We start from the raw sequence: 131809 nt of genomic DNA, 5'->3' as shown, positions 1-131809 counted from the left end.
TCCTTGTCATCACCCTCTCCTCTTTTCTATTTCTCCCACTAGACCAGGGGTGGGCAAACTTTTTGACCTGCGGGCCACATTCGGTTCTAAAATGTGACAGAGGGGCCGGGCCAGGAGCATTTGGACACGCAATGTAATTTATTAAACCTGGAGATTGCGTCTGTTTTTTATACATTTCAATTTAAGGTGCAAAGTTAAAGTAATCAACATTTACTGGAAAGAGATCAATGGAATCACTTTCAACATTCAAAACAAATTATTACCCAACGAAATACTCAAGCTCAATAATTTCTAATGGTTTTAAACCCCGCAAAATAATGGACAGATTGTCCTGAGAGATAGACTGTATTAAATATCCTGCCTGCAGCAGAAACTAGAAAGGGGTCTTTAAAGTGAGGGCGATGTGCGGCGTCATCTGGTCAGCATGTGTATGAGCCCGTCACAAACAGACTGACAGCGCTTTACTCGATAAAATATGACCCTAAAGCTCACAATTGAAGTTTGATTTAAAAAAAGTATTCATATCTCTTCTGAAAACACATCTTTACTCATGTGGATGAACTGTTTTGGTGTTTGAAATTGGTTTACCAAAGGTCATAGGTTCACAAAAGCAGTGAAATATCTGAATACAATGCTAGATACATGTAATGGCACCTGTCCATCCTGGAGAGGGATCCTCCTCTGTTGTTCCTGATCCGATGTGAGGTCAAAGGTCAGGGATGTCTATATGCACAGATTGTAAAGCACTCCGAGACAAATTTGTAATTTGTGAAATTGGGCTCTACAAATAAACTGAATTGAGGAAAACCAAATTTTGTATTAACATTTTTTTAGTAAAAATGATGTGGTCTGTCACACATTCACCAAAATGATAAAGATGGGACTGAGAAATGACTTCATGTTGCAGATAAAGTTTCATGGGGTGTGTGCAAATAAAAAATGACCATTACATTTTTTTATTTTATAAATATGTATTGTACATTAAAAAAACAACTACATTATATACATGTTGTGAAATAGAAAACAGAACACAACTATTGACAGACTATTTACAATATGGCTTCACTATAATAACATCATGTCATCGTGTCACGAGACCTCTCTGCTGGCCGGGCAGGCTGCGCTGCAGCCTGCTGCGCTGCAGCCTGCTGCGCTGCAGCCTGCTGCGCTGCAGCCTGCTGCGCTGCAGCCTGCTGCGCTGCAGGTGCTGGTGAATCCTCTCTGTAAAATACAAGACTAGTCAGCACCGCGCACAAGTTACGGACACCGTGACACGTAACGTGTAGTAAAGACTCTTACCCGGTCCAAGTGGCTTTCTTCTGGCTGCGTGTTCCTCCTCGTGGCTCTGCAGCCCCTCCAGGCTCCGCGCTGCTGCCAAAATCACTGCGGCTGTTTCTAAATGAGCCTCACCTGTGTGGTGGGCGGGTCCCTTGTGATTTACTGAGTGTTCATTGGTTGTTTTTTTTCCGCAAAATGTTGACAGACAAACGGATTGACAAATCATGGTGAAGGGTTTTGTGTGACGAGTACTTTCCACGCCAACGCACACCGGAAGTAAACAAAGTCGCGATTTGGACAAGTTCGGCGGGCCGGATTAAAAAGCCTAACGGGCCGGATGTGGCCCGCGGGCCGTAGTTTGCCCATGTCTGCACTAGACCCCCTCAAAGCACCTAAAAAGCTTAACTATATTTAATATTTTTGCTCAGACTAATTTATTGTCTATGCAGGCCCCAAAAAGGCCTACATTAACCTAATTAGGGTAATAATTCATTAAAAAAAGGCCTTGACGTTCACCGCTTTTTGGTTTTGACGTCATTTTCTTCAGCGCGCGCAGCTCGGACGCACTTGTTTTTAATTAGCCAAATGACATCGCTCCACCCCGTCCCTGGTGAAGACACCGTGGACTACTCGGGTAGGTGATGCCGTGAAGTTCACGGCAGACACGCTAACATATCAAAGGTTTAAATAATGAAGTTAATGTTGAACAAGAGCTCGCGCCACGTTGTCTCTAAAGTCTAATTGGAAAAGAGGCCCGTCGCAGCCTGCAGGGACGCGTCATGATGTGCACTGTGAAAAGTAAAAATGCATTCGGTTAAAAATACATAAATTAACTATATCAACGTTGAAATATTTATATAATAAGTAAGTATAATAAGTAGCCTGATGTGGTGATGCATGTGATGAACTAGTTAATTTTTTTAATGACGTGTCTGTAAACTGGCGGCTATACACTTTCCAAAGTGTGCAGTCTCTCGTGCAATGCATGCTGGGATATTTGCAGTAGGATCCTCCCCCTGCGACCTGGTGCAGTGATTGTAACAGTATCACAGCGTCATGTACTTCTCAGGCTCAATGTATGAAGAACGTTGTCCTCAAATGTAAAACTTTTCCAAAATGTAGTATTTAAACATGCATATATGTGTAAAGCTCTACTTTTGATTATTTTGTATATACATGTTTGATGTTAAAAAAAAAGCAAGTAATATTAAGATCATTTATTTCATATTTTTTGTTTGAAGGATGCTGTTGCAGGTCGAGAAGACTTCATGTATCACCCGACAAGATGAGGGTGAGATTAATGCATAATCAATGAGATTATTACCTAATCAATCCCAGTTGTGGTACTTCTACTGATTACTGACACATCGGCTACACTCTCTCCATAACTACCCACCTCAACTGTGCATAACATATCATTTATTAATTTGTTCAAACTTTAAAAAAAGACTGAAAAAGTCAGTATGTCCTGTAGTTTATATGAATTTAAACTGACGCCACAAAAAGCCCAAATAAAATGTCCATCTTCATTGCGTGACAACGACCTCACAGTAAGCGACATTTCATTTGATGTGGTGAGACGCAGCCGGTGTCTCTGCGGTGCGTTTCAACAGGCCCTCTGTGCAAGGCGTCGTGTTTTGCATAATGTGCCGTGAATCAGCGCCCCGTGACACTCGTACAAAAGCGAGGTTCATGCTAGAGCGGCCGCTGTTCACAGCCGCTCGGCACAAAGGTCTTTATTGGGGTCACGTTCGGCTCGGCGGACCACCCAGCTGTGCCGTTTGGAGACGCATTCATGGCCGCGTACCCCGAGCTACTTGCCCTCATGACAAATGAGGAAAAAAATAGTCATAATTCTCTCTTGGACATGAATGACCTTGTGGCACCTTTCGGTGAAAGAGGCTTCAGTTCCCCCCCCGCGGGCCGACCTCCGGGGCGGCATCTTCGCGGGGTGAATTATGCCAAACATGAAAGGCACACAATCCCATTTCAAAAACGTCTTTTCAAGCTCCTCGTGTGAAACATTAATCTTTGAGTTGGAAGCATGACCAACACAACACTGTCTGCCTTTATGCACAATTAAAAAGTTGTTCCCACGCGCTGATGTGTACCGTCTCTGCCCTGCAGGTGGCAGTGTGGAGTAGAGAATGGCTGCTGCGCATGGAAAGTCCTCTTGGAAATGATCCTGGGAGCTCAGTGTGTGTATCCATGACTGAAAACCACAGAGGTGGTCCATAATCACCATGTCGTAGGCTTTGGCACAGCTCGTCCTCCTAATTATGAATGACATCACGCTAATTATTGTAAATTGTTGCTGCGAAGGCGTCCAGAGTCAGTCCAACACAGCGGTTTGTCTTGAATATGGGAATTTGATTCGCCACCAAGTCTCATCCATCTCTATTATCATTAAGGAGGGCAAGGACCCAATTGGTTCATTATGTTGTTTGGGAAGCTGAGTTTCATTAAAAACCTGACATTCAATGTAAATCACACAATATGTGTGAAGACCGAGGAGAAAAACAGTTTTTGTTCCTCGTTTGAGGACAATGAGAGAGCTGAAGGACCCAGTGTGGGGTCCCGAGGAGCAGTAATGATATTATTCACGCCTGATTCGCCTAAGCTTTCCTCCGCTGTAATACTCGAGTTCAAAACCAAGCTGGGAAACAAGGTGTTAGTTTAGCAAAGAATATTACCCCAAACCTTTATTCTAGTATTTTGGCCTCCACTGATCCACGGCAGCACTTCAGTGTGGCCGCGGCCTTTAGAGGCGCCTGATTGGCTGAGCCGGCCCGGGCACAAAGCTAATTGGATGAGCTTCTAATCTCCACGCCGGCGTTGTTGTGCTGGACGGCCACGGGGCGACACCGTGTGCCGAATGCCGTTAAACATCCTGCTGGATTTCTCACGGGGGAAACGCACGCTGTCCGATGTGCAGGTGGCTTTTTATATTTATTTCTAGTGCTGCTCCATTTCGTGAAAAATTGTCGAAAAAAGAAGACGGGACGTCTCAAAATGTGTGTTTTGAGCCTCTACCTGTTGTCGTGTTCCCCTCTCGAGGTGTTTCATTTGACTGTGACGGGACACGAAGCACACGCACACTGTTGTGTCGACCACTCCGGTTTGCACTCGGTTCACATGTTTACGAAGAATTCCACGTGAAGTCGAGGCAGCGCTCGGATGTGTTGCTGCAGAAATGAGATTCCCTGCCTGCAGCTCGTCGGCTCTCCGGTGAACGTTCACCGGGACGAAGCCCAGACGTGTTTACGCAGTGAAACACACGCGTGTGGAGCGGTGTAATCCATAACTGTGATTACGTCGTGCTCTCGGAGAGGCTCTTGTTATGGTTACACGCTTCATGATCTCAGCCCTACAAACATTATATCAGTCAAAACTACACGTGTGTTTTTAGGTTGAAGCGCCGCAGTAACTTAAAAAGGTTTAAGGGCCAGGAAAACCGCCTGTACCAGGATATCCTTGGGTGGTGGCTCCTACTCCATGTCACCCCTGTGTGTGAGAGAGTGTGTGTGTATGTGTGTGTGTGGATATTATGTATGTGTGTTTAATATGTGTATCTGTCTGTGTATTACTTGTGTGTGTGTATATTATGTGTGTGTGTGCATGTATGTGTGTGTGTCTGTATGTGTATATTATGTGCGTGCATCTGTATGTGTATATTATGTGTGTGTGTGTGTATATTATGTATGTGTGTCCAATATGTGTATCTGTCTGTGTATTACTTGTGAGCGTGTGTGTGTATATTATGTGTGTGTGCATGTATGTGTGTGTCAATGTGTATATTATGTGTGTGTGTATGTATGTGTGCGTGCATCTGTATGTGTATATTATGTGTGTGTATGTATGTGTGCGTGCGTCTGTATGTGTATATTATGTGTGTGTGTGTGTATATTATGTATGTGTGTCTAATATGTGTATCTGTCTGTGTTTTACTTGTGAGCGTGTGTGTGTATATTATGTGTGTGTGTGCATGTATGTGTGTGTCTGTACGTGTATATTATGTGTGTGTGTGTGTGGATATTATGTATGTGTGTCTAATATGTGTGTCTGTGTATTACTTGTGAGCGTGTGTGTGTATATTATGTATGTGTGCGTGCGTCTGTATGTGTATATATCGTGTGTGTGTGTGTGTGTGGGGTGTGTGTGTGTGTGTGTGTAGGAAGTCTACCTGAAGCAAGTCCAAGTCGTGGTCGTTAAGGCAGAGGCCATAAATTCTCTCCCCGCCCTGTGATCGCCGGTTATTGTCTGGCATGGTCACTTCCCAAAGTGACGGCACGGTGTTACACGGCAACAGTGGAGCCCAAAACATGTCACAAGCATTTCCCAGACATAAATGGAGAAACAACGCTGCAACTTCCAAAAAACGTCCCCAGTAAAGCACGAGCGTCTGGTGCTTTACTCGTGGTAACGGTTCTCTACACGGTGTTCACGACATTAATGGAGCGAGCAAACTAAAGGGGCGGAGCCCCGTCATCAGGTCAACATTTGAAGTCAAAGTTTGGTTTAAGAAGACGTCGTAAACATTCAAGATGCTGAACTCCGGCGTGTTAGCGGTGCCGACGTCAGCGCCTTTAAGTTAGCATGTAGCATGTCACAGCCTCGTAGCCTCGTAGCCTCGAGCAGTCGTTTTGAAAACACGTGTGAGGATCTCGACGAGCCGACGACATAAAAAGTTCTTTGCGGCGTGTTTTCATGAGCGTGTTTACGCTGCGGAGGTCTTTGAGGTGTTTTCCAGGAACACGTTGTAAACTCGTCATTAACGGCGACTGCGGCTTTTTAAGTTTATCCAAAAGAATCCACGACCGCAGCTCCAAGTTCAGCGGCTCCTCGGCCGCTTTCCTTCCTCGCCGTCCTCCCGGGCCCCGACCACAAGCTGCTATCTCGCTAAGTGGGGCTCTGCGCGGCGGCGACGACGTGATAAGTGCGTTCCCGCTCCTCCGGGCCCGGTGAACGGGGGACGATGACAGCCGGGGGCGGCTGGAGATTGTTCCTCGGTGCCTTCTAAACTTGACACCTGCACCACAGAGGAGACGCTTCCTGCGTGAGCGCGAGCAGCGTCACAGAAGTCCGTCTGCATGCCGTCAATAGTTAATTTAACTTGCTGCGTTTTTTGGGAACAATGGCTAAATCTTTGAGAGACAAATTGTGTCGTGGGGGGGAGAGACGAGAGGTTATCTTTGCTGTATAACATCTGATGCAACACAGATAGTATCCTGTTTTCTTAGTTTACTTTTTACAGATTGCTGCAATAATATGCACGAAGCATAAGACGCAGTTCTGCATCGGATGATAAACGGCTGAGAGATAACTCTTTAAACAAACCTGCAGACATTCTAGAAATTGAGCCACATAGTTCGCCCTTGGTACGCCGTCTCTTTAAGAAAAAACCCACGCTCTTTATAATCTCTCTTTACTCCATATTTCGTATCTCCTGTCCATTTAAAATGGAGCCTGTTGTGGAACCTAAACGAAATACCTTAAAAGCTAAAAAAAAAAAAAAAAACGAAGACCCCCGTCCACGCCAGAATCCCCTGTCCCTAACACCTGTGGTAATATTAAAGGGAACTTTGCACTCCATTAAAACGCGAGGCCCCGGTAGAGGAAGCGGCGGGTTCTGTCATCGGAGTAAATCCTTGGAGGTGCGGGGAAGGCCCTCAACCAGAGAAAAGGCCTGCGCTGGGATCTGTCAGGCGGTGAGTTACTGGCACTCTCCTCTGGGCTGCAGGTGCTGGTTTGTGTAGCGGAGAGCTGTGGGGGGGTCATCGAGGAGGGGGAGTGAGTGATGCTCGATCTAAACGGCAATGTGCAAAAGAAGTCGGAGGGAAATAGTTTTGGCCCGAGCGGTGAAGGAAAAGAGGCGGTTAAGGAAAGAGGCCGTTAACGGAGCGCTCGGACAATATTTCCATTAACGACTTCTCATTAAAATCACCTGCGCTTCCAGCTGTGAGCTCCCTGCATTACGCGCATTAATAAAACAATCGTACATAACCTTCTCTATCAAGTGTTTTCTTTCTTCCTCCTAACTGGCGCCGTCCTGCTGAAGGGGTTGAGATGTCTTTACAGTGTCAGTGCGGCGAGGTATTCAATCCCAGGCGAGATTTGCTCTTGTTATCTTTAAACTCCAGAGGTTGCGTTGATCCATAAATCACGCGTCCCGCTGTGTCTAAACGTTCCGGCTCAACCTGCCCGCCCGGTGCTGGATTTATGGTTCTCGAGCACCGGCAGCGTTCTCTCCTCCGGGGCCCGGCGGCGCTCTCCTGTGCACTTGTGTCCACATTTAGAAAGAAAAAAAGTGTGAGTGTGGGGCGACCGAGTGCTGTTCTGTTGTGATGCCGGCGCCGCCACCGCTTAACCCTCCTGTGACCTTTAGGGTCAATTTGACCCCATTCAATGTTTAATGTCGGTGTTCCTTGGTGTCAATTTGACCCCAGGCTGTTTTTCACTGTGTCAAACACATAAGAAATATCAACTTTTTTATATATTTAAAGGGCTATTTAGGTAGTCAACAAACAAACATAAAGTACCTCACACTTAAACTTGGGAAACAATATTAATTCTAGTAATTTTCTGGAGGTTTTAATTGCTGGGGTCAAATTGACCCCGAGGGTAAAATATGTTAGTAAATGTGAAGGTAACAGTAATGACATTCATGCTAAAAGCCCCCCCCCCCCACACACACACACACACACACACCTCTGCAGGAATCCTTTTATAGCTGGGAAGAATCAACTGTTAAGTAGAAGCATAAAAAGCAGAAACCTGAGGGCTGATAGTCAGAGCTGTGCGGTCGTGGCGTTTTTCTTTTTTTCAGATCCACATTCATTTTGTGAAACTATGTGCCTTCAACAAAGCTTGGCAAAGAGGTAAATAGCAATAAAAGGGGATTGGAGTGTACATCTTTCTCTTGCCAAGTGTTGGAGAAGGAGAAAAAAGAAGGATATTCCCCACATTGAGCGTCTGGCAACGGAGCTTTGGCTGGTGATGTCATCTCCAGGTCCACGGTTTCTGTTTGTTTCACCTCCATTATCGTATGCGAAGGTTCAACAGACCTCCATCTCGTGTGCTTTCGACCCTCGAGACACATGTTGCCTTGTTTGGTGTCCAGGCCTTACAAGGCTTTAAAAGAAAGAGGCATATACAAGCCTCATGCCTCTCTGCGACACGTCTCTGTAATTCGATTAGCGGTAATGCCTCCTCTCTATTGCCAATCATGCCTCGGGAAATTAGGATCCGACATTGTTTATTGGCCTGGCAGAGGAAATGAGAACTTTTCTCTCCACTGACAAAGATGGCTGCCACGGAGCGCAGCGATGGCCCATTTCTTTTTGTCGGCCGACCCCCAGAGGTCGGCCTCGCACGGGTTCCCCTCCATAAAAAGCCAAATGGGATTTTTCCGTTGGAATTTGGAGTTATGCAGAAAATAAGCAATCTGAAGAAGTAAAAAGAAGAGATGAGGTTATCGGCACCGATGGCGTGAAGACGTTCAGTTGTCTCCTTTAGCCACTTGAAAAACAACCGCATAAAAGCTTCAGGATTCACAAGAGGGGGTATTTATTATCATATACTGTGACTGCTACAGTCTACAGGGCATGGCCACTGTAAGGGGTCCCCCCCCCCCCCCCCCCCCTGATCTCTCTATGCAATGTGTACAGGTTTGCTATCTGGCCCCAGGTTTGATGGTCAAGCTGAAGGTCTTGAAACTAGTTTTTTGACACAGAGGCACCCTGTAAGGAAGGATTGAGATCAGATTATAGACCAGGACCCCGCTGAGAGGGGTTCCTGTGGAGGTTATGTCGTAGAACAAAACCTTAAGGAGGTACCTTGAGCTTGTGTTGAGCACAGATCGCTTTGACCCATCGACTTTGAGACGACTTGTTTACGGGCTTACGGACTGGTTCCTCTGGCACTCTACGGCAGATTGAGTGGAGAGCAATGATTTGGGGGGGGGAAGTGGTGTATGAACGGCAAGAGATCAAGTGATCAGGCCCACAATGGTGATGCGTCACTAAGAAGGTAAAGATTAAGTTTCGTCCTCTCGCACCAGGCCTGTCTCCATTCTTACCTGATGGACTTACGCTACGCTTGAAGTGTTGTGTTTGTTTGAAAAAGGACGTCGGCAACATTTTGGCCAACGAGCCGGAACAAACGGCCTTTTTCCTCCTCAACTTCACACCAGCATGGAAAGAAAACAGCGGAGGCTTGCGTGATGAATGTCTCTGGTTGGTCGATCGGCACACGCATGCAGACGTGTAAAGCTTTCAACAGCCGACCGTGACACGGGATTCCTCCAGTGGAAGTCACAGCACACACACAGACAGGTTTTCCTTCGCCGCGCCTGGGAAACGTGTGAGTTTAAAGAGGATGTGTGTTTCCTGTCAAGCGTCTTCTTATTTCCTGCGTCGCGTCAACATGTTCTCCTCTGAACGTTTTCATTGGCCCCGGAGCCGAGTTTCTCCGCGAGGCGCCCGGCGGCGTCCGGGCGACAGCTGGTGGGTAACCTCCACCGCTCACGCGGCTCTCCCTCTGCCATCAATTTCCTCCTCTTCTGCCTCGTCTGTCGGCAGGCAACATGACGGACTGGAGGCAGCGCGGTCTTCGCTGTGAGCTCAAGTCAGACGGGAAAGTAGAGGCACACCGTGAGCTGAAGACGTGGCGCCAAACTAGCGTTTTACGTTGGGCGCATCCAAAAACGGGCGGACGAACTGAAACAATCAACAGCGCTTTTCATTTTGAATTAGCGTTATGTTTTAGGGTTGGGACGTAGCTCACGGAGGGGTACAGGACACGCAACTTATTTATTTTCACTACCAGAAGAATATTCGGCTGAGAGCCAATCAGAGGCCGAGTAAGGGTGCGGGGGGGGAAACGAATTACGCTTTACAACAACACACACAGAGATGCAATCACTAAAACCCCAGTAAACCACTCCAGTGAGCCAGCATGCACAACACGAGGCCGTCACCGGAGTGGAATGCGGCCATTATTATTACGTCCTCCTGTCGACACTTAGCAACCGTCGCTAGGCACGACAAGCTCGTTGAGCTTTGACGTCGAAGAGGCGTGAACGGGATGTCACGGAAAGACAGACAAGCTATGCGTTACCCAGCAATGTTGAACATTAAAACACAAAGGAGGATGACGGCGGAGCAGCCAAACAGGGTTATGGTAGAATAATCTCACTTTGTTCCTTTTCTTGCTATCGAGCACGAACTAGCTTTACGCTGCAATTTAAGGATATCGCTGGATTCCATGTTTTTTACGTGTCGCTGCATTAACACAAAATCACACATGACGCCTCTTGTTCTGTCCGTCCTCCAGAGGGATCCTCCTCTGTTCTCTCCTGAAGGGTTCTTCCCTGTGAACGTTTTTTTCTATTTCTTGGGAGTTTTTCCTGATCCAATGTGAGGTCAAAGGTCAGGGATGTCTATGTGTACAGATTATAAAGCCCTCTGAGATACATTCATAATGTGTGATATTGGCTATATAAAATAAACTGAGTTGAAAACTGAATATCTTGAAGCTAGATTGATTGTTTAAAATTTCAAAGGTTCCCAATAAAATACAAAAATTCTGATATGAAGGACTTTGGAGCAACAGACACAAAAGGAGGAGGGTCGTGGGGAATGATTGGTGTGTCTATCTTTTAGAGTAATAGTTCAACATTTTGGGAAAGACTTGCGGACCATTCCTTCCTCTCACATCAAAGCCCACCTAGACGCCCACCTCCTCCGTGACCCCGCCCCGCGGTCGCCTCTCTCCGGCGATGCGGCCGAGGCTCCGCCGGCGCGGCGGGTTGGAGACGTGGAAGTCGAGAGGGTGAGAGCGCCGACCTGTGTGGGATACTTTGAAGAGCTTGGCAGAGCTCTGGAAAACGGCGAGGAATCACCTGCCATAAAGATAGAGAGTGTGCGTAAGCGCTGAGCTATTTGTTCTGGTGCCTGGGTGGTTACGGGGCCCCCGGAGGTGGAACTAATGTGCCCATGTGTTCGCAGACACTTCTGAGAGCCAGATGCCGAGAAGAGAGAGAGAGACGTCCATCGAGTTTTTCACAACGCCTCCCCTGGAGAGAAGTGCGGGGGGGGGGGGGTCGAGCTTCACACGCACGTAGAAATCAGAAGACACACAATTTCACACGCCGTGCTCATTTTGTTTTCTACAGTCTGGAATGCTCTCTATAACACACACACACACACACACATACCTTTAGAATAGAATAGATTTTTTTTTCCCCAAGGGGAAATTAGAATTTGCATTTAACCCCATCCTTTTTTTATAGAGCAGTGGCAGTGAAGTGAGAAGCAACTGGGGGGGGGGGGGGGTCAGCTTGCTCAAGGACTTGCTGACTTGCAAATGGGGGGAGCGGGAGAAACCACACCAACCCGGGGTTGGGGACCCCCCTCTCCCCCCACTGAGCTAAAGCCGCCCCAAAGTGTGTTGAGTCTACATGGTGACTGTTTCCACTCCCCCCCCCCCCCCCCCTCGTTGTTGCAGCACAAGGTGAAGACGTCTAACAAAAGGGAGCGGGGGTCCCATCTATCTGCCCGCCCCAGTAAAAGTCACGTAAAGCCGACTCGGTCTCCTGCGGTTTCGCCGTATTATTGATGCGGCCCCGACCTCTCCGATCTGACGTCTTATTCAAGGTGGTTAATGATTACCATCTCTCAATGTGTTTCAGCTGTCGCACCGGTAATCCCCCCCCCTCTCCCCCTCTCTACTCCATCAGAAGCATTGTTCCTGTGGGTGTCAGGGTCCAGACGTTGTTTTGACCTCGTCTCTTCCTCCCAGAGTCGACGCAGAAGGTGTCCGCCATGAACTCGTCTGTCGGATCACAGATTAGAGTCTCGGCCTGATGAGAAGTGAACGATCTCAAACTCGCCTCGCTCAATAACTCCACGCGAGTCGACGCTGTCGGAGGGTTACAGACTCAAATAAAAGACGAGCGATAACGTTTTCATAAAACAAGATGGCGCAAAATGGCCGGCCAATGAAACTTGTATTCCTTGTATGCCTTCTATGAAGCCTTCATGCTCGAGTGGGTCACGCATTTAAACTTTGGAGCTGCTGTAGCTGACGTGACTGTAATTGGTCAACACTTGCCTCTGTGTTTTTCAATTCAATTCAATTCAGTTTATTTGTATAGCCCAATTTCACAAATTACAAATTTGTCTCAGAGTGCTTTACAATCTGTAATCAGTTTGATTATTTAAAAAGATTGCGCAATATTTCGCAACTGTCCCCCACCCACGCTTTAAGTGGCGATGTTGTGAGAAATGAAAGTAGAAATTAGTCCGTCGTCGTGACTCCCCGCGCTGCCCCCCCCTCCCCCCCCCCAAACCCAATCCAGTCCAAACCGGAAGACCGGCGCAGTCCAGAGAGAACAGATAACTCAACGTCACCCTCTGTCTTCCTCGCTCGTGTGTAACATCCTCGAGTGGATCAAAGCGGCGGAGGCGTTCGACGGGGAGGAAAAACAAGCACAGGCAGAGGAAGAGGTCAGCGAGGCTTCCGCGATGATTACTTAATAACATCGACAGAGGTGAGAATGAGTCAGAAGGAGAAAAAGATTAAATCCAGAGCCATTGTTTGCAATACCAGCTCTACAACTTCCAGGTGTGGCTTTTACACGTTTCATTGGGAACGGGACGGAGTGCACCTTCATCAGACTATTAAAGATACGATTGATCTACAGCTCCATTAATAATCGTTTATCGCCGTGTTGCGTCTCTTTCTAGTTGTGGTTGTTTGCGTTTCTTTGTGGTCATTTTATTAGTTTTGTGGTTTTGCATATCTTTATGGCCGCTGAGAGTCTCAGGTGCGTCATGAGCTTTTTACCTTCGCATTGAAAATGCGGAAGGTTATGTTTTGATCGCCGTGTATTTGTATGCGTGCGTGCGTGTTATTTGCATAAGTCAAAAAGTATAAAACCGAATCGCATGAAATTTGGTGGGATGATTGGTTATTATCCGGGGGCCATTTGATTACGTTTTGGGATCGATTGGGTCAAAGGTCAAGGTCATGAAAAGGTCAAAATCTTATTTTTACCATAGCACGGGACATTTTAATCCAATTGGCATGCAACTAATGCCAACATTTTCATAATCTTGTGATATGCGAAGGTATGCGCTCTCCCGAGTGCCCGTTCTAGTTTGAATGTGTGTTTGGTGACTATCATTGTGTGTAAAAATTATTTAAAAACGTTTACATTCCCGAGATGGAAAGATCAAAACGCATGTTATTTCAAATATATCTACATTACATACATTTTAAACGAAAGGTTTAAAAAAATGTATATTTACAGAGTATTAATTGATTATTTGTGGCTTAATTAGCAGGACGTGGGTGGAGACACTGCTTATTAACGGGCTCAAAGATTCATCCTCGACTCCCTCCGTGAGATGCATGCGCATTGAGATGCACCGACACACTCCGGTAATGACTTCGTGTCATTAGAAGCATTTGGTTTATCAACGTTCCCCCTCAGTCGCATGGGGACGGCGGGGCAGTTAAATTGGTCTGGACGTGGAGTGCTTGTTTTCCCAAGCAAAACCAATTTGGTACCTGTTGGTTCGCAGCCACGGCGGGTTATCTTGTGCGTGCGTGACTCAGCGCGCGGGGCATGTCTTGAATTACCGCCCGTTGCTCAACCGTTTCACAGTCCTGGTAGCTTTATCGGTTACAAAGAAAAAAAAGCAGAAATGCAGGTTTACCACAGTCTTTCATCATGGAAAAAGAAGCTGTTGTCCAGATGGGAGCAGACGGCACACATCACTCAGGAATCTTAAACGTGATTGGATGAGCAGAGCGAGTGGAGGGCGCTGAGCTGTTTTCCTTTCCTGGTCGACGAGGTCTGCCCGGTCCGTGTCTCTGGTCGGTCACCGGCGGCGGGGATCACAGGCTGTCCCCCTCGATGGGCCCGGAGGGACGTGTTTGATACAATTTTTGATATGTTTTGAGCCCCTTTTGTTCATTTCATTCCACATTCTGGACTGAAATCAAAGGGTCTGCCCCATAACGGCAAAGTGCTGTTGTTGTTTACTGCTAGAAAACAACTGAATAGACTGAATGTTAGTTTTTTTGTTTAAATGTAAAGTAGCGTGCTAGTATTTCAACAGCTACTGGATGAATAAACATGAAACTTCAGTGATAACATCAGTGATAACATCAGTGATAACATCAGTATCTCAGCAATGTCACTGCGAACATGTTAGCATGCAGGCGTTAGTATTTAGCTTAAAACATCCCTGTAGCCTATTTAGCATCTAGCTCAAAACATCGTTGTTTCAGGGCTCTCAAGTTTTGAAGACAGGCAAGAGTGACATATCCATCATCATCACCCCCCCCCCCCCCCCCCCCCGCAGAACGAAACTTTCGGATATCAGTCGCACGCAATTCCAGGATGCTTTATTTTCATTGGTTGCTGGATTACATCTTACCCAGATACAACAGATACGTTTTTTTTCCTGATTGGCTATTGTGTAGCCCAGGGGTGCTCACACTTTTTCAGCACGCGAGCTACTTACAAAATGACCAAGTCAAAATGATCTACTTACGGGGGGGGGGGGGGAGTGCAAGTGTCCGAGACGGAGAGCCGAGAGGTGTTAACGCGACACGTAGAGACAGAAATGACATGCTGGTGTGGAGATACGATCAACAACAGACGGCTGTTTAGTTTAATAAAAGAACAAAGACGTGCTATAGAGAACATTTCAGGGGGGCGGGCCAATTTTTTTAATGTCATGCGATCTACCGACACTACGCCGCGATCGACTGGTAGATCGCGGTCGACGTATTGAGCACCCCTGGTGTAGCCCATTTCTTTGTTTTGATTGGCTGATGAGTGGCTCCTCACAGCAGAACTCCAGGGGAGCGCTTGATTCCTCCACGGTGAGGGCAGCGCGGCCAGCTCATGTTGAGGCTGCGCACATTAAAACATGAAATAGCCGAGAGTTTTTTTCAGCGTGAGAAATACGATGTGTGGCAGGAGTGCGTGACTTAAGACCGAAATGCGTGACTGTCACGCTCAATGCGTGACACTTGAGAGCCCTGGTTGTATTTCGCATTTAGCTCAAAGCATCACTTTATTTTGTATTTACTGTCGCTTAAAACATCCATTTATTTAGCATTTAGCTTAAAACATCCCTGTATTTAACATTTAGCGCAACACATTACTGTATTTAGCATTTAGCTCAAAGCCTCACTATATTTAGCATTTAGCCTAAAACATGACTGTATTTAGTATTTATCTTAAAACATCAATGTATTTAATATTTACTAGTAAATACATATATACTGTATGTGTATACAGGGATGTTTTGAGCTAAATACAGTAATGCTTTGAGCTCATATTTAGCATTAGCATTTAGCTCAAAGCCCCACTGTGTTGAATATTTAGTATTTAGTATTACTGTATTGAGTATTTAGCTCAAAGCCTCACTTTTAGTATTTAGCTCAAGGATCTCGGGTCTTATACGAGCTTATAGAACTTGAGGTTGTGGTCGAATCGTCTTTCTTTCTTCGGAAGCTCCTCCATGCTGAGGAACGTGCTTCAATGTTTCTGTTCTCTCCTCCAGCACCGGGTCCACTGGACTATCCTCATTTTAGAATTTTTTTCACAGAATACAACAATTGGTGTGCAGTGAGCAGAAGCCCAAGGTCGCCATCCTGAAGGTGAATGGCGTCTCTGCGTAAATGGATTTCCTCCCGGCTGGCCACCTGACCCCTGGTCCTCCGCCGGTGACCCGGTGGATGATTGCTCTGACTGAGACACGTTTGATCCCCGATGCTGATGCTGGGCTTTTGATGGCCGCCTCACTTTGAAGCCGCGACAAGATTGAATCCAACCGCCCTCTGTGGCACACACACACACACACACACACACACACACACACACCAACGGCACCATCAGACCTCGTATCTAAACGAGAGGCGCTGCATCCCTCTCCTCTCTTTGATCCGGTGCATTGACATTTGTCATATCTTTTGACATTCTGCCTCCGCTATTTAATACCAGGTGAGGAGGGATTTGGGCTTTTAAAGAGACATTACATTTGTATTTCCGAGCGCTGTATTCGTTTCATTCCTGTGGACACAGATCTGTCGTCCCCGGAGATGTTTCGCTCACAGGACACATGGGGAAGTCACAGCCTCTCCATGAAGTAGAAGTCCTCTCCTGCAGCTCTCCTCTTTGTGAGCAGCCCTTCTGTTTCCCGACCGTTTGATGTCTTCCTGTATTAATCCGAGCGAGCGAGCAGCCTGAGTTACTAGCAGCTCAGGAGCGCTTTGCTCCATCTCTGCTCAACTTCTGTCGGGTGGAACAACACACGGACTAATGGCCAAAGCAGACCCGGAGCTTTAAAAAGCGTTCGGCTCGTTGATAAAGACACGCAACCGTTTCTGGTCGTATAATCGGAGCGTATGAAGACATTTTAATTGAATAAGATTCATCGTTAAAAGCAAAAGCGCTCCAGAGGTGCTTGAAGGTTTTCACCTGAGCGCCCGCCTCTTGTTTCCAGGCCGTTGTGCTAAGCTAAGCTAAGCCTCGTATTAAATGGACAGACGTTCAGATGTGGAAACATATTTAACTTTGGGAATATTTCAAAGTGCCAAAGTGCCCTGATGTTGTACCCAGCAGTTGGTACGCACCAGGTTGAAAAGAAGGAATCTTTTGAGACTTGTTGACAAAGTTCGCAGGCTCTCCGGGAGCTAAAGTGAGACATCCAGAAAGTTATTTGTCTGCCTCGTCAACACAAAACACTAAATCTGGACATAGGTCAGCGCTCTGTTTCCCTACATCTCTGTCTCACACTCGACCCAGAACTGTCAAGGAGCTTCTCAGAGCTCCGTGGATGGACGAGGGGGGGGAGCGAGGAGTGTTTGGCACGGCTCGTCTTGTTTGCTCAGTAAACCCCGAGGCCTGTGTGTGTTTTCGCCGAGGGAAATGCCCGAATTGTTGGGCCCGGAGGCCGTGGTTACGGACCAGGCCGGGGCCGAGCCGGGCAGGTTGGGACAAACAACAAGATGAAGGTCAGCTAATATAGCAGTTAATTCCACTTCCTGGTCCCCATGGCACCCAGGGAGGGTTTATTTGAAGATCCCAGACCCTGAAGTCACTCTGCACTTTGTTCAGCCCATGAGTATTTTAGGTCCGAGCCAACACTTTCAGATATTAATGTATTCGGATGAGGAGGAAGGAAGGGAGGGAGGGTGGCGGAGAGAAAGGAAAGGGGGATGCAGCCGAGCGCCGAGGAGGAACATTCCAGATTTCCGCTCCCCTTATCCTATTTACGATCAGATTTCTTCTGAAAAACGCACATCCATTTACAATAACCATGTGTACATCCTTCATATGTTCTCACATAAATAAAGACGGCTCAGTGTTATTGGTCTTATAGCCCGACCTGGAGCCGCTTCCTGTGACTGCTTCACAATAAAAGTCCTGCGGATGATTTTATTGTGAACCGGCGGCGTGAGGAAATGTTGGATTAGCACGAGCAGCAGCTGAAGAGAGGGAGCAGGAGCCAGTGGGGCTCAGACCGATGAGATGGAACGACACCCGGGAACACGTGGCGCCTTGGTCACGACAGAAAGGCAGCGCGGAAACGGCAAATCAAGAATAAGATAATCGTGTAAATCCACTGCGGGGCCACAGTGTTTCACTTAATGAACATCTTAAGGGCCGACACTCATTGAAGACCGCACATGAAATGTGGCCCTGCTTTTAGTGGCCCGTTAAACTTTGTTTGGTGTCCTCTTGTCCCCGTTAAAAGCCCGGAGGGTGAAAACGGGGTGCTCCTCTGAAGGACTCCCCTCGGGGGGCCGCCGACTCCGGAACGAGATCCATCCACTCCGGCATCCTCCGGGGGCCCCCGTCAGTGTGTGTGAATGGCCATTTAAAAGAGCCGGTTTATGAGCTGATGGTCCTCCTGATCGTTTAACTTGGCCCTTGAGAAGGCAGTTGGGAGAGGGGAGAGAGGAGGCATCTGGGATGGGTGAAAAATATAGTCCACACCATCCAAACGCTAAGTGGCTAAATCCTGTATGGAAATGCTAATTAGGAGAGAGAGAGGGATAAAAAGAGAAAAAGAGGACTAACTGTGTGTGTGTGTGTGTGTGTGCTCTCCTATCCAGGATGGGATGGAGCCCTCTCCAGTGGGGCTTCTTCATGAGAAGAGCCTTTGTGCGCCAATCTAGGAAGCCAGAAATACAGCTTTTGAACCATGCGCGCTGCAAGGAAGCGAGACATGGAGAGGCAGTTTGGGACAGAGTGAATGAGGAAGTGAAGAGCTGGCGGCTGAAGTTTGTGTGTGTGTGTGTGTGCACATGTATGTTTTATTTGCTGTGTGTGTGTGTTATCACGCAGTGGGCTGATATCAAGTACCTCTTTGAGCTCTCCTTCCTTTCCTCCAAAGGTGCTTCAGTCTTTGTCCTCCCGCAGCCGAATGGAGGCTGGGAAGCAGCCGAGTGGCCTCGGCGGCGGAGAGAGGACGACGTGTGAAAAACACGCAGCCGGGGAAGCGCGCCGGCGTCTCGCATTATGTCCGCCGAAAGCCAAATTCCTGAGGTTTACTTTCGACGGCATTGATTAGTTTATTCCCCGCCCCCCCCCCCCTCCTCCGCGCCTCACGTGAAGCAAAGCAAACAGGGCCTGGAAATACATTTAGTCAGCTGAGAAAACATCGTGTTGTATTGTTCCCTGTTTAGTCGGGGTGCTTAGGAGCAAACAAAACGGCATCTGTGGTGTGGCTCCGGTTTTTAGAGGGTTCGGGCGCAGGAGCAGGGGGCCAAGTGGGTTTCAGAAAGAAACACAAAGGGCCTCGATGGCGTCTGGTTTCCCAGCTGAAGTGGCGGCAGAAGAGATCTCATGCATAGAATCCGACTCCAACTGGAACGTTGGTTTAAATGGTCGAACCGGCCCCAATAAAGTGAAATGTGGTGGCACTCGGATGGCAGCCGCTCCCCCTCCCCCCTCCCCACCCTGGGGTGCCGCGCTCACCCGTGACTTGAGACTAGAGACGGTGGCGCTCAAGCTGGGTAATGCAAATCAGTCCCTCCTGTGATCCCCTCTGGTGTTCCTTCTTCTTCCCGAACAACTAATCCACTTAAGTATCACAGGCCTCTGAGCTCTCGCTCAAAAAAACAAAACAAAAACCTAATTTGTGTCTAGCTCTCAATAATTAGTTTAGTCTCCCTGGTAATAAAACACCAATCATAGTCATTAAAATATCACTCGGTTACACTGCAGTCAATGGCTGCCTCGTTAATACACTAATGACCTGCTAATTGGATTGTTATGGGACTATTTGACCCCCCCCCCCCCCATGTCCCTCTCTTCCTCTCCACCTCTATCTGCTTGTGACGCTTCCTGCTCTCCGAGGTGGTCATGTCTCTCGATGTGTTTTAAGGAGCCGAGATGTGTCCATAGATTTATGGATTTTGGCAAATGTCGTGCTGTAAGAACTCATTTTTTTCCCCCGCCATTCCAGACTTTCTCCAAAATCGTCCAGAAAGTTTTTTGGTAAAGTATGGACACGCGGGGCCGCTCTAAAGGCCCCCGCGGGGTTATTAAACTGAAGGAAGTTGCATATTCCCCGATGTGATGTTGTGTAAACTATGCAAACAGCCGCAGTGGTCTCGTAACACTTAACTCTTACCTTAGTGGGGGTGAGCAACAATAAGGAAAAGGCAATAAATTCATTTTTGTTCTCCTCTTTTTTTTCTTCTTTTTTTACAGGCTCAATCTGACAAAGGAATCAGGCTCTCTTTCCACCGGCAGACGGTAAGAATATATGATGTCGTGGGAGTTTCACTGAATGCTTCCGGTTTAGAGGCTGAGGGCCGGCCGGCCGCTACAGCACGACCTCAGACACCACTTTCCCCCATTGTCTCGCACGGGGAGACAATGGAGGGAGGGAGGGAGGGAGGGTGGGAGCGGAAAGTTCCACGTTGCTGCCGCTGGTGGAGACCTGACCCCCCCCCCCCCCACACACACACACACATTCGGTCTCACTTTTAAGAGCGTACGGAGGCCAAAAGCTTCGGGTCGTATCATGTCTCTGTGTTTGTTGTTCCAGCTTCATCCCTTTACACACACACACACACACACACCACAGAGGTCTTGCACAATAGTTTTAACAAGCTGAGGTGCAATTGTTCCTGTCTTGCTGGCTCTGAGTGACACGGGGATCTCACTGTCAGAGAGGAGAGGGGGGGGGGGGAGGAGACCTGAACAGGCACGTCCCACCACCGTTCTCCGGCCTCGACCATCCACCCGAACAGTTGGAGAGTTTTTTGGTTTTGTTTACGGCCAGTAATCCATCGTTGTCTTTTCTATTAATGGAGAACACAGCCTAAACGTCCAGCAGTGACTGTATGATGCCCCCCCTTCCCTTCCTCCTCCTCCCCCTCCCCCCCCCATGGTACAATCTGCACTGGGTACATCAATCCCGTGTCCTCGAGCCCAGACAGATGGAGGCTCGTTTGGAGCAGGTTCCCGGGCCGTGTGTGTGTGTGTGTGTGTTTTCGGTGTAAAGCTCCCCCAGGAATAAGTGGAGGGGTTTCCACTGACGCCCAAAAGCTCCCAGCTACAACAATAACATCTGCGCTTTGGATCATATTCGTCGGTGATATATATATATATTTTTCTAGCAACATGCCTACATCGCATCGCTCAGCGCTTATTGTCTGTGACGTGTGCGCGGAGGGCGCGGGATCCACCGCACGTGGCGGCGTGCAGGTCGCCGCTCTTTGGCATGAAGCAGATATTTTAATTTAATTATACGGTGTTGGCGTCACTCTTTTTTTTCAATTCTTTTTTTATGTCTCGCTGACAACTTTTCCCCCTTTGGAGAATTCACAAATTTTTCCTGAAGTTGAAATAAAATAAATACCAACATTCAAAAAGGCATCTGTTAAAAGTGCTTTTTTTCTTCTTTTTTCTTTTCCTCAGCGTTCACAATAAATCATATTTTAGTGATGAACGTTTTCATAAAGATTTCCACAATTATTGTTGCGTCGCGCTCCTCCAGCTGAGCGGAGCTGTCCGTCACTTCAGCAAATGAAAAATATTGTAACTTTACATCCAGGCTCACACCACAGAGCAATTCATCATTATTTTAATAAAATATTTAGGTATGGAAAGCAAAGTAGAAAATAACAAATCAGTGTTAATTTATGTCCTCTCACATGAGCTCCTGTTTGTCATAATGTTAAAGTTTACCTGTCACCAAACTTTATGCTTCATTGCTGCCTTTCTGACACCAGTTTAAATTGTTGGATCTTAACTTGAACCTCAAAACTACACATTACTGTTCCTCATTATTTTAGAAACATAAATGTATCCATTTAACGGATATTCCTTAATAATACTTTATACAAATATATATATATATATTTTTAATATATATTTTTATATATATATATATTTTTAAACTGTATAAATAATGGACTACTTTATATTTAAAAAAAATAATTTAAATACAAAAAAGTTGTATGGTTTAAAGGAAATTATGTAATTAATTACAATAATTTGTTTTGCCAATTTTTTGTGCCCATTAAAAATATGACTGCCCCCTGTAATTATTAAATAGGTTATCAGTAATTAAAAAGGTATTAAAGTGTAATGTATTCCTCTTAGTTACCCTCTTATCCACTAACCCTTCTTTTAGGTTCATTTATATTTTTATGTTTTTACTATTTCTTATGCTGTTACAATCACAAACCATCATAACTGATAAAACACTTTATTTCAGCACATTGTTTAAGTAAATGTAAAATTGCAGTAGTTTAAATGTCTGCTTGTGATATGTGAAAATATGAAACTTTTTGACTTAAAAATGAGGGGAAGAATTTTAAAAAAGTAACTTCACCTGGGATCATCCTCAGTGTTTTGTTTTGTTTTTTGTTTACACAGCTTTATTTCAGATGAATTAATTTCAGTTCTATTAGGCTGTTCAATAGCCAAACACGTATCAATACTTTTCAACACATCTACAATTCAATGCAAAAAGTAAAAAATAAAAACGTAAAAACCACAAAAGCCACATTGTTCTCATGTGTCATTAAATATATTCATTTGTGATAAACATAATATATTAGTATTACAAGACATTACACAACCATTTGCAATGGACACCGCTAAACAACATTTACAAGCCGATGTATAAACATGAGCAGATAATTATTTAGGTATAATATTCATGGAGTCTGGTGGTTACCTTCCTGGAAAACAATAATAATAATAAACAGTCGGTACAGGTGTGTTGGCAGAGACTATAAGTGCGTTGTAGTTTTCAAATACATACAGTATGATGCACAGAGTACTGAGGGTGTACCCGTGTGTGTGTGTGTGTGTGTGTGTGTGTTAACCGAGTCATGTGATCCTCTGTGCGCTCGCGTAAACGTGAGACATTCCTCCGACATTCATTTAATAAGCCTCTAGTATTTTTAAAAAAAACTCTGGTTAAGTTTACATAGAGATAGATCGAGTTAATGTTTAACAAAACAACAACAAAAATAATACAAAAAAAGTAATACTATACAGCAATATAACACGCAGACAATCGGTCTTGCCTTTATGTCGAGTACCAAGTCCTGACCGGGGAAGTCCTCAGGGGGAACGGTGACGTCATAACGGTGACATCATAACGGTGAAATCATAACGGTGACGTCACATGACTCCACAGGTCGTCCTCCCACAGCTCAGGTGTGGACACGCTTCCCGTCGTTGTGAGCTGCCGTCGGCAGATGATGAGCGCTGAGTCAGCGTTGCTCGATAGGTCGGGAAATTATCTTTTTAATTTTTTTAAACAAAGTGAGACGCTTCACTTCCGTTCTCTCACTTGCAAATGTGTTGGGATGTCCAAATTCCATTTAGGCGTTTTATCAGAGAACAAATCCTATTGTTTAACTGTACACACAGAAAAATAAAGGTTCTTAAATGGTTCCATAAAAGGCTTTGTGGTTCTACGAGGAACCATCGCCGACTGAAGAAGCATTTTTTCATTTGAGGCACCATTATTGGTTCTTTGAAGTACTATTTAAGGATATGGTTCCTTAAAGAACCCGGTTTTGAAAGGTTCTTTGAAGAACCTTTCAAAACAGGGTTATTTAAAGAACGCTGGTTTTATAGGTTCTTTGTGGAACCAGAAATGGCACCTTAAATAAAAAAAGAGTGAAGGTTCTTTAATGCACCTTTATAGGTTTTTTGAAGAACTATTTGAGAAAATGGTTCATTAGAGAACAGTGATTTGAAAGGTTTCTTTGTGGAACCAGAAATGGTGCCTTGAAGAACCTTTTTTTGAAGGTTCTTTGAAACACCTTTATAGGTTCTTTGAAGAACTCTTTTTTTTGTTTTTTTTTTGTTTTATTTCATTTTCAATGTGATTTTTCTTTTACCCTTTATATTTACTTTTTATTTTTTACCTTTTTTTTAATTTTTATTAAAAGCATAAAAAATTAAAAAAAAATTTAAATTTTATTTTTTTTTCCAAGTTTTTGTGTGTTGTTTGTTTGTTGTTTGTTTGTTGTTTGAAGAACAACATTGAATGGGGATTAATTAATCCTAAGGCGGGGAGGGTGGAGGATGATGATTTTGGTCAAAAATCAAAAAACAAACACACCTAAAAAAAAGAATCTTTTTAGAGAACCGTGATTTGAAAGGTTCTTTGTGGAACCACAAATGGTGCCTTGAAGAACCATGTTTTGAAGGTTCTTTGAGACACCTTTATAGGTTCTTTAAAGAACTATTTAAAGACATGGTTCTTTAAAGAACCTTAGTTTGAAAGGTTCTTTGTGGAACCAGAAACGGTTCTTCCGTGGCATCACTCTCATTTTCGGTTCCAGATGGCTCCTTCATCTTTCTGTGTGTAGCGAGGCCAGCAGAGTTTGACCTGTCCAGCTTTTCTTCCCGTGGTCCTCACGGTGCGGGGGGATTCTTCTTCGTGAACGTATCTCAAACGTTCCAACACTAGTGAGAATAAGTGCATGGTGGACACGTCTACTCTACATGGAGCCGATGCTACGGCTTCCTCTACTAAGAATACTGTCTACGTACGCACCTACGGTTACGATACATGCATCCAGATACTGTTGAGATACATATATACATACATCTATATAGATGTATGTATATATATATCGATAAGCGCCGAGCAGAGATGGGATCATTACTGCAGAGTGAGCAGAGGGTCGTCATGGCGATCACACCCACGTTGTCTCTGAGGCGGGGAGATGGAGCCCGTCACGTTTCCACAATTTAGTTTCTCTCACTTTTAGCCGTTGACGGAGAGTTTATCCAAAGTTTGGCGGTTACAGAAGAAAACTTCCAAACACACGAGTGGAGGCCCTCAATGCCACGGGGGGGGGGGGGGGGGGGGTCAAGAGTCAGGGTGACGTATCTGCAACATGAGGTGCAAACTCTGCAATTACACAAACCTTGAAAGACGAACAGAAACGGAACGACTGTAGAACGAGCTCCTTCACAAAACGTCTGAAAAACAACAACAACAACAACACTAATCTCTTCGCTCCAACGCAGAGCAGCAGCACTCGGCCGTTCCCCCATCTCCTCTACTTTGCACCTGTGTCTTTCTATCTTGACATTCTTCCAGTTTATTTTTTTACTTCTTTCCATTCATCCTCCTCTCCTCCTTCGCATCCATCCCAGCGGAGAGACGCCGTTTTTCTCCTCCTCCTCCTCCTCCTCCTCCTCCTTTTCCCTCTCTCTGCCGCTCGCCACCGGCAGAACTCTTAGCACTTCCCCCTCTTGTCGCGCTGCTGGAACTTCCTCAGCCGGCGGCCCCACAGGTCCTTCCAGGGGATGAGCAGGCTCCCCTTGTCCGCCACCACGCCGCTCTGCCCGGGGGAGTCGTCGTCGGCCCCCAGGAGCAGGTACTTCCTGCCCGGCTTGATCTTGGGGCATTTGCACGCCACGTCCTTGGCGCGCACCCACAGCAGCTGGTCGCCGCGGCGGATGCGGTGCTCGCCCTGTTTGTAGACGGAGATGATGTTGACGGTGAACTTCCACCACTCGCCCGCCTTGTCTCCTTTCAGCACGTGCACTTGGACAGCTGCCGGGGGGGGGGGGGGGAGAGGGGGAGAGAAGCCGGGGTTAGACCACCTACACGGACACGTCATCGTCTAGCGATACCCAATCAGAGACACTTGAACCGCGGGGTCGATCCCGGGGCCCCATCTGCTATCGGGCTGATGATGGACGGGCCTTTGGGGGATTGAGGCTATATTTCTAATAAAAAGCCACATTTAAGGATAGCTGGTGGGTTCCCATAATGCATTTCTGTCAAACATGCTCCGCCTCTTTTTCTCCCCACACGGACCGTTTACCTGCATTCAACCGAAGCCTCCTCACGCGTGATTGGTCAATGCAACAAACAGCAAGGCAGAACTCTTCTGATACCAACATGTTTCCTCCAGAGTCTCTACATGCATGCAGAATGTGTTTATAGAGATTACCCCGGGGTGTAAAGGCACGTGTTGAATCACTTCACCACATGTTGCCATTGAGAGATCTGAAGTCAATAGTAACGCATCGTTACTTCTATCATGCCAAGTGGCAGCAGTGCAAATGCAAACTAAATGGGTTCTAAGAAAATGACAGATTTGTCATAAAATCTAATTTTATGAAGGTATTAATGTTAAATATGTTAAATATCTGGCGTAAACTATGACGACTTTCATACAGCCTTGAGTAAAAGGTCCAGCAAAACCTCCCGTAGCAACGGGACACGGAACTCGCCGCCGCCCCCCCCCCCTCATCGCTGACCTTCGACCTTTCCTTGTGGTCCTGAGACATGCTCCCTATTGCGGCGACTGTTGCCATAGCGATGCCCGCTGCAAACACAAAGGTTCACGGCGGAGGACATCGGAGAGCACACTTTGATGTGAGGGCGGGGAGAGACTCGTCACTTCAGGCAGCCGCAGTTTGAGGAGGAAGACGTTGATAATGGGCTCTTTGTGGATAAGAGGAGGAAGTTTATACAAACGGGAACATCTTTTTTTGTTAAAGAGAAATTGCCACATCTGCTCAAACTATTACCTCTGAAACAAATCCTCTCCAATCGGTCCGTTAGGTGTGAAACTGGACTCTGAGCATCAGACCGCTGACAACCGGAGGCAAAAGCAGCCCTCAGATTACGCACTCCGCTTCCTCCCCGGAGTCTTTGGGACTTCACGTCTCATTGGACCTGGCCGTGTCTGATGCCTGCTGCCATGCCCCCCTCCCCCCCTCCTCCATCCTCTCTACCTCCATCTGTCTCTTGGATTGTGGAGGTCTGGATCTAGTACTATTCATACACTCTGTCATACTCGATGTGTTGTAACTCTGTAATGATTCCTTCTGGTCACATGACATCTATTGCTCCTGGAGAGGGATCCTCCACTCTTGCTCTCCGGAAGGGTTCTTCACTTTTTCCCCCCTGAAAGGTTTGTTTTCTATTTCTCGGGAGTTTTTCCTGATCCGATGTGAGGTCAAAGGTCAGCGATGTCGTATGTGTACAGATTGTAAAGCCCTCTGAGGCAAATTAGTAATCTGTGATAACGGGCTATATAAAATAAACTCTGGTAACTATTGGAACGCCACTTGTTAGAGATATCTTCATGCCGGGAAATGAGTAAAGCCTCTTTCGCGGAGCGGCCATTACCTCATCGCTGTGACTGTAACGAGCTTGGCAGCGATGGAGCTAATCTGCGCTCGAGTTGAAGTGCTTCACCCCGTGGGTTTAGCTAGGAATGTGCCATTAACGCTTAAGTGTGTGTGTGTGTGTGGGGGGTTCGCCCACGACTTAGAGAATGAATCGAATCTGAAGATTGGATTAGCTGATGGGAAAGACTCAAGTGACAATCAGTTGGACGCGCAGCACATCTTTCATTTATCTATTTATCTGTTCCTCGCACACAAGGATCCAACATGAGAACATACTTCCTTCTCACTTCCTTCCTTCCAAGGTTAAGTTGGCCTTTTCTCTGCCTCTCTGGACCGAACGCGATCACTTTCAGTGCTCACGTTCGGTCGTCGCCCGTCACTGCCAAGACCCCGTAGGAGTGGGGTGTTTGAGTGTGTGTGTGTGAGCACATTGCACACAATTTCAGAAGAAAGAAGGTTTGTTGGGCTTGAGTAGAGCGAGCTCTCACAGCCCCGCCATTCAGCGCAGCGCTCTCCATCCAGACACATAAAGGGTGTGCGGGGGGGGGGGGGCGTTATTTGTCTTCCCAGCACACATAAGAAGTTCCAGGAGAATTCGGGATGTGCTTCCGACCTCACGAGCGATCCGGGGCTCTGCTCCCATGAGCTGCGTCCAACTTCGCAGCGTGAGAATCCGGTCGGAGATGGCGCTCTCCTCTCCGGGGCCGAGGAGACTCGGGTTCCGGCGTCCGGACTCTCCGTCCGCGCCCGTCCTCTTTCTCTCCGTCGAGTGCCTTCTCGGCGTCATCGAAACACGCGAATCAACACCACTACGGGGTTTTTCAGCCAAATGGACACCGGAGAGACACGGAGAGCAATCTATTACGGATGGGTAATGACACTGTTTGGTGAGACGGGTGAAAGAGAGAGAGAGATGATCCTGCACCCGCACAATGTCCGCCGGCCGTGGGGCCTCCCCTCTCGCCGCCAAACCTCCAGCTGGGTTTATCTTCTTTGGGTGGTGTGCTGCAGCTTGACACCGCATGCCACCAACAAGCAAAGGGGCTAATGAAATTAGGGCTCGCTTAATTACCGCGCTGAGGCCCCCCGTCCCCCGTGGTTATCAGCTGAGTGAATGATCTGGGACCTGTTACCCTTGGGTGAGCACAGAGAAGGGGGGCAAACACGCGGCGCTTTTGATTCATTGTGCTCCCGGTGGCGGAGGGAGGGAGCGAGAGGGTGCGTGTGTGCAGAAGGAGGGTGTCGGGCGAGAATATAATCCCTTTGTGTCCCTCCATCTCCTTAGCTACGGCGGCAGCGGAAAACAAAAAAAATTGAATAAACACAACATATTTCTTTCTCTCTCAGGGGCGTCAATCCGTCACCGTCCGCCTAATTTACCACCTGTTTGTGCCCCGAGGAATGCTTGGTTGCCGGCGCAGCGCACAACTGTGTTTAAACAGAGGGCCCCTTCCCGTGACCCCCAGGGGGGGGGGCCCCCCGCAGCACCGCGCACACATGGGGGGTGAGGGGGGGGGGGTTGTGGCCCCCCAAAAGAACAGAGACGAGACCCCCGATGCTTCCACAAAGGCCAGGCGACAGGCCTGAGAAATGAATGAGGGCGGAGGCAGCGCATGCGAAGCAATGATGTCTGCCACGCCGGCTCAGCGGCGGCTCGGGACCAATCGGCTGCTTTCTTACACAAACTTCAGAGGAAAGCAACAGGATCTGCCCGCCTGACTCGGCCTGACTGATTTATAGATGCAGAGTCAGTCTCGGCTCCGATGATTAAGATTTAAAGTCAGTCGAAATATGAATAATGGCTGCGCTCGGCTTCTTAGAAACACAACAAATGGCCTGAATTACTGTCTACTCAGCTGTCTACGAACATGCGTTTGGCACATGTTCAGCTGGATGCTGTTTTTTAAGTCCATGAAGATGAAGTTTCAGCAGTGATGCTCTTGAAGGAGGGGCAACCAGTTAGTCATGTCTGAAAGAAATCAACATGAGCTGGAAGTGTTCGAGGGAAGAACCTTTTCAACAAAGAAAAATGCAGTTTTTATTTACAGAAGCACTCTGTGTTCTGAGAGGATGCAATACTTTTAGAAACCTGGCTCAGGCGAGATGTGTGACATTTCATTGAACAGAGGGTTTTTTTCTTCCTGTGGTTAACAGATGTTGAACCACCGGGAACAGATAAGCTATTTATTGCCGCCATGATTGATGGTGCGGGAAATCCAAAGAGCGCAGTGGACCATTTGTCGTGTCAGTGGGGCAGTGTAATGAAAACAAGTATTCTACTCCTGCCTCAGTTCATCCCTCAATGTGTTCAGATTACAGGTTTGAAGTGTAAAGTATCATCAAACTGGTTCCAACCCTTTGTAAAGAATATCACGCGATACCCTGAGATATCACGTCTCTTTACCTGGCACTTCACTGTTGGATGTATTTCAGCTGCGCCGCTGGTTCTGTGGATTCGTCGACAGCATAAAGTGATTGCTGTGTGTTTTGACTTCTCTTATCTGTTTGGGATTTTCTCCTAAAAAGTCGAGCGCTGTTTGCTTGAAAGGCTGACCGCGTCCACCGTGCTTGTGTGGTCTGTAGCTCTGAAGGTTGACCCTCGTCCAGACCGTCACACTTTTATCACTGATCAGAGATGAGGTGCGCAGACTTTTACCCAACACAATACATGTAGGCATCTCAGGTAGTCCTCGGAGGAGACATTTACACATTGTAATCCTCCATCCTGTCCTCAGTTAAAGGAATAGTTCAACCATAGAGATAACAGCAGTAGCACGGACGTGGGACTGTTTTCCGTGGTCACTTGGCTGTTGTTGTTATGGTGACGACAAACGTCAGTGCGGCCGTAAAGTGTAGTCGTGGCTACAGACGAATGGCGGGCTAGTTAGCGAGACAACTTGTCCATCTCCAGAGCGGCATGGTGACCCGGCGCTGCTGACCAGTGTGTAGCATTCAGCATGGTGAAATGTACCCGCTAGCTAAGTTCAGCTGTAGTTAGCTAGCTAGTTTGCTAATCCCGCCATGCTTTAATCAGGGCTCTCAAGTTTTGAAGACAGGCAAGAGTGACATTTCCATCCCCCCCCCCCCCCCCGCAGAACGAAATTTTCAGATGTCAGTCGCGCGCAATTCCAGGATGCTTTATTTTCATTGGTTGCTGGATTCAATCTTACCCAGATACAACAGATACGGGTTTTTTTCTGATTGGCTATTGTGAAGCCCATTTCTTTATTTTGATTGGCTGATAAGTGGCTCCTCACAGCAGAACTCCAGAGGAGCGCTTGATTCCTCCATGGTGACGGCTCATGTTTGGGCGCTGCGGCACATTAAAACATTAAATAGACGAGAGTTTTTTTCAGCGTGAGAAATACGATGTGTGGCGGGAGTGCGTGACTTAAGACCGAAATGCGTGAGTCTCACGCTCAATGCGTGACACTTGAGAGCCATGCTTTAATGCTACTCTAGTAACAGAAAATGAGCCGAACGAAGTTGTCACACACTCTTGCCCGATGGCAACGGGCAAGAGTGTGTGGTTGAAGGGTCAAGTTATTTAATTTTAATCATTTAACGTGACTCTGGTTCTCCGCGCTCCGTAACGTCAAGAATCTACAGCCGCTTTTCATCTTTTAAAGCTCACCTCAGTTGTTGCCGTGAGTTTGTTTTGTTCATACGGAAGTTAGATATGACGATTGACTCTCAAATCTCCGTACAGAAAATATGTAGCAGGAGCTAGCTGTCAATTAGCTTAGCTTAGCACAAAGACTGGACACGGGGAACCAGCAAGCCCGGCTCTGAACGACAGTCCTTCTCTTTCATCTGCGTTTCAAACTTTACAGGTTTCTGGAATGGCCTGTCAATAAAGTATAGTTATTCTCATACAGTGTAAATATTTAATGATGATTTTATTGAGTGTAAATGCCACCGTTGACCTGATATCTGACACCAGAGAAGGAGCGAGATGTAAACACCTGCACTGTGTGATCAGATCAGCTGCATCAACATACGAAATGAAGGGATCGTTGGCCGGCTGTTGGATGCCGGTAACGGAGAGAAAAGACTTGTTTCCAGATGAATCTGAATTAGCAGGGTGTAGATCGGCTTCGCTCTGGGTTTGATTAATTGAGATGTCTGACCCCTTGACTGCCGGCTGATATCTGGCCGCGCACATTCCCACATATTGGACTCACTCACCGTAGTCTTTTTTACAGTACTTCTTCATCGTGATCTTCATCTTTCCCTTGGACGCTTTGCAGTGGGTCTCGCAGTCTACGGGAGACGAGGTGAAAAGGAAAGAGGCAAAGTTAGATGGCACATTTTTGCCCTTGCGATTCATAAAATGATTCCACGTGCGGGTCATATGGTCCCTTTGCGTCACACTATTTGTGACCCCCGGGGTCTCGAAGATGCCTTCGAAGTGGTTGTGGCTCCTACAGATCCTCCTGTGTCTGTCAACACACTCTTTACTCTGCTCCTCCCAACTTTTACACTCCAGCCTGCTCCCATCGTCCGTGTCCTGGCATGCATTGTGTGAGCTCCGAGGGCTACAGAGGACACCCCGGCACAAAAGAAGGTCACTGGGGGGATATTGGCGAGCGACCTAACCAAAATGACCAGGGACTCTTCGCGGCATCTGAACGAATGTTCTGCGGCCCCCTCGAGAAAGAAGCTCTCGGACTTCTGAGTAATGTCTCCGCCGTGTACCTGGACCTGCCAGACGGCTTTATCGATGGCCGCCGCTGTCGCTCGGTCACTGCGCCAGGTGCCTTTTTGCAACGAGGCCTCCGGTGGTGGGGGCCACAGGGCCGACTGAAAAATTGAAATAATTTGTTCCCTCCACTCTCTCCACTGACTGACACAAATTGGAACCAGATCATCTCTGAGTGTTGCTCCCCCCCCCCCCCCCCCTCTCTCCCATTCCGCCTCTCCCAGAGCAATAAGCCTTGTGCTCTTTTCAGGTGGGGGTGGGGGGGGGTGGGAAAGCTGGGCTGGGCAGTCTGAAGAGAAAGGAGGGGGCAGTTGAGAGAGAGAGAGAGAGAGAGAGAGGGGAGCTTTCAGCTCGCCTGAATATGGACAAACTTCATTATTTCTTCCAGCCCTCTGTCCAGTCTTTCCCTTTCTTCCCCATTATGCTCCGTGTGAATGAGGTTGCCTGGGTAATGATAGAGGAAGAAAAAAACGCCCCTCTCAACAAAAACAAAAAAACAGAGCGGTACGGGACGTGGGATGAGGATCGAATTCACGTATGTAGAGAAAAGCATTTCTGGTGGAATGCCTGGCCGCCTTCTGGGGTGGCGGGAAAAATAAGAAAAGAGGAAATCCCAAAGTAAATGAATTTGACAAGTCCATATCGAGCATGCCTGATTTCCATGTAAATGAAGTGCTGAGGGCGGGAGAGGGGGGGTTAGGGGGGCTTTATCTGCCGCTGGCCCCCTGGGGGCCTTTATCATACCTCCCTTTGATAGCTGACGTTGCCCATTAGCCCCTTTAGCGCAATCGCTGCGCCGGGCCATCACACCCCGCGGCTCTCATTAAGGGCCGATCTCCCGCTGCGAGGACAAACGCCCCCTTTGTGTGGCCCTGCAGCAGCGCCCACGTCCATAATGCGGGGTCCCCGGGGGACCCGCACGGCTCCTAATTTGGAGGGTGGTGTCTGTGTGGAGTCTCTTGACGGGAATCCAAAACTCCGCACAGTCACTGTCGTAGGATGTGGGACTCGCAACAAAGCTGAATGAAGTCGGTGGCGCCACTCGGACACTGATCGATGGTCAGAGGTGACGAAGTCCGTTCAACCGAAGCTGGGTCATGGTCAAGGAGAACACTGGCCTTTAATTAATGCGTATTACCAGCTGGAGGTTTACTACCCATTAGCTGGTGATTTACTTCTATGAAAAGCCCTCCTCATCGTCCCGCTAAAGGACTGAAGCTGCAGGTGGATATTTGTGTTGCACGTGGTCGGATGTCAGCAGTCCGGCAGCATGAGCCGCGTCGCTGTCGGGCTTTGATTGAAATACAAACTGGTGCAAATGAGGCGTGTAATCAGATTAGGGCCGAGGCCCTGGGGAGGCCGCCGGGCTACGAGGCCGCGGGGACCGCCGGCCAAATATCTGGTGCGACTGTGGGTCAGTGGTCAGCAGGTCCGTCTTTCAATCAGGGGGTCGGAGGTTCAATCCCCGCCCGAGTCGATGTGTCCGTGAGCAAGACACTTGACCCTGAGTTGCTCCCTGTAGCTGCGTCTACAGTGTATGAATGTAACAGGATTGTAAGTCGCTTTGGATAAAAGCGTCAGCTAAATGACATGTAATGCAATATAATGTAATGTAATATCTGGAGATAACATGAGCGGCACTCAGTCTGACGTGTGTTTTAGTTGAGGAACACGACGGGACGGGTGGAAAAGAAAACCTGCTCAAAATGTTGCTCGAGTGTAGTTGTGCGGTTGATGAAGCGGAGGACGTCGTGTTGCTCACCTGACGGCTCCTCGTAGGCGGTGTGAGTTGCTGTCGGAGATGCGACCGGGATCTCTGTGACAGAGGAGGGAACAGACGTTAACGTTGTGATCATAACGCAACACAGAGTAGAAACGTACGTGTCGCGGGGAACACGCGTAGCTCAATTTCCTGGTTATTCTCCACAGAGCAGAATGTGAAAGCGCAGATTTAAATGGGATGTCTTTTTAATGACGGGCTGATTTTGACACACAGATGTGCTGAATGAGTGAGTTTTTTCCATTAATGTTCCTCTCCCTCCGGATTGCGGCGTGTTGTAGAGCCAACGTCGCCGGTCTTGTTAAAGCTGGACCTGGCAGGGAGTTAAATATCACAAGAATGTAATATCGCCTTATTAAAAAAAAAAAGCCAAAAGGCTATTATCTCAATAAATATACGTGTAACCAAATATGCTCTTCGAGAACCCCATTTCCTCCACCTTTTACACCACATTTGTGACCTTCCCAACGCCATGAGTGAAACAAGCTATTCCAGCTGGTTCACAGGTTCAAACAAGACCACAGACACCATGTCCATCGCAGGCCGTTAGCCGTGATGTCAACGCCGGTAACATCGGGAACGATCGGCGTTCTCTTATCTGACCGCGCCAGCCGGCCACTGGATGCTTCTGGCTACAGCGGCTCTGTTTCTGCGAGGCGTCGGCGTTTTATAGCCGATCGGCCCGAGATCTGCAGGCAGCAGATACGGCCAATAAACACATCAGCCGTCATTCCCGTGGACTCGTTCCGAGGATGTACTGCGACAGAGACGCGAGCGGGCGGCGAAGGCACCAGAGGTTATAGGTGACCTCTCACGAAATGAGTGTGAGCCACGAATTCCTGCATAACAAGCGCGAGATTCTCTGAGGGGTTTCCTATCGCAGAGCAACGGGGGACGTCGGGGTGACCGCGTCCAGTCCGTCAGGGAATGGAATGGAAGCTATTTGAAAGTGAAACATCGGAAAGTAACGCGGCATATTTAAAATTTGACGCGTCCATTTCATGTTGCGTTTGGGGGGGGGGGGGGATGCCTTAGATCAGGGGTGTCGAACTCATGTTCACCGTGGGCCACATCGGCATCATGGCCGCCCTCAAAGGGTTGTCACTGAAACATATAAACGTATAAACTACTGCCCAACATATTGTTAAATAACTCTCTTCGCATTTGATTATTGTTTATTCGAGTGTAGAAATATTGTACATGAGAACATTTCTCTTAAAAGTGTAACTTAAATCCATTTAATTTGAAACCTTCAAAATAAAAGCACACAATAATTTTCTTAAGCTTCTTGAAGAAAAGGTGATCACGTGTCTTTTCAAGCCGTGGGGGGGGGCACATCAAATGACGTGGGACACCTGTGCCTTAGATGTTTATGAGTGGCTGCCATTGGCCGCACTTTGAGCCGCTATACTCCGCGTGAACAAGCTACCGGAACCAAGTTTTTCTAATTAGGTTGAAGCACTTTCTGGGAGTGAGTTTACAGCTTTGTAGCTCGATTTTATTATTTATGAAGACTTTTTTTGCGTTCAGGTTGCAAGACATTTTATGTATTCACTAAAATAGTATATCAAGTTATACTATTTTAGTGAATACATTCAATTTCTTATGCTTTATGGATCATTTACCACAATGAGCTAGTCATAAATCCACTTGGCTGCATATGTAGCGCTGCTTTTTTTTAGTTCCCCCTAATTAATCTTGATGACAAATTAGAAAAGTGAGGAAATGCCCTGATGCCTTGTTACACGGCGATCAAGTCACTAATGAGGTGTTTATTGTGATTTAAATGTGTGTACATCCATCGTGATGCCCGATGAGGCAAAGTGTGTTAATACGGATTGATATCGTGAGTATTCATGTCAGGAGGAGGGGCTTCAGCGAGGCCTTACTGATGCAGGGCGCGATGGGGGAGCGGCTCTGCTGGTAGCCCTTGGCACAGCGGTTACAGGTGATTCCCGTCACGCCGTCCTTGCAGGGGCATTGGCCCGTCGTCTGGTTGCACGTCTTCCCCGCTGCTCCGACCGGATGGCAGTCGCATGCTGTGGAAGAATGGCACGAGAACATCAAGCTGGGATTGAACCCGAATTTACAAAACCAGCGCCCTCGAAAAATCGTCGATCAAATGTCTACAGCGTGTCTGTGCCCCGCCCCTCTGCCGACTCTGCACATATTCCATTCAATAATAAGTCAACACACAGAAACTGCTCACATTACAGCAGGGGTGTCGAACTCATAAAGGCCTCTTAAAGGGCCGGTGTAACTGAAACATATAAACGTCTAAATTACTCAAACATATTGTTAAATAACTCACTTTACATTTGATTATTGTTTATTTGAGTGTAGAAATATTGTACATTAGAACATTTCTCTAATTTTATAATATGAATCCATTTAATTAGAAACTTTCGAAATAAAAGCGTGGGATATTTTTCTTACATTTCTTTAAGAAAAGGTGATCATACGTCTTTCAAGCTGCCAGGGGGCCACATAAAATGATGTAGGAGGGCCAGATTCGGCCCGCGGGCCTTGTGTTTGACACTTGTGCATTAGAGCTTTCCTTCCAGACCGTCACCGATGGGGAACCGGGCCCCGCACCAGCACAAAATCCTCAATACAATTACACTGCCTCCCCTCCAGCCATCATGACCACGGGATTCCCCGGTAGGTCTCTGCTCTGGAACAGCAAACAGCTTGATTAATCGTCTTATTTCACCCTCGCCGTATCGCTCTACCCATCGGGGGTGCGTGTGTGTTTGAGCTTTTCTTGAGAGCGGGCTTTGTGTCCTCGGCACCGCCGTGATCACGCCGTGTGTGTGCTCTTCAGATCGAGTTTCCAATGTGGACCTTTTTTTTGGCAAAGGGCTCCTTGCAAATACGATGTGAATAATGTTTCCCAATAGTGAAGCAGAGGGAACGCACTTCAAAGTCTGTTTGAGCTGCTGGTTGGGAGGATCGCACGTTTAAATGTGAGAAATTAGTTCTGTGCGGGTGTGCGCGCTGCCAAACATTTACCATAAAGCCCGTGTTTGAAGTGGAGGCCCAGCCTCCGTATTAGCTTGCATGTGTTCTATGTACCAGCAGAGTCATTTCAAATCTGCTTGAAGTGGTCCAGCAGAGGAGTTTCTAGTTGCTTTTAGTTGGAATTAATAGAGCTGCTTATTCAATCTTTTTTTATTTTTTTTAAGCTCTAACATCTTTGTTTTTCTACTTGATTTACAGCGTCTTCCAAGTGTATTTGTTGAATAAAAATAAGTGACTTTTTATTATTATATTTTTTTACGCATCCAGTCAATTTCCTGTGAGACTCCGACACAAGCGTGTTTCTTGCATAAAATGAGGAAGGGCTTTTTAATGGAAAGCAATGAAATAGCCATCGGCTAACAATAAACCAATGAGCGATGACATCACAGAGACGGAGACGGTTTCTACCATCAAAGATTTCTTTTGGCTCGTTATCTCCCAAAAATCAGTGGAATAAAAATCTGAAAAATAAACTCTTGTTTGCCTGGGCATGTTCATCCACATTCAGCTTTTACAAATAATACATCAGCGTGGATGACGAACAATTTAATCCTAAAATCAAACTTTGTCGTGTTTTCTTAAAGCATTAGTAGAAATGTGTGTAAACATTGAGCCCACTCACGGGACACTCTTCTCATCTGACTCACCGAGTGAGCGCGTTGAGATGGAAACGTCCTGTTCCAGATGTGAGAACGCGTCACTCAGAATCACATCGACATCAGTGACTCAGTTTAGCTCTAAAAGGTGCTGGTGTGTGAATCCATTATTTTGTATTTCGTTCCACTTCCATCTCAAATGTCCAGAACCACCGCCTCACTTCCTTCACAGGGGGAGCTACAGACGTGGATAGATTAATTGATTTCAACCTGCAGTGGGAGGAGAGGGGGGGGGGGGCTGTGCAGTGGACCATGTACCAGCTTCGTCCCTGTGGACTCTCGCTGCGCCTAGTTAAAGGCTTATGCTGCCAAATGTACGAGGGGGGGGGGTGGGGGGGCACCATCCGCTTTCTCCAAGAGCCGTGTTTACACTGCGCTTGATGAGGGGTGAAGTTGTTAATCTGGGAAATAAAGCATGAGGCATTCCACCCTGCCACTGGAGACGTAGGTGCACAGGCTGCTTTTTTTTCTTCTTTCTTTCCTTTTTCCGCTAAAAAGCTCCCCGACTATTAAGCAAATGGTTGAGGAACGGGGGGGGGAATGGAACAGACTTCCTCCCGGCTCTGCAGGCGCAGCAGCGCTGTGTTTCCTGTCCAACAACAGCAGGGTGGGATGGTTGGCTGATTTTAACAATAAATACTGTGGTTTCTTAACTGATCACTCTCGCTGCCCTGGTTCCGTCCCCAGAGGAGGAGGAGGAGGAGGAGGAGGGCGCCAATCAGGCTCTTAGGTTCGATCCCCGAGCGCCGGGCTGCACGCTGGGGGGGGGGGGGGGGGCCTGAGCTCTTGGAAGGACTTTAGAGATCTACAGCATCAGGAGAAGTGATAACCTCTGTGACTCACACCTGCTCCCAGCGCCGTGTCCCCTGAACCCAAATACTCCCCGAACGCAACTTGTGAGACGGTTTCAGCTGGCAGCGGAGAAACATTCATCTTTTTATTTGTGCTTCTCTTTTTTTTTGTGGCCGTGCAGACGATCCATCACAAATTGATTTTAGCGGTGAAAAAAAAATACATATAATCTGAAAAAAGGGCTTTTAGGAGGCCCTGTTGTTCGAGGTTTTTTAAAAATTCCTTTCACACAAAGCAAGGTGGATAAAGATTTATGAATCCTTCTGCGTGTATTTGTAAATCGAATATATGTTTATGAATTGTTCCGTGTGCAAATGTGTTGCGATCCACAAACAAATAGACAAATGCACATATAAATGCATCAATATATTTGTGATTTTTCCTTTGTATTTATATAAATCGTATCACTTTGCGTATTTGTGAATGTTTCTGTTTGCATTTGTGAGTCTCTCTGAATGCATCTGCAATTGAGGCTGATATGACCCCATAAAGATGGGGAGCATATGGGGTCAGATCTGTCTCAATGATTGGCTACAGATAGTTCTATGTTTAAAATGCATTTATAAGTTGAGCCACGGCAGCAGAATCTCAAAAATCTGTGGACAAATGCAGCGATCCACAAATAAATACCTAGAAATCCACAAACAAATAGACAAATCCACATTGAAATGCATCAATATATTTCTGATTTTTTCTTTATATTTACATGAATTGTAATTTATTTACGTGTGCATTGGAATTTATTTGTGAATTGTTCTGTGTGCATTTGTGAATTTGTGTGTTTGTATTTGAGACTGATCTGACCCCATAAAGATGGGGAGGGCTGTTGCGGAATGCAGTAGAATCTCTGTTTTAAATAGCCAGTGGTGTACCGAGGGGGGGGGGCGCAGGAGGATAGGCGTCCCAAGACCCTCTCACCAGCCCACTATAGCCCCCGGAGCATGGCTCAGGACCGCAGATTTTTAACATCTGCCCAAATTTACTGATTGGTCATTAGGACTTGGTGAAGGAGTGTGGTGTAAATGTACAATGGCATGCAGATAAGTAGCATTTAAAAAAAAAAAAATTCCCTCCAGAAACCCCAGCATTGATGCTCCCCCCCCCTCGTCTCAAAGTCAGAGACAGGCACAGATATGTGCAAGTATTTTGTGCATCCCTGGAATATTTAGCCGGTGAGCGTACAGCCGGAGGGACTGAGTGACAGCGCAGGTTGTTTGCTCAGGGCCTCGGATTCTGTCTTTACTCCCCGAGGTGCTGCGAGACAGAAGGAGCCCCAGCTTTTGTCTCCCTGCACATTAATCCTTGGCGGCTTTGGTCTCGAATCTGACGTATGTGCTCACACCTGTGTGTGTTGTTGTTTCTGTGCCTACGTGTTGTAAGTATGAATAGGGGAGCGGGCCGATTAGCGATCAGCTCACATCTCCGCTCTGTTTGTTATGGTTGTCTTGTCGGGGATCCACCGAGGAGCCCAAGCAGCCCGGGAGCTCCACAGGTCAGCTCACTGACATCGGGACAGGTGGGAGCTTTTCTCCACTACTTTTTCAAAGAATGCCTTTTAATTCCTGAAGTGTGAAGCAGACAGCGGTGGATAAAGTACACAGATCCTTTACTTCAGTAATACGCCGTCACCGCGATGAGAAAATCCTGCTTACAGTTACTGTGAGGAACTTTTAACTTGTTATGAAGCAGTCTCAAAGTAATGAGCAATACGAAGGCCCGGGAGAACCAGAACCAGGACTGGTCAGTGCAGTGTGTTGAGCATTGCTGCAGTAAAATTTCATTTTTTAAAGGTATCTGGTGCTTAATCTTAATCTCAGTCTTTCCTTAAGTGAAAGTACACAAGTACGATCGGCAGAATTTATCAAAGTAAAGTTTAGCTGATCGAGGTGCTGCTAGTTTGAACAAATAAGCAGTTAAATGTAGTTCTATGGTTCTCAATTTTGAAGTCAGGTCGTAATCAACGGGACGTGATATAAACCTGAATGACTGGCATGACTTACATTATGAAGGACTTAAAATGTCTTAAGTATAAATAAAGAAATGCAGACCGCCCCAGCTCATTTGCATGTAAGGACACATAAAATAGATTTATTTAATGATGTCCTGTTTATAACTTATATTTATTTATTCCTGTATTAATTTCTTTTATTCATACATTTATTTGAGCATTTATTCTTATATTTAGACATTTATTTATACATTTATTTAAGCATTTATTTATTCATTCCTTTATTTATACATTTATTTAAGCATCTATTTATTTATTCCTATATTTATTCATGCATTTATTTATTTATTTATACTTAAGATATTTTAAGTCCTCCATATTACGGGAGAGGAAAGAAGAAACAACAAAGTTAGTTTTCTAATCGTTCTTTAGTTGATCTGCTTGTAATTCATCCCGTACGTTTAACAGAGCATTGGTAAAAAAAAGCGTGTTTACAAAACACAACATAACCCTTAGAGGGAGGTCAATACAGCCGACTACGTCGTAACCTTTGGCACATCCTGTTTCCTGTTACCTTTGCAAGCCCTGCGGTGAGAGATGGACTTGGTCATGTCCCTGTAGTAACCCTCCTTGCAGTAATGGCAGTGGCGTCCGGCCGTGTTGTGACGGCAGTTGAGACAGACGCCGCCACTCCTCCGGCCTGACAGCTTGTACAGCTCCATGTTGAAGCGGCAGCGGCGGGCGTGCAGGTTGCAGTGGCACACTGAGTAGGGAGGGAGAGAGAGAGAGAGAGAGAGAGAGACGCTGAGAAACTCTGACATGACATTTTGGAGGTCAGCGAGCCATGAGGCCTTCTAAGTGAAATAAAATGCTCCGTTCTCGAGTTGAAACGATCCCAAGTGGCACTATTTGAAAACCACGTAACTTCAGTTTAGCTGATGCTCATGGAGTTCCCTCCGGCGGCACGGCTTCTACGGTCTGTTGAGAAACTCCAAACTTTAAACCTGACGCCGTGTCATGGAGGCTCAAAACCCTGCTGTTTTTCTTAGCTCCTGAAAAGCTGACATTTTGGAAACATGAGCTTGTTTTCTGACAGCAATGCACTTCACACACAATGTTTACAGACCCTCCAATTTTCAATTGTGGTCCAGAGCCAAACGCAGGCGGCTGAGATCCTGAGAGAATATATTTACTTGACACCACAAAGTTTCAATCTTCTGGTTTGAGTTTGTCATTTTTTACACAACAGGTTATGAAAGCAGATGCCGTGGCGCGGCCTGCTTCGGTTTGGCTTGAGAATAATGACGCCTCGAAAAGAAACGCCCTGTTTCAGGCTCTCTTTCGCTTGGCCACCTGCTTGGGAATTTAACCTCTGAACCCCGGTGATGTCAGGCAGGAAAACGTTCTTCCGCTCTCACACACATCTGAGAGGCTTTTTATTTATTGTCATTGCTATTTTCACTCGTTAATACTGACCCCACAATTCATATTTATCACGCGCTGATGCACTGCCACGATTTATGGCTCTCACTTATGGAACCCCAGTGGTCAATATTACATACATTAAAATGAAATATAAAATACTTAATTGGACTTTTTCAAGAATACGTCATTTCAACATTTCGTTTTTGAAAGTTAGAGTTTTTTAAAGTTAATTTTATGTAATTATAAACAGTTTTTTCAAAATTATATCCTGACATTTTTTTTGACAGTGTTTTCATAACTCCTCTAACCTTTCGGCCCTCTCTTAAGCTAGCGAGCTCAACGTCTGCTCCCAAATGTAGCTCCTGTTAGCGAGAGCAACAGCAATGTCAAAGTAATTATGAATAAACTATCAGCCGCTGGAATTTAACACCTCTCCCTTTATTTATCTTACCTGCCTGGCTGGCTAAACAGGCTCGGTTGTGAGAGTATTATTCAGCATAAGAGTGACGCGGCAGTGTTCGCAGTTTTAGCTCGGTGTTAGCAGTTTTAGCTCGGTGTTAGCACTGTTAGCTCAGTGTTAGCTCGGTGTTTGCAATATTAGCTCAGTGTTAACAGTGTTAGCTCTGTGTTAGCAGTATTAGCTCAGTGTTAGCTTGGTGTTTGCAGTGTTAGCTCAGTGTTAACAGTGTTAGCTCTGTGTTAGCAGTATTAGCTCAGTGTTAGCTCGGTGTTTGCAATGTTAGCTCAGTGTTGGCAGTATTTTCTCTGTGTTTGCAGTATTTGCTCTGTGTTAGCAATGTAACCTTGGCGTTAGCAGTGTTAGCTCAGTGTTAGCGGTGTTAGCAGTGTTGTCTCTGTGTTAGCAGTATTTACTCGGGGGTAGCAGTGTTGGCTAACGTTAGCTGCAGCCGTTATTACCTCCCCCTCACTTGTTAAGCTAAAGAAATATAAAATGAGTACATCAGCCGCGGCTAGAGAGTTAATTCAGAGTTACTTTTACATTGTTGGGGCTCCGGTTAACATGTGGGAACTAGCTGAGCTACATAAATAAAAACAGATGTTTGTGTTTATTTAGAGCAGCAGCTTCTAGTTGGTTGATTCAGAATTACTGACTAAATCTGGGAATACTTGTAGAGCTTACGATAGATGAGACAGGGGACACGTGATTGAGCGAAAGTGACAATACAACATTACAAAAAGTGATGTATACATAAAAGAAAAATTATTGAGGAAGCCATTTTCAAATGATATAACTATAATGAAATACTCCAAGAAATATGAGTGATTTGTTACTTATTATTATTTAATCTTCAATAATAGGCCTTATTATTGTCTACTCTCTTCCGTAAGTGATTTTCACCTTTTTCTGTTGCTTCCTTTATTCGGCACGTACCATTCACATGAGCGCGCCGCACAGTCCCTCACATGTTGGTAATCTCTCCATCAATGCGCCCGTCTTAATGTTATTATGGCGAGATGCTGGCGATAAGACCGCCACATATGCTCTGCGTTCATCAGTGGTCTGAATCGCGTACAAACCAACTCACACCTGCCATAAGGGAGCAGAGCTGGCAGGTGGTTGGGATTCAGAAAGACTCTTTCTGAATGGGGGGCCCACACACACACACACACACACACACACACACACACACACAGAGGTGTTTGGCAGCTGTCACAGGCTTATCTACCACACTACTCTCCCCAGGGCTGATCCAACACACTACACCAAGCTTTGAGGAACTCACACACACACACACACACACACACACACACACACACACACACTCCCTCCTCCCTTCCCCTCTTACTCTTTACTGCTTTCTTATCCCAGATGTTATCTCCACTTAAAGGAAGTGTGAGGGAAAATGCGAAGGGGCTTTTTTTTCTCTTCATGAATAGGAAATGGAATGCTCTCAGCGTTTCGGTGCTGAAGAAAGCCGACGCCGTATACTTTCATCTTCCAAAATATTGAGACACAAGTGTGTTTTTTGTAACGCTGCAGCGGTGACTTCGGAGAACACAATTACTTTTTAAGAACCAGCCAGATACAAAAAACAAAAAAACTGTCTGGACATGATCACTTATCTCTTTTCCTCGAAGTCCGGGATTCTCTCCCGCGAATTGATCTGAATACGCCTCTTTGGCGACTGGTCACTTTAAAAGGTAAAAATACGTGTGCGAGGGCGTCATGAGATTAATAAGCGTTATCTCCGCAGCTGTCCCCGGGCCCTTTTAATGAGCGCTGCGCTATCTCATCCACACATCCCCGCTGCAACAGCTCGAGCGGTGATAAGATATTGAGATATGTATAAGTGATGGATTAAGAGCCTTTTTTTTCAGTCGCACACACGGTGATGACCTCGTATACCTCTTTAAAACATAACAATGTTCATTTAAATTGATCTTTAAAGTATTTCAAGTACTTCTTTGTTTGTTTTTTGCAACTCCACATTAATTGTAAAAAGAGCATCTCAAAAATCCCCAAACGACTCTTTTATTGTGATATTCAGGACAAGCGTCGTAGAAATACATCTAGAAAGTGTGAGGGAACCTTCGGAGACTTTGACCAGCGTAACTCTCATCGGGGCGAATGGGACGCCATCTTTGAATATGATCTCCAGATCTCCTTCACACAGCCATGGTTTCAACCATTTATCGAATGTTAAGTCCTTTCTGTGTAACTCACACTTAAGAAATCATAGAATGCTGTGGAGTGATTACAGCATGTAATATGTGTGATTTTCATATAATGCAGGGTGGGAAATTTACATATTCTTTAGGGTGCAATTTTTGCCCCCACTGACTAAAATCCAGGGGCATTTAAAAAGTAATTGGGGGCACATTTTGAAACTTGTGAGATAACATTTAACCGTTGTTCAAAAATAATAAATATACTTACAGGATATGAGCAATTGTCATAAAAATGGCAATAATAAGACCTTTAGGCAGTAGTGTACAGATTCAAAGTGAACAAAAAACTAAAAGAAAACATAAATCAGATAATCATATTCATTTGTATTCTTATTTCTTTGTGGTTATTACTTTTTTTAAACAACTATTAACAATTATAACTTATTTCTTGATGAAGTCGTCTTCACCCTCGCAGCCACAGGTCTGAAGGAGAAGCTCTCCGTTCGGTTCTTCACGAACGCGCAACATCACATTATATTTTTGGAGAGTTTCTCCTGATCCGATGTGAGGTCAAAGGTCAGGGAGGTCGTATGTGTACAGATTGTAAAGCCCTCTGAGGAAATTTTTTACTTTGTGATATTGGGCGATATAAAATAAACTGAATTGAATTGAAAAAAACTATCATGGCGAAAAGTGAGTTTATAAAAAGAGTTGTTCATGCAAATCGTCGGTTCTCTGTGATTCTGCACTGGACACCCAGAGGCGTCTCTGCTGGGCCTGCTTTCATTTGGTTTCAAGGGCCCACTTGCAGCGTTGCTATTTCAATCTATTTATGTTCAAGTGCCATCTATCAGGCTCGGTGGAGGAAGCGCTCGCAGTGGGTGTGCATATTGGATGGAAATTACGCATCCCACGGCTCGGTGGAGGCGGTATCTTTTTTTTCCTACCTCTTCTTCTCCCCGCTCCGTCTGCACACTTCAATCAACCGTCGGTACGCATGGAAATAATAACCTGATGAAATGTGGTTATTAGAAAGCAGGAGATATTTCCCGCTGTCGGTACAGTCGCTCAAACCACGAGGCGACGGCGCGCGCCAGATCAAACACCGCAAATTTAACAAGTAGATAAAGTAAACAAAACTTAGGACTAATAGCTGTATGTATATGGTCATATCGTTTCCTCTTTCAGTGCAATCGATTTCCTAAAATCAACTTAAAAGGTTAAACAGTGTATTTAAGTCCAGCCCCTATATCACAGGTGTCAAACACAAGGCCCGCGGCCCAAATCCGGCCCACCACGTTATTTTATGTGGCCCCTGACGGCTTGAAAGACATATGATCACCTTTTCTTGGAAGAAATTTCGGAAAAATATCCTGTGCTTTTATTTTGAATGTTTCAAGCCGTCGCTACGCATGGAAATAATAACCTGATGAAATGTGGTCATTAGAAAGCAGAAGATATTTCCCGGCCGCTGTCGGTACAGTCGCTCAAACCGCGAGGCTGCGATCGGAGCACAGAGACAACACTCGGGCCGTAACAGATTACGGAGACATGTTTTAACCACGACAGTTGGTTCCGTGGTTGAATCCTCGGTGTGAACGTCTCCCTGACAGGTTCCCGTGTTGGAGGCGGTGCGTGTGTGCTGCTACACGTCGATGGAGATTACACAACGCTTGCGTAACACCTGCACTGCATGCATGTGGGTGATGAGCGTCAAAAGGTTTCACTAATATCATGAAGTGGGTCCGTATTGTTTTCATTATGTAATTCAAGCTTTAGATCACAGCTTGGCTTTAAAGGGTTTTTTAAGGATACAAATGGAACGTTAACTGGAAAGTAAATACAGTGTTCTGGCATTTTGAAAGGGGTGTTTCTTTATTTATATTCCCCATACCTGGTGCTTTTCAATGCTTTGTAGTGTCATAAGTAACTTGAGCTGGTCATAATATGACAAGACATCTCTAACATCTGTTTGGATTGCTGCGGATATATATTGCATTTTATCATCGTTATTAAAATATATTTTTTCCCCCAAAAATAATGCAAAGGTGATTAATGGTAAACAACGCTTCTCTTTCAAAAAATTATTTTACTATATTTTCTTCTGTCAGTCAAGGATATTTGTTATTCTGGAGAAACATTCCAAGAAAAATACTTGTTTAATTTGGCTGAATGTGGACGTGGATTCTACTTTGTTTTAAAAAGGGAAAATAAATGTCCAAATGCCGTGTGACATCAAGCGCCGGGGTCCAACTGGAACGTCGTCATGCATGACATTAAAAACCACGCTGAAGCGATTTGGGTTGTGATTGGACTTTTACAAATAATATTTCTAAGTCTTAAAAGTGGATTTGTTTCACTTTGTTTTAAAAAATGCTCAGAACGGAATTTTATTGAAACAAAAAAGGAATTTTATTTATCTCAGGTAACCAGTTAATCTCTACTGAATAAACAACGGTTCAGTCAGGTCACACTAATTTGTTTTCCTGAAGCTGTTGATCATAGGAAGAGCAAGAAAATGAAAATGTCAGTCGCCATTTTTAAGTTGGTAACATTTTACGATTTGCAGTCAAAACAACTTGAAAGCAAATTTAACAAAAAGATAAAGTACAGAACATTTAGGACAAATAGCTGTATGTATATGGTCATATCGTTCCCTCTTTCAGTGCAATCGGTTTCCTAAAATCAACTTAAAAAGGTAAACAGTGTATTTAAGTCCATCCCCTATATCACAGGTGTCAAACACAAGGCCCGCGGCCCGAATCCGGCCCACCACGTTATTTTATGTGGCCCCTGACGGCTTGAAAGACATATGATCACCTATTCTTGGAAGAAATTTCTGAAACATATCCTGTGCTTTTATTTTGAAGGTTTTGAATTAAATGGATTTATGTGATAATATTAGAGAAATGTTCCTGGCATTCAAAAAAACAATAATCAAATGCAAAGAGAGAGTTAATTACTAGTTTATACAGTTACAACCGGCCCTTTAAGAGGGCAGCCATGATGCTGAGGTGGCCCATGGTGAGAATGAGTCGGACAGCCCTGCCCGATATGAACTACATTTTGAGACTTTTAGTGTGAGCCAAACAAGAGAATCGTAACGCAGCTTTGATGATGAAGTCACGGCTAAATCTTTTGCTCAGAACCAGGACCCTGCGCCCCGCTGATCGGTTCATGATTAAATCGGTTACTCTGGTTTATTCTCTGGAAGCGGTTCCTCGGTGGGATTATAAGTACATCGCGGAGACTCACTGTTCACATCATAATCCCGTGAAATAGATGTCATAAATATATCATTGCAATCCTGGTAAACTGGATGTAAATCACATGGTTTCTGCTGCACAGCTTCAATGAGTCAGTGAGTTTTATGGAGCATGGTATCAGATGCCACGGCTAGAAAAAAAAACAAGAGGCTGCTCTGAGACTCATCGTTATTATTTTTTCTGCCGCACGCCATCCGTGGACGTCCTCGCCAACGCACACAAAGGGAACGCCAACGACTTCAAGCGGACGCACGTTTTCCCCACGATGATTATTTCGACCGCACGCCCCTGCAGCAGCTGAGATTATGACGAGTGCGAGGACAACAACAACAACAACAACAACAACAAAGGAGCTCTCCAGGTGATGAATCCTTTCACAAGTTTCCCCGACTACTCTCGAGGATTTCCCTCGAGACAAAAACAATGACGTCAATGGTGGGAGGTCAACCATTGGAGCTCGCTGAGATTTCTATCTCGCACAGAACAGACAACGGCCTTTTGAAATGGGACCGCCTCGTCAAGAACAGCCGCGTAACCTTGGCGACGCTCAACAAACAAAGCATCAGGACGATGTGAGCCTGTATGGGAGAGAACTAAAGACCCACCTCTCTGATCGAGTTAGAGGAGACATGGCAGTTGGCTGCAACGGCGGTTATTTCACTTCATCCCCGTCAATGTATTTCAGATTTCTTCTGCGATGTCAAATATTGGTTTACTTATTCCTGGCTGAAGGTAAAAGTGAAAATCACTTTGCTGCGGTCACATCTTGAGTTCATAGATTACTGAGGACCAGAACAGATGCAAGGTATGAGAACGACCATGCTGCTTTTTTGGGGGGGGGCGGTTATTGCAATCAATAACTCTGTGGCAAACACAGGTTTATGGTACTTATCTAAGTGTGAATACAATCATTTGAAGTAAGAAGCAAACACTAAAGGCTATCAACGAGCTACACCGCGCTAGCAGGACTTCAAGCCACCGCCGCAAAGCTAAAGGCGTGATGGCGTCTCGTTTAGCCGCTAGGAGGAGCTTCAAAAATTGACTGAAGTATTTTTATGTAGAAGAGCAAAATGTCAAATTATCTAAAGCTTGTGCTATAAAGTTGCATGATATAGTATTTTATTTGCATCGCAAACATGGATACGCTCCAGCCGGCGGGTCAAAGCTAATAGTGCTAACTGTGTTTGTGTATATATATATATACATATATATATATATTTTAAATATGTTTAAAAAATATATATATATAAAAAAGAAGATATATATGTATATACGTATATATATATATATTTCAAAAATGTATATATATTTTTATGTATATATATAAATGCATATATATTTATTTGTATATATATATAAAAAAGAAAATATATGTATATGAGTATATATAAATACATATATATATATTTATATAAATAAAAATAATATATCTTTTAAATATATAAAACAAAAATAGATATATACATATATATGTACATACATTTATATATATATATATATTCTTAACACATTTAATATATATTTTCTTTAAAAAATTATATATATATGTATATATACGTATATGGCAAGCATGACGGCGATGCAATTTTTGCCAATGTTTGCCTACAATGGACCAGAGGCAATAAACTGTAATCACAACCTTCAAAAACATTCTTCAGAAGGTGACATGACGGTGATTATTTGTATTTCATTTGTATTTTATTCTGACATCATCATGACAGCTGTCCCCGTCAGAACTGACGTGAAGGGCAAAGGCTAACGGAGCCGTTTAGCTGCGTCTGGCTGGTTGCACGGGGACAGATGCTATCCATCTCATGATGCCATCATGGCCAACACCTCCGCTCCCCTGTGGGGAAGGCGTGTCTCCTCTGCTGCCGTACCAGCGCATGGAGAGACATAATGAGCCATCACTCAGCTCACCTTTCACCTCTGAGGAGCTGCCAAACCACATAAGAGTGCACTTTGTGCCCCGAGACCAGATAAGAGATGAAAAGTGCCAAAGCTGAGCTCGTGAATTGAGTTATCCTCGAGATGAAAAGGCTATCTCAAGCCATCTCGGCCTTCTGCTTCACCCAGGTCTGAGCACGTTCCTACGTCTATGGGAAAAAATACTAACCTGCTGGTCACCACGTTTGTCCAGCCTGAGCGCGAGTTCAGGAATAAACTTAATTCATGGTTGTTTTGACCAGAAATTATCGTATTTCTACCATTTCTTTCCCTGAGGCAAAGTGATTCACCACAGACAGGAGTGTGGATGTGAACCCTGTGCACTCAACAAAAAAACCTTCCCGCTGGACATAATCCAGGTAGCAATTACATTTGTCACGTAATTGGAGGAGGAAAATGCACTCGAACCCAAAAGATTTAGTCTGCTGCGTCCTGAGCTGTAGGTGCTCTGCTGCTCAGTGAGATCTCTTCAAAGAGACGCTCTTGAGTTCAAGCTCTCCTGTTGTTGTCCTTGAGAAACACACAAAATACCTGTGGACAAGTTTGACCTGTGACCTCCCAGGAATTTCCCCGAGCATTTTAGGAATAGTCAACATTTTGGTCAGGATCGCCCTTTCAGGCGGTCCCGCGAGCGCCATGCAGCCAACGTGTGTGTGTGTGTGTGTGTGTGTAGGTGTGTGTGTGTGTGTGTGTGTGTGTGTGTGTGTGTGTGTGTGTCTCCCCTGTCTCTGCAGACCACCTCCCTCAGTGTGGGAACAAGTCTCTCCTCCTGACTCGCGGCGCCTCAGCGTGCGGTGATGTCATCGGGAGGCGTTTTTACGAGCTCAGCCCCTGTGATCTCTGGCGGGGATCAATTAGCCAAGCAATCAGCCCCCCCTAACCTCCCCCCCCCCCACACCCCCCGCTTGTGTGTGGGCAACTTTTGTGTGTGGGCTACCAGGTGTGTGTGTGTGTGTGGGGAGAAAAGCATTTGGCTGTTCTGTGTCATTTTTTGATCGAGAAAATACAGTTCAAAGTGTTTTTTACATCAAATGAAATAAGAAGCAGGATTCAGGGATAAAATAGGATTAAATAAAGGTAACATGGGGCTGCAGGGGGAGGGAGGGTGGTCACGCTGGCCCTCCGGCTCGGCGTGCTGTACGTCGTCGTTAGGTGACGCGATGTGACATCAGCTCCCGCGACGCACCATTAGCGGCGTAATTGAAAGATGATTAGCCGGTAATAACGAGCGTGCGTGTGACGACGAGCTAATTCCAGAGCAGTTGTCTCCGGCGGCCGTTAATGATCCACACGGGCCTCACAACACCACAATGTAGCCGCCCGTGTCCTTTTATATGCGATTGTGAAACATGTCACATCCCCTATGCGAGGGTGTGAGCCCGGACTAATGTGAACCGTGACCTGCTCGGCACACAAGAAAGGAGAGCCGGCGCTCCCGAGCATCAACATGGTGTAATTGCGCAATCAAGCGATGACCAGAGTTCTCCCCTCGGCTTTCTAAACAGCCGCCGCGGCGCGCTGCCAGCGATAACACGCCTCTCTCTCTTATGAATAATAATGCGTAATGGCCCGTTTGTCCTCCCCGTTGCCGGGTTTGGGAGCGGTCCAGCGGAGGGGGGCGGCGGTGGGGGGGGGGGGGAGTGGGCGTAGACCGCCGGGTCACTTTGCTGGAACGCAACGCCGTGTAATTGCAACAATCTCGCCAGGGATCTTTGTTGCGTGTCACCCGGTTTCTATCGGCCATTCGTCTTGTCTTTGTGCGCCCTGAACTCGCCAATTAAAGCGGCGGCGCCATTAGAAAAAGGGAAGAAATGGCAGCAAGCGGGACAAAAAGGGGGAACACAAAGAGAAGGGGAAAGAAGCGGAGCAATGGATGTTAGTGTCGGCTTTCCCTTTCTCCTGTTTCAGATATCCGGGCCTCTTACACCTGATCCGCCACACATCGGAGGTCACGATATCTTGAATTCAGTCTTTTTTTTAAAATCAAACGTGCGGTTTGCTTCCGGAGCCGCTGGAGGAAACGGGACTGGACTTAAAAATGTCCAATTAAAGCGTAAAGCTGATGGATTGGTGGAGGAGCATCCTGCTGTCGCCGGCTGGCAAGAGCGTCGGGGCGTCGACTGGGGAATACTTCCTCCTTCCTGTGTGTGTGTGTTTGTGTGTGTGTGTGTGTGTGTGTGTGTGTGTCAGCACATGCCTGCTGTGACTTTTGTTAAAATATTCTCTTGAGTAATAATCTCATAAAAGCGTATTAGCTCCTGGCGTGAAGTGTGTTTGTGTGTGTGTGTGTTTGTGTGTGTGTGTGTGTGTGTGTGTGTGTGTTGTCAGCGCTCCCCCGTGGACGCGGGCCGACTGCAGCTTCTCCTCCTTTCCTTCCTCCCAGTTTATGGGAGAGGTGATGGAAAGGTCCGCGCTCATTAAGCTCACTAAGCAGATTGTGTGTGTGTGTGTGTGTGTGTGTGTGTGTGGGTGGGTGGGGGGGGGGGGTACTGTACGTTTTAAAGTGGACTGCATAGACAGACAAGTTTAAAATGTTCAATCTTTCTTTTTCAGACGTACATTTTTTCTTCTTACTACCATAACTTTATGCCAACATTTTCCCTTTTTCTTTAACTTTGTTGAACGACTGCAACAAAAAAACAAATCAAAACTCTTTGCTATTTTAATTGATTACCCGTTACATTTAGCTAGCACTGTTTGGATTTCTTGCTCGCTAACAAATCTTTATTTACTTCGGAAAAGATGTATTTGATGAAGATGCACAAAGATGCACATTAGCTCCTGAGACCTGACGAGGCGGCTCGTTGAATACCTCCTCTGGGTCGGCGCCCCTTAATACGAGCATAAATCAAGCTCAGTGCGCCGAGGGCGGAGGGGTCAAACAAACACACAACTTTCACCCGGGAGTTTGTGTCGACTCTGACCCGTCTGGCATCACGTGACTCATACGCGTTAGTCAAGTTAACGTTAAACCACGATCTTTTCCTGACTCAAACTGCGTGGTTTTGTTCCCTCAACCCAACGACCCGAGTCAAGATTCAAAGTGTTATTTGCCATTTGTTCCTAGAACAATCCAGACTCAATGGAGATCGACTGCAGCGCTCTCCGTTTAGAAATAACACGACAATAAGAGAGAAAAAATACAAAATATAAAAGAAAACACTGAACAGAAGGTGGTAATATGTAAGAACAAGAAAGGTGCTAGTATGTACAGCTTTAGAAGATGGAAGTCTGCTTTAAGAAGCTGCCGTGCATGTCCACACATTACACACACGTCATGGATGTTTGTAACTTTCCACAGAGATGCACCAGTAAACTCGTTTAATCTCGTTTGTTTTCAGCCTGTTGCGTAACAGCGACTGCTTTCATGTTCAAATGTCAAATTAAATTGCGGAAGGTTATGTTTTGATCGCCATGTATTTATTTATTTATTTATTTGTATGCGTGTTATTCGCAGAACACAAAAAGTATTAAACCGAATCGCATGAAATTTGGTGGGATGATTGGTTATTATCCGGGGACCATTTGATTAGATTTTGGGATCAATTGGGTCAAAGGTCAAGGTCATGAAAAGGTCAAAATCTTCTTTTTACCATAGCACGGTCAATTTTTATCCAATTGGCATGCAACTAATGCCAAAATGTTCATAATTCAATGCCCAATCTTGTGATATGCGAAGGTATGCGCTCTACTGAGTGCCCGTTCTAGTTCAAAATGCAATACAAGTTCACTCACAGGTTCAGTTGGTGGTCAAAGACGTCAGGAGAGCCTGACGCGTGTTTGTAGAGGCACCGCCTCCTTCTCTTGTCTACCTTCTGAACCCAGCTCAAACAACAGGTAATTCCTTGTGTCTTTCGGAGTAATTTGGATGATTATGGGTTTGGGCTGTTGACGCAACTCGGAGACATCTGACAATCACTTCTCTCATGGCCAACTGTGAGGCCGGCTCGGGTTGTTTTGCAGAACACCCGAATGCAGCATAATTGAGCTCGTGGTCAGAGGGGACGTCCTGCAGACTAAACCTGTGTGGAGGCTCTAAACAGGGAGGTTATCCTAACACTCTGGCACGTGTGTTCTCCTCCGAGGGGACGAGGGAGATGGAGGCAGGAAGCCACGCGGCTATAAATCACACGAGGCGACAGGCCGTCGTTCTCATGGCATGTTTATTGTGCTTTTCTTCCCCCTCTCTCCGAGGGCCAATCCATAACCAGCTACATCCCCGTGTCAGAAGATATCTCTCCCGCGAGTTCCCAGAGTGCATCAAAACATTTAACCCCCATTTATTAATTCCGTGTGCCGTTGTTTCCCAATTTCTATTCAGCTCGTGGAGACGTCCTGACACGAGTACGGTCGATTCATAGTGTGTGTGTGTGTGTGTGTGTGTGTGTGTGTGTGTGTGTGTGTGTGTGTGTGTGTGTGTGTGTGTGTGTGTGTGTGTGTGTGTGTGTGTGTGTGTGTGTGTGTGTGGGGGGGGGTTACCACACTTTCTCCGAAGAAGGACAATTTTATGGAATTAGACCCGAATGAATGTTTTTCGTGGAAATGTTGAGCGTTCATTGTGAACGTGTTCGTCCCAAAGTTTGCCCTGGTTGCTAGGCGGCTTCCAGGACACGGAGCTGAGGAGGAACCCGGTGAACCTCGCCCGGCGCTGGCAATGCGTTCAGCACATGTCGAGTGGGAGGGGCATCAGCCGTCAATCAAACCAGGTGACTCGGCTGATCACTTCACTTCCATAGATAATAGACTTTATCTAACGGGACCGGTTCAAAGGGGCGTCGCTCTCACTTTACATATCAGGCTCAAGGGAGACGTCCAAAGTAACTATGGAGATGTGTGTTATGGGATGTTGTTGGATCCACTCGTCTCTCCTCCAGCTTTTGAAAGCTGAAAAATCCCATTTAACCCTCCTATTACCTTTTGGGGTCAACCTTTGACCCCATTCAATGTTTAACATCTCTAAAAATATGATTGACATAATTTTTTTTGCTTCATATTTCATGACTTTTCCTAATTCATTGGGGACAACTGGGGAAACATAAAATTCACATGATGATATGTTTTCACTGTCCTGTACACAACTTGTACATGCGGTGTTCTTTCGGGTCAATTTGACCCCGGGCTGTTTTTCACTGTGTAAAACATATAAGAAATATCAACTTTTTAATTTATTTAAAGGGCTATTTAGGTAGTCAACAAACAAACAAAAAGTACCTGACACTTAAACTTGGGAAACAATATTAATTCTAATCATTTTCTGGAGGTTTTAATCGCTGTGGTCAAAAAGCGTAAAAGATGTTCGTAAATCTGAAGCTAACAGGAGGGTTAAAGTTGTTATAATCCTTATGAAAATCAGCAAATCATCAAACTTTTATTTGTTACTGTTTACTTTGCAACAGCAATTCAATGCAAGTACACCAACAGCTGCAGTCAGCTCCGTCAAGCTGCTGAAGTTTGCGGGTGACACCACCCTCCTCATCTGTGATGGGGATGAGTCCGCCTACAGGTGGGAGACGGAGCGCTCTGAACACTTAGAGCTCAACGCTCTCAAGACAATGGAGATGGGGTGGATTTCCGCAAGAACGCGACCCCACCTGCCCCCCCACCTGCCCCCCACCACCCCGTGTGACTCCCTAGATGGAGCTCTGTGGAGGCCCTCAGCTTCCTGGGCTCCATCGTGACCCAGAGCCTGAAGAGGGAGCTTCAACATCAGCTCCATCACCAAGAGAGGCTCAGCGGAGGAGGACCCTGAGGCCGCTGAAGACGGTGATGGTGCACTTCTACACCTCCATCATCGAGTCCATCCTCTGCTCCTCCAGCACCGTCAGCGTCACCATCACTTAACTCTTCACCTAAATACACTTAAATACATGTAACTCTTCACTTTAAATACACTTGTCACTTTAAACTTACTCACACTGGTTAAAGTTCTGAAACCTGCCCGTCTGTGCACTTTATCTTTATATCCTTAATTCTCGCACTGTGTTGATTGTTGTCAACGTTATTGTCTATTGTTGCGCCACCCGCCGTGACAGATTCCTTGTATGTGAAAACATACATGGCAATAAAAGGTTCTGATTGTGATTCTGAGGACATTCTTTTGAGGTTGTTGTTATTGTTGGGGGCGGAGTCTGCCATGCCTGCACCGCATTCACATTGTCACAGGAAGTGATGGAAATGGCTCGTCGACAACCTCCCTGACATCAGGGCGACTGGCAAAAAAACACAAGGCGGCTATTATTGCGAAACTATTGCAGGAAAGGCGGTCTAACCGTCACCGTGGGGTTTTATTTTTGCGGGAGAGACACTGAGCTGTTAGATGAGGAGCAGCAGGAGGCGAGCTGCTCCTGCTGCTCCTCCTGCACATGTTTATTAAACTTGTGGTTAGAACCAACCGAGTCTCGCCAAACCAGGACCAAAAAAAACCGTCAGACTTGTGCAATGTGTGCGATGCAATCTCTGTAACATCATAATATTTGCATACATCAGTTGAACCCTGAGCACTCAGTGCAGCCTGCATATGGATCCCTGAGTCGCTGTTCTAGAGCACGAAGAGCACAGGTCCTCTTCTTCCAACCAGACACACAGGGTTATCTTTCACTCACTCTCTGTGTACATACACCACACACACACACACACACACACACACACACACACACATGCATGTTGTGAGCTTGAGAAAGGGAGGAGACTCGGGGAGCTGCCCTCCTGCTGTTGGGGCCAGCAGTTGTGGACCGTCTGCTCCACAGTAGCCGTGGTGGTCGCGGGATGGGGGGGGGGGGCGCCGTCTGCATGCTCACTCGCACTGGAAGAGTTATGGAAGTCTCGAAGGCGGCTTAAGCCTCCGCCTCCATCACAGTGTGCAGAGGGAGGGCCGCGATGGATGGACCCCCGAGTTCCCCCTCCCGTGAGCGGTCGCCGTATATATTTATGGTCGCGTGGGGACCGCCGTCTGACGGCCGCTGTGTTCTCCCCTCCTCCATCCATCCTGCTGGGTATCCCCTCAAATCCAATAAGTGGTTCCTCATTCTCCCTTCCCGAGAAGAATTGGTCGCTGGGGTGGGTGGGTGGGTGTGTGTGTGTGTGTGTGTGTGTGTGTGTGTGTGTGTGTGTGTGTGTGTGTGTGTGTGTGTGTGTGTGTGTGTGTGTGTGTGTGTGTGTGTGTGTGTGTGTGTGATGGAGGCCGAGCGCACACATCCATTCTGACTCTCCGACAGGCTCACGCGGGCCGACGCCGTACGGGGAACATAAATATGCAAATGAGAAAAAAATGTTGACTCCATTTCCTCTTTCTCTTTTTCTTTTTGTTCCCGAGGCGGGCTTGTTATGTCTGCGCCGTGTTTGTTTTGGAGATCAGTGACTGTTAATGAAAAAGAGGAGCGGGCGTGATTAGCGGCGCATTCCTGATGCTCGGAGGAGTGTGAAGCGGAAGAAGTCACTTTCTCTTTTAAATGTACATGTTAAGAGTTACTGTAAGTGCGGTTCTGATCCAAAAGGATCCGGACTTAATTCAACTAGAACCAATGCAGTTGTCAGTCGGGGGTCTTTGTCTTCCGGGTTTAAAAAAAGGCCTCTGTGTCGCTGGCGCAGCAGGGAGGATGGTACCAGCCAAAGGAGCTTACGCCTCCACTGCAGAGTCCCTTCATGCTGTTTTGGAGGGGGGAGGAGGAGGAGGAGGAGGAGGAAGAGGGGGGGGAGTTGTGTAAATGACACCGAGGAAGTGTGTTGGGGTGGGGGGGGGGGGGGGCGTACAAGCGGCGCCGTCACTGAGCCGGCTGTGTCGGGTGGCGGCGCAGCAGGGGAGCCGGGGCCCTAAGCCTGAGTCGCGGAGCGTGTCGCTCTGCCGGCCCATTAATCATTCCCAGGCTGCACTGCTTCGGCGTCTCAAAGGGGGCTCGACGCGCACTAGGTGGTCCTGATGCCACCCTGGAGGGCCCTGGAAGGGCCTGGAAGGGCCCGGAAGGGCCCGGCAGGAGACACAACGCTCTGAACACGTGCATCTCTCTCAGGGGTCAACGACCTTTTTGAAATCGCAAGCGACAAAATAATAATAATCCCTGTTTGATATAAACGTTCCTGAATAAAAGAATTGCACAGATCACCTTATAATAATAATAATAATAATAATAATAATATTAAATGTAAAGTGACTGTTTCATCACATATCAATGTTAATTATTCCTCACAATAGTTATTATCAATAATTTGATGTCAGGAAGCACAGATATATTTAAACATGCAACATCTATTAGAGGTATAACGTATTTATTTTTGTAAATATATCTGACAATTTTGTGTGAAGCATATATGCATTTTATTCAAAATCACAAAAACATATTTTAAATTATCATATTTGTTTAGGAATTCATGTCATTTAACCACTACCACGTAACATTTAACAAATCATGAACTCTGACTGTATGAATTATCGGTTGTGTACGATTTCATTTTTAAATGAATATATTACATTAGTAATAATCACCAAATCTGCAGCATATTTTATTTTAACATTTCTGTGTTAATGTTGTCGTGGTGTTTTTTTTCTGTACATGTCTGTTCGTGGGACGCCTGGCGTCGCACACTGTTCACCAGCGTTCTGTAATCTGGAGTTTAATCTGACTGAGACCTGTGTTTGTGCATTCTGGTTCTTGATGAAGTTAAAAACAGAGACGGCTGATTCCCAGGTTGAGCCTGAAAGGAAACGTCCATAGCGGCTGTGCAACCCCGTTCTACTTTCTGTGTCCTTGAGGCACCAGAGGTTTAATGCAGACTGATGGGGTTTGGAGGTGGAGGTCATTTTGTTATGATTCCCATCTCCACCTGTCCAGCATCCAAGTTGAACAGCACTCAGTTGCTCAGCAACGCATCTCACGTCCACTTGCAGGAGAGGATTTGAAACGAATGACACACACACACACACACACACACACACGGCTCAGGTCACACAACCAGTTCTCAAACTCTCGTCTGTTGATGAGTTACTGTTCTTCAGCGGTGCCTGAAGCCCGGGATGCAGGAGTCATTCAACACTGGAAATGTTCCTCTGAGCGTTAAATGACGGCACTCATCATGTCCGCGTTACCTTTCCCTGCAGCTCACCGTTCAAATGGTTCAGTTTCCCATGTGAAGTCGGTTAAAATAAGCGAAGTCAGAGTCCTCGAGCTGCAAAGCAAAACTCTGACTTCGCCCAAAAGTGACCAAAAACACCGCGAAACGTGTCCCCTGCTGAGCCAATGGGGTTTCTGTGTGTAGCAGCAGGTCACCATAGTAACAGCTATATACAGGAATGTATATCACTGTATTCAGCTGGCAGCTCGTGTTTGGCTTTGGGGCGGATCCATTTAAGATCTTCACGACAGAACCCATCACAGACGTGTCCAGGAGACTGGAAGCCATCAAACACCACCCGGTGAACACCATCAGCTGAGCTTCATGGCGCTGTCCACGGACCGGATGCTCAGCCACCTGCTCTCAGAGCCCGGTCCAGCTGTCCAGTTGCTCACGTCAAGTTTTCGGATACATCCGACACTCTTCTAGCCGTCGGACTTGCCCCCCAGTTGGACGTCGGACTTGCGATGGCGTCGGAGCCGTTCAGGTGGAGAGATGGAGCGCGGAAGCGTCTCTCCACATCGCGTCGCCGTGGCAACAGCAAATGAGACGCACACATTTTTCTCTAACTATAGTCATAAAATAACTCTTCATCTCTCAATCATGAAAATATGTTTTCTTTCCCTTTCATGCCATGTTTTATTTTGTTTATCGAGGGTAAAAAAAAAAAACATCTAGGTCCCCATCGTAGCTCCGCCCACTTGCTTGAACTTTGACTTCAGAAAAAGGTTCATAGTTCATATATAACAGGAAATATTTGTCTTTTTAAAATGTTATATTAAATATTGCCGTTTTGAAAATCTACATTAATAAATTACGGAGCTCAAAGTTGACTTGTTCTTGGCCCAAAAGAAGTCATCTCGCAGTTCACACCGAATAAACGCACCGGTAATGATGATAATAATGATAATAATAATGACACGGGGTGAAACGTATTCTGTTTCTGCTAATGTCACAAAAACATCTGTTTTACTGTATTTACTAGAGTATAAATTGTGTCGATTGTTCCATTTTCCGTGTTTCCAACAAAATAACGAAATGATCAAATCAATGAAATTAATCAATTACTCCCCCCTTCTAAATAAATGTAAAAAGTGAGTCACATGTTATTCCCCTCTCTCTCTCTCTCTCTCTCTCTCCGCAGTTTCTGTCTCTCACACCGACTGCCAGAAATGCCACAAAAAATATCCTTAAAAAAACAAGTCACCGTTAAGTGGATCTGAATAATGAAACGTTTTAACAGCGGGGAAAATCAGTCAGAAGCGCATTAGGCCGGTTTTATTTCACTTTTTGATCTATAATGAACGGAGCAGTTAAATGGGAAGTTAATATTTTAAAAATACAGCTCACAGGCTCATATTTCCTCATTTTAAACATTTTAAAAAGCGACGTGCATCAGGGCGCGGTCCATATGAAAATAAAGTTGTTTTTATTAGTTGTTTTTTTGTTATTGGAAAGCTTGAGCCTCTCTTGGCCGTTTGACGTGCACTCTGTGGCGATGACACAACGCGAGCATCGCATGTCACGCAGTGTGTGCGTCTCCAGACTTCCCGCCTCTCCGTCCATCTGAGCGTGAATCCTCTGCGTTCTGCACACACTGATCCCGCGTCCCGAAGCATGGAGGGCGCGAACATTAACTCAGAGCTAACGCGCTCCTCTCACAGCCTCGAGTCACCTCTCCAAACCGCCGTCCACAGCATTTTTCAGTGTGCTCTTAAAAGCCGGAGTGAAACCTCTCTGGCTCAAGCCGTCATTGTCTGTCTTGAATTATGAGCTCAACAAAACAAAATCCTCAAAACATGCAGTCTTTACCCAGAGGACACTGGAGTGTAGCTGGATTTTGTTTTCTTGTTTTTTAAGACCCCGATTCATCTCTTTGTTTCACGGTCTGCTTGTATACAGTGGAACCTCTTCCCAAAGTCACATCGGCTTGTGTTGCAAGGAGGACCGGAGGCGACGCGGGGAAAAGAGACAGGCCAATTTCTGAAGTATTGTTCTCTGTTTGTCATCGTGATCGATGTGGAGAGCTCGAGCTCCTCGGGGACGGAGACACATCAGTGGGAGTCAGCTTCTGCATTTGGAAGCACGAAAAGCAAGAGAGCGAATCACACGCGTCATGATGAGTGTGTACTCCGTGCTTCATGCATGTTTTACCACATTTACTGCTAATTGCGTATTATTTTTTTAAATCATTGTCGACCTGTTGCCAAAATATTTCCCACCATCCAGGCTCCCGAATAATAATAGAAATAATTTTTTTTTTAAAGAAGAAGAGGCCTATAAAATGCTAATACGCGTCATTAAGCGGACACTATTTTGTTCGGGACTGTATGGAAATTCTCCTGGGGAACGAAGTGTCAGAGAAATGGGAAGTTGAAGGGTTAATGCTTCTTTTGTTGCTGATGGAAAGCGATCGGTTTCATGTAGTTTTGCTTCGGGGTCGCTAGCGCCTGCAATTACTTTTCCCTGACCTCCCATCGGTCAAACCATGTGACCTGTGCTCCCTGGCGGCCCCGAGCGGAGCTCAAGCTCCGACACGATCTCGACGACGGAGCCGGTCCATCGAGCTCCTGGAGCCGACACTTCCTGAACGTCTCCTGACCGCTTCCTGTTTTCTGTCATTTATTCTCATTTTCTGCTCGTTATTAGTTCAACTTTATCAAACGTTATGTGCCGCGCTCAGGTCTTGGTTGTAGTTGATGGTTGTGAGGTTGTTTTGGACCCCAGGGGAAATAACCCTGTGATCATTCAAGAGGATCCACACAAACAAGAGACAACAAGACGCTAACGATCCCATTTATTTATTTAGCGTGGTTTCTCTCGTTCAGTATAATTTACCTTCACCGACATGATGTTTAGTACTGCACGTTTTTGCTTGTCGTGCTTAAATTCACGAAAAGGTTAATTTCTCTTCACCTTCCAGAGCGAGGTCGAAGGTCATAGCAGGAGGAGTTGATGAGCGTGCTCATGGGTACTTTCCCCACGACAGGAGATCTGACCTCCCGCACAGAAACGGTCTCGTCAACAGACCGCCTCGTTTCTCTAACCAAACAATATCTCCACTCGATATTGCACGTAATATCTCGCGGTTGCCAGTTGACGCATTGGCTCTGCGACCGCAGCCTGTTTTGATTACTTTAGCTAATGCGTTTATCGATGAAACCCATCAGAACAGAAGTCAGCCAAACAAAAGTAACAACACAGAAATAGCTGTGTCCTCCGGCCATTGTTGAATAACTTCATGTGCAAAATCGAAAGCCTCAAAGATGTCTCGGCTTACAAATTAAATGAAAATGAGAGAGAGAGAGAGCAAAGGGGGGATAACGAAGGAAACCAAAATGACCAAATGACGAGTGAGACAGAACAACATCTATGAAATCATGCTTTGCAGATATTCTTCTCTCCCGTCGCATGGAGTTGAAATGAGACCCAGATGGTGAGGCGGCGCCGGCGGCACATTCACCGTGAGCACGACCGGTGTCGATGGTCCAAAACGACAACGACTGGTCCGGAACAGAGACGTCTCTACCAGCGCCTCGTGATCGGCATCTCAGCGGCTCAATTGTTAACTAAACAGGAAATGCAGCGTTAGCCGTGGAGTGGTCGTGTAAAACAGGCCGCGTGGTAAGTGTGGTGTTCGGGTCTGGTTTCCTCTCTCTCTCTCTCTTTTTCTCTCTCTCTTTCTCTCTCTCTTTCTCTCTCTCTCTCTCTCTCTCTCTCTCTCTTTCTCTCTCTTTCTCTCTCTCTGAGCGGCTGTCATGCAAGTAGTGTTGTGGTTCAAAGTCTTCTCAAAGCTCTCTTATTTGATGTGTCTAGACCAGTGATTCCCAACTAGCGGGAGGATTGTGGAGTAGCTCAACTAGTTTTAAAACATTGAAAATCACAATTTCATTCAAAAAAAATCCCAAAATTCACCTTCATTCAGCGTCATTTGTAACACCTGAACAACGTGAACGGGAGTGTGTGGAAACTAGTTACCTAGCATGCAGAAAAGTCGAAACGGTGAATGGTTAAAATTGTTCGTTAATGGATTAATGGTTGAAAAACTGTAGTTCATTAGCTAAAACTACAGGATTACTGGTGGAAATACTGTCGTTCATTAGCTAGAACTACAGGATTATTGGTTGGAATAGTTAGTGAGCTAAAACTGCATGATTAATATTTACATAGTGAACTATAAATAAAGAATTAATGGTTTAAATAGTTGGAGCTAAAACTACAGGATTAATGATAGAAAACAATTAGCTAAAAGCAATAGATAATCAATTGATAGAGAAAATAATTGATAATATTCTACTAAGCCAAAACTAACTAACTCTAATGGTTACAAAACTCTAATGATACAAAACGATTGTATTTATTAGCTTAAAGTAATGGATACACGATTGACATACGCTAAAGGTAGACCTCAGGTGACAGTAGATAGTTTACACTCATGAATAAATGGTTGAAATAGAAAGTGATAAATGATGGTATAGTTAACAAAAGTATCTGATATGGGTTAAATGATTAAATAAAGGCTAATATTCGGCAAATAAGGTTGGAAACACAAAACATAAATGGTAGTTATATTATTGATTTTGACATAGTAATACCACTTGTGTTCATTCTCTCAAATCTCTTTCGTCATATTTGTCATCGAACCTGCTGATTCTTTCAAAATATTCTAAGTGTGTCTTTATGTCCTGCAGACTGGTAGCAGAGCCAGTAAGCAAATAGTAAATGATATCCTAATCCAGTCACCTTGTGGACCTGTCTTCCCTTCAAAGGTTTCTGTGTAGATGTAAAAGAATAAATAAATACAATTCAACACTAAATGCTCTCTATAGAGCATCAGAGTCACATATGTTGTGTCCAAGATGTGTTGGCTTGCTGAAATGAACTCTCTCTCTTTCATATCGGAAACATCTCAAGCCAGATAAGCGCCGGCCGACCGTAAGAACTGAGGAGAGATTGAACGTTTACTCTGAAAGCACATCAAAAGTGTCGGGACACAAGAGTGATGGAACCTCCAGCTGATGCTCAGCCATCATAAAACAGAACATTTCGTGGCACGCCGACAGCGAAAACAAAGATCAAATTGAGCGAATGTGAAAAATTGCACGTTTGAGTGAGTGAGGCTACCATTTTCACCTTGCCTCAAAACCCACTTGGCAAGTCAGAGTTTCCCACAGTTCCCTTCACAGCCCATCAGTCAGGCCGGAGAGGAGCGGGGGCCGACTGTCAGGGGTCAGCGCTACGCTGAACATGAAGAGAATACGAAGCAGCTGCCTGGGACGGGGGAGCATGACGTGTGTGTGTGTGTGTGTGTGTTTCACAACCGGATGCATGCCTATACATTAATGGGTTGTGTTCAAAGTTTATCGGGCAGAGATTGTAGAGATTTACGTTTCCAAGTTTTATGCAAGGGTGGGTTTAGAAACGTTTAAAAAGAGACCAAAAAACAAAGAGTATGACATCAACTCCCAACACGGCCCCTGACGTACGCACATTAAAGGGCCCCGCCCCTTCTGCATCTCTGCGGAGTCGCTTTGTGTCTGCTTGTGGTCGTTCTGCATCTCTGACGCTGTTTTGTGTCTCTTTGTTGTCATTCCACATCTTGCCGGTCTGTGTGTATCTGTTTGCGCTCCACATGTGTTTTTATTGCGGTCGCTTTCCCCTTCGTCCAACTCTTCTGTAATGATTTTTTCATTATAGAAACTTAATTGAAACAACCGAATCATGCCGATCAAAGAATTCAAAAAGCCTAACAAAGGATTTCAAAACCCTGGGTCCGAATACAAAAATCAATGACATGCCTTCTGCCATCCCCCCCCCCCCCCACCCTTCCCTGGCTGCATCCACCAACACATTTGTAAGTCATGCAACTCCAGCTGATAGGAATGTGAAAGCTGCTGCCAACATAAATGCCTCTTGAGTAAAAGATGGCAGCCCTGCATGCCAAGTCACGGGAGGTGGACTCTGCCGTCGACTTCCTTGATGCCGGCGAGTAAAAACCAATCACACCTTCGCCATCTGAACGTCCTACAGCGGGGAGGAGACATCCAGACAGACCACTAGCACCGGCCGCTCTGCATCCCCACCGCCCGGCCATATGGACCCACTGCTGGATGGAAAGACCCCCCCCCCCTCGCTTCCTCTCTCATGCTCGTTGTAGATGTCAGGCCACTATCTCCTCTTTGGAAGACACGCTCAGTCTGGCTTCTCTGCGGCTTCATCTGATGACACCGCTCACACTGAAAGGGAAATGGTGAAAGAGAGAGAGAGAGAGAGAGAGGAGGGGGGGGGGGCTCCCACTGACAGTGAGATGGATGCCACGAGCGACGACCTTTTGTTTTAGTAAAATACAGCGAGATGCTGGCTTTGGTGGAGGCCGAGGGGAACAACTTGTTCACTTGTTTCTGTTCGGTTGAGCGAACCGTGGCACCGTCTGAACTTGTTAATTTTCCAGGTTTGGGTGGCTGTAGCTCAGAGGGGGGGAGGGGGGGGGCTCAAGCTGTTGATATAAGCGCCCCCCCGCTCCGTTGTAAATAAGCATCACAGAAAATACACTCGCTCGGTATAGAGCTGCTGGGATAAAAAACAACAACTGGGATCAGGCTTCACCTTTGGCTTTGTCCTCCTGACTCGTTCTCTGGCTCTAAAGGGGCAGTTTATTCTCTACGTGACGGAAATGTCAATGAAAAACGATAAAACGCCTGAATCGCCGTCCGATGTGCAGCGGCACCTGCTTGTGGAAACACAACACGCCCCTGCAGTCGATCTCCGCGGCGGCAACGCTTCCCTTCCTGTCAGAGCGCTATTACACCTTCGGACATGGCGCACTTTGTGGAGACGACTTCCGGCTCTTTCTGTTCCCCTGAATGTTGTTAGAGATCAGAGGTCAACCAAGAGCCACGTTCGTTGAGGCTTTCTGAACAACACGTAGCTCCTGAGAGCTGGAACAGCAGCAGCGTTGTCCTGTTGCTTGGAGGAAACCTTCAGCCATGATTTGGTGTCTTTAATAAGTCACAAAATAAGTTACATTGTGTGGATTTAATAAAGGCCGCTCTGATTTTTGATGGATATACAATTAAATGTCTTACAAAATAAAATTGCTGAACTCAGCAATTTATTTGAGCCATTTGCAGTTTATTTATTCATATATTCTTTTAAACCGCTTTACCTTTAAATCGTGTAATGTTGTCTGAATTCATGTTCGTACTTTACTTTTTATTTGAGTAAATTCAAAGTTGTCAGAATATACCAGCAGAGGACAGACTGGTGTTCGATTTGCTAATTTAATCAATTAATTCAATTGAAATATTTAATTCCACCAGTATTCAGAATGTAAGATTATTGATGGTTTATTTCACTTTTTTTAGGTTGTGGGACCTCAGCAGAGGCCTCTCTCTCTCTCTCTCTCTCTCTGCCCAACAAGGATGTATTCAGCCACTATCATGATAATTAGACCCACATATTAATCTGAGGCACACACACGTCGGTGGTAAATCAAGTTGTGTAAACTGTAATTCAATCCCAGCAAGAAAATAAATTAAATATATAATAATCATGAAGGAATAATCACCATATATGGGTTAGGGTTAGGCAGTATACTGCTGCTGTGTGTTTTCTTTCTCTCGTCTCAGATATATCGACTAACGCGATGATAAACAACTGATTTCCACTTACCGACGCACTCGTTGGCCTCGCGCGCGGTGGCGCGCTGCCACGGCCGGTCGTAGTGGAACGGCTTGCACCTGTCGCACTCCGGTCCCGCGGTGTTGTGCTTGCACTCGCACACCAGGTTCCCCTCTCGGTCCTTCACGCACTTCGACGCGTGCCCGTTGCACTTGCACCGGCCCCCGACCTGCAGGTCGGACACCGCGTAAAAGTAGGAGTCGCGCGCCAGCTCCGAGTCGTCCTCGTTCTCGTCGCCGAACGTGTGCAGCCGGCTGAAGATCACCTTGATGTCGGTGGCCGTCACCCAGTCCTGCAGCACCGGGGAGTTGTCGAAGTCGTGCGCCGACGGCCGGCCGTCCAGGGTGCTGAAGGCGATGAGGCCGCCGGACAGAGGGTGCATGTCCGTGTGGGAGTCCGTGCAGATGGCCTCCTGCTCGTTCTGCTTGGTGATGGCGGCTTTATTCTGCCGGTTGTACATCTTCTTGCACTGGGTCGAGTAATACTGGAACGGCACCCACGACTTGCCGTAGTCCATGGACTTGTAGATGGCCATGGACTCGGGTCGAGGCGAGCAGAACTGCAGGCTCACGTAGGTCACCTCGAACCTCTTGCCCAGCGACAGGGTGAGCGTGACGTTCTGCGGGTACTGCGCGTAGTTCTCTGACTGCCAGCAGGTGAGGTTGTGCGGGTTGTTGAGGTCCGTCAGGTACGCGGAGGGGTGCGACTTCTTGGGATCCGCGGCGTCGCACGTGTGACAGTCCCGCGTGCGCTCCTCTTCCTTCTCGGCCACCACGCAGTACCGGGCCGCGGGGCCGCCGCAGGTGCTGGACACGCGCACGTCTTTGCCAAAAGCGGAGTTGACGAAGTCCGGGATGCATCTGCGAGGGTTGCCGTTCTCGTCGTAGCACGGGTCCGGCGGCGAGGACTGCGCGGCGAACATGCTCAGGCCGTACCCTCCGGAGACCCCCTCGGTCAGCGCGCTGACGGTCACCAAGGTGACCCAAAGCTCCAAAACCCTTTGCATTGTAATCCGTGCGCCGCAGGGGACCCTCGCGCTGCAGTGAAACGGAGATAACAACAACAACAACAACACCAACACACACACATCAGAGTTAATAACACCTTCAAGGCGGAATCCAGACAAGTATAAAACAGTTGCGACCCAAATGATGCTCTGAGAGACATTTTAGGGAAAGTTGGACGCACTGCAGCGAAGCGTGGACACACAAAAACATGTGAATGAAATATTCTTACGAGGCAAAGAGACCCGGGACACGAGCTCCAAATAAAGCGCTCAGTCTGAAAGTGAAGCGCAAACTCCTAAGAATGTGGAGAACCACCTCTCCAGTTTACGCACGGGAAGAGAAAAAAACTGCTTCTAAACCCCCCCCACACACACACACATACACACACTTCTGTGATATTCCTAAATATAAAAAGGGAATGGCAAAAGCCCAGCTGGCTCCGAGTGTCCCTCTGCCTGTCCTCTCAGTCACACCTCTGCCCGCCGCGCTCTGCCGGTCCCATTCCCCCCGCGCGCATAATAAAGGAGAGCGCGGGTCCGCAGCCCGGTGCGCGTCTCTGTGGAGGGAGAGGCAGCGGCGGCCTCTAGCGGCCGGTCGGCGGTACTGCATGTGTTTAAAGAAAGTACACTTTCAGTCCGGACCCATGAAGATAATTATGACGCAATGGAATCTTTTGAGTTGAAGATACCAATAAAAAATAGGGAAGTAGTTAAAGGGATTAAACTCATTAAACACATGTAGCAGCGATGAGCAGGTCACACGTTCACGCCGTGTGTTTCCATGAGGGATGTCAACACAACTATTGAAAAATGTGTAATGACAAAACATTTTATTTTAGATAACGCTTTTATCCAAATGTACTTACATTCATACACCGTAGACACAGCTACAGGGAGAACTCAGGGTTAAGTGTCTTGCTCAAGGACACATCGACGAGGGCAGGGATTAAACCACCAACCCCCGATTGAAAGACGGACCTGCTGACCACTGACTAAGCCCGACCTCACTACACTTATTATGTCCCATATGTGACATACCATTACTATCTGTCATTTAAAACTATTACAATTGTACATATGAGCACCTTTCTTGTTCTTGTGCATATTACCACCTTCTGTAGAATGTTTTCTTTTATATTTTGTATTTTTCTCTTTGTTATTACAGTATTATTTCAAACCTGTTGACTCTGAGACAGCATTCAGTGATCTGCCCGTTGCCATGACGTTGTGAACCAGCAGCTCGCTGTAAACCTCCGGGACCTTTTGGGTGAGCACCAGTGAGGCGACATCTATTTAATACGCTATTTTAATTTATTTTTTATATATACTTTATTGATAATGCACAATATGATATACAGTGATCAACTAACACGTATTTTCATTTGTTGTGTGTATGTTTCAATCAGATTACAATTGTAAAGAAGAAAACAGGAAAACAAATAGAAATAACAATGGCAAAACAAAATAACAAATTATAATAATAATGAATCATGAAACACCCACAGACCCACAGACCCACACCGTCCACCCACCCACAGACCCACACCACACACCCACCCACCCATGGCCTTCATATTCTTTCACAGTTTGCGTATAGTACATTATTGTAAAACTAGAGTTAAGTATTTAGGTTTAGTTCCAGTTAGTCAGACAGATGAGGAAAGAGGGTCAGAAACACACACACATTAAAATATGTGCGTCTCATTCAGTCGGCAACACTGGCAGATTAAAACGATTTGAAATGAAAGGTTGACGTTTCTTGGTAAAGTTTTCATTTCAGCCTCTAAGTGCATATGTAATGTTTTCAAGACTCAAGAAAAACATTGCATCTTCAAACCAGGCGGACTGGGATGTGAACTTGGAGATTTCCAAGCAAGAAGAATTCTACGACGTGCCAGAAGACGAGTGAAGGCAATAATATCCACGTCTTTAGTACTTTATGGGTTTACATTTATTTATATAGATACGCTTTTTATCTTTACTTTCTCAAAACAGAGTGACAAACATAACGTGACATCAAATCCACGACCAGGTGTGTCGCCCGACTCCTCCTCCTCATCACCGGCCGGGCTTACAGTACGTTAACCCCAAAGCCTCATCACTTCCTGTCTGCAGCTCTCGCTCTCTGGCGCTGCCGCCCGACGCTCTATCTGTGAGGAGCACCGACAGGAGGATGTGCTCTCTGTGTCGTTTCCCCCCCAGCTGAGGTCGATCCGGGACGGTCCGGGACGTCGCTCACGGCAGCTAGAGGTAAGATGACGGCTCCTTATTCTCTTTTTATGTCACATGTTTCCAGATTCTGTGGTGTGTCCCACATGCCGGGTCTCAGGTTGGCCGTGTTTGGATCATTTCACACGCTCTCATCCATCACACACAACTGCAACGAGATTCAAGCTCTGCAGATTTCCTGTTCCCCTTTTTTTTAAAGCCGCCTCAGGCTGTTGTGCATGCAGAATTACACAAAGTACAAGGTGGAATATTTGTTTATTCATTGAAACACGAGGTGATGAGTTGATGGAAGTTGTCTCGGAGTGGTACGTCTCATCCAACTGATCTCGGTGCTCCGAGGAGACGACAGTGTTGTTTCACTGTGGCGTGAAGTGTTTGCATGCCAGGACAACAAAGCCTGACAACACAATGGTGCAGCACCTGCTTCCTCACAACACAATAGATCCAGAGACGCTCTAATGTGCACCGTGTGAACGTCGTCGTTTGGGGCTCTGCCGTCACGAGGCCGAAAGGATTTCACCGGTCGACTGAAACTAGAATCACCTGCAGCCGGCTAGAGGAGCCTGAGGTCAAGAACACAGTTTACAGTCCAGTTTAAGGGTACCGCTGCTCTACACACACACACACACACACACACACACACTGAATCTATTTCAACAAGTCAAGATGCAGTCTCTCCCTCCCTCTCACTCTTTCCCTCTCCCTCTGTCTCTCTCCATCTCTCCCTGTCTTTCTCCCTCTGTACCTCTCCCTCTGTCTCTCTCTCTCTCTGTCTCTCCCTCTCTCCCTCTGTCCCGTCTCAACGTTGCATCACAGTTTCCCGGAAGGCCTCTTCCTGTTGTGCCGGGCACAAGTGACCCCGGCTCTCCAGTCCTGTGACCACACACACACACACACACACACACACACACACACACACACACACACACACACACACACACACACACGTTACTCAACATTGTGACACATCTGCCACAGCTGGGCACAATCACAGCTTCCGTATGCACATTGACATCCTGGAAGCCAAATATACTTAAGAGGAACATAAATATAAATATATATATATATATATATATATATATATATATTAACATAAACAGGTATTTCTCATGGTGGTTTTGTGTATGTTTCCTCTCTCTTTAATCAACAATGACATGTCATGTTTTATTCCTCTGTGGTCAGAGGGTTTTAGTTGTCATCGATGTGTCTGAACCCAACAGCTGTCATTTGATCCCAAGTATGCAAACTCCCTTAAAAGTGTCTCTTCGACTGACATCAACGCTCTTCACTGGACGACGTCGTCTCACTTTGTAAACAACACTCATGAGGATGAAATGGGAAGTTTATTTATTTCCATCCCACCTTGAATCACATGGAATATTGTTCAGCAGATACTTTTTAAGAATGAAGTGTAAATAGAGAAGCAGAAGAAGTTGCGGCTTTTTTCTCCTTCCGACTCGTCTCACTCCGTCTGTGACTCACTGGTTTCAGTGGGAAGTGACAGTGTGGCTGCAGTTTCTGTCCTGACATCTTCTCTGTGTGTTTGCAGCTCTACTTGTTGCAGCTCTGCTTGTGTTTTTCTTTATTGTCTCCAGGAAGGAACAATAATGATTCTTTAGTATCGACAGCAGCAATAAGAGGAAGTTCTGCTGAAGAGACGCTGCTGGTTTACCTGAACACAACAACAGGGTTTAATTCTAGTTTTTACTGGGGACTTCCTGTTGCTTTATCTCCTGTGTTTTCCTCTGGATGTTGTGATGCCCGTGCAGAAGATGATGCCGAAGGTGGAGCAGAGCTCGTGCACGGAGGATCGCATCCAGCACGTCCTGGAGCGCTGCCTCAGCGGCCTGGGCCTCGACGCTCCTGACAAGCAGCTGTGGAACGGTGAGACGCCGACCCGGCAGCGCTGACCCACATCTGGATCTATAACGTAACTCAGGTCCTCAATTCACATCAGAAACATACACCCGGCAGAACGTACAGATGAGATGCTAAACACTGTCGTTGAACACGTTACACCTCCCCAGGCGATGACTTGCATTGAGACAATACGTCTTTTATCTGGCTGGTGGAGGTTTAACATCCACATGATCGTGTTATTAGATAAATAACAAACAGAAATGTTCACGTTTCATTGAGCTGACATGTTGACTGAGGGGAAAGTTGAATCTCTCTTTTTATGACTCCATACACAAAATAATATTCTCAACAGCCACAATAGTACAAATTAAATGTCTCCATGTTTTCAGGTTTGTAATGATCTATAATTAAACCTTCAGAATATAGAGAGGAATGGAACTGGAGCGTTTGGTTTATGTCTATAGTGAAGATGAGATGACTGGCTCAAAAACTCCTGAAGCAGCGTATACACGAGAATAAAAACATGAAGCTAATCCATATCACCACGACATTTCCCTGGTTGAATACGTATACAAATATCTAATATTAACGTTTGGTGATTTTATGAGAATAATTTATGAGTATAAAGATGCAAACAGACAAAGTGTCGTAAAGAATGTGCATGTTGGATGTTTTCCTCCCTCGACTCTGAAAGAAGATGTTACGACGGAAGCAGAAAATAGCCCAATATCTCAAATTCGAAATGAAAACTAATAGTTTTAAATCATCAGAACCCAGCGAAACACGCAGGAACAAATTGTCCATCTTATGGAGTAAAATGGGAATTGAAAGTGGTGACGCACAGCATGAGGAGCGACGGGCCGTACGGAGGAGTATGCTGTTGAAACCACTTCCTCCTGACCTTTTGTCCAGTGGCGTGATAAATGAGTTTGACCTGCGCTCCTCTCTGAAGATCAGTCTGTGGACCTGCGTGTGTAAACAGCGTGTTTACTGCCGGTTATCAGAGCGAAACCCAAAGGGAGAAATAAACCTCTCTGTCTTCCTGCTCAGCCGGACTGTGCATCAACCGCTGGTGTTTGGAGGAACTCGTGAAGAGAGATCCCCACAACTTCCTCATCCTCCTGCAGAAGCTGCTGAGCAAGGCGGCGCAGGTGGAGAGCTGAAAGACAACACGTGTGTCATGTGGAGCGACGGCCGCTCTCATCCTCCCTTCCTTTGTCCAGGTGCTGGAGCAGAGTCGCTACGAGCTGGTGGTGCCCCTCACGCTCCTCTTCTCCTCCGCCCTCCTCAAAGTGAGCACTTGTAATAAAGAGAAAGAAGCTCAGGTTCCTCCAACTTGTGTTCCATCTCTTGTTCTGAGCCGGTTGCGTCTGGTTTCTCCTCAGGCGCCCCACGTGGCGCCGCACGACGGCGTGCTGCAGGAGGCCTACCTGTTGTTCCACGGCTTCCTCACCTGGCCGGAGCCTTGCAGCTCCGCCAGCAAACGGCTGCTGAAGGTCATCCAGAAGGAGCTCAGAGCGCCAGGTAGCTCGGACACGCTAACGCACAGGCGGTACCGCGCTGCGTCTCTACGGTATCGGGAGTAGAGTTTGAACCTGTGGTTTACGTTGGAGTGTGTGTGTATCTGTCTGTGTGTGTGTGTGTGTGTGTGTGTGTGTGTGTGTGTGTGTGTGTGTGTAGTCAATCACATGTATAACATGGCGGTGTTGATGAGGTGGCACAGGGTTGTGTTGCTGTGGAGCCAAATCCAGGCCAAAAATGTTGGTCTAAATCATTTAACAATTCAACAATCTATTCGAAATAAAAGTAACTGTATGAAAAGTTGTTGGTTTAAATCTAATTTTGATGTAGTTGTAACTTCGAATCTTTTTTTTGGACACTTTTGAATCTTTTTTTGGGGGTTCAAATATTTTTTTCAAGTTCAGTTCGATTTGAACGTGAAAAAAAGATTTTAACCCCCCCAAAAATAAGATTCGAAACTAAATTTTTTTATTGAAAGTTGAAAATATATAATCTGAGACTTAAAAATGAAAACATATTATACCAGTGTGGCCACCAGGGGGCAGTGTTACCCACTGAGAACTACTGAAGAATACTTTATGTACTTTTGCTTTAGGTATTTCGTTTCAAAGACTGGTTCGGGCGGAGCAGGGTGTTTCCTCTGAGACCCACGGATCCAAAACCATGTACGTTACACACTTAAAGGCACAGTACACCCCCAATAACACATCAGTCATCCTGTTCATCAATCTCGATTGTTTTGGTGTGAGTGGCCGAGTTCAGGAGGCGTCTGCCTCCTCTCCAGTATAAAGGGACTCTTTAGTGCTCTGCATGTGATGCTCAAAGTGTCTTCACAGAAATCATGACCCGCTTACCCAAAATAATCCACACGCCTATCTGTGAGCTTCTGTTGCAACTCTCACCAAAACAATCCATCTTCAACCTAGAACAAATATGTATTTGGGATTTTGAGGTTTAACTAACTTTTAAACTTTTGAACTTTAGACTCTTTTATAGCTCACATCCCTGCTTTCCTTATGTCTCTGTGTGTGTGTGTGTGTGTGTGTGTGTCATTAGAACGGTGCTGCTGGTGAACCCAGACGAGGACGTCCCTCCGGAGGTCCAGTCCGTCTCGGAGCAGCTGAGCGGCGGCCATCACTCCAGCCGAGACGTCTCCATCCTCCTCGTCCTGCACAGCTTCCAGGCCGCTCTGGGCGCCACCCACGACCTGCGGGCGCTCCGCGCCGCCCTCCAGGTGGCCGACCTCGGGGACGCCGCCACGCTTCCTCTTCACTCGGCCTTTCCGGTTTTTTCCCGGCGACGTAAAACCCGACTGCCTCGTGTCCCTCCAGACGAAGCGTCCCGAGGAGCTGCAGCAGCTGGTGGAGGCGGTGACCGACCGCGTGGAGGCGGCGGCCTCGACGGCAGACCTCAGGTCAGCTCGGCGAGCCCTGCTGCACAGCATGGAGCGGCTCAGAGACGACCTCGCCGCTCCCCGCGATGGACTCTCAGACGGTAGGACAGGCACCGTGAGACGCGGTGCTGTGAAGCGACCGGCTTTTCAAAGTTATAAGAGCTTCTTCATTCAAACCCGACCTCCTCTCAGTAGGGCCCGTTGAGACTTTCACGCTGCCCTTCCCCAAATGCCACAAGTGCTCCTGGGAAAACGACAACTTAGGTAATTAGCCCTCTGGTTATCATTCAGCTGGTATTTGCATCCCCTCAAATCTCCTCTCCGCTCGTGCAGATTTTCTGAACGACATCCTCTCCATCGAGCCCGACCTGGACTCGCCCGACGACTGTTTCCCTAAATCCCCGATGGACGACGACGATACCATCGACACCAGCGTGGACGAGGAGGACGAGGCGGACCGCGGGTTCCAGAGCCACCGCATCTCCACCGCCTCCTCGTCCTCGAGGGACTCCGGCCACTCCCTCTCCTCCAGCTGGTCCGCGGTGTCCACGGCGTCCGGTTCGTCGGGCGTGGAAAGCGACCTCGGCGAGGACGTGGGAGACGAGCTGAAGCTGAGGAAGAAACCCAAGAAGAAGTCCAGGTCCATCTTGGGAGTGGAGCGCTTCTCCATGCTCTTCAAGGCTCCGCTCAGCCCCGGCAGCTGCCGGCGGGCCCAGAGCATGGGTCACCGTGGCGACGTGCAGAGGGCCGCGCCGCCGCAGCTCAAACTCTCCCGGTCTCTGTCCAGACAACTGCATCCTCTGCACACGCCCGCCGTTACCCAGGATCCTCTCTCCCCCCGGAAGCACATGTGCGTCCGCAGGAGGCCGATCCTGAGCTGCGACGAAGGCGACGCGGCCGAGGCGCCCACGCTGGTCAGGGTGGTCGTGTTCGGAGGGGACAAAGAGGCCGGCCGGCTGGCCCGGGCGTACAGCGACCTGCAGCGGAAGGAGAGCAAACGGCCACGACTCACCAAGACGTGCACGCTGCAGTTCTACTTTGTCCCCACCAGGAGGAGAACGACGGCAAGCACGGGGGGCCAAACACCAACTGAAGGGCGGACAGGGAGTTCAACCAGAGCTCCTGTGGTGAGGACAGCTATCTATGTGTGTGTGTGTGTGTGTGTGTGTGTGTGTGTGTGTGTGTGTGTGTGTGTGTGTGTGTGTGTGTGTGTGTGTGTGTGTGTGTGTGTGTGTGTGTGTGTGTGTGTGTGTGTGTGTGTGTGTGTGTGTGTGTGTGTGTGCACTACCGTTCAAAAGTTTGGGATCACTTAGAAATGTCTTTATTTTTCAAAGAAAAGCACTGTTTTTTTCAATAAAGATAACATTACTCAAAAATACACACTATACATTGTTAATGTGGTAAATGACTATTCTAGGTGGAAGTGTCTGGTTTCTAATGAAATATCTCCATAGGTGTATAGAGGCCCATTTCCATCAACTATCACTCCAGTGTTCTGATGGTACATTGTGTTTGCTAATCACCTTAGAAGACTAATATCTGATTAGAAAACCCTTGTGCAATTATGTTAGCACAGCTGAAAACAGTTATGCTGGTGATATAAGCTATACAACTGGCCTTCCTTTGAGCTTGAAGTTTGAAGAACAAAATTAATACTTCAAATATTAATCATTGTTTCTAACCTTGTCAATGTCTTGACTATATTTTCTCTTCAATTTTCAATTCATTTGATATATACAAGAGAGTTTTCATGGAAGACACGAAATTGTCTGGATGACCCCAAACTTTTGAACGGTAGTGTATATATATATTGTTATATATATGTTTGTAAAGGAACAGGAAATCCGTCACTATGATGAGTCATAATACTCCTAACAATCGTTTTCACAGACCTGCCGACAGGAAACTCACCTTTATTTAACCTGGTTAGTCCAAATGAGATTAAAAATCTCTTTTTTGAGGGTGACCTGGACAAGACGAGTTAAAAGATACTCAAAGTTGAGCCATAATCGAGTGCATTTAAGAAACATTGACATGTTTGAGAACCTGCCTCTATTTCTTTCATTGTATATTTAAAAAGCTTTAATGTTATTGCTCGACCGTGCGAGTGACGCTCTGTTGCCTCGCCCTGACAGGAGTCTAACGGCGGCGTGCCGGAGGACCGGAGCACCGACATCGCCCGGCTGCTGGGCCGGACCGACCCCTGGTACGAGAGGAACGTCCTCAGTCTGCTCAGCCTGTCCTCGGACGTCCTCTGTCAGGTACCGTCCATCGCGCTGAGCGGACCTGAGGGGTTCAACCACGGTGCCGCGAAAGATCGCCAGGTGTGCCGTGAGAAATGTCCAATTTCACTCAATCGGTCCCAAAAATCTATTCTTGAGTTGTCGTGAATAATTTTCCATTGTTGTGTGTCTGAAAAATAGTAAAAAGTAATCTAGTGGCTGGCCTAGAAATGCAATTCTCTTCCGTGCCAGTAGGTGGCGATAGGTGACACAATAAATACTTGAACATTTAAGATAGAAGAATTAATTAGATTAGATTAGATTTGATTCAACTGTATTGTCATTACACATGTACAAGTACAGAGCAACGAAATGCAGAAAGTATCATAATAAATACAGGATATACAGATTATACAGATTAATAATAATTAAGTGATGCACTGGAGACGCTGTCATATTAGAACATATACAACATATACAACATACAGGCACGTGCACAGATAGAGCCCTAGTGGTGCTCAAGCACCAGCCCTTTTGCCCTGGATGAGTAAAGTGCCCTTTTTGCTGGAGACACTTTTTTCATTCATCAGTATTTAAGAATAAAAGTTACTCTTTCTGTCATCAAGTCGCCCCAAATGTGTTTTTATATCAGACGGGGCATTTATTTGAGTTCTTGTGAGAATTTCGCCCCGACATGCTCCGCGACGCTCACGAGACCCCCCCCCCCCTCCCTCCCTCCTCCTCCTCGCAGTTCTCCTCGCGCCACCAAACGGCTGCACCTCCTTCTCCTCTGACCCGCAGCACCAGACAAACAGGTCATGACGTGTTCGTCCCATGACGTTGTTTTGTGATAAATCAACCACAACATTAGCGCTGCTGAAAACATGACGTCACAACTGGTCCGACGTTTCCTAAACAAAATAAACAAACAAAAACTCACGAAATCCGTGATTTCAAAGCCTCATCCAGCTGTTTACTGACGTTAGTTATGTTTCGAGAATAGAGAGAGGGAGAGAGAGAGAAAAGAGAGGAGAGAGGAGAGAGAGAGAAGAGAGAGAAAAGAGAGAGAGTTCTTATTCCGTTCTATTCAACAGGGGCTAGTCTAGGATTTGCGTGGCCAGACTGAAAAAAAAATCATAAGGCCTCTCTAGTTCAGAGGGCCGGGCCAAATGTGGAGGCGGGCCTTAGTTTGAGGACCACTGCTCTTGGCTGTTGATGTCTATCAATATCGCTCATTTTTAAAATGACGTAAGAGGGCAATACGGATCCATATCAGACCAGCGAGGAGGGAAATACGTGGCTGGCATGACGACCCATTAGCCAATCAGAACGCTTGTACTGTTGTTGCTATATAATAATTAATCTTTATTCATAAAGAAAATGTAAGCTAGCGGTCTGATGCTGCCAGAGGAAACGCAGGTCGAGGATGTATTGCATCATCAGTGTATTGATGCTTATGCTTCAACTCTGTCAGATTTTTTTTTGGCATTGGGTGCCCTTTTTTTGGTTTGAGCACCTGCCCCCCAAAATGTCTGTGCACGTGCCTGACAACATATACAACATATTCAACATATACAACATATTCATATTGAAAGACATCCGGCAAACGCATATGTTGAGCAGTGGATCTCAGTTAAATAATATAAAAGCTTCTATTGGGCGGATCAATATTGAACACATTTGACATTTTAACGGCGATCAAGAAATATTTAAAAAGAAAAATACAGACTGAACTGACATGTCGTAATTGTTTTGGTGTTATTATAAAAAATGTGCCAGGGCTCAAGAAAAGGTTGAAAAACACCGGAGTAGACGATGTAACAATATATATATATATATATATATATATGGCCTCCTGTGAGGTTTATTGTAATAAAATGTCCCAGCGCTGTAATGTCCGGACTCCTTGAAGTGGACGTGAGTGAGTGTTTATGGTACGCTACACACATGAGGGATGTGGCCACCGTGGAGAACATCCCCCAAAACTCATTGAATTGGTCATTTATGGTGGTTTTATGCATCCAAAATATATCATTTTACAGAAGACGCCTGAACAAGGGAGCACATCATTGTATTGTTAGTGGGATTGTTGGTGCATCAATGAAAAAGTAAATATGGTTAAAATAATTGGGGGTGTCTCCCATCTCATAAGGATAGAGAAATCTCATTTAAAATAACAGGTTCTCAACAGCCTGGAGGCATCATGACATCATCTAAATGTAGAAAACAGGAAAGTTTAATAAAATATGCCGAGCAAACAAACCAGTTAATCTACGCAACACAACCCGAACCCTGAATTTAAATACAATAAGTATGACGTGAGAGAGTCTCAAATCTCACGGTTGTTCTCGTGTGTGAGTCAGACCGCCTGTAAGGACGCCGACAAGGAGTCGGCGAGCGGCGTGGAGACGCTGCCCCTGCTGGCGGACCTGGTGCTCTATTACTGTCGCCACGCCGACCAGCCCGTTCTGGTGCAGCTCTACCAGGCGGAGGTGAGAGGAGCACACACACACACACACACACATGCTCACTCACACCTGATTCTTATTGTATTCCTTCCCCCGGACAGTTGACCCTGGCTGGAGGAGAGAGGAGAAGGGAAGTGTTTATCTACTCTCTGGAGCTCGGGCACACGGCTGGAACCAGAGCAGTTAAGGCCATGGGTGAGTCACACCCTGAACAGACACACCCAGACAGTATAAACACACACACACACACACACACACACACACACACACACACACATACTCATGTGTCGTCTATTGTGTCTCTTCCTAGGCTCTGCCAGTAAAAGGTTTGGCATAGACGAAGAGCGGGAGGCCGCCCCTCTCGCGCTCAGCGTTGCCTACAACAAGGTATGTTGTATGTATGTTGTGTGTTCTGCAGAACAACAAACAACAACACGGCGTGAGCTGTCCTCCTCACGCCTCGTCTCCACCCGCGTACAGGTGGCCGTCAGCGGGAGGAGTCAGTGGATCCAGACGGAGGTGGCCTGCACGTCGATTAATCTCTACAAAGCCAAACCGGAGCAGCTGGGTGTGTGGCGGCGTTTTGATCATGTGCCAAGAAAGGTTTTTTATTTTTTTTGTCTAAGCACGTCGAATCTTGTCCGTCCAGATGCGAGAATAGAAAGTCTGCAGCTGACGATGACCGAGGTCCTCAAGAGGCAGAGCGCCAAGTCTAAAAAGGGATGCAACCAGGTGAAGGGGTGGGAGTTAAACGTGAAATGAATCTTACTTTTGAAACGCCGGCTCCTCACACTTCCTGTCCCCTCACACTTCCTGTCCCCTCCCCCCTGGCAGCACATCTCCGTATCAGAGGTGAAGGTGGACGGCGGAGAGGAGGGGACAACGTTTGCCGTGTGTCTGGATCAGGATGAGAAGAAGTTCATCCAACGTGTCACCAGGTACAAGAGCACCATCACGTGATTAGACCTTTGAGTAAAAGAAGCAATACAACAATGTGAAGAACCCCCATTACAATGAGAATCTCCTAAATTCAGACACTACCCTTCAAAAGTTTGGGGTCACCCAGACAATTTGGTGTTTTCCATGAAAACTCACATTTTTATTCATCAAATGAAGAGAAAATATAGTCACGATTTTATTTGAAATATTAATGTAGTTCTTCAAACTTGTCGCTCTAAGGAAGGCCAGTGTTATAGCTTCTCTCAGCAGCATAACTGTTTTCAGCTGCGCTCACATAAAAGGGTTTTCAAGGGTTTTCTACCCCTCCGTTTGTCTTTTAAGGCGAAAACACAATGTACCATCAGAACACTGGAGATGGGCCTCTATACACCTATTTAGAGACTTCATTAAACACCAGAGAATAGCCATTTACCATATTAACAATGTAGAGAGTGTATTTATGATTAATTAATGTTATCTTCATTTAAAAGGAGAAAATAAATTTTCCTCAGTGACCCCAGACTTTTGAACGGTACGTGCAGTGACGCCGTCTCTCCTGCAGGTGCGAGGTGTCCCTGTGCTGTAAACTCGGAAGCAGTTCAGACTGGAGGTCCTACAAGTCCTCGCCCGGCCAAGTGCAGCCGCTGCACCCGTCCTACTGCTCCCTGCTCTGCCTCCCCATCACCTCGTTCTCTGCCTCGAGCCTCTGACACGCTCCGCCACACCGAGGGAAGCCCGGCCCGTTTGGACCAAAGCAACACGGGGGAGTAAGCTAGGGACGCAGACCCTCCTGAGTAGATACTGAACCCGGTGCAGGGAACAAACAGTAGGACGTCAAGGTGTGCCGAGCTAGTGGAGGAATGTTTTCAAGCTTCCTTGCACATGCTTTTCTCTCACCCCCTGGAGCACGGCCGACGTCACACACCTGCTGTCAAAGTAATTACTTTATTACTACTGTGTACATTCTTTTTTGATGTCGTAAAATGAACTATTTATTTTTTGAAGTGATTTTCCATCGTTGGTTTTTTGTTTACAGTTTTTCCGAAACAAGGTTTGAATCACACAACTGAAAATAAAATCTCAAATCAGTCTTTTTTCTGTTTACTCTTTTGTTTTCACTTCCTCCAATGAGTCACCCGCACCACCAACACAAACCAACGTGAATGAGTTCATGCACAGAGAAACAGATGCAGGCGACACAGGTGAACGATGGATTACTTCAGACGGTGTGACTCAACGTCTTCAAGGCTTTGAGAGTTTTCTCTGTTTTTTTGAGCTGCGGACACAATTCAAACATTGTTCACTTTACTCGGGAGACAAAAGCCATCGTGTCCTTGGCAGACTGACATCTGTTGGAAGTGAATACGTTGGATTCTCCTTCGGTTTTGAGTGTTTCCTCACACACGACTCTCCTTAGATCCTGAAGAAAGATGGTTGATCCTACCAGTAAGTTGTTTTTTTATATAAAAAATGACTGTGGGGTCGAACTTGTTTGGCTTGTAGTCGTAGAATGTGGTTATTAAAAGAATAACATGTGTGATCTTCATGGTTAGCTTGCGTGGCTTTCTCCACGGTTGAGTCCGGCCTGAGACACACGGTGCAGGCTCTTCTGAAGGAGATGAGCGGCCAACGTGTTTGGGAAAAAGGTAAAACGTCATTATTTAGATGAACTAGTTTTACAGCAAATATACAGCTACCCAGATAATTAGCTTAGCATAAAGAAAGGAAACTATTTTCCTCTGTTTATGCTACGCTAAATAACTTAGCATAAAAACAGGAAGAAGATGGCCCTGTCTGTGTTTATGCTAAGCTAACCAGCTAATGCGTATGGAGTGAAAATGACATAGCTAAAGAAGTTATATTTTAACATAATTAATTAGATAAACGTTGAATGTTTTTACAGTAAATATACAGCTACCCAGCTAATAAGCATAGCTTAGCATAAAGACAGGAAACAAGTTTCCTCTCTGTGTTTACGCTAAGATAAGCTAACCATCGGCTGGTTGTAGCTTTATATCAAACTTTCAAGGAGCGTATGGAGTGAAAATGACCCAGTTAATAAGAAAGTGAAATGATCAACAATGGACTCCAGTTGCTACAGCAGTATCATCACATGCACACACTACATATCCCCAAATATAAAGCCAACAGTCTGTCTGCTCTGCAGGATTGATGCGATGGAGTCTCCAGAAGAGGCTGGAAGCCAATCCCGCCTGCAGCGTGTCGTTGGTCCGAGTGCTCGTCCGAGAGCTGGGCAAGCTGCTGCAGGCCGACGACGCTCGATCCTACACACACACCATCCCAGTGCTGCACACACTCTACTATGTGGTGATGCAGGTGAGGCAATCGATAACGGCGTATTGTTTATATCGACGGTCTTGGAACAGTGGAGCGCTTATTATAGCCCAGAGTACAATTATGCATTATGAATAGTGTTTTGTCTCATTGTTTTGCTACGTCTGTGCTCACCTTTCCAGTCAGGTGTCATGATTCCGACCAGCGTTTACCAGGCGGTGTTTGAGTGCGTGATGAAACTGCTGACATTACCGTCTCCGTACTCCGCCGTGGCGCTGAGCACCGTGAGGAGCATCAAGATGGAGATGACCACGCCGGGTACAGAGTTAGAATTCATCGTACAATAAATGTTCACCTTTTTTGTTTCTACATGTGGGTGTCTGCTTCTTTAAAATAAAATGCTTATGAAGATAATTAACACAAATAAGGACCACATAAAAATCGTGTTACATTTACACTCACATGGTGGGAGAATACAAATCTTGTGTTAACACTCTGCATATATAGCACATACATCACGAGAGACAGGAATGGATAATTATTATTTAAATTATTTATTTTATTTGTATTATTTGTATGCAATCTATCCATTATGATAATTTCCCCCTCTTCTTTTTCTTTCTTTCTTGGAGTGAGCAGCATGTGATGTTTCTTGTTCTTTCTGTGCACCTGAACATCAAAACATACAAGTGAAACATTGACAAAGAAATTGACTGTATGAAAGTACATATTTGTTTAAGTATTTTTTACCGGGTTTAGTTAATAAGGGACAGTGCACATTGATAAAAACATTTCAGTAAATGTGCCAGAGTTAGCCAAGAGGCTATTTTTCATCTGTAGTCCCAATGATGCTGATGTTATGAACAAACCTAAAAACATTAAATTACATATACAATCTACAGACAAAGCAAATAAAATGAGGGAGAACAATGTTAATTGTGTTAATTGTTATGTTGTTGAAAACTAAATGAAAAAAAGTGACTTAAAAAAAAACCTCAACGACGAGTTAGAGTGTGAAAAGGTCTGTGGATAGAAACATTAGCGTGTGGGGAAGCGACGCGACTTGTGTGAAGATATTTACGCGTGTGATTTAATGACTCCTGATCCTCCGACAGGCTCCTTGTATCACCGTCGAGTCACCGCAGAGCAGAACCTCACCTTGCAGGAAAAGTGAGTGTGTCGTTCGGATGACAGAAAGGCGCAGGTTTGAATCCCGGCCAAACTTGTATTTTGTATATTTCCTCCAGGGTGTTTGTGCTCGCCGACCCCGCTGTGTTTTCTGCTCCGCTGGAAGCGGCGGTGAGGACCCACCTGGAGGCGTCCGTCTTTCTCCGGGACGCGTCGACCATGGAGAAGAACGTGGTGCGGCATGTGCTGCAGGCGGCTCTGGGGCCGAGCTGCCGGAGCGCCGTGCTGACTCGGGCCCTGGAGGTCAGTCCATTGATCAGCTCACCGCTTTGGTCGGGGTGGGAACATCATCTCAACAACTATTGGACAAACTGCCATGAAAATGGTGTCCGTGCGCTCATGGTCCCCAGAGGATGAACCGTAATAACCATCGGGGATCCCCTTTATTTACATTTCATCGAACACCAACACCACGTCAACAACAGCTCAGTGATCCACCCGCACACACATGTGTCTGCATTGGTTTGCAGACATTCGTGGTTTCCATGGGGACGGATCCCACTGCTTTAGTGATCCCTGACTTACTCGGCCTCAGTAGAAGTAGCAGAACGCTAGCTCAATGACAGAAAGCATGCCGACACGCTGAGAACTAAGATAGTGAACATGGTAAGCATTGTACCTGCTGGACATTAGCATGTTAGCATTGAGAGCACTTTGCTATGCTAGTGTTAGCAGCTCACAGCTAGCGTGGCTGTAGACTCTTGCTGATAAATGCTGGCTCCTGGGCCTGGCCTCCTTCCTCATTGGCCCCGCCTCCTCCTTTGTGCCTCGTGCCTTATTGGCCCCGCCTCCGTCACGATGCCTCCTGCCTCTTCTCTCCCCTCTATCTCCTTCTGTTTACATGGATTGTGGAAATCTCCATCATGGTCCATGCCTAGTACTCATTATTAATAATTTCTGTCATATTCATTGAATGTGTTGTAACTCTGTAATAATTCCTTCTGGTCACATGACATCTATCCTTCTGTCCATCCTGGAGAGGGATCCTCCTCTGTTGCTCTCCTGAAGGTGTCTTCACTTTGTTACCCCTGTAAGGGTTTTATCAATTTCTAGGGAGTTGATCCTGATCCGATGTGAGGTCAAATGTCAGGGATGTTGTATGTGTACAGATTGGGCCATACAAATAAACTGAATTGAATTGCATGGGGATATTTTCTCACTGAACTAAATACATGAATTATATATTCTTCTGTATCAGTATTTCTTTTCTTTCTTTAACATTTTTTTTTTTACCAGATGTTTCTTTTGTGTATTTCAGGCGTTGGGGGAACATGCGGTGGAGAAGTATTTCCAGGAAGTGTCTCTAGCCGTGGAGGAGAGTCTGAAGCACGGAGCAGCTGGTCGTGCAAACTATCTGAACAGACTGCAACACATTTACAGAGACATCTCGGATGCCTCTCAAGAAGGTGAGCATCCTGTTCCAGCACAGTTTGGCGTTGGCAGAGATCCTGACTGCGTCGCCGCGTTAAACCTTCGCCCTGTTTCCTCAGAACAAACCAAGCTCCATCGGGGTGTTGCGGTCAGCACTGCAATGCCCTACCCGGAGATCAACTTCCTCTTGTGGAGGGACAAAGAGGATCTATGTGAGCCTAACAGACACAGATAAAGTTTCCACTGCTTCACTTTTCTGTCAATAAAAGATCTCGTTGCTGCGGCACTAAATATGTTGTTTCCAAAAGGGAGTCTGCTGGAAAACCTCGCCAAGTGCTGCGGCTCCGACTCAACGACTATTGAGAAGGACCAAAGTGATTCAGTTCAGTCCGAGGACAGCGGCGGGAGAGAGAGAAGAGATCTGAACGAGGGTGACTTTGATGACACGTCCACCGACCCGACGCCGACCTTCACGCGTAGAAACGGCTTTAAGACCACCAAGAGGGCGAACGCGCCGCCGCGCCCGACGAGCGGGAAGACGGACGCGTTTCCCGGAGGCTCGCCCGGGAGGCGTCACACGGCTCGGGTGGTGGTGCTGGGGGACGACCGTGTGCTGGGGACCCTGAGCAGGGCTTACCGCTCCATTCGGTGAGCGGCTGAACCCCGTTCTCCAAATAGAGTGACAGCAAAGTACTTTATGTTCCTCAAAAACTTTTTCCCATTGTGTCTTTCCAACTATTCCCCCCCCCCCCCCCCCGACAGAGAGAGAGAGTCAGAGCAGCCGGTTTTGAGCGGGAAACTGAACCTCCGGTTGTACTACATCCCGGTCACGTCGCCCTCGCGCAGTTCCCCCGTGAGTCCCACTGAGTCCCCCAACGTGAGACTGACTGGTGTCAATGTAGAAGACTGTGTGACCCCCTGTCGTTCCTCGTAGGATAGCCCTTGTGAGAATGAAGGCAGCCGATTGGGTCTCGCCTCATTCCTGGGGCGCGTGGACCCGTGGTACAACAGCAACATCAACAGTCTGGGAGCAGCCATCTCCAAACTGGCTGGGAAGGTACTGGCTGGCTGTCGAGTCGACACGGCAACGCTAGCGACTCTTTCTTCTGCATGCTCGGAGAGGCAGGCCGAGGTTAAAAACAGCAGCGTTTGAGTTCATCTGACGCCTTCTTCCTTCTGTGATGTCTCAGTCTGTCCACATGGAGCCGGTGGAGCCGGACGTCTTCCTCCTGGACACCCTGTGCTACTACCTCCGCTGTGGGACGCAGCCGGTGAACCTGCCGCTCTATTCGGTGAAGGTACGGTGCACCACCAGGACTCTGCAGGTTCTCTCAAGTCCACAAATGCTCTTCCCCTCTTTTAGCTCCCTGCTTTCACCAAACCCCTCCTCACATCAACCTGGTTAGCTAATAACTGCTACAGAGACAGATGTTTTCCTTTGGTGGAGACCAACCACTGAGCTAACAGGAGAGGGAAGGTTGAGCTTGTGTTCATCAGGTGAATCGAAACAGGATTCCCAACACGAATGCAATGTTGCTACGCGACGCAAGACGATACACATCTTTAAAAGGTGTAGATATATTTATTTTCAGCTTTCTGTTCTGCTGCCCTCTGGTGGCCAAACCAAATAATACACAAATAACAATTGATGCAGCTTCAAGAAAATAATTGTACGATCATTTTTTTTCCGATATGGATTGTGTCGTGTAGATCTTGTCAATAGTTAATGGATGTTGGACTTCCTGGTTTGTGTTCAGATGACCCGCTCCAGCTGTGATGTGGTGGAGGAGGTGTTCGTGTCCCACCTGGAGGCCGCCATCCCAGAGTTCAGACACCTGAAAGAGAAGTTCTCAAGTATGTTTCTGGATCTGTTTGTGTGTGTGTGTGTGTGTGTGTGTGTGTATATAGATACCATCATGACTGTGCAAACATAACAGTTGCTTAAAGGCGTTATCTTTGACAGAGGAGCCCAGCGTACGCCGAAAGAAGCCGTCGGTGGAAGTCTTCCACTCGGTCATGTCAGTCAATTACACAGAGGTACATTTCTTCTTCTTATTATTATTATTACTATTATCAGCCTACTTCCTGTTCAGTACTTGCATTAACACCTGGATCTCCTCAACAGATCTCCTTAAGCAATCGAGAAGTGGTGAAGAGAGAAGCAGCCATGGCGTTTGGCGTGGTGATGACATCACAGCCGGCAGCTTTAGCATCAGGTTCCACCTTTTGCATTTATCTTCTACTCACAGATTCATGTCGTGGCTATCAATGCAATGCATGACGGACTCGTGTCTGTTTGTGCAGGTGAGCATCACCTCTCTGTGGAGTTTCACAGCGTGGACCCAGGAAACAACACCGTAAGAAGTCAAAATTGTTTTTTAAAACATGTTATCAGTCGTATTTATTGCAGTATTGTGAGTGAATCTTCGATGCAAATCGTTAAGCTCTCTGAACCTTTTGTGTTTTAGACGATCCAAACCCGGAACATCAGCATCCGGGCCCTGCAGGATCGAACGCTCTCCGTGTGTCTGGATAAGGACTCCCGCAGCACGTACACCGGCGTGCACAGGTCACTAAACACACTGCGGCGCGTCTGTTTTGCATCACCTGCTCACCTTTATGCAAACCGAGAGTGATACGATGTGATGTCATTCCTCCACAGGGTAGAAATATCCCCGTGTTTGCACCCCGGATGCGGCGTCGGGTCCCGGTCCACGCGAGAGCCGCTGTTTAGCAAGTATCTAGACAGAGCCATGCACCTGCCCATCAACACCTTCACCGGTGAGCCGTCCGCCTCATGGTGTGCAGACTCTACATAACGTTATCTACGTTTGCATATTTCTTATGCATCTTTCTTGTATTCTATTTAATTAAATTCCTTGTTATCATGGATATTTGCTATAATACTCGAACAAAACACACCTTTAAAGGTGCCCAATACAAAATCGTCGAGCCCATTTGTTGACTCCACACAGCTCTCAACATGGCGACGGCTAACAGTGTTGAAGGGGAACCGGAGGACTGGTGCTCCTCTTTATACTTTATTCTCTTTCGTTACTTTTCAGATGAGGATTTGACGATGTTAAAATACACGATGCGTTTTTGAAAACACGATGAACTAAACTACTGTTACGTGCAACTGTTCAACATTTGAAGTGGGCTATATTTCACATATTGAAAAAAAAGAAAAACATTATCGTCACTGGCTGCTCGTTGCTGAGAGGATATGACCCGATGTAAAGTTTATGTGTCCCAAGATATGTAAAGTAATATCTGTGTGTATATATATATATATACGCATATATATTTTTCAATATTGTTTTCAAAGAATGTGTGAAATATTCATATTTTTATTAATTACAAAGTTTGAGATTTATGGTGATAAAAAAAAAAAAATAGATGCAGCAGACTACAAGCCCAGATCAGTTATTATATATCCATGCATTTGCTAAACTGCTCTAGAAGCAGAACAGTATATATATTTTTTTTAACAACTGGTCTTCAAACGCAACATGTCGCTGCATGCCCCAATAGTATTCATGCCATATTTACAAGTGGAAAATAAGTTGTCTTTCATTAGTAATTTTAGTAAATACTCAATCTGTATAATCATAATATTTTCAATACCAACCCTTTGAATGGGGCCCTTTGATATACATTTTGTTTTTCCTCTGTACGTTTACTAAAATAAAGTATCTTTCCACATCACCCACCACTGATAAACTCATTGGAAGTCATGCGTGTTGTGTGTTGTTACAGCCTGTGTGTTGTGTCGTCGTGTCATATAGTGTTATCTATTTCACCGAAGTAGTAATTAAAATGTTCTTGTGATGCTGTTCAGGGAATGAATCTACTGTACATATAAATCATTTAAATAACACATTTGCGGTTCACACATTCACACATTCTCTGTTTGAAAAGGTGAGGAAACACACGTCAGGTGACGTGGGTTCATAACGTGATGAATTTTGAAGCGTGGTGAATAAACAATCCCTCCCCATGAATGTCTCCTGTGTGAAAGACCTGCTGGCTTTTATTTGCAAAGGGAAAGTTGTTGACATGAACGTGCTCTTTTATCTCCCACCTAGAAGAAGCGGCAAGCTACACGTCTTTGCTATTCACTAAATTAATTAATATGAATTATAAGAAAAATTATAAAAAATGTATATTGTATCAAAATTTAAATATATTTTTATTTAGTTTTATTTATATATTTGTAATAGCAATATTTTTAAATGAATTTTACATAAATGTGTTATATATAAATATATATATTTATATATGATTAAAACAATTATATATATGTATAAATTTATATATATACATCTATGTTTTACATTAATCTTTTTAATAACAAAATAATTTAGAATTAATTTAGCATAGTAGCATTATAAAAATAAAAAAATGTATTATATATAAATATATATATATTCATATTGAAAAAGATTAATGTATTATATATATTAATATATATATATATACATATATATATTAATATATATTATATACATAGATAAAGTTCTTTATTTTCTGTAATGCAATTAAAAAAACAAAAATGTCATGCATTCTGGATTCATTACAAATCAACTGAAATATTGCAAGCCTTTTATTCTTTAATATTGCTGATTATAACAGCTTAAGAAAACTCAAATATCCTATCTCTAAATATTAGAATATCATGAAAAGTATACTAGTAGGGTATTAAACAAATCACTTGAATTGTCTAATTAACTCGAAACACCTGCAAGGGTTTCCTGAGCCTTGACAAACACTCAGCTGTTATAAATCTTTTTTTACTTGGTCTGAGGAAATATTCAAATTTTATGAGATAGGATTTTAGAGTTTTCTAAGCTGTAAGCCATAATCAGCATTAAAAGAATAAAAAATTAAATTTGTTGATTTGTAATGAATCCCAATGACACATTTTTGTTTTTTTAATTGCATTACAGAAAATAAAGAACTTTATCACAATATTCTAATTTTCTGAGACAGTCCTGTATATATTAATATTTTTAAATAATCTTTTTAAATTAAGACGACAAATATTGCTATTGTGCTCAGTTTCAGTTCAGGGGCACTGCTTTATACTTTATAATGTGTTTTTAGATGTGTTCTCTCTCTCTACCTCTCTCTCTCTCTCCCTATCGCTCTCTCCTGCTGTGCACTGTGGCATCCGCGACGGCAGGGGGCGCTGTGGTCACGTGACTGGCCCTCGGCTCCAGGTGAAATCGTCCACTCGGTGGAGTGCCTCACGGTCCAGACGGTAACAGGTGTTCGGTCGCACGCCGCGTACGAGACCAAAGTCGTGGACGGAATGCGCGAGCTCGAGGTGGAGGATGACCGGTAGACACGTTTAGAAGAAACCGGCGAGGGGCCAGAGGTCAAAAGGTGAAGTGTGTTTAACGGTTCATTTTATTTTCTTATCTTTCAAACTTGTGACGTGGACTCCACATCCTCCTGCCACAGGTGGAACAGTTGCGTTCAGCTGTTATCAGGTGTTTATATCCGCGTTGTGTCTTATCTCCACCGTGGCTCTTTATACTTCAGCTCTTCCCGACTTGTTTTAAACATATTTAAAATTAATGCATTTATTTATGTATTTTTTACCATCATAACTTTATTGCTTTATTGTCTCTGTACTGTGTGTGTGTGTATATATATATATATATATATATATATATACGTGTGTGTATATGTATATTATGTATACGTAAATGGCCAACAAGTTATTTCCAACACAAACCACACTGTAATATAATGTATTAATTAATGTATGCAATAAATTATTTGTTTAAAAGGGCTTTGGGAATTTACAAGATTTGGCATTCCAAAAAACAACCTTTTTTTTTTTACATATCATAGACTGATTGATTTAAATGAGAAATAATAGACCGGTTTATTGATGATGGAAATGAATGCAGCCCTAGAAAGAACATGGTTATTGTTATGACTCTAATGTGCCGTGCTGCGTCTCCCAGTCTCAAGGCGCTCCACGTGAACCGGCCGCTTCCCACCATGAAGAGGAACGAGCAGATCGACATCAGGCGCGACCTCGCTGTGGCCGGCGCCTTCAGCTTCCTGTGCTGCTGCGCCAGGGCCTGCCTCATCCCCTTCCTCACCCTGTACTTCCGGCAGCTGGGCCTGACCCCCGCCATGACGGGCATCGTCATGGGCACCAAGCACCTCGTAGCGTTGGCGTGGAGCCCCGTGGCGAGCCTGCTCTCCAAGCACTACGACAAGAGGCGCGCCGTCATCAACGCCTCTCTGGTGTGCTCGGCGGCGGCGGCTCTGGCCCTGCTGCTCGTCCCGCTGCAGGCAGTGCGCCCGCAGGTCGCCGGCTGTAACCGGTCCGATCCGAGTGGCGGCCCGACCCAAAGTCTGGGCGGCGGCGGCCTGCCCGGCAGCGTTGCGCCCTCGATGGCGTCATCGGCTAGAACTCAAACTACCAACGCCATTACGCCTCCCTTCCATTCTGGGACCCTTCCTGGGACTAAGAGCTCACCTAATCATCATGATCATTCCCACGCTCAGCTGCCCCCATTGAACGCAACAGTAGTGGTCGAAGACGGCGCCAGAGAACCGACGGTCGGCGCCGCCGTCGTGCACCGCCCCGCCCCCTCTTCAGGAGCTCCAGTGAGGAGCAAGAGGTCAGAGGAGGAGGCGGAGCAAGAGGAGGCGGAGCAAGAGGAGAAGCGTTTTACATTCCTGGGCAGCCTGAAGGCGTTGGACCCTCAGCACCAGCTCTTCTTCCTCATCCTCGTCATCGTGGCGGCGTGGGAGCTCGCGGCGGCCCCCCTGGAGGGCACCGCGGACGACGGCCTGTACGAGTATCTGGACTCCGCCGACGCCTCTGACCGCCACGGCGGCCCCGCGGTGTGGGGCCTGCTCGGGGCGGCGTGTGGCGTCGGGGGGGCGGGCCTGCTGGTCAGCCGGCTGAGCTGCGTGGTCGCCGGCGGGCTCCCGCGGAGCGCGGCGCACTTCTTCTGCTACGCCGCCGTGGCGGCCGCGGCCCTCCCCGTGGCCGCCCGCCTCCCCCTGCACCTGGACAGGAAGCGGGATCGGGCCGGCGGGCTCCTCAAGGCGGCGCGGCTGGTGCGCGGCTCGCCCCGCGCCCTCCTCTGCGCCGCCACCGCCCTGCTGGTCGGGGTGGCGAGCTCCGCCGTGGACAACTTCCTGCTGTGGCAGATGCAGGACCACGGGAGCGGCGAGCTGCACATGGGGCTGTCGCTGGCCGCCGCGCTGCTGTCGCGGGCCGCCTTCCCGCCGCTCGCCCCCCGGGTGTCCAAGCTCCTCAGCCCGGGCCGCGTGCTCGCCGCGGCGGCCGCGTGCCTCGGCGTGCAGTGCTTCTACTACTCCTTCCTCTGGGGGCCGTGGGCGGCGGCGCCCGCTCAGGCGCTGAGCTGCTTCAGCGGCGGCGCCCTCTGGTGGGCCGTGGGGCGCCAGTGCGAGGACGTGGCCACGCCGGGCGCCGAGCGGAGCGTGCGGAGGCTCTACGGCGCGCTCGCCCTGCAGCTGGGCAGCGGGCTGGGCAGCTTCGCCGGGGGCTTCGTGGCCCAGCGGTTCGGGCTCGCCTGGCTGTTCCGGGGCGCGGCGCTGGGCGTGCTGGCGTGGTGCGCCTGCCTGCCGCTGCTCCAGTTCAAGGCGCCGCGCCAACGCCGGATCAACTACTCGCGGCTGCTGGCGGCGGACGCGAGCGAAGCCAGCGACACGGAGTCCGAACAGGAGAGAGACTGGCTGGAGAAAGCGATGGATGACGACAGAAGCAGAAACAACAACAACAACAACAACGGACGGAGGGTAAACCACTAGCCTCAAGGACCCTTCAGAGAGCGCAGTCGCCCACCACGTAGAATCATGCACATCAGTGTGTAAATAAGTCATCATGTATTTAATCCGGTTTATTGATGCTCCTGAGGGTTTCCTCTCGGGGGCCCGGAGCCGGACCGTCTCTCTGGAGCCAACAGGAAGCAGGATGCAGGGCGGCGGGTCAACAGGAGCCCTCTCTGTGAGTGTGTGCTCAGGGTGAGGCCGGCTTCCTGTTTCACCACACCCAGTCTGTTTATCTACCCCCCCCCTCCCCTCCGTGTTAGTGTCTTGTTGATGGACTGTAGAGTGAAACGATGAACCACGGGCTCAGTGTGTTTTAACTGCAGGGGGTTCAGCTGCTGTTTCTTATCATTTCGTCGACTCTACATTTGAAAGTGTTTGTTTTTTTTAACACTTTTTTTCCTGCTTATTCAGACGCGCTGAATTAAATGTGCCATTTTCTTTCCTGCCAGAGAGTTTCTGCACGTCTTTTTGTGTCGTATTTGAGATTCTTCAACCGGTTCCAGACCTGAGGCTACCTGAACTGTGTGTGTGCTCAAAGAGTCTTTGAGGAGCATCTGTAATAAATAAATACACATTGTTCACGTTGATACCTTCCGACTCGTTGCTCTGCTGCCTCGGGAAGATTATTAATAATAATAGTAATAATAATTCTGACTTGTATAGCGCTTTTCTGAAGACACAAATATGCTTTTTATGGGGACAAGAGACAGTTGGAAAGCAAACAAACATTTAATTTATATATATCTAAGCTCACTCTCCCGTGAATGGTGACGCTTGTGGTTAGAGAGCAGCGTACCGTTGTGATGGCAGATGTCTGTTTAATGAAATCCTTTCAGTTTGGTTTGATTCCAGACAAACAAATATAGAAACACATTTGTAATGGCTTCAATGTCTCTAATGCTGATGTTCAGTACATGTGACATGCACTTGTACTTGAGGATGTCACCTACCACTTCTACTTCACTACATCTCCAAGGCAAACATTGTACTCATTGTACTCACGGCTTTATATTTAAAAAAATTACAATTATATTCCACTCTTACCGTCCAGTGAAAACCATGAATTTACTTGACGTGTCGCTTTTACTTGTTAAGAAACTTCTCCCAACTTCCTAAACCAAAAGCATCGTCCCAAAAGATGAACACGAGGCGACGCTACCAACATAGGATGCATCGAAAAACATAAACTACATATAAAGGAGGAATATATATATTATATATAGTATATATATATAATATATATTATACATAATGTCTTTGTATATATATATTATATATAGTATATCTATAATATATATTATACATAATGTCTTTGTATATATATATATTATATATAGTATATATAATATATTATATATATATTGTGCTCGTTATACTTCCACACTTCACTGGGCCATGTTTTTAAAGCTTAAAGCATCTGAGTCCTCCCTCCACCATCAGGTGTTCCTCCTCTTGCAGGTGGTGCTGTGTGCGGCTCCGCCAGCAGGTGGCGCCCCGCAGCGGCCGCCGGCAGCCTGACTTGTCCCCTCTGGAGGAGTCCTGTGCTCAGCATCTGCTCTGGAGCCCTCACACGTCACCGCGGGGCTGCGAGGACTTCGTCGATAACTTCTGAGACTCGTTTTTATTTGGCTGTGTAAACAGTTATTTACATTTTTGTTGTTCTCCGGAGCTTTTCTTTCTTCATGATGGAGAGAGAGAGCAGACCCTGCGGGCACTACGGCTCTCTGGAGGAGACGCAGGTGGACGAAGCGACGCAGAAATCAAGTGAGTTTTGATGCATGTGTGAGGTAGTGGAGAGGAGACAAGGAGGCTTATGTGTCCTCTGCGACGTGTGACTGAGGAGCCTCACGGGGGGTGAGCGTGGTGAAGTCGTCTGTCAGCGGGGTTTGAGACCCCCGGTGTAGGCAGGAGGCCTGCTGAGCCCCGGTGTAGGGGCAGGAGACCTGCTGAGACCCCCGGTGTAGGGGCAGGAGGCCTGCTGACCCCCGGTGTGTTCAACAGAGATCTCGTGGCCTGAAGTCTAGTCCTTTTCTTCCACTCGGCCCCAAAAGAATCCCCAAACTCTTCCAGTTGTTTTCATCTTATTCTTTTTAACAAGAGGAATAACTGAATGAATATTGCTGCGATTTGATCTTTTGACCATCAACTTTAGTTCGCCTGGTCTCGTTTTAGCTTTAATTTGTAATACCATCCAGATCTGGAGAGTCACGAGGTCTTTGCGGGGAACTAAACAGACTAAATATTCTAGTAATGAATGAAAAAAATATAGATAGATTATATTGTATTACTTCCTTTTCCTTATTACAAAAACATTATACATTTATTCCAGGACAATTCCTTTGAAACCGTGTTTTACTGTGTGTGTGTGTGTGTGTGTGTGTGTGTGTGTGTGTGTGTGTGTGTGTGTGTGTGTGTGTGTGTGTGTGTGTGTGTGTGTGTGTGTGTGTGTGTGTGTGTGTGTGTGTGTGTGTGTGTGTGTGTGTTAATATTGATCCTGTGTGTGTTATTGTTGTGTCTTACAAGGTCAGGTAAGTCTGCTGATCCCATCTCTGGATGACTCATCGCTGCTTGGTGAGGGAGGCTGCAGGAGGAGGGGGGCGTGTGTGTGTGTGGGAGGGGGGGGGGGGGGGGGGTCATAGCAGGATGGTGAATTTGAGCCAGTGCCCTTTGGTTGCTTAAAGCTGAACTGGGATCAATGCAGGTGTTACTGTCTCATCAATGAGCTCATGGTGTTTGCCTCTGAGTGTTTAACGAGGATTCAGTTTAGTTTGTTCAGAATTACTCAGACCTTTCAGAGTATTGTGCTCACAAAGTCAAACTTAATGTGGTCAACATATAGTTATATATAGTAACTAGAATGGGCATGGTAGGCATCACAAGATTGGGCATTGAATTATGAACATTTTGGCATTAGTTGCATGCCAATTGGCAAAAAATGTGTAAAAAAGAGTTTGACCTTTCCATGACTTTGACCCGATTGATCCCAAAATCTAATCAAATGGTCCCCGGATAATCCACCAAATTCATTCAAGAACATTTTGACCTGTTCATGACCTTTGACCTTTGACCCAACATCTAGTCAACTGGTCCCCGGATAATAAACAATCATCCCACCAAATTTCATGCGATTCGGTTCAATACTTTTGAGTTCTGCGAAAGATTTTGACCTGTTCATGACCTTTGACCTTTGACCCGATCGATCCCAAATCTAATCAACTGGTCCCGGATAATAAACAATCATCCAAATTTCATGCGATTCGGTTCAATACTTTTTGAGTTCAAAGATTTTGACCTGTTCATGACCTTTGACCTTTGACCCGATCCCAATCTAATCAACTGGTCCCGGATAATAAACAATCATCCCACAAATTTCATGCGATTCGGTTCAATACTTTTTGAGATTACAAATAAATAAATAAATACACGGCGATCAAAACATAACCTTCCGGCATTTTCAATGCGAAGGTAATATAGCTTTGGGCAACAGGATTGTTTGCATTCTTGCCGAGGGACAGACGAGGGCTAAAGTTTAGCTTAGCACGAAAACTGGAAACGGCTAACCTGGCTCCCTCCAGAGGTAAACAAACAAAGTGAAACGTGTTATTCAGCCACACTTTAGACCAGGGGTGTCCAACTCATTTTCACGGTGGTTCACATCAGCGCCACGGCTGCCTCTTAAAGGGCCAGTTGCACCTGAAAACTCTGTGTAAACTACTCCCCAACGTATTGTTAAATAACTCTCTTTGCATTTGATTATTGTTTATTTGAGTGTAGAAATATTGTACATAAGAACATTTCTCTAATATTATCACATGAATCCAATTCATTTGAAACCTTCAAAATAAAAGCACAGGATATATTTTTTAAGTTTCTTGAAGAAAAGGTGATCATATGTCTTTCAAGCCGTCAGGGGCCACATAAAATGACTCGGCGGGCCGAATTTGGTCCGTGGGCCTTCTGTTAGCTCGGCTAGCTCTATGCTAAACTAAGCTAACCGGCGGCCAGTTGCATTAATCTTCTCATCTGACACTGTCAAGAGTATTTCCCAAATCTTCTCAGAAAATGTCATTTCCACACATCATTGCAGCAAAAGCACGGGCGTGACTCATGTCCCTCATGATGGCTCAGTGGTCCAGAGAGGAAGGCCGGTGGAGGGAATTGCCAGCCTCAATTTCAAATTACGTTCACATTCAATCTGTGGATCCTAAATGTGCTTTTTTGATATCGTGGTGTCTGCGTGACCCGTTTTCGACAGCCGTCACACAAACTCCCAACCAAATAACCGTGCTTTGGTCTCGCCTGTCTTCCAGCAGAGGACGTCATCTCCATGGCCGACTCCACGATTACCATCGGGAACATTGAAGGGGAGCTGTGCAAAATTGAGCGGATAAGAGACATCCTGGTACGGAGGGAGTCGGAGCTGAGATACATGTAAGATCTGCTTCTTCTACAGCTAATCTTCTTCTTTAGTAAGTTAATGTATGGCTTTTTCTTTCTGTGAAGGCATTTGATACATGACAATACATGCTTCTCCACATACGTACACATAGAGCTCTACAGGGATCTCCATACTCCCAGATACGGTTCGCTGCCCCTCAGGAATACGAGGTGATGCACCGTTACCGTCGGCAACAACCACGACGGGAGCAGCCATGAGCATGACGGCACAAAGTGTGTGAAGAAAACGGCGCTAGTCAAGGTCTCGGCAGACACACTGATTTCAAAAGTTGCCCGTTACTCCTTTCCCCCGCCTCATCCTTTCCTTTTAATTATGTCACGCTTTTTCCGTCGAGGCCGTCCTCATTATTTTGACACGCGAGGATGGAGGAGGTGGAGCGGGGGGCGGAGAACAGAGACCGGCACACTGCATAATGTGGCCATGAGATGAATTGGAGAAAACACAAGATAGCTGGCGGGGGCGTCGTTGAGCTGCGGGAGCCTTCAGAATGAGTTTCTTTTTCCGATAAGAGTTGACCGTTCATGATGATGTTGTGTCATCTTCTCACTTCCATCCGCGTTCATCCAGAAGAGGAAAAGTGATGCACCATCCCGCTCATCCCAAATTGTTCATGTTTATACCGAGATTTCAGTTTGGTCATGGAGATTTGGTTTAAAATCATGGAAAAGTCATGGAATTCCATTGGTATTACCCTGGTATATATATATATATATAGGGCCAACATTCAAGATGCATTGTTATGAGAAAGTAGCATGTTATTTTGTGTGTTTTTCAAAAAATTACAAAATGAAACTGCAAAATAGGGCAACCAAAGAAGAAAAGAACAAGACAGAAAAAATTCTAATAAAGAATATAAGGTCAAAGGGGATATCTAAGGCACACATTCTAATTGTAAAATGCATTTAGAGGAAATAGCATGTCCCAATTAAATAAAAATCCACAGAAGTTTTGTTTTACTACTGAAATTATCTGAGCTGACTGCGTCATAAATGAGACAAATCCAATGCAAATGCATTTTTAAGGAAAAAACACTCGGCTGGCAGCATCCGAGTCATCCTGAGAGATATCCTGCTGAAGTACATCGAAGTGAAACCTGTTTTATTTTTTGTAATATTTTATTTTCACAATGCAAGAGAACATGCAGAGCATACTACATTAAACACATTAAACAGAAAATTACACAGCAAGGTAGGAAAAGAAAAAAACAATTCAAATACACAAGTCCAAAATTAAAAGTAAATAGATAATTCCCCCCACCCAAAGAGAGAAAAACTAAATTATGAAATAAAAGTTGGTGCATAGTATGATGACACAGCAGATACCGCAATGTCACAGTGCATAATTCAGTGCTCCAAATATTTACAGTACTATGGTACCGTTAGCCTTGCATCCATGTATTCCAAATAAGGCTGCCAGATATTCAAAAATAACTTGTATCTCTTTCTAAGACTATAAGTAATTTTTTCAAGAGGGATACAACCACATACCATCTGTCCATGAGAGTGCGGGAATCAGACTTCCAGGTCATTGCTATGCATTTCCTGGCCATAAAGCAATTTCTACAAATTTAGTTTGGATCTTCGTCAAAAACCCATCGAAAGTTGTGAGTCTTCCCAGTAAACAGCTCAGGGTCCAATGGGAAGGTAACCCCTGTGATCTTAGTTAAGGCATAGGTCATACCAAAAGGACCTCACCTTTGTGCAAAGCCAGGTACAGTGTAGGAAGGAGCCAACCTCTACACCACATCTGAAACATTTCTGACAATTCAGGTTTGGATTTATGTATCTTCTGCGGGGTGAAGTACAGTTGACAAACTGTTTTGACATAAATCTGACCAGAGTTGTTCATCATATATTCAAGTCTTATTCCCATATCATCCTGGACCTGTGTCATGCTGGTTTTGGGCCCTCATTTAACAACATGGGAATACATTTTACTTTTGTTGTTTTGAAGAATTTTCTTCCTCCATCGGGAAGCGTGACCCTCAATGTTGCAGGATGAAGCAGCGCAAACGGGACGTTCCTGGATCGAAGCTCCGTCTTAACTTGATCGAACTCCTTTCTGCGTTTCATCAAGCTGGCGCTCAGGTCAGAAAAGAACAATACAGGCTTGTCCTCTGTGGCAGCTGTGGGAGTGGAGTCGCCAATCAGCCAGCTGCTCTGGCTGATTTCTGATTGGCAATCAGTCAGCAGCCGACGCAGCTCTGATAAAAGGAGCAGTTGAGAGTGGAGTAGCAGGGTGAGCAGAGGTGCCGTCTGCTGGAAAATAAAGTATGTCAAATATCCCGGTATTGGCGTCGAATCTCTGGTGCTCCTGGGGGGAAACCCACGGCTGACGGCCATGGAGTCGTTACACTGGAGCCCAACGTGGGGCCCCCTGGGGAAAAGCAGACGGAAGGAGAAGAGCCAGACCAGCAATGGAGTGGATTGGGGCAGATGCTGGGCTGGATCCAGGAGATGCGGCGGGACCAAGCAGAGGCTAACCGCCAGCTCCTGGAGGGCCTCCGGGACCTGGCTGCGAGGCAGACGTGCGCCCTCGGGCAGCTGCGGCTGGCCCCCGATCCCCGGGACCCGCCGGCGCTGAGGCCGAATCCTGATCCCCGGAACCCGTCGGCGGCGCCAGTTACCCCTGCCCCGTCTCCATCCCGATCGGTCCCAGTTCCCCGTTCCGGCGGGCTTCAGCTCCCCGTCCCCCCTATCCCGGCCGACCCCAGAGCCCCCTCGTCCTGAGCCCGGTCCCCCTCGTCCCGATTGCCAATCAGCCAGAGCCAGCAGCCGAGGCCAAATTGGAGACTCCACTCCCACAGCTGCCACATCCTCGTATGTTACGGGGCCGTTGTTCTCCCGGGACGTCTGCGTGGCGATGCGCAGGATTTTGTCCCGGTCTCGGCATTTCAGCAGGCGTATAATGTCTCGGCTCGGGTCTGCAGGTGGACGGTACCTAAGCGCTCGGTGCGCTCGCTCTATAATCAGCGGCTCAGTGAAATGGATCTGAAACAACTGGTTACCTTGGGCGGATATTCAAATACTTCCAAACATGTTTAGCGATGCTTGTATAAATAATATTCAGACAATACAAAAATAATGCCAAATTATACAGCCGTGAAAACAATATAGCACAACGGCCAAAAAACAAATCAAAGGACACATGCTGGACAGCAGAAGTCCTGCTCCAGTGGGGGTTTGCCAATACACAGCCAGTGGAACCACAGGTCGCATGTTGTACATTGGATCTGAGGAGAAGCATGCAGTAGATTATAAATATTATATGTATAAGATTAAATAATGGTCAGCTTAAGCTGACCCAGTTATCATGGCCATCTGCGTTACTTCCTGGACTTTGGCATGCGTTGCCACATGCTCTGCACAGTTCAGTTTTCTAACAAGTGTAATTAATTGCATTTCTCATGGACATCTAAAATGCGTAAAACATCATTAAAGACGCACCTTAGTCGGTGACCAGTCTGCATGCGATTTCCCTCCTCAACTCAATGCTGGCAGCCTCATCAGTTGGGATATCGAGCGTCCCACTGGATAAAATGAGCTCTGCAAACTACACAAGATGTTTAAACAACAGTCGGTGTGCAACAAAGAGTCAGCTGCACTCTCACCTTGCAGACCAGAGCCCCACAGGATGTAGTCCCGCTGCTTCGGGTGACATATTGTTGAACACGTCCACCGAGACATATAGACATTTCTACGTCTCATGAAAGCCCTGTTGGATCGAACAATCTAGTTTGCATTTGTAACCAAGAATATTTTATTACAGTCGCTAATGTATAACTTGCCTCGTCATATCCTTGCATTTTGTTAGGAGTTCAGGGGTTTCACCCAGAGGCTCGACGTAGAGCACCCGCGTCTCCTCTGGATAAATGACCGTCACGATACCTTTAAAGAAGATTCGCAATCACATTCAATCATGCTCGATTACACACACGCACCTATGGACACTCCTACACATGGTTCTAAAGTTCTTTTTGGTTGTGAACTCACCACAAGTCTCCAGTGGTGTTGGTCACAAACCGGTCCCATCAGTATATCGAATGCCATTGGGTCAAGCTAAAGACATACACATAATTAATGCATCTTCTGCTTGTATCTTTAATCTCGTCTGACAGATTTAGAAAGTTACCTTTTGTTTAATCCTCTGAATGAACCTTGCCACATGCCAGTCATTTGGAAGGAGTCAATTAGATGGACTTTTCTTCCAGTGCTTGGTTTTGGCATTACCAAGTGAATGAATGCATTAAACACCTTCAATGATAATTGTGAAGAGTTACTTTCCCGCCCCCCCATAATTAATTAAATCCTGTATGCCTTTGCGGCCTGTACTTCTCTCCAGCTCTCTTCCGGGGGCCAAATTGTGCAGGTCTGTAGAAAAAATCTTATAGGGCCCCACTTTGCTCCACAGCACACCTCTGCGTTGACCCGCCCAGATGTCAGCGATTACTGAGATTAGAAGGCAGAGTTGTTAATCAATACCTCATTTGTGATTTGATGCAGTATCTATTTCCAAAATGTGTGATTACATTAGTATTGACATCCAAGTACACTTGCATTCCTCTGGGGAGGCAGGTTCCATGCATGACTTGGTTGGGGACCTCAAGGGGCTGGGCACCTGTGGTGGAGAGGTCGCAAACCACTTGGCGGGTATTTGAACTTCTGGTTCGACATACCTTTTTAAATGGTCAATATTTATTTTGCCCACAGTGGATCCTTTGGTGCTTTTTAAATCGGCACTTTTGCCCTCAAGGTTTGTAATGAGGAAAGGCCCCAATAGGTCAGTCTCCAGCTTCCCCCCCCCTTTCTCTGTTCCTCCTGAATATTATTTCTGAGAACTTTGTCCCCCGCTTGAAAGCCGTCATGGTCCCCCTGCGCCAGTGTCCGCTTCCAAACTCCTTCCTGTCCCTCTGAAATGTTGGCCTCCACTTTGGTATACACCTGTGAGGTCTTTTGTTTGGCTGCAGACATCCTCCTTTTTTGTCAGGGCACCGACGTGGTCCTCATTTATCTGCAACATTAGTGTAGAAAAATAACACATTAGGAGCAGAGATATATATATCTATAAAGATAGATAGTGTGCATGGAAAATGCAATCATACCAGATACGTAATTGGAATTTCAGAGGCCAGGGTAACGGGCCTCCCTCCCATACATCCAAGAAATATGGGGAATATTTCATTGTCAACTGTTTTTTAGTACGGAGTCCAACAACTGTTGATTTTATGTATTTATCCCAATCAGAGGGATGGTCCTGCACCATTAAATGGCTGTCACCTGAGAATGGAAACCAAAGCTAAACGCCAAGAAGACTACCATACTTCATATTAAATTGAATGTGTATTTACCTCTCTGGGTTTGTACTGTATTTTCTCCTTGATGCAATTCCTTTTTCACTGGCAGGCGTCACACCGGGCAAACTAATAAAGTAAAACAATTGAGAACACTCCGATATTGACTTTAAGAGCCAAATGCATGATTTCATTTGTAATAATAATTTAGTTTTAAAAGATTTAAAAAGGTAACTGAATATAAATCCTTTTCATTATTATTTGAAAGAATGTTTAGTTTAACATATATAATTTAGTCTTGTATTTGAAAGCTTCATAATTTGTCTGAATGTGAGCTTCCAATCAGATGACTTCACGTCAGTATAACAGCTGTGTTGGACTGTCAGTCGTGTGAGTTCAGAGTTGTTGGAAGCGACATAGTTTTTTGACCGTGTGACCGTGTACTATACGATTTTTAAGTAAACATAATTTTGTATGAAACTACTTGTGTCACTCGCGTGTCAATTAATAGCTTTTTATAGACTGATCTCAATAGTGTGGTACAGAAGAACCAGAACTAGACGGAGTGCCACTACATTGACTATGTAAATATTATAAGCGCCCCAGAAAAAGAGCCAAAAGATTAAACACACAATTTTGGATGTCAGCCTTCATGCCAGGCCAGTAATATCAAGGGTTTTGTCCACCCCACAGTGAGCCCCGATGTCACTGTCTTGGAACTCCTGTTTCCTTCTAAATGATAAAAGAGTTCGCCATCAAGGAATTACAGTGACAACATTTTAAATTCTATTTAAAAAATAGGTTAATGAAAAAACATCACTGTTGTGCTGTTTGCCTTACCTATCCGCTGGTAACTCCATGCCCTTCTTTTAAGGATATAGTGCTCATTTTTTGTGAAATTTGCAGGGAATGCATTGGTTTGCTTGTACTGAAGCAATTCTTCCACTCTGCGAGGATCCGTCAAAGCCTCTTCCCTTTTTTCCCTTCCGTTTTTCTGTCTGACACTTTCCTTTTATTCAGGTGTTCCTAATTAAAGTACTTGCCTGATTTGAATTGTGATTGCAAGATGTGACAGCTGTGAAGCATTTTCTAAACTCTTGTTATATAAAGTGTATCAATATTATATTTGTATTATGTCTGAATATAATTTATACAAGCGTCGCTAAATGTTTGGAAGTATTTAAATATCCGCCCAAGGTAACCAGTTGTTTCAGATCCCCTCGACCAAACTGTTCCCATGAAAACGTAAGAGATGTGACTTAATGCATGAATATATAAATGACCTGTGTTGAAACTAATATTTATGGAGGACTTAAAATGACGAGTATAAATAAATAAATGCATGAATAAATATAGGAATAAATAAATGCTTAAATAAATGTTTAAATAAATAAATAAATACCGGAATAAATAAATAAATGCTTAAATACATAAATAAATACAAGAATAAATGTATAATTAAATACAGAAATGAATAAATATAAGTTATAACTCAACAGGACATCATTAAATAAATGTATTTCTTCATTTACTTATGTCTCTATTTATGTGTCCACACGCATTTCTTCATTTATTTATGCGTGACATTTACGTATCCTTATATTCAAATGAGCTGGGGCTGAGCATTTATTTATTCTTGTATTTATTCATGCATTTATTTATTTATACTTAAGTCATTTTAAGTCCTCCATAAATATCTGGTGGCGCAGCGCACAGACTCGCGTCTTTGAGTCTCATTTAGCGCGAAAGCGCTCGAAACCAGGTCGGTGCGATGTTTTTATTTATTTATTTTCTAAAATGTATTTCTTCATACGTGGCTGTGACTCTCTGCTCACTTATACAATCGTAATCGCCGAAATGAATATGAACGGTGGCTTGAAGACCTCCAGCATTGTGTTTGTGAATGTGTGACGAATCTGCTGCGCGAGACAGAGCCCCGCTGCAGCTGTGAAGAGAACACAACGCGCGCACGCGCAGGGAAACCAGTAGGTTTGAGAACCAGTCGGGGTGTAACACCGGGATCCAATTAGCAAGAAAGTTCACACGCTCGTTTCTCTCGCAGTTTTCCTTGAGGTTAACGACACGTATATTGTTGCGTCGGCTGTAGTTTCCCAGCTGGTCGACTTTCTCCAATAAAAACTCATTTGCTTAACTTATTTTTTGGAGGCGAGTCTCCGCCCACTAGCTGGTCCTCTGCTAGGCTAATGCGGCTTTCAGCCTCCGCTGTGCGGGAACTTAATGTATCAAAGCATTGCTTTGACTCCAGAGATAGATCGGTTGATTTCTGCCGTTTTAGCGTCGAGTTTACTGGAGAAGCTTGATTACCGTTTCATATCTCCTGGAGAAAGAGGGAGTCCGTTACACCGTCCAGGTGTTCTTGTGCCGCCGCCGCCATGACACGAGCCTCCCGGTCGCTTTTCTCGGGAGTTGTTTTGTCGATAGATGTCGAGTTTGCTTCGTCAGCTGAGTTCCGTGGCTTGTCTTCGGTTCTTCGGACCATAATAAAGCTATCTGACCAGGTGACCGAGTTAGGGTGTTTTAAAATGATTTAAAATGGACTTGTTTGAAGAGCCTGTGAGCCCGCGTCGACCTAGCCTCGCTGCGTCACGTGAACTAAACCTGTTTTATTAAACCAACAGTTCAGAGAACACATGTTCTCAGTCATTTCCCTCTTTTTGCCACACACACACACACACTTGTGTGTCGGCCCCTGATGTTTTGACGGTGAGATGAGATCTGATAGTGTGTCAGGTGTGATTCACACACAGCGCTGTTGTTCATGAACTCCCGGACCTCATTGTCATCTGAGTGTTTTTCTGTTGGATTAAATCCTGCAATCTCACGCCGACGTGTGCGTGTCGAGTCAGGAAGGAAATTGGGTTGCTGCTGTTTTGAAAGCGCCTCTTGAATAGAAATGAAAAGATGATGTGGGGGTTCTAGTTTAATAAAAACAATCAAAACGTACACCTGCTTTCCTGCCAATATATATTTGTGATGTGCTTGTTGCCTCAGGATGGACGACATCCAGCTCTGCAATGAAATCACGAGGCTGAAGGCGGAGCTGCAGAAACTCGTCTCTATTTCAGGTAAATTAAAAAAGCAGTGAGAGCGAAGGTGAAATATGAACGCAGCAGCAGATCAACAGAAGATTTCACTACCGCTCAAAATGCTGGACAATACACATTTGTTGTGTTGCATCCTTCTAGTTCATAGCCGTGACGCTCGTTGCTGTGTTTTCCGTAAAGGCGTGTCATGTGACTGTTGAACAGACGGCGACAAGGCCAAGGAGGACCGGGAGAGGGAGGGAGAGCTGCTGCAGCAGATCAACAAGCTGGTGGAGACCAGAGACTTCCTCGTGGACGACGTGGAGTTCGAGAGGCTGAGGTGAGACTTTCAACTCAGTTTATTTTATATAGACCAACATATCAGAAATTATGAATGTGCCTCAGAGGGCTTTACAACCTGTACACATACGACACCCCTGACCTTTGACCTCACATCGGATCAGGAGAAACTCCCGAGAAATAGAAAAAAACCTTTCAGGGGGAACAAAGGGGAAGACGCCTTCAGGAGAGCAAGAGAGGAGGATCCCTCTCCAGATGGACAGAAGGATAGATGTCATGTGACCAGAAGGAATCATTACAGAGTTACAACACATCCAATGAGTCTGACAGAGTGTATGAATAATGAGTAGTAGGCATGGACCACGATCCAGACCTCCAGGATTCATGACAGAAGGAGGTAGAGAGAGGGGGGGGGCTTGATAACTGAAGCATTTAGTGATCTCAGCTCCCTAGCGGGGCAATATGGTTTGACAAGTTCCTTAAGATATGATGGAGAATCACTAATCAAGGCTTTGTAGGTGAGGAGAAGAATTTTTATTGCGTGGAACAGTTTTTCTGCATCTTTTTGAGACAAGATGTGCCAGATTTTTTAAATGTTGGGTAGATTGAAAAAAGAAAAGCAAAGCGTTGACTCGTCGATGTTCCTCTCAGGCGTTCTCTTTCATGGGGGCAAAAGGGTCCAAAACGTCTAGATCTTTAGGTTCTGCTGATGTCACTTCGTATTAATGAAACTTTGCAATTAGCTTTCAGCATGCTAATCCTATATATATATTTGTATTTGTTTGCGGTGCTAAATTAGCCGTCACCGCTGATGAGCAGGCAGCTGCTGATGTGAAAGAATATCTTTGAGAGACATTTTGATTGGTCTCAGAAGGATTGCGGAGATGCGAGAGGCCGTCTCCCTTCATGATTCAGTGCGTGTGTGTGTGTGTGTGTGTGTGTGTGTGTGTGAATAGATTGAGAACGGCGTTGTGTGCGCCTGTAGCTGTGATTCTGAGCCACGCTCAGCCAGATTAAAATCATCTCCTGAGGATTTGTCGCCTCGGTTTTCTCGTAAAATGCGGCCCAGTGACATTTAACGTTTCTTCTGAGAAAATCTCAGAACCAGAAGACCCTGACGAGTGAAAGAAAAAAAGAGACTTATTCTCCTCCACAGGGAACAAGAGGAAGACAGAGAAATGGCCGCCTTCTTACAGTCCACATTTCCCAAGACGTTGGCTGCAAGAGGTGAGTGCGTAACAACCCGGGTCATCCAATGAGGAGCCATCTTTGACTCCTGTGTGTAGAGGACGACGTTACTCGGAGGTAATACTCAGTTCTGTCTGTTCAGTTGGAATCTCGTACCGGCTGTGTGGCCCGACGAGGATGTTTGATCCAAACTGAGCAGAACCGTTCATCCCTAAATGGCTCCGCTCAGTCATCACGCCGTCTCGCTCTGCGAGATGAAAACGGCCTGCGAGCGAACCGGCGTGCACGTTTTGTTTTACGTGAACATTCAGTTCAAAAGATCGAAGTAAAACACGTTGAATCCTTATTGCTGACCATTAATGTGTCAACACGCATCATTTCATTTCATGAAGAGTTTGCCATTTTTGAGAAATGAGCTCATTTTGCGTGCTAAAGCTCCGGGGAACGGCTCTACCGGCGGCGCTAAACGCTCGCTACTCCACGTGTGTTATGAGCAGTGGGTTACGTGGCGGACCATTTCTCTAATTGGACCAGACGCCGGGCGACCAGTGGGGTGGTTGTCGGTCCGTGTCGGTCGGACTCCCCCCCCCGTTTCCTGTCTTTGTGCTAAGCTAACCAACTTTCCCCAAGAACGTGAAGAAGCATATTTTCCCCAAAATGTGAAACCTTTCAGTTAAGGCAGCTCCTAAGTGGAGATGGAGAGGATGACAGTTCATACCGTCTTCCTTTTCAATCAGGTGCAACGCAACATGAAACGGTGGCGTCCAAAGCCCGGAAGACGGCAGCGGCGCCGCCATTCTTCCCTAAAACTGGACTGACGCTACTGAAAGACTGCTGCGGCTTCACCTGCTCCGTCATGTAACACAGGAGTGTGTGTGTGTGTGTGTGTGTGTGTTTGTATGTGTATGTGTGTGTGCACATGTGAGCCTCCCCGGGGCTTTCATGTGTATATTGTATGTGAAGATGATCTTCATTAACCCACGTGTGAGTAATATACTGCATATTATTCTTATTACATAAATAATTTGTAAAATGCTGCCTTTATATGTCCTGCAGAGGGGAATCTTCTACTTATAGTTATTATAATGATCCAAACAACACAAATGTGTGATAATAAAAATAAAGTCCTTTAAGCACTGGATATAATTTTTCTAAAAACAAAACACCATATTTGCATTTTTTTTTTTTACTTGATATTTTATTTAGGTATTTTTACAGAAATACAACCTTTTAAAAGGAAGAGTGCATAATAATAGATAAAAATAAAGTAAAATTTAAAGTAAAAAATTAACCATGCATCTGGTCAAGAAGGCCATAAGGAAAGACTGAATTTGAATTTCACTTGGCTTAAGAACTTCAGGCAATAAGGTTAATTTAATGTCGCAGCACCTTTAAAACACCGCTGCAATTCAAATGAGAAAATGCAAACACCGCTGCTAATTAAAATGAGAAAATGCAAAGAAAAGATTAATAATTACAAGGTTATATTAACGTTTTTAAATAAACAAATATGTATTTTATTTTTTCCCCCACCAGGTGCCAAAGAAAAGATCTGATCCTAAATAGAAATATTATGAATTAATAATAAAAAATTGTGATTGGTCCAAAATGTATGTTTTATTTATCTCTGGAAAATATGTGAATGTTGGTTGTCGCTTCCAACGAGGCGCCAAGAGAGTAAAGACTCGTATGAGCATCGCGCCGTGTCTCTGCGCTTCAGCGATGGAGCGGATGGAGCGAGAGAAACGGAGCGTGGCGAGAAGCGCCCGGCGTCACTCCGGTGACATCGCCAGTCCTCCTGCTCAGGGACGAAAGGAGGAGGCCTTCAACTTCTCCACAGCCTCTTTCCTCCTCTGCTCCTCTTGTCTCCTCTCCTCCTTCTAGGCTCTTGTTGCTCTCTCCTCCCTCCTCTCCCTGGCTGCCCATCTGTGCGCCTCCTTCTACTTCTCCTAGGCTCTTGTTGCTCTCTCTTCCCTCCTTTCCATGGCTGCCCATCTGTGCGCCTCCTTCTCTTCCTTCAGGCTCTTGTTGCACTTTCCTCCCTCCTCTCCCTGGCTACTCATCTGTGCACCTCCTTCTACTTCTCCTAGGCTCTTGTTGCTCTCTCTTCCCTCCTTTCCATGGCTGCCCATCTGTGCGCCTCCTTCTCCTCTCTTCCTTCAGGCTCTTGTTGCTCTCTACTCCCTCCTCTCCCTGGCTACTCATCTGTGCACCTCCTTCTCCTCTCCTCCTTCAGGCTCTTGTTGCTCTTTCCTCCCTCCTCTCCCTGGCTACTCATCTGTGCACCTCCTTCTCCTCTCTTCCTTCGAGGCTCATGTTGCTCTCTCCTCCCTCCTTTCCATGGCTGCCCGTCTGTGCGCCTCCTTCTCCGAAGCTCCACCTCCTCCTCCTCCTAATGTTCTCTATTTTATTGTTCTTTAACTTTTTCTTGAATATTTACTGTAGGAAATACAATAACAAAGATCTAGAAATGTTCCTCAATAAAACAAAACATACCCAAATACTGTTTCTAATACAATATGTACAGCGTTTCATTTAAAAAAGAGAAACTACAGTAGATGCATCTGCGTGCAGCACGTGACACTACACACTTCCTCTGCACAGTCTCTGTCTCCCTCTAGTGGCAAGCTAGAGTACTTCAGGAGGCAACAGCCACAGGTTTGTAAAATAATGGTTCGTTGCGCGTCTCCCCGTATATATACAGACTGACACGCAACGAACCACTTTAAAAAACCCTGAATATATATATATATATTGATATATATTGATCAAATACTGATACATACTGATCAGGGGCGTCTCTAGGATTTTGATACATCTGGGTTAGCCAGTGCAGCCCAGAAGAGTGAAGCAGCGACATTTTTAGACATAAACACTCTAAGACAGCAGCTTGCTGTTACGTGCGCCTGCTGCCAGCCTGACTCCGCTGTTTTTGGGTGAATGACGTCACGTGCGACCTAGAGGTGTTAACCACTTGTGTGCCAAATCTTTTTTTAATTTTTTTATTTTAAATTAACATTCGGGGCTAATTTAAAAACATCCGGGGCTTTAGCTAAAGTCCCGGATGTTTTAGCCTAGGGACGCCACTGATACTGATCAAAGCCCTTGAGCGTGACTTTTATCAAAGCCACTTTGTGCAACCGGTCATTGACTGAACGACGCCACATCAAAGCGCTCTGTTTAGTGACGTCACAGAACACGCTCAAAAGTCTATATATAGGAACAGTTGGTTAGATCCGTAACGCTTTTTTGGACCATTACCCTTAAATGAGCCACAGCATTTACAAGAAAGCACACGAAATCACAGAGATGTCCTCCCCTGTGATCAAGAAGAGAGAAATCCTCCAAGTTACCACCGAAGTATATGTACCTTCTGGAGAATATATGAAATATAAAATATTCCCAGATAGGTACTCTCCAGCAAAGAAGAGAAAAATCTCTGAAGTTACCACGGTGGTAAATATGATTTCCGGAGAACATCAGCAAGACAGCAACATAGTCCCAGAGATGTCCTCCCCTGTGACCAAGAAGAGGAAATCCTTCATGGTTACCACTACCGTAAAGATGGCTTCCGGAGAGACTTTGCAAGACAGCAAAATAATCCCGGAGATGTCCTCCCCTGGAATGAAGAATAAGGAGACCTCCGAGGTTACTACTGTGGTGAGAATGACTTTTGACGAAGTTTTCAAACTCACCAGAATAACCCCGGAGAAGTCCTCCCCTGTGAGCAAGAAAAGACGCTTCTTCGACGTCACTACTGTGGTCAAAATGACTTCCGCAGACATCCCGGAGATGTCCACCCGTGTGACGAAGAAGAGAAAGATCTTCAACATTACTTCTGAGGTAAACGTGATTTCTGAAGAAAGGCCAGAGTCGATGTCCCTTGTGCCGAAGAGGTGGAAATTAAACCGTACGCCTTTGGTTCGAAGTTCTGCTGTTGACGTTCCAAGGAAAACCTTCCTGGCTCTTTCCCCTGTGAGCCACCTAATACTTCAGGGGAAAAAGATGGACACGAAGGCAACAACAAATACTGAACAACATAAAGCCCGAAGAGGACAAAGAACCTACATCAAGACCCAGGAACCTACACAAAGGCACAGGAACCTAAATAAAGGCCCAGGTGGCCAAGGAACCTACATAAAGCCCGAGGATGTAAACAAGATTTCTGAAGAAAGCCTAGAGTTGATGTCCCTTGTGTTTAAGATGAGGGCATTAAACCTTAGGCCTATGTTTGAACGTTATCTTGTTGACGTTCCAGGGACCGCCTTCCTGGCTCTTTCCCCTATGAGCCACCTCATACCTCAGGAAAAAAGATGGACACGAAGGCAACAACAAATACTGAACAACATAAAGACCTGAGGCCAAAGGACCTACATCAAGACCCAGGAACCTACACAAAGGCACAGGAACCTAAATAAAGGCCCAGGTGGCCAAGGAACCTACATAAAGCCTAGGAACCAGGAAACCTACATAAAGACCCGAGAGGCCAACAAATCTAGATCAAGACCAAGGAACCTACACAAAGGCACAGGAACCTAAATAATGGCCCAGGTGGCCAAGGAACCTACATAAAGCCTAGGAACCAGGAAACCTACAAAAAGACCCGAGAGGCCAACAAATCTAGATCAAGACCCAGGAACCTACATCAAGACCCAGGAACCTACACAAAGGCACAGGAACCTAAATAATGGCCCAGGTGGCCAAGGAACCTACATAAAGCCTAGGAACCAGGAAACCTACATAAAGACCCGAGAGGCCAACAAATCTACATCAAGACCCAGGAACCTACATCAAGACCCAGGAACCTACAAAAAGGCCCAGGTGGCCAAGGAACCTACATAAAGCCTAGGAACCAGGAAACCTACATAAAGACCCGAGAGGCCAACAAATCTACATCAAGACCCAGGAACCTACACAAAGGCCCAGGTGGCCAAGGAACCTGCAAACTCATGAAGGGTGAAAAAGATGATAACGGGGGTGTGTGTGGGGGGGGGGGGCAGGTGTCACCTGCACACACACACCCCACGTTGTCACCTTTTTTACAAAAAGGCACAGGAACCTAAATAATGGCCCAGGTGGCCAAGGAACCTACATAAAGCCTAGGAACCAGGAAACCTACATAAAGACCCGAGAGGCCAACAAATCTAGATCAAGACCCAGGAACCTACATCAAGACCCAGGAACCTACAAAAAGGCACAGGAACCTAAATAATGGCCCAGGTGGCCAAGGAACCTACATAAAGCCTAGGAACCAGGAAACCTACATAAAGACCCGAGAGGCCAACAAATCTAGATCAAGACCCAGGAACCTACATCAAGACCCAGGAACCTACAAAAAGGCCCAGGTGGCCAAGGAACCTACATAAAGCCTAGGAACCAGGAAACCTACATAAAGACCCGAGAGGCCAACAAACCTACATCAAGACCCAGGAACCTACAAAAAGGCCCAGGTGGCCAAGGAACCTGCAAACTCATGAAGGGTCAAAAAGATGATATTGGGGGTGTGTGTGTGGGGGGGGGGGGGGCAGGTGTCACCTGCACACACACACCCCACGTTGTCACCTTTTTTACAAAAAGGCACAGGAACCTAAATAATGGCCCAGGTGGCCAAGGAACCTACATAAAGCCTAGGAACCAGGAAACCTACATAAAGACCCGAGAGGCCAACAAATCTAGATCAAGACCCAGGAACCTACATCAAGACCCAGGAACCTACAAAAAGGCACAGGAACCTAAATAATGGCCCAGGTGGCCAAGGAACCTACATAAAGCCTAGGAACCAGGAAACCTACATAAAGACCCGAGAGGCCAACAAATCTAGATCAAGACCCAGGAACCTACATCAAGACCCAGGAACCTACAAAAAGGCCCAGGTGGCCAAGGAACCTACATAAAGCCTAGGAACCAGGAAACCTACATAAAGACCCGAGAGGCCAACAAACCTACATCAAGGCCCAGGAACCTACACAAAGGCCCAGGTGGCCAAGGAACCTGCAAACTCATGAAGGGTGAAAAAGATGATATTGGGGGTGTGTGTGTGTGGGGCAGGTGTCACCTGCACACACACACCACGTTGTCACCTTTTACAAAAGGCACAGGAACCTAAATAATGGCCCAGGTGGCCAAGGAACCTACATAAAGCCTAGGAACCAGGAAACCTACATAAAGACCCGAGAGGCCAACAAATCTAGATCAAGACCCAGGAACCTACATCAAGACCCAGGAACCTACAAAAAGGCACAGGAACCTAAATAATGGCCCAGGTGGCCAAGGAACCTACATAAAGCCTAGGAACCAGGAAACCTACATAAAGACCCGAGAGGCCAACAAATCTAGATCAAGACCCAGGAACCTACATCAAGACCCAGGAACCTACAAAAAGGCCCAGGTGGCCAAGGAACCTACATAAAGCCTAGGAACCAGGAAACCTACATAAAGACCCGAGAGGCCAACAAACCTACATCAAGGCCCAGGAACCTACACAAAGGCCCAGGTGGCCAAGGAACCTGCAAACTCATGAAGGGTGAAAAAGATGATATTGGTGGTGTGTGTGTGGGGGGGGGGGGGGGGGGGGGCAGGTGTCACCTGCACACACACACCCCACGTTGTCACCTTTTTTACAAAAAGGCACAGGAACCTAAATAATGGCCCAGGTGGCCAAGGAACCTACATAAAGCCTAGGAACCAGGAAACCTACATAAAGACCCGAGAGGCCAACAAATCTAGATCAAGAGCCAGGAACCTACACAAAGGCACAGGAACCTAAATAATGGCCCAGGTGGCCAAGGAACCTACATAAAGCCTAGGAACCAGGAAACCTACATAAAGACCCGAGAGGCCAACAAATCTACATCAAGACCCAGGAACCTACAAAAAGGCCCAGGTGGCCAAGGAACCTGCAAACTCATGAAGGGTGAAAAAGATGATAACGGGGGTGTGTGTGTGTGGGGGGCAGGTGTCACCTGCACACACACACCCCACGTTGTCACACCTTTTTCTTCTCAGTGGTGATGTTGGGTCCCAGCCAGACCAGTGAAGAACCACTTCCCAAGACCAGTAGAAAACCTCTGGTCAGACCACACCTGTCACAGCAGGTGTTAGCAGCTTACATCCTTCTCCACTGTGGCAAAAAAAAGCTTTGGACAAATGAAATGTAACAATGTGCATTTGATCTTTGATACATTAATGTGGGTCATAACAACTATAATTAATTTAATAATATTTATTATGACCCACATTAATGTTTCAAAGACCAAACACACGTTATTATATTAACTTTGTGAAAAGCTTATTTGTCACAGTTGAGAAGGAAAACAACTCAACAAATCATTGTGAGCTGCTAAGAACATGTGACAGGTGTGGTCTGGGGCAGTGGTTCTCCACTGGTCCGGGGCAGTGGTTCTCCACTGGTCCGGGGCAGTGGTTCTCCACTGGTCCGGAGCAGTGGTTCTCCACTGGTCTGGGGCAGTGGTTCTCCACTGGTCTGGGGTAGTGGTTCTCCACTGGTCTGGAGCAGTGGTTCTCCACTGGTCTGGAGCAGTGGTTCTCCACTGGTCTGGGGCAGTGGTTCTCCACTGGTCTGGGGCAGTGGTTCTCCACTGGTCTGGAGCAGTGGTTCTCCACTGGTCTGGGGCAGTGGTTCTCCACTGGTCTGGAGCAGTGGTTCTCCACTGGTCTGGGGCAGTGGTTCTCCACTGGTCTGGGGTAGTGGTTCTCCACTGGTCTGGGGTAGTGGTTCTCCACTGGTCTGGGGCAGTGGTTCTCCACTGGTCTGGGGTAGTGGTTCTCCACTGGTCTGGAGCAGTGGTTCTCCACTGGTCTGGGGCAGTGGTTCTCCACTGGTCTGGAGCAGTGGTTCTCCACTGGTCTGGGGTAGTGGTTCTCCACTGGTCTGGAGCAGTGGTTCTCCACTGGTCCGGGGCAGTGGTTCTCCACTGGTCCGGGGCAGTGGTTCTCCACTGGTCCGGGGTAGTGGTTCTCCACTGGTCTGGAGCAGTGGTTCTCCACTGGTCTGGGGCAGTGGTTCTCCACTGGTCTGGGGTAGTGGTTCTCCACTGGTCTGGAGCAGTGGTTCTCCACTGGTCTGGGGCAGTGGTTCTCCACTGGTCTGGGGCAGTGGTTCTCCACTGGTCTGGGCCAGTGGTTCTCCACTGGTCTGGAGCAGTGGTTCTCCACTGGTCTGGGGCAGTGGTTCTCCACTGGTCTGGGCAGTGGTTCTCCACTGGTCTGGAGCAGTGGTTCTCCACTGGTCTGGGGCAGTGGTTCTCCACTGGTCTGGGGTAGTGGTTCTCCACTGGTCTGGAGCAGTGGTTCTCCACTGGTCTGGGGCAGTGGTTCTCCACTGGTCTGGGGTAGTGGTTCTTCACTGGTCTGGAGCAGTGGTTCTCCACTGGTCTGGGGCAGTGGTTCTCCACTGGTCTGGGGTAGTGGTTCTCCACTGGTCTGGAGCAGTGGTTCTCCACTGGTCTGGGGCAGTGGTTCTCCACTGGTCTGGAGCAGTGGTTCGCCACTGGTCTGGGGTAGTGGTTCTTCACTGGTCTGGAGCAGTGGTTCTCCACTGGTCTGGGTCAGTGGTTCTCCACTGGTCTGGGGTAGTGGTTCTCCACTGGTCTGGGGCAGTGGTTCTCCACTGGTCTGGAGCAGTGGTTCTCCACTGGTCTGGGGCAGTGGTTCTCCACTGGTCTGGGGCAGTGGTTCTCCACTGGTCTGGAGCAGTGGTTCTCCACTGGTCTGGGGCAGTGGTTCTCCACTGGTCTGGGGCAGTGGTTCTCCACTGGTCTGGAGCAGTGGTTCTCCACTGGTCTGGGGCAGTGGTTCTCCACTGGTCTGGGGTAGTGGTTCTCCACTGGTCTGGAGCAGTGGTTCTCCACTGGTCTGGGGCAGTGGTTCTCCACTGGTCTGGGGCAGTGGTTCTCCACTGGTCTGGAGCAGTGGTTCTCCACTGGTCTGGGGCAGTGGTTCTCCACTGGTCTGGAGCAGTGGTTCTCCACTGGTCTGGGGTAGTGGTTCTCCACTGGTCTGGAGCAGTGGTTCTCCACTGGTCTGGGGCAGTGGTTCTCCACTGGTCTGGGGCAGTGGTTCTCCACTGGTCTGGGCAGTGGTTCTCCACTGGTCTGGGGCAGTGGTTCTCCACTGGTCTGGGGCAGTGGTTCTCCACTGGTCTGGGGTAGTGGTTCTCCACTGGTCTGGGGCAGTGGTTCTCCACTGGTCTGGGCAGTGGTTCTCCACTGGTCTGGGGCAGTGGTTCTCCACTGGTCTGGAGCAGTGGTTCTCCACTGGTCTGGGGCAGTGGTTCTCCACTGGTCTGGGGCAGTGGTTCTCCACTGGTCTGGGGTAGTGGTTCTCCACTGGTCTGGGGCAGTGGTTCTCCACTGGTCTGGGGCAGTGGTTCTCCACTGGTCTGGGGTAGTGGTTCTCCACTGGTCTGGAGCAGTGGTTCTCCACTGGTCTGGAGCAGTGGTTCTCCACTGGTCTGGGGTAGTGGTTCTCCACTGGTCTGGAGCAGTGGTTCTCCACTGGTCTGGGGCAGTGGTTCTCCACTGGTCTGGGGCAGTGGTTCTCCACTGGTCTGGGGCAGTGGTTCTCCACTGGTCTGGGGCAGTGGTTCTCCACTGGTCTGGAGCAGTGGTTCTCCACTGGTCTGGGGCAGTGGTTCTCCACTGGTCTGGAGCAGTGGTTCTCCACTGGTCTGGGGTAGTGGTTCTCCACTGGTCTGGAGCAGTGGTTCTCCACTGGTCTGGGGCAGTGGTTCTCCACTGGTCTGGGGCAGTGGTTCTCCACTGGTCTGGGGCAGTGGTTCTCCACTGGTCTGGAGCAGTGGTTCTCCACTGGTCTGGGGCAGTGGTTCTCCACTGGTCTGGGGTAGTGGTTCTCCACTGGTCTGGAGCAGTGGTTCTCCACTGGTCTGGGGCAGTGGTTCTCCACTGGTCTGGAGCAGTGGTTCTCCACTGGTCTGGGGCAGTGGTTCTCCACTGGTCTGGGGTAGTGGTTCTCCACTGGTCTGGAGCAGTGGTTCTCCACTGGTCTGGGGTAGTGGTTCTCCACTGGTCTGGGGTAGTGGTTCTTCACTGGTCTGGGGCAGTGGTTCTCCACTGGTCTGGAGCAGTGGTTCGCCACTGGTCTGGGGCAGTGGTTCTCCACTGGTCTGGAGCAGTGGTTCGCCACTGGTCTGGGGTAGTGGTTCTCCACTGGCCTTGGGCAGTGGTTCTCCACTGGTCTGGGGTAGTGGTTCTCCACTGGTCTGGGGCAGTGGTTCTCCACTGGTCTGGCTGGGACCCACCATCACCCCTGAGTGACAAGCTGAGACTCAGATCGAGGAACATTTTTTAACTTTTTTAATTGATTTAATGAAAACATATTGGAGATTTAATCCCGATAGTAAAGAATATCACAGTATGCATGAACAAACTAGTTAGGAATAATCACGTTTACAGTCAATTATAAACCCAAAAGTGCATCCAAAGGACACCATGTAATACAACACACATAACTATTGAGTAACTTCAGACTTTAAAAAAATACTCAACAGCGCTTTGAGTACGGCAGCACTGCGGTCGATGAAAGGGACGACGGCAGGGAGCGGTCTGTTCATGGAGGTAACCGCACGCAAGGGCGAGCTGGGACTGAGACGGGACAGACGGTCAGGTGTCACCAATGGTTGTTCAAATGTGGCGGGGAGAAATGTCGGACTTTTGAAACGGATGAAAGATAAAGTTTTTAAAAATTGACGCAGAGCAGAAATTATTTGAAGAATTCAAAACCGTTGAGGATGAAATGCATATGGTCTCCTCTCCCTTGACCTGCGCTGTGGATGATGCACCCAGTGATGCTCAGCTGGAACTCATTGACCTGCAGTCTGATGTGGTACTGGCGGAGCACTTCAAGTCAGAATCACTGCTGGATTTGAACTTTCCAAACATGAGGAGACACGCCCAGAACATGTTGGTTCTCTTTGGTTCGCCCTACATCTGTGAACAAACATTCTCAGTGATGAAGTTCAACAAATCCAAATATAGATGTTTTTTTGTGGCGAGAAAGTTAAATTGTTTTTGTTAACTGGGCTGTCACGGGAGTATTGGGGTGGACCCAATAGCACAACTCAGGAGACAGACCTGGAGAGAGGAGTTTTTCCTGATCCGATGTGAGGTTCTGGGGCAGGGATGTCTCTGTGTACAGATTGTAAAGCACTCTGAGACAAATAAACTGAATTGAATTAGAACTGCAAATAATGATCTTTACTCAGAGAATAATCACAAGAAATATATCAACACAATATCTAACGCACAAGGGCTTGGGCTGGAAAACACAAGACAATCTGGCAGAGGACAAGAGCAAGTGAGGGGACCTAAGTAGACAGGGACTAACGAGACTGGCATGAGGACAGGTGAAGGGAGTGAGGGATTGACTAGGGAGTGATCAGAGGTGAGAGGACAGGTGAAGGGAGTGAGGGATTGACTAGGGAGTGATCAGAGGTGAGAGGACAGGTGAAGGGAGTGAGGGATTGACTAGGGAGTGATCAGAGGTGAGAGGACAGGTGAAGGGAGTGAGGGATTGACTAGGGAGTGATCAGAGGTGAGAGGACAGGTGAAGGGAGTGAGGGATTGATGAGGGAGTGATCAGAGGTGAGAGGACAGGTGAAGGGAGTGAGGGATTGACTAGGGAGTGATCAGAGGTGAGAGGACAGGTGAAGGGAGTGAGGGATTGACTAGGGAGTGATCAGAGGTGAGAGGACAGGTGAAGGGAGTGAGGGATTGACTAGGGAGTGATCAGAGGTGAGAGGACAGGTGAAGGGAGTGAGGGATTGACTAGGGAGTGATCAGAGGTGAGAGGACAGGTGAAGGGAGTGAGGGATTGACTAGGGAGTGATCAGAGGTGAGAGGACAGGTGAAGGGAGTTGGACTGACGAGATGGGAAAGCAGGATCTGGAATGACTAGTTAGTGAAACAGGCAGGATGAAAACAACTAATAAAAGGAAGGTGTGGAACGAAACCATTACATGGGCTTTTCATTTACTCAAACAGAATAGATATTTTCTTAATAAAAATGGTCAGAAATAATATAATTATGATGAATAATAATGCATAGATTTCATAGAAGAGACCCGTTGTTTTTACTGTGCACGGCCCGATCTTGCCGTCACGTGTCACCCCCAAAACGGTCCGGGGAAATCCATTTTAGGGGTGATGAACGATGGATGCTGCTAGCCCAGACTTGAGCATAAGACGTGCATCTGCATTGCCGTACGCTTATGCAATACAGTCATGGATTAAGCACTATAGTCATGTAGTCACAAATGAATAAGGAGGACAATGTTAAATATATAAGTTCAATTTATTTTGTTTGTGTGTGTGTGTGGTGGTCGTGGTTGCTTAAAAATAAATTCCCAGTGGTGAGGAGAAAACCAGATAATTGCATCTACCTTCACTGCCTGGCTCCACCTCTCACACACACTACAGCGACAGATCTCGGACGATTTTTAAATTAAGTTATTAAATTCTGGACTGATTGTAATGCATGTTGTTCAACTTTCTTCACTATTCCCTTTTTCACTCCCGCTCAATACTGCACATGGCCTGTTACTATTGTCCACATGTGCTCTGTTTGCTGGTTCCATCCAGTTGAGGTACATTTACCCTCGCCCACATATAAAAACAACCATTAGGAAGATCATAAAAGAGATTTGATTGCAGCTACCTCCGACAAGATGGACGATTCAAACAGTGCCGAGACCTAAGACCTGCTAAGATCAACCAACTCTATCAGATGTTGGACGCGGCCGAGGAAAACCACACACTGTTCTTAATCTGTGACAAGAAACCGCCTGCATTCATATCTGCCCTGTGAATGCCCACACCATCGTTCTTCTTTTAATGGCCAGAGTTGTGTCATCTCTGATGGCGTAAACAGAGTAGTGGGTAAAAACTTGAATCTATGTTGCCATGATCAAACCAAATGCACCTCCCCAGTGTCACTGAGAGTCTGCAATTTCTTGGAAATCAACCAACTAATTTTTGCATTTGTTAAAAAATGCTCCTTGAGGTGAAAACCAACGTTCAGACGGAAGGGTTTGCTGACTATAAGGCTAGAAAAACCTGCCTGGAGCCCCCATTAACCCCCATGTCGAGGTGATTTGATTACAGACCAATTATTTTAGGAAGACGCAACATAAAAGCACAATACTCAAATATTGATGGGTTTAAAACTAGATTTCAACCCACAGAAACATACCTTTAGGTCCGTATCATGTCAGCGCTGCATGGTTACCAATCAAACTTTCAATTGATGAAGAGCACTAACAAGTGCACCAGTGTGGCAACACAGGCACGGTGCTTTCAACGTCCCGTGGTGCAGAGTGAAGGGAATGAACGTTCAATCGCCTTTGAAACAGCAGTTCTCTGGGTCTTCAACTGTAGAGAGGCAAACCTCCATGTCCGGATCAAGAAAGAGCTGTAAAGCTCAACTTTTAAGCCAACATGGATGAGAATTGGATGTTTAAAAGAAGAATGGATAATAATAAAAAAGCAGCATGAGCCGAGATTTCCTAACTCCAGCAACATTGGAGCCTACGTTGCCCATAATGCAACTAGATAGTTTCTTTCATTGCGATGACAGCACTATTGTGTAGCTTTAGCATTACATCTACATTCACACAGTATATGTTGTTTAAATTTAAAAAAGTCTTTGACAAAAACAGTTCAATGTGACTCCTTCTTCTGGAGCTCTCAAACATATCACATGGTCTTCATTAAATCCTCCTCTTGTGCGTCTTGTGAAGAGTGACCTTTAACCCTCACGCTGTGTGTGTCGGCCTTCAAGGCCCATGGCCCCATCAACAGCGTAAAGGCATTGTTTTATAACCTTTTATGATTTTAATGAGAATTACTCAGAAACACGATTTTGAACCGATGACAAATACACTACCGGTCAAACATCTTAGAACACCCCCATTATTCAACCTACAAGTGCAACACATGTGGGAACTTTTGCAACGGTCATGGGAATAATTTTTTTCACAATATTTGATTTACATTGTAGAAAGAATGCACTCTAAGTAGTTTTACTTATTATCTAAGTCACTTTGGATAAAAGCGTCAGCTAAATGTCATATAATGTAATGTAATATCTGCAAAAGGTGGCTACTTTGATGAGTAAAAAAATGTTGATTACATTTTGTTATTAAAAAACGCTTCCATGATTTATTTTTTTATCTCCAATTATTTATTTGTTCTATGCTTTAATTTCAGAGTACATTGAGACATTAAACTGTGGACATTTCAATAAAAACTGGAGAAATTGAGGTGTTCTAAAAATGTTGACCGGTAGTGTATAACACTCAATCTGTTTTGTGTAACAATGTTCATTCTCTAATTTCTGTTTTTTATTATTTAATTATATTTTAATGTTTTGTACTCTCAGGACCTTGAGTCTGTAATAAAAGTTTGATTGTGCCCTTTCATCAAATGTTATTAATTGATTTTTAAATAAGGAAAGTTAGTATTAAGACACATCTCCAATCTTGGTATAAAGGTTTTAGTTCAGCACGTGACCGCCTGTGTTAAAGTCTTCACGGTAACGGATGACATCATGTTATGAAGACAGGTGGTATTCTCAAGGAAGTACCCGGATGGAGCGGGCTGCTGTCACTTTAAAGCGTGACGCAGTTGTTCAACTGGTGCCCCGCTCTCAGTGTTGCCAGGTCCGCGGTTTTCCCGCGGAATTGGGCTACTTTTGAAGTGTTGCCGCGGGTTGAATTTTTTGTCCGCTGGTTTGGGTAGACCTATTTTGCATGCAAATTACATTAATATTTAAAAATAAAAATCCATATTTTAAATGAAATAATTTATTTATACCCAAATCCTACCAAGCTGACTCCAGATCAGCACGTACACACATGGACATGGACTTTAAAAGCAGTGTATATGGTTTGCCACGGGCATATTTTGAGTTCTGATATTGGGCTGGTTTTTGGGCTGGTTTTATTGGCCATTGGGCTGGTTTTGTCACACAGACCTGGCAACCCTGCCCGCTCTGTTGTGCGCCGCCGCCGCCGCCGCCGCCTCAGTCTGCGGGAGCGAGCGGGGCTTGACGTACGGCTCTCTGCCCGGGGGACGTCGGTGCTTTGCTGGGCCCTCAACATGGAGTTTTTAATGGGTAATCCGTTCAGCACGCCGGTGGGACAGCGAATCGGTGAGCGTTTTGTTTTTTTTACAACCTCGTTTCATTGTTTTAAACCGAATCCTTTAGTCGGGCTCAGTCACCTTTACCGGGGAATCGTTACGCCGACCGGCACGCTCATCTCCGTCGAGCCGCTTCTAATCTTTTCTTTAATCACGCCCCGCGTTGTTTTAAAATAACATTGCGTGTATAATGTCAATACAGTGATATGGTGAACATAAGGTACATGTATTAAGGCGAGAGGAGCGACGGGTTGCGGTTTGAGTGACGCGTCCTATAAAGCAATGGTTTGAAAGAGGCGGGACATAGATGCCGCGGGGCTCACCCTGATTGGTTGATTTTTGTGCCCGTTTTTCGCCAGCCAATAGCTGGGCGGGACACAAAGTGGGCCACAGCCTCCTGACCCATATTAGATGCACGTTCATCTGTAGCTTAATGTTTGCACATTCAGCTCCTGATGGAGATTAAGAAACTAATAGATAAACAGATATTATGATAGTAAAGACAGTTATTTAACAATTCATTGAACAGTTGTACAGACATTAAATATACATCTGTCATTATTATACAAATCAGAAAAAAACACTACTCTCATCAACTGCTTTGTGTTAGAATTGCCATGCTGTAAATATATTATTAAACACAGAGAAAAATGTACTAAGCATTCGTGAAATCATCTTATTAATAATCATAAGACAAGCTATAATAAATGTATATATATATATATTTCATCCAAGAAAGAGTAAACGGTTATGACTACACAATACATTTTAGTCTGCAGTTTCATATTATTCAAATTTTTATTTTGCAGAGAGTGCGACAGGCGCCAGCATGCCATCAGAAGACTGGGCCCTCAACATGGAGATCTGCGACATTATCAACAGCTCGGAGGAAGGGTGTGTGGTGGTGGTTGGTTGGTTGGGTGGGTGGGTGGGGGGGGGGGGAAGGGTGTATGTTAACATGAGGAACAAATGAGTTCTCTGGAGGTTACACACCTTTTGACTGTTAAACATTCCCTGATTTACAGACCTAAAGATGCAGTCAGAGCCTTGAAGAAAAGGATTGTGGGCAACAGGAACTTCAAGGAGGTCATGCTGACGCTCACCGTGAGTGTCGCTCCCTCTTCGCCCTCATCTTCAGTCTGTGTTTACACCCTGTTTGAGTTCTAGCTATTGTGTCTCCCCCCCCCCCCCCCCCCTGTGTTAGATCCTGGAGACGTGCGTGAAGAACTGCGGCTACAAGTTTCACGTCCTGGTGACCACGCGGGATTTTGTGGAGGGGGTTCTCGTCCGGTCGATCATCCCGAAAAACAACCCTCCATTAGTCCTGCATGACAGAGTGCTCAGCATTGTACAGGTGAAGAGAGAGAAAAAAGCCACATTACATGTTTGGCAACACTGTTGTAGCATCAGGTGGGGAGGGGGGGGGGGAGGGGCAATTATTGTAATCAGTCTTGGCGTGGTCGCATTCCTCTCATTATCTTCTCGTAATTTGTGGTTATCTCTCGTCAAGGCGTGGGCTGATGCGTTCCGGAGCTCGCCCAACCTGACGGGCGTGGTGTCCGTGTACGAGGACCTGCGGAGGAAGGGACTCGAGTTCCCCATGACGGAGCTGGACGGCTACTCGCCCGCCCAAGACCCCCAAAAGGTACGAGCTGCTGCGCTCACTCCCTCGCTGCCTGTCATCTCTTTGGTCTTCTTTCTTTCTTTCTCGCGGGTCATTTCTGTGCTTCTGCTTGCCAGCCTTCGCCTGGGAACGGGCCTGCTGTCACTCCTCTGCCCGCCGTGCTCCTCTCTTCCAAACTTCCGCTCATCCCACCGCTGACTTCCGAGCTCAAACTGTCCCTGGAGGGAAACAATGCCTTCAATCCCAGCCAGGTGAAGGCCTTGCTGCGCTAGAGATGGATGCGTTTTGTTTTTTTAGAGTTTGAATTGCACCGTTTTCCTTGAATTCACCGGTCTTTTGCTGTTTCGCAACTCTCTTTTACGTCCTGCAGTACTTATGAAATCAAAAAAATACCTGTAGCATAATATAATTGATCTTTCAGATAAAACAGCTTAAGACGGAGCTGGGAGTGGTGCGGGGCAACCTGACGATGATGTCGGACATGATGACTCGGCTGGATCCTGTCACGGTGAAACAAGCCGACATGGAGCTGCTAGAGGTAAAAAACACACGCACACGCACACACACACACACACACACACTCGCACTGTTTTTAATGATGCGAAGTATTCTGTGCAACTCATTTCCTTCCAGCCATGTTGGGGAACAGTGCCTTACCATTAACTGATCTCCTACCCTATATATTTTGTGTCGCATCATCTCCCGTCAAACCCCCGCCCACACATTCTTTGTCTGATTGTGTCATTAGCAGTTATACACAGTTTGTAAGGAAATGCAAGGCAGGATTGTAAAGGTGGTGCCCAGACTCAGTGAGGAGAAGCTGATCGAAGAGTTGCTGGCAGCTAACGATGAGATGAACGGCGCCTTTACCCGCTACCACAGGTTGACTCCATTGCCCTTACTTGTTGAGAGAAATAAGAGGATTGTAGTCTTTCAACGGGTTGTATTTCAACATTTTGACGATGTGATTTGGGGTTTTGTGTTCACAGGTTTGGAAGACAAATGCCGAACGGTCACAGCACAGCAGAGAAGGTAAACATGTCGGTCAAATTTGAATTTGTGGGGTTTTTTCTCACTCGACAGCGGATGAGTCATGGACTTTCACTCTTTGTCCTCGTCAGAGTCACACTTACGTCAACGTGACGGACTTCGATTTGATGCCTGAGTCCGTCAGCCAATCAGGGCTCAGCTCGCTCAGCCTGTCAAAAGCGGACAGTTTTTCCAGTCAGATGGCAAGACTTAGTAAGTTCTCCAGTTGTGTATGTATGAACATGACCTCCATACTTCACGTGTTCAGTGGACGCCTCCACTTAACTTCTCACTGTTCCTCTTGCAGGTACGAGTGAATCTGATGACACATTATCGCACAGTATAAAGGTCTCAACTCGACAAAGGCCAAGGTACAGGAAGACTATCAGCCATATGGCCTTGATGTGTACAGTAAACAAGTTCCAAAAGTTGTATTTTTGGTTTTAAGTCAAAGTTATTCCCAATTAGAGTAAGTTCCATGAAAAGAGTTTATGAAAACGAGTTGGCGAGCAGAGCCGTCCAAAGATGTTATACGTCTTATAGTCATTAATAGTGGAATGAGTACATAGGGAATAGTTACATTAGCTAACTAGTGGAAGAATTACATAGGGAATAGTTACGTTGGCTAACTAGTGGAAGGATTACATAGGGAATAGTTATGTTAGTTAACTAGTGGAAGGATTACATAGGGAATAGTTATGTTAGTTAACTAGTGGAAGGATTACATAGGGAATAGTTATGTTAGTTAACTAGTGGAAGCATTACATAGGGAATAGTTACGTTAGCTAACTAGTGGAAGGATTACATAAGGAATAGTTACGTTAGTTAACTAGTGGAAGGATTACATAGGGAATAGTTACGTTAGTTAACAAGTGGAAGGATTACATAAGGAATAGTTACGTTAGTTAACTAGTTAGTTAACTAGTGGAGGGATTACATAAGGAATAGTTACGTTAGTTAACTAGTGGAAGGCTTACATAGGGAATAGTTACGTTAGCTAACTAGTGGAAGGATTACATAAGGAATAGTTACGTTAGCTAACTAGTGGAAGGATTACATATGCATCTTGCGGAGCACTCGTGCAGCTCTCTCAAGCTAAATTCTCTGGGATTGCTATTCGCAAATATGTTCTTTTTGTTTTGGAGTTCAATTCCGACTCATTCCCTCAAATGTGTTTCATGTTGCATGACATCGTTATCGTACTTGGCGGTTAACCAAAATGCAAATCCTGTGTTTCAGCGAGCAGAGGGAAGTGGACGGCCCGGCTCCGGACAGCAGACCCCTCAGCGCTGCAGCGGTAAGCAAAGAGGACATGTGACCGTTGATATGGAAATATTCAGTGTGGAAATTGCTCATTTGGCTTCGGAGACTATTCTAGCTTTAGCAGTGGAAACCCGAAACCATGGATCGTACCGTCAACATCAAGTCGAACCCCGAGGTTTTGTGTGCAACGTCTAAGCTGTGTTATGCATATGAGGGAGGAAAGACTCAAGGGATGGGGTGGGGGGGGGGGGGGTCTGAGTTTCAGTTCAAGAACTACTTGGCTCGTAAAAAGCGCCTCGGTTGAGTCAGTAAATGTGTTTACTTTTTGTGCCGCTGCTTTCCTTCTGAATGAACCGTGAAGGACGACAGCCCCGCCTCCACCCACAGCTCCTCGCCCAAGTTAGATTGGATGATTAAAAGGGGAATGGTGCGTCCGTGTCCGTGACCCGCCCACACCCTCGTGTCGCTTGTTTTTGTCATGAGGTTGCCTTTTTTATTTTAGTTTTGCTGTGGTCTGAATTGCTTTGTTTGGATTTCTTATTTATGATTTTGGTGGTTGCGCTGAGACCCGAATGGTTTGCATGTTTTTATTATGTAGTGACGACGATGTGAGATGTGTTGTTTATGAGTTCCGCCCATCAGAAAGCATGACATGCAGTCTGCACGGTCCTGATATGCCACATCGTTGTCATGCTTTTGTTCCTGACGTGTGGTTGTGACTTTGTATTATTTTGGGGGTGTGGTTTGTTAGTTTTAGTTTTGTCTTCATAAAGTTAGAACGGCGTCTCATATCGTTCTGCTCTGACCTTCCTGTTGTTCTGCTTTCGTTCTCAGATTCCTATCAACCAGTCCACTGTGATGGATGACATTGAGAAATGGTTGGAGCTGGATGATGAGGTAAACGGCTGAATTTCCTACATTTACTCCACATTAATTCGTAGATATTATTAGAGGTCGACCGCTTTTTTTTAAAAACCGATGCCAATAGGACGTTTTTACAAATTGTCGTTATTGGTGCAACTGGGCTAATGTAACATCCCTTCATGCAATGACATTACATTTTAACAACGTAGCAGCTCATCATGAATCATGACCCACAGCGCAGCCCCTTATAACTAAATAAAACCTTTTTCCTGCATGAAATCCACAAAATCTGAATATATTTACCTTTGCATTCTGAGAATGTGGAACGTTATGTTTTGATCGCTGTGTATTTATTTATTTGTGTGTGTGTTATTCGCAAAACTCAAAAAGTATTAAACCGAATCGCATGAGATTTAGTGGGATGATTGGTTATTATCCGGGGACCATTTGATTCGATTTTGGGATCGATCGGGTCAAAGGTCAAGGTCATGAAAAGGTACCAAAGGTCATGGCTGCGGCGAAGGTATGCGCTCTACCGAGTGCCCGTTCTAGTCTCTAATGTTTTAATTCAGATTGACAAAAAACAGATTTATTAAAAATCAACATATGCAAAAGTAGCCGATGGATAGCAGCTTTTCTTCTATCTATAATATATTTTCTGTTTGACACAGTATGACGACTTTGAAGATTCGGATGGCGTGACCAGTGAAGGTGAGGATCCTCCCACTTCTTTATTTTGTATGTATTATATTTTTAAACCGGCCTCTTTCATCATCTATTAACTGAGGGGTCATTTAATGCTCGGCCCCCTGAACATGTGGTGTGCCATATATCATAATGGCGGTGTCACATTTAGCTCGGTAGCATTTTTAATAAGGAAAATTATCATTTTCTGCTGAATTGACTGTTTCAATGCACATCTGCTGCTACATACTTGAGCATTTGACCTGTAGGTGGCACTATAGTCTTACCTGCCCCTCATCTCCTCAGACCTATTCAGCACAAGAGCCACTATGCCTGTTTTTGCCATATTTGACTTGTTATACAACAGGAAAAAGGATTACGTAACTCTTGTAATGAATGGGTTCCGGGTTATTTTGACCCAGTGGATCTCTGAAGTATTCTCTCTTATCTAACCCGGCTTCTCTCCCTCTGCAGAATTTGACAAGTTTTTGGCAGGAAGAGCAAAAGCAGCCGAGCGCCTTCCGTCGGTGAGAGCGTCCCCGCAGGACGCCGACCACTCCGAGTCTTAAGCTACGCTTGGAACCCGCCAAACTAACGGCAGTCGTGAAGCTCCCGCGCCATCAGCTGAGAACAGGGACATTTGGGGTTGAAGGGCACATTTGACGTGGGGACCACAGCCCATATCTTGCTGTGTGTGCTGCTCTTTACTTTTGTTTTTTCTTACTGATAAGAAGTTGTTTGTTTTCTGGAGGGGCTGAGGTTTTTACTTGACGTTGTTATGAGGGTTTGTGCATGTGTGGAATGCAAACATTTGCACATTTTATATGGTTACATTCCTGCTGTTGAGAGGGGGTATTGTTCCAGAAGACAACTTTTGCAACATGGATTATGTATTATATTGCTGTTCTATATATATATATATATATTGGTAAACATGATTACAGAAAGCGCCCCTGTCTTTAGTAGCGAACACTGTTAGCGTGTGTGTAAGAGAAAGCTCGCTTGCTGCATAATTAAATAATCGGATGCTTCACGTCCTTATTGACGTAGTCGAGGAGAACTGAATGTTGGTTGTTGTAGTTTTTCTTTTTTACATCCAAACGTTCCCTTGAAAAGAGGTTTTACTTGAAGTTTAACAGGAAGTCATGACAAATTGTCATATTAAACTATTAACTGGAAGTCTGGCTGTTGTTGTTCATCATGTGGATGTGCAGGTGCGGGGACACTGCATCTTTTTTGAATTTTTATTTTTTATTCCTGTATGTTGTTGGTACGACGTTAAACTCTGCTGTGCAGAACACCATGTGGGTTTTATAAGTAGGTTGTTATTATCTTTATTTAAAAGGAACCATGTACAGTTAAAACAAATATCACCATTTTATGCTCTGGATCGCATTTTTGCTTCAGATAATTTGCATCTGTAGTCTCTTGACAGACCATAACAAACAAAACAATAACAAAAAGTACAGGATAAGACGCACAACATGTACACTACCGTTCAAAAGTTTGGGGTCACTTAGAAATGTCTTTATTTTTCTAAGAAAAACAGTTTTTTTTCAATAAAGATAACATTAATCAAAAATACACTCTCTACATTGTTAATGTGGTAAATGACTATTCTAGGTGGAAATGTCTGGTTTCTAATGAAATATCTCCATCGGTGTATAGAGGCCCATTTCCATCAACTATCACTCCAGTGTTCTAATGGTACATTGTGTTTGCTAATCGCCTTAGAAGACTAATATCTGATTAGAAAACCCTTGTGCAATTATGTTAGCACAGCTGAAAACAGTTATGCTGGTGATATAAGCTATACAACTGGCCTTCCTTTGAGCTTGAAGTTTGAAGAACAAAATTAATACTTCAAATATTAATCATTATTTCTAACCTTGTCAATGTCTTGACTATGTTATATGAAATGTTCAATTCATTTGATAAATAAAAGTGAGTTTTCATGGAAGACACAAAATTGTCTGGGTGACCCCAAACTTTTGAACGGTAGTGTATGTGGTGAGAACACACAATACATACAATGTGAAGCTACAGTACAGCACTTTAAAAGTAATAATCATTCAAAGTAAGTAATACGAGCCATAATGTTGATCACTGAGTACAGCGCTGACCGGCTTGCAACTGATTAGTTGAACTAGAAAAGACTAAAATAGTCATAATTCATTGCAGATGAAAAAATTCAAATGTGTATATATTTTATTTAGAAAAATGCTAATTTGAAAGCTCCAGGCCATAATACTTTCAACACAAAACAGATTACATGGACCCTATCATTGGCTGGCACGTTGGTACAGTGGTCTACAGAGCGCTCCTAGCACCCATGGGTGCACCCAGATATGATATGCACGCAATGCAGACCTGTGATGTGATATGCACGCAAGTACTTGTATGTATACTATATAGAAATAACTTTATTTTTTGTATTCACAATTATTATTTTCTTTTTTTTCTAAATATTAAATATTATCATTATTGCATGCTCTTTCATATATATATATATATATATATATATATATTGATGCTCTTTCATACTCTTTTTTGTTTCCATCTTATTCAATTCAATTCAGTCTATTTTGTATAGCCCATTATCACAAATTAGAAATTAGCCTCAGAGGGCTTTACAATCTGTACAGATAGACATCCCTGACCTTTGACCTCACATCGGATCAGGAAAAACTCCCAATGTCAAGTAAGGAATTGCGTGCATGGAGATGACTTTGGTTTTGCAATGTGTGCTGGAGGTCCGTAGAGCAGGGCTATTCAACTTCAGTAGCAAGTGGGCCAAATAAGAAAATCACAGGGGGTGTGAGGGCCGCACAGAATATTGATGAGTTGTTGACGGGGGGGGGGGGGGGGGGGGGGTGCTAGTGAGAGTCGCGCGCGAGCCGAGAAGGATTGTTGACCGGGGGTGCTAGTGAGAGGCGCGCGCGAGCCGAGAAGGATTGTTGACGGGGGGGGGGGGGGGGGGGGGGGTGCTAGTGAGAGTCGCGCGGGCCAGAGTTAAACTCAAGCGGGCCGCATGCGGCCCGCGGGCCGCTAGTTGAAGAGGCCTGCCGTAGAGGGAGCTGCTGCTGCGTTTACAACACGTTTTATAAAATGTAAATATCTAATAAAAATACTCCACTTTAAATCAATACCCCTGTATGTTTGCACTATGTGGATTTTGTAGCACGTATTTTATTTGTTTACTATCAATATTTTTAACTGTTGACATGCTCTTCCAAACACGTCGCTGGGGGATTACAATTCCTACAGCACCTGAAGGCAGCGTGGTGTATCTGGACCTACGCAGACACTGAGACGCTTCAAGTCCTCCGCTGCCTCCTTCCTCCTCTCCTCCTGCTCCGGAGCTGTCTGCCTCTCTTCTCTCTCCTCTCCCTGGCGGCCGACAGTCCACCTCCATCTCCTCCTCGGTGCATGTTTTAAAAAGAAGCGCGCGCTCCCCGGTCTCGTGCACAAACAGAGGCCAAACGACGACGGGCGACATCTAGCGGCCACAATGTGTCAGCGCAGCTCAGTGGGTGAATGTTATGTTGATAGATCCAGTGACAGGTTATAATAATTATATTATATATATATATATAATGTGCATTTTCTACCTGTGAGGCGAGACTACTGACTACTTGGATCCTGCTAAGTATCTTCTTCAAACTAGTTTTATCTGCTAAAGTTACTGTTGTATTTGTCGTTTAAAGCTGCTAGATTGTTAGTTTGTCCTGTTTTAAGGAGTTGTTTTGGTAGAGAGGTGTGTCCTGTGTTCCGACACCTGAATCTTCACTGATTGGACAAGCGATCATCACCTGGTTTCTATTGAGTGTCATTTGAATACCAAAAGCCAAGGGGCGGTGTCAACGCGGCTGGAGGTAATTGGCACTAACTTGGGCTCATAACCGGGTGGGGTTTTTCGCGTCAGCTGTAGCGTCAGCGTGACTCAACGGACGAAGACTCAGACTCAGAGGACAAAGACATAGGAGTCTTCCCTTGGAGTCTTCGGGGGTGGATGAGTCTTTTCCCCATTTTGTGAATATGTGTGTCTTTTCCATACCTGTGGTATCTCTACTCGTAGTTACTATAGGACTCATTCATTCATGTACCGGAACCCCTCCTCTGTTATCCTTCCTACCCGTTCTACTCACACCCAGCACCTGGTCACAGGAGGCCTCTGGAACTGTCAGTCAGCCAACCGCAAGGCCGACTTCATCTCTGGCTTTGCTGTGGAGCAGTCACTTGACTTCCTGGCTCTCACTGAGACCTGGATCACAGCAGACAACACGTCTACCCCGGCTGCTCTCTCCTCGGCCTTCTCCTTCAGCCACACACCCAGACCCTCTGGTCGGGGTGGAGGTACAGGTTTACTCATCTCACCCACATGGTGTTTCTCTCCCTACTCGCTTCCACTCTTTATCCCACTGACTTTTGAGTTTCATGCTGTGACCGTTACTCATCCGGTTCAACTTCACATTGTTGTTCTCTACCGTCCCCCTGGTTCTTTGGGAGATTTCTTGGAAGAGCTAGACGTCCTCCTATCGAACTTCTCGGAACACGGCCCCCCGCTCCTCCTTCTGGGTGACTTCAACATCCAGACAGAGAA

At 46.0% G+C, this 131809-nt stretch overlaps 6 protein-coding genes across 10 annotated transcripts; 5 read left to right on the top strand and 1 right to left on the bottom strand.

The window, feature by feature from the left end:
- Nucleotides 1-23934: 23934 nt before the first annotated feature.
- On the bottom strand, nucleotides 23935-67402 carry ntn1b (netrin 1b). The gene is made up of 7 exons (XM_056406140.1): nucleotides 67200-67402; nucleotides 65955-67000; nucleotides 40484-40672; nucleotides 35322-35471; nucleotides 33415-33468; nucleotides 31139-31213; nucleotides 23935-25358 (listed from the first exon to the last, which is right to left on the bottom strand). Exons 2-7 carry the CDS (start codon nucleotides 66967-66969, stop codon nucleotides 25039-25041), a joined length of 1803 nt encoding a protein of 600 aa, XP_056262115.1. The 5' UTR covers nucleotides 66970-67000; nucleotides 67200-67402; the 3' UTR covers nucleotides 23935-25038.
- A 1738-nt stretch (nucleotides 67403-69140) lies between these two features.
- Nucleotides 69141-80690, top strand: LOC130188070 (phosphoinositide 3-kinase regulatory subunit 5-like). Of its 3 annotated transcripts, XM_056406138.1 has the most exons (18): nucleotides 69141-69219; nucleotides 70968-71082; nucleotides 72109-72209; nucleotides 72282-72350; nucleotides 72444-72582; nucleotides 73175-73244; nucleotides 73636-73813; nucleotides 73911-74073; nucleotides 74165-74236; nucleotides 74306-75099; nucleotides 76108-76233; nucleotides 78558-78686; nucleotides 78764-78857; nucleotides 78973-79049; nucleotides 79143-79230; nucleotides 79312-79394; nucleotides 79497-79600; nucleotides 80164-80690. In XM_056406138.1, exons 2-18 carry the CDS (start codon nucleotides 70971-70973, stop codon nucleotides 80309-80311), a joined length of 2547 nt encoding a protein of 848 aa, XP_056262113.1. In that variant the 5' UTR covers nucleotides 69141-69219; nucleotides 70968-70970; the 3' UTR covers nucleotides 80312-80690. The 3 variants fall into 3 exon arrangements, with proteins under 3 accessions (XP_056262113.1, XP_056262111.1, XP_056262112.1); XM_056406136.1 differs by lacking the exon at nucleotides 69141-69219 and having other exon boundaries at nucleotides 70469-71082; XM_056406137.1 differs by lacking the exon at nucleotides 69141-69219 and having other exon boundaries at nucleotides 70470-71082; nucleotides 74168-74236.
- A 102-nt stretch (nucleotides 80691-80792) lies between these two features.
- On the top strand, nucleotides 80793-88163 carry LOC130188071 (phosphoinositide 3-kinase regulatory subunit 6-like). The gene is made up of 18 exons (XM_056406139.1): nucleotides 80793-81047; nucleotides 81155-81247; nucleotides 81769-81938; nucleotides 82079-82214; nucleotides 83012-83066; nucleotides 83144-83327; nucleotides 84343-84490; nucleotides 84575-84667; nucleotides 84764-85103; nucleotides 85218-85308; nucleotides 85390-85512; nucleotides 85646-85753; nucleotides 86213-86309; nucleotides 86419-86492; nucleotides 86581-86671; nucleotides 86760-86812; nucleotides 86924-87024; nucleotides 87118-88163. The coding sequence occupies exons 1-18, from the start codon at nucleotides 81032-81034 to the stop codon at nucleotides 87272-87274; spliced, it is 2130 nt and encodes a 709-aa protein (XP_056262114.1). The 5' UTR covers nucleotides 80793-81031; the 3' UTR covers nucleotides 87275-88163.
- A 1582-nt stretch (nucleotides 88164-89745) lies between these two features.
- On the top strand, nucleotides 89746-92532 carry mfsd6l (major facilitator superfamily domain containing 6-like). Its single transcript, XM_056406141.1, has 2 exons — nucleotides 89746-89843; nucleotides 90434-92532. Exon 2 carries the CDS (start codon nucleotides 90471-90473, stop codon nucleotides 92262-92264), a length of 1794 nt encoding a protein of 597 aa, XP_056262116.1. The 5' UTR covers nucleotides 89746-89843; nucleotides 90434-90470; the 3' UTR covers nucleotides 92265-92532.
- A 1423-nt stretch (nucleotides 92533-93955) lies between these two features.
- LOC130188075 (bMERB domain-containing protein 1-like) lies at nucleotides 93956-109078 on the top strand. The gene is made up of 6 exons (XM_056406142.1): nucleotides 93956-94049; nucleotides 96596-96716; nucleotides 105047-105120; nucleotides 105304-105418; nucleotides 106535-106605; nucleotides 107304-109078. The coding sequence occupies exons 1-6, from the start codon at nucleotides 93968-93970 to the stop codon at nucleotides 107426-107428; spliced, it is 588 nt and encodes a 195-aa protein (XP_056262117.1). The 5' UTR covers nucleotides 93956-93967; the 3' UTR covers nucleotides 107429-109078.
- Nucleotides 109079-121604: 12526 nt separating this feature from the next.
- On the top strand, nucleotides 121605-128385 carry tom1 (target of myb1 membrane trafficking protein). Of its 3 annotated transcripts, none has more exons than XM_056407804.1 (15): nucleotides 121605-121752; nucleotides 122552-122636; nucleotides 122768-122846; nucleotides 122947-123096; nucleotides 123253-123387; nucleotides 123483-123617; nucleotides 123788-123904; nucleotides 124118-124248; nucleotides 124356-124398; nucleotides 124488-124608; nucleotides 124703-124766; nucleotides 125635-125692; nucleotides 126493-126555; nucleotides 127194-127233; nucleotides 127681-128385. In XM_056407804.1, exons 1-15 carry the CDS (start codon nucleotides 121701-121703, stop codon nucleotides 127773-127775), a joined length of 1368 nt encoding a protein of 455 aa, XP_056263779.1. In that variant the 5' UTR covers nucleotides 121605-121700; the 3' UTR covers nucleotides 127776-128385. The 3 variants fall into 3 exon arrangements, with proteins under 3 accessions (XP_056263779.1, XP_056263777.1, XP_056263776.1); XM_056407802.1 differs by having other exon boundaries at nucleotides 121606-121752; nucleotides 124115-124248; XM_056407801.1 differs by lacking the exon at nucleotides 123483-123617 and having other exon boundaries at nucleotides 121619-121752; nucleotides 124115-124248.
- Nucleotides 128386-131809: the final 3424 nt, after the last annotated feature.

This window comes from Pseudoliparis swirei, chromosome 23 (assembly GCF_029220125.1).
Source record: "Pseudoliparis swirei isolate HS2019 ecotype Mariana Trench chromosome 23, NWPU_hadal_v1, whole genome shotgun sequence".
Taxonomy (NCBI): domain Eukaryota; kingdom Metazoa; phylum Chordata; class Actinopteri; order Perciformes; family Liparidae; genus Pseudoliparis; species Pseudoliparis swirei.
This window is presented reverse-complemented; position numbering and strand designations above follow the sequence as displayed.

What these genes read in the sequence shown, in the direction of transcription:
- ntn1b (XM_056406140.1), bottom strand. Translation starts at nt 66,969, where the DNA reads ATGCAAAGGGTTTTGGAGCTTTGGGTCACCTTGGTGACCGTCAGCGCG. An exon ending in CGAGGCCAACGAGTGCGTCG is followed by an intron (nt 40,673 to 65,954) that starts GTAAGTGGAAAT and finishes CTCCCTACTCAG; the next exon opens with TGTGCCACTGCAACCTGCAC. An exon ending in CCCCATCGCGCCCTGCATCA is followed by an intron (nt 33,469 to 35,321) that starts GTAAGGCCTCGC and finishes CCTCTGTCACAG; the next exon opens with AGATCCCGGTCGCATCTCCG.
- LOC130188070 (XM_056406136.1), top strand. Translation starts at nt 70,956, where the DNA reads ATGCCCGTGCAGAAGATGATGCCGAAGGTGGAGCAGAGCTCGTGCACG. An exon ending in TGCTGAGCAAGGCGGCGCAG is followed by an intron (nt 72,210 to 72,281) that starts GTGGAGAGCTGA and finishes TCCTTTGTCCAG; the next exon opens with GTGCTGGAGCAGAGTCGCTA. An exon ending in GTTCAACCAGAGCTCCTGTG is followed by an intron (nt 75,100 to 76,107) that starts GTGAGGACAGCT and finishes TCGCCCTGACAG; the next exon opens with GAGTCTAACGGCGGCGTGCC.
- LOC130188071 (XM_056406139.1), top strand. An exon ending in CCAACGTGTTTGGGAAAAAG is followed by an intron (nt 81,248 to 81,768) that starts GTAAAACGTCAT and finishes TCTGCTCTGCAG; the next exon opens with GATTGATGCGATGGAGTCTC. An exon ending in TGCTGACTCGGGCCCTGGAG is followed by an intron (nt 83,328 to 84,342) that starts GTCAGTCCATTG and finishes TGTGTATTTCAG; the next exon opens with GCGTTGGGGGAACATGCGGT.
- mfsd6l (XM_056406141.1), top strand. Translation starts at nt 90,471, where the DNA reads ATGAAGAGGAACGAGCAGATCGACATCAGGCGCGACCTCGCTGTGGCC.
- LOC130188075 (XM_056406142.1), top strand. Translation starts at nt 93,968, where the DNA reads ATGATGGAGAGAGAGAGCAGACCCTGCGGGCACTACGGCTCTCTGGAG. An exon ending in CGAAGCGACGCAGAAATCAA is followed by an intron (nt 94,050 to 96,595) that starts GTGAGTTTTGAT and finishes CCTGTCTTCCAG; the next exon opens with CAGAGGACGTCATCTCCATG. An exon ending in GAGTCGGAGCTGAGATACAT is followed by an intron (nt 96,717 to 105,046) that starts GTAAGATCTGCT and finishes TTGTTGCCTCAG; the next exon opens with GATGGACGACATCCAGCTCT.
- tom1 (XM_056407802.1), top strand. Translation starts at nt 121,701, where the DNA reads ATGGAGTTTTTAATGGGTAATCCGTTCAGCACGCCGGTGGGACAGCGA. An exon ending in GCCGGTGGGACAGCGAATCG is followed by an intron (nt 121,753 to 122,551) that starts GTGAGCGTTTTG and finishes TTTATTTTGCAG; the next exon opens with AGAGTGCGACAGGCGCCAGC. An exon ending in TCAACTCGACAAAGGCCAAG is followed by an intron (nt 124,767 to 125,634) that starts GTACAGGAAGAC and finishes CCTGTGTTTCAG; the next exon opens with CGAGCAGAGGGAAGTGGACG.